Here is a 108329-nt window from a genome sequence, read left to right on the forward strand (position 1 = left end):
CGTTGTTCTGCTAAAATCTCGACAAACTCGGAGGTGATTCACTAACACAGCGTCGTTACACCGCCGATTTCTCCGTTGCCTCGGAGGTTTTTCTCAAACAAGCGCAGTTACACTGCCCAATTTTCACTGGTAAGATGTAATTTATTTATTTTCCAGTTGTGTGTTTACAAAGCGGGAATTGTAAAGTAAGTTGCAAAATCAGGCTCTGCCGCAAGCAACTTACGATACAAACCTAAAACAAGGGTAATCCATTCACTTTTTTTGTTGTAAAGTAAGTTGTAAAATCAGGCTCTGCCGCAAGTAACATACGATACAAACCTAAAACAAGGGTAATTCATTCACTTTTTCTGTTATAAATTAAGTTACGAAATCAGGCTCTGCCGCAAGCAACTTACGATACAAATTTAAAACAAGGGTAATCCAGTTACTTTTTTGTTGTAAAGTAAGTAGCGAAATGAGGCTCTGCAGCAAGCAACTTACGATACAAACCTAAAAATTTAATCCCTTTACTTTACAGTTGTGTATTTACGAAACTTATAGGGTGGGTTTCATCATTCGTGGTGTCATGCCCCTCTATATGCCTTTTACTAATTCCAGCACTTTACAGCTTTCCGCACAAGGTACGAGGTTGAGATGTCACAAGAATCGTTCCGATAGGCCGATATCTTGTGGCGTAAATTCCTTTGACTTGCTTTTTACTTTCTGCAATTTACAGCTTTTTGCACAGTAAAGTACGAGGTGGTGACATCATAGGATCTCGGGCTCACAAATTGCCCCCTGAACTTACGATATAAACCCCTCTGCTTTACTTTTACTTTCTGTGCAGTCATTTTCCGTTTGATTCAAATTAACCTGATCGTGAGTAGTTGCGAGTTCCATTCGAGCCGTAAACAACTTACAACACCGATCAGGTTAATTATCGCTTATTTTCGTTTTCTTTTGTAAATTCACTCCATTTATATTCGGAATTAAGCATAATCTAACAAGGAAAATAAGATCAAATCCTTTTATTTTAAATCCTTCCAAAATGCCAATCTAAGTTAAGAGACTGGATTAAGCCAGGCGAGAGGGGTGCTTAATACCTTCCCCAATTGTAACCACAACCCTTACCTGGATATCCGTAAAGACCATGCCTTAAGCAAACAGAGTAAAATATAAGGTTCTAGGCCCAGAGTAAAGGAACCCTTGATTACTATTCTTCCAGCAAAATTCGAGTCGTTACTCATTCCTTTGGAAAAATAAATACGGGTCCTAGGCCCTAACCTAGGTGGTGAATCTGAGTTTCTCTAAACTTGCGAAGTTAGGACTACGGTCCCGAGTCCGCAAGTAGCGCAGATCAAATAACACCCCTATGTAAAACCCGATTATGGTGATCCCCTGTCGTCCTGCGCAAACACGGGAAAAAAACGGCTCCCACAAGAACGTATACTTCACTTTGCTCGGTATGGAGGACGAGAGAGAGAGAGAGAGAGAGAGAGAGAGAGAGAGAGAGAGAGAGAGAGAGAGAGCGTTTGTCTACCATTTCTGACTCGCACGCTATAACTAAGGATTTGATCACGATTCTTCGTCGAGTGATCTTGGCTCTCCAGGCTTTCTGGATAATGTTGGCGGCATATTTTGAGCACGAGTAAACAACTCGGGCAATCTTTTGACGCCATCAGCTTTGAATCTTGATTGCAGAGCTGACGTACCTCTTAAATTCACTTCTGGCCCGCTACATGCGCCAATTCTTTTGGATTAGAAGATAGACGGCTTTCTTCTTGGCACGGACTTTGACCCGTTGGGAATTCTCTCACCTGATTCTAGCCTAGATCCTAAGGGACTCTTGATAAGTAATTGGTGCAAATTCTCTAATAAAAGGATCATGAATTTCATACCAATAGTTGAAGGGTGGTTTTCCAAGTATATAGCGCTCACGTTCCATCTTTTTCAATAACAATTTGGCATGGAGGCTTATAGTCACTTTGGCACATTTTATCACCTCTTTTTGATTGAGGCCGTATCTTTCTTGATAATCTTCAATGGCTTCGACCCATTTCAAACATGCAGCCTCGCAATCTCCATACCCAAAGAAGTAAGGAATCAAAGATAAATTTTTGGGTGGTTAAGGTGAATTTTGCCTACTTTAAGGGTTAGGATCAAAGGTAGATAGGTTTGGGCTATGAGGGGCTGTTGGATTGAGTTAAGAGCCTCAAATTTAGGAGGGTAAAGTGGCAATTTTACTATTGATTTAATGTAGGTTTGGCAAAAGGATATTAATATATTAAGAACTAGATCTTACCTTTTCTCCTTTTACCCCAAGATGGCAACTTTATGTTGACAGAGGCTGATTTGAAGGTTCTTTCTCTCGGTTAAAGTTTTTGTTGGAGGTTCTAGCCGTCCAATCGAAAATATAGGAAGGTGCTGATCAAGGATGGAAGGTGGCTCTGTTTTTGGTATGTAACATGGTTTGAAAAGTTGGAAACAGTTAGAAGGTACTGATCTTGGAGGGGTGTAAATCACCAAATTTTTAGAAAGGTTTGGTGGGTTTTTTTTTTGTGTGTGGTGGATGGTGGTAGAGATGGAAGATGATATTGAAGAACAAAACCTAGGTAAAGATTAGGAAAACTTGCTTGTGCGGGAAATCCGCATCATAAATCCAAGCCTCCTTGATGGGTGGTGTTTGCCATTGAAGCAAGATGGTCCGATCCGAGAAGAGACATCGCTTTGATACCAACTAACGCAGCGGATCAAACGTGGAATCACACCCGAAGCGTACGATCCGATAATTGCCCTAGAATCCACTAGGAAGAAGAAAAACCCTAGAATCTACTAGGAAAGGGGAGAAGAGAGAGATAGAGAAACAAAAGTCTTTGATATTATTCCATTCAGGGGCGATGCCAGAAATTTTGCACAAGGGGGGCAAAAATTATAGTAATTTTTTATCTATCTTAAAATTAAGATAGAAAAAATTTCTATCTGAAATTTTGCACAAGGGGGCAAAAATTATAGTAAATTTTGCACAAAAAAGGGAGATAAAAATGATAAAATTAAAATTTTAAACTTATTTTCTATCTTAGGGATGATTGGAAAGGGGGGCATATTTTTTAAAAAAGGGGGTAAGTATAAAAAAAATATTAAAAAATAAAGGCATTTTTTTTTTTTCCAAAAAATTAAAGGGGGCAATTGCCCCCCTTTCCTCTCATGTGGCATCGCCCCTGATTCCATTGATTGATTAAAACTCACAGCTTACAATCTCTTAAATAAAAGTAATGCCTAGAATCCTACCACATTAAGAAACAACTATAATTAGAAAAGTAATCCTAGCTACTAACAAAATAAAAATCTCTACCAAAATGAAAAAAGAAAGTTACTAATCCTAGCGGGAAAGAGAGAAAGGAAAATACTAATCCTATTATCCTACATCACTTTCACCATGCATCGTAAGGGAGACCAGATATATAATTATATTTTATCTTTGATGGCTCTCAACACTAAGAGAAATTGGAGGAGAATCAAAACTCATCTTAGAATGGGACATTGAATATGGAGCAGTATTGATTTCCTCCCATGTAGCCAATCCTCCCATAGCCTTTTCATTCTATTCTTCCATATGTATAGAGAACCTTCATCATCACATATAACCAGCCCCATGCTTTTCATCAGCAAATTTAATACTTAGCAGCACGAACAGGATTTCCATTCCAATGACAAAAGCCTTTACCATATAGGGTTTGCATCAAGAGAGGAAACTAAAACAAAATAAAAACAATCCTGAGCATCCATTCTCGCATAGAGGAAGCTTCCTTTTTGGCTTACCCTTGTTAACCTAAATTTTAAGGAAAGAAATACTCCAAGTATATAAGCATCCTCAACATCCACAACCTCTTAAATATTTTTCCTAATCTCTCTTTCTCTCACCCATGTCCAAGAGTTCTAAGTGGAGAAGATTCCTCCAAGATTTAGTCAATTCCTTAGTCAACTACTCACAGCCTACAATAGGTGGGTTTCCAAAAACTCTCTCTCTCTCTCTCTCTCTCTCTCTCTCTCTCTCTCTCTCTCTCTCTCTCTCTAACTTTCTTTAACTATCCCAAAGCTTCTAATCTCCATCTCCCAATTCATTTGGCAGGATCTCCCAAACAAAATCTCACTCTAATCGCTTATCCTATCAACCAATGAGAATCCAATAGCAACAAAAATTTAGGGAAGAAACGAACTCACCCTTCTAAAAGTTGTGTGCATGAAGATCTCCTAAATTTCCTCCCGATCACAAAATTTGTTTTACCGAAGATATGATAATTGGAGGGATTTCCCAAGGATTTAATCCACCCCATAAATTGTCTTTTCCTATTGGTTGAATTTTCAAGAGAAATTATCCAATTTAGGCTAATAACCCACTAAATCCAGTTTGGTAAGTGCACCCATACACGTCTTCCAAAAATTAAACTCAGATTTGATAATGGCATTCTGTACAAGCTTTAAAAAAAATTATACCCAATTTTTGGTAAAAAAAAACCCACTTGGGAGATGGGTTTTTCTTATGGTAGAGCTGGGTATTACAAAAATGGGAATGGATATCTCATTCTGATAGATCTGATGGGTATTACAAAAATGGGAATGGATATCTCACTCACGTAGAGACCTCAAGCAATGACACAAGTGTGTAAAGAGAGTTTACAAATAAAATAAAATCAATATTTTGTAGAAACCTAGATGATATCACTATATTCTTTATAGTGTTCATTTTGTTTGCATTGATGTTACCTAACAGTGATGCCAAATGGAGGGTGGTAAACGAGTACATTAGATTTCACATTTAGCTCATAGAGGATGTGAATGCACAAAATAGAATCCAACGTCCTAATAGGGGCGAATATTATGGGTAGACTCCATTTAGTTTAGACTCGTAAGTCTAAGCTCAACAGCATTTTGATAAAAGCATTTATCTAATAAAATATTCAATCTATATACTATATATTATTATATGTCTTTGTGAATGCGATTTAAATAAGTTTGGCTGTCCAAATGATGATGGGACCTTGATCATGTTGTGAAGTATGGATAGACAGTGACATTTATCCCATGCCTAATGGTTCATGCAATCCTTACTATTCTAAAAGCCTAGACCTTGAAATTTCGTCAACCAACTTTTGCCAAAATTCCCTACCCCTGTTTAACAAATTCTTCCCAGTACGTCCATTTTAGCTAGGGCATTTTTGCCATTTTAGTGCTGCTTTCCCCCGAAGACATGTGCAAATATCACGCCAGATGTAACCCTTGTCATGCCACAAGTTTTCAAGACCCTTCTTGGCTTCGATTTCTCCGCTAATGTAATACGTGTCCCACTCCCACCTTCGCAATACACTCTTCCTTTTAACAAAGCCTCAACTTTCTTCTCTCTGCTTGCAGTTCTTCTTCCCATGGTTTTGCGGAATCAGTGCTCTAAAACCCTAGCGTCAAGTCTATTCGACAAGAAGAATGTGGGTATTTTTCTTCAAAATTGAGCATGCACTCATTACTTAGTTCCATTTTACATTATTATCTATGATTCTTCTTGTTGTGTATTTTTTTAGGGTCTGATGCTATCTAGATGAGATCTTTCTGGTCTTTTAGGGTTCCTCTGAAGCCATCTGGATTTTCATTTTATTTTTTTTATTTAAGGATTTTCGAGTCCGTTAAGGTTCGATTTTTTCTAGGGTTCTTATGGTTTTGATTTGCTTATATTTTCCATTCCCATTTTTTTATGATTGCAATGCATTGACGGATTTACACTCACACAATCAACTCGGTTTTTTCCTGATTTCTATATTGTGCTTTTGTGGATTCATGTGTGGATGCATGATAATCTTACTTCTTTGTTGATTTTGATACAATTTCAGGTTTGTCAATATTGGAAGAGCATAAACTCCTCTCATTAAGGTATTATCTATTGAATGTCTTTTTCACATACATTTGTTTTTATTTAATGCTAATGCCATTTGTTTTTTAAAATGACTAGTAAAAAGGCACGTGCACCGCACGTGCGGCGTCTTAATGAACTATTCTGATCGACTGCATATGAATTTAATAATAATCTTTAAGCAACAAAGACAAGTATGGATCTTATACAATTTTTAAAATGTATGATACAGAAAAAGCATCAATATGAGGAGCCACAAAAGTGTAGTTGCAATCTCAAAAGTAAATCTATCAAAAGCATGTACAAACCTGTGTTCTAATGGAAATTATTATTGAAACTACATATGTTGATGAAAACTATGAAAGTTTATATATGATTAAGCTCATTACATAGATTTTGACTAACACGGTTTGAGTCGTTTGACTAATACATCATGCAGAATCATTTGCTGAACATTGATTTGAACAATTCCTCACTTTGGATTGAAAATTGGTCTCAACTTTGCGTCACCTGCATTTGCTATTTGAAAATTTGAAGGGGGGTTTTAAAGGCCAAAGGGGAGTGATCTGATGTCATCTCTTGGGCATTTTATTATAACCTGGGCTTAGTTATTGGCTCACACTTTGGACAGAATTTTAGATTTATGTCTAATGTCAACTCTGTTCAGTCAATATAAAAACACTAACCGAACAAATTCACTAATTATAGAATCATCCAGCATAGACAATGAATGCTATAGAGTTGTCGAACTATTCCATCCAAACAAATAACGCACAGATCAAAGCTCCCTTGAGAGGGATATAATCAAAATTCATAATTATAATTGTCAACAAAATAGAATACATGGGGAAAAAAGATATACATAAAAGAGATAAACACACAAAAGCAAGAAAAGTAAATATTGAAGTAATGATATTGGAACTATCATGTTTTGATAACTGCACTAATTAATCTTGTCCTTTTTATTTAAACAAATGCCAACTGTTACTGCTCTTTAGAGCCAGCTGAAAAGGAAATACAAGCTAATTTTGTTTCATTATTAAAACATGGTAGTGCAAATATTACTACTGAAATATTATTGTTCTTTTATTCTGTCAATGGAATAAAATAATATCACAGAATTAGAATAATATATAAAATATTTTTTATTTTATTATGTAATTTAAGTACTTTAAAAGTAAAAAAAAAAGTTGTTAATTTAAGCAAAAAACTATATTATAGAAGAAAAGCAACGCCATTCTAAAAAATGAAAGGAAAATCAAAATAATCAATGTTTTGAAGGAATAAAAAAATTAATTTGTTCTTTGAACATCCAATCCAGCATCACATAAAGGATTTTAGCACTATGACTGTGTGGCCCTACAAGTCCAACAACCTCCTCATCAATCATGACATCATAAATTCTATCATCTGCGAAGCAAGATGGCCACCAATTTAAATTCAACATATGAAGAAAGGGACGGGAAGAGAGAAGTGATGAGATAAAAGAGTATACGGGGAGAGAGAGTTCTAGAGAACTCCAGCAGGTGAAGACAGAAAACGACGGGAAGAGAGAAGGGTTCGAAGCGATTTGGGGTGAACGTGATCACTGGGTTGGGATCATCCTATGGAAATGGCTTTTGGCACACAGCCTATGGTGGAAGTCTGTATAGTGAATTATTTTTAAAAGTATAGTACGCCCTAATGGGCCACAATATAAATTGATAGTTCCCAAAAAATCATTTCCATATGATGATCCTAGCTAGATGAAGGGCATATTTTGGAAACCTCTATAGATCGAAGGGTTGGGATCATCTTGTGGAAATGATGTTTGGCACACAACCTATTTACCTTGTGGCCTATCAAATGGACAGTTTGGATCATCCTATGGGGTAAGCCGTAAAGTACTTGTGAGTGGGCGTACAAACATGTAGGTATTGTAGGCCCACATCTTTATCTGATCTTTCTCTCATCTCAACCAAAAATTGAGATGAGAGGTGAAAACAAAAAGTCAAGCTGCTGGCTAGATCCAGACGAAAAAGCATTGAAGTAGGTCACAGCTTGCGTTTTTTTTAAAGTATTTACAAGGGCTTGGAAGAAGCTGACATGAGAAAAACAACAAAGAAGGGGATATAGAGGGAAGGTCGATGGAATTTAAAAAGTGGACATATGATGCAATTTTAGCAAAAGAGGGGAACCAAAAGGTAAAGACGTGCACTTTTTTGGATGCTTCTCGAGGGCAAAGTATTAGCAGAATGGTGTTTGGCTTGGGTCGACAACCAGGGGCATGGTAGGAGTGAAATGATGAGATTGGACAATGAAAGTTGGTGGCGGCTGGAAGTTTGAACAAAAGATGTACAAGACGCAGAAGGAATTAATGCAAAAGAGTGGAAGAAATTAACCCCTGATTCTCGCTTTATATATAGTATAAGGATTCTAATGCCATTTTTTCTTGGCTCTTCAAATAATTTTATGGTTCTGCATGCAAATATTTTTTACAAGCATACAAAGAGGTCCAATGTTTTTTTTTCTTTTCTTTTTTTCTTCTGGTCAGTGGCCTTTTATTTTGGCATTTGGGTGGGGTTGAAAATAAATAAACTATAGCGTTTTCTATAAATAATTAACACTTCTTTGTATTTTGGAAGAAACTCAAAGCAATCATATTCTTCAATCCAGATTCAGGATTTGCAGATTCCGTTTCCATATTACCTTTGCGCTTATTTTCACTTTCAAGTGATACCATATTTCATCGCTCTTTCACTTAAATTTAAGATGCTCATTTTCAGGTTGTCATTATTCTTGATAAATATTGTTTGTTTGTTTTCTTATTAGTGTTGTTTTGTTTTATTTTATTTTCTTTTTTCATTTTCAAAGTTTACCTTGCTCATGGTTTGTCCCTTGTAAAACATGCTAGACTTATTGATTTTAGATCGTCAAAACTTTAGTCATGTTACCATTCAAAAAAGAAAAGAAAAAAAGAACTTTAGTCATGTTGTCCTTATCCACACCAACTGTTTGAGGAAATGCTAAATGCACGATGCTTATTAAAATCAAAAGGGAAAGACTTTCATTCTTGTTTTTGGACACAAACTGTTTGAGGAAATGCTACATGCACAGTACTTATTAAAATGAAAAAGGGGAAGACCTTTCATTCTCATTTTTGTAATTTTTATATACTTAGAATTTTTGAAACATTGGACTTTTAAGGCATCTTTGAACATTGGACTTTGAAGGCATCTTTGATTTTTTTATTCTATTTGATGATTCATGTCAATGCTAAATTACTGTTTTTGCTTCTCTCAATGGTTATATATTATTTTTTGTCATCTGATTGGATACTGAAAGTCCATTGCATAAGCAGGTACAAATAGTAACAGAAAATTTAATTCCTTCAATGGCAGTTTCATACCACACAGAATTGTTACTGGTTGTTCTACTAAACATTTATTTGATGGTATATTGGATATTTGGCTATCAGGCATGGTTTTTGGCTATCAGGCATGGTTTCTCGCCTCTTGAGGTATAGATCATTGACTCTCCGCATGTATTGTTGTGTGCTTATTTTTTCATATTCCCTTTTCTTTTACATTTCGTTTTATGGGTTTTTGTTAGTTCCTTTTATTACTGATTTTGTTATGTTTGGCTCTTTTCAATTCAAATTTGTTTTCCTCCATCTCCATAGACAGGTTGGTATTAAGATGATGTGGGTTGGGTTTTCGGGCTTCCCTTACTATTATGGGAATTTTCTGACGGCTGGTGTTTTTTCTTCTCTTCATCTGAATTTTCTTTTTCTACTGGGTTGCAGATTTGCTAAGGAGGGATTTTCGCTCGAGCTTTTGATTACATTTTAATATTATAGATATCCTTCTACTGCTAGAAAATGGCTTTCTTCTTTATCTCGAAGGCTACAGTAGAAACACGATGGCAAAACTGAGTTCTCGATGACGTTGCTTTCAAATTTTGTTATCTTCTTTTATTGTGCCCAAAATAAGAAAATGGCGTAATGGACGGTATTGATTTGATATTCCGATTTCCGTGAAGATGTTCATTTTCTGTGTTTGCTCCATTCTTTTTCTTCATTTTGCTCAAAAGGCAATAGCATTCATTATATATTCTTTTTCTTTTTTTCTTTGCTTTGACACCAGTTAATTTCTCTTTTCTTGAAATCATTTCCTTTCTCTCATTTTTTTCCTCTTAAAGTGGGGTTTTCTTAGGCTTTATACTGTTGTTTTTGTTTTATTTTTTCCTTGAATATTTGGCGTGACTTTATTTTTGGGGGTGATTTTCCTATATCTTTTCCCTTTATTTGATTTTTTTTGTTGAAGGTGATCTTTTACATTTTTCCTCATTGATGTAAATATCTTCATTTTTGGGTTTTGATCCATTTTTCCCTTCATTTTGCTTGCTAATATACTTGCTTTCTTAATTTTGTTTTCTAAATAAATAATTAAAACTCACCGTTGAGTTTGCATATACTTTCCGCATTAAACCTTTCCAATTGAAGCTAACTCCATTTGGCTTCTCACATAGGCCACATTATTGCAATTTGCACAGCTTAAAATACATGCTTCCAAGACAGTTTAAAATCTTGATGAAATTATAATTTCCACCTTGGTCAAATGGCGGTCAATGGAACCCTAATTAATTATTTACTAGAGATCTTTCAAATATATATAGTTATTTGGGAAAAAGTAGGCCTACTTCTACCATATAAATAATAAGATTTGTTAATCAGAAGAGAGATTATAAGCCTAACCAAATGCCAATAAGAATATCATGACTGGATTATCCTAGGTCCTTGATCCGTCAAGTCTTATTTACGCTTCTATCAAGAATAGATAAAGGATTGGGCTAAGGATGTTGAAGGAAATCATTGACACTGCAATTTAAAAGGCTTTGAAGAGTAACCACACTTAAGTCCTTAAACATCAATCACTTTTTTATAACTTCCACACTGGGGTACGGGAATTGTATGATGAACTCCCATCCCATGCCCGACAACAAAGTCAAATCTTGAAGAGGTATTTGTAGACTCGGAATGGGCAATCAGACTAAATAAAAGATGGAATGATGGTTCTGAAAGGATTTGTACTTCAGTTTAATATCGGATACGGTCTATTGGATCACTTGATATTAATGGTGGATGTTCTTTCTACTTTGTAGTATATTGCAGAAGGTTAGAGAGGAGCGAGGATTAGCATCTTATAGAGCATAAACATAGCCATTAGCAGAGCAGGTAACCATTCTCTAGCCACAAGCATCTACTGAATTGATATCCCAGTTCACCAATAGATTATTTGAGTCATTCAAATCATTTTTTATGGCCATCAAATGCTGATGACTTGTCCCTTGTAAATCATGTTAGGCTCATTGTTTTTTGATAGCTAAAACTTTAGTCACATTGTCTCACTAAAAATAATAAGAAGACATGTAGAGGGACTCGCTGAAAGGGGTCTTACTGTTGTAAACTGTGGAGTAACAATATAAATAATTGAGAGAAATATGAACAAAAATGGAAGGATAGCAAAATTCTCTTCATTAACATGGCGCATCCAAATTATTTGAGCCATTCACTGTTTAGGCTCATATGGATTCTTGAATCCACTATCTTGGCTTCCATGCTACTCATTCATCCCACTAGATGTAAGAATATAATTGAAAGTAATGTACAATTTGTAGGTTATATGAGCTCACTATTCATTTTTATCACTAACTATTCACAAGACTCTCGTATGGGTTCAGCAATTTGAGTTTTGGGTTTTATACCTTTATGTCTTCCAGTTCTATGTAATAGGATGGGATGGAACCGGAAAGGGTGCGTCGGGATATCTAAATGCAAGCATATAATTGTAAGTAACAGAGATCTACTTTATTCTAAAAATCATTTGCTAACGATGTTATTGTTCATTTTCTTTTCGTTTTTGCTGGAAGTTCAATTCTTCTTTTTTTCATTTACGGATTGTCCCATGTCTCCTCCTCCTTGGGCATTTATCTCTTTTATTTTGTGCATTATCTGATTGTTGAGCTCTCATGGGTTCACTAGAATCAACTCTCATTGTGGAAATACCCCTCAATGGTTAAGATTAATGAACTTACTGGTGATACTTTTCTAGAGCTCTCCTCCAGCCATGGCTCAGGTATGAAAACAAATACAACTCTTTCTTTTCTTATGAAATCTTAGGATATTATATATGGGTTTATTTAATTTTCTTTGATTTGGTTGTCTCTAACCTATTTATTCATTTCTTTTCAGAGCCCGGATGATTGCACAACAGTAGCCTCTCAAGCAGGGGATGAGACCCAAAAAGTCTCTGGTCAAAACAACAAGTGCTGCATGGCTATTTGCAAACTCAAACCACATCACATGAAGAGTTTAAGCAATGGCCATTTGCAAACTTAAATCACATCAAATGAAGAGTTCAAGAGATGGTTGAGTTTAAAAGATGTGTTTTGTTTGTTGGGTATGGGAGAATTTTCAAGGTATAATTTCCTTTTCCTTTTCTTTTTAGCCATGTTCTTCCTATTGTGGGAACCTCTGTCATTCATAAAAAATATTTTTCTGCATTTTTATATAGTATTTTCCTCAAAAACATGTATTTAGTTCATGCATTTCTGTTATGTTAAGTAAGCGATTGGTGTTATTGAATATTTGAAATAACATAAAGAGCATTCAAGATATTATTTGGCAGTATTACCGGGTCAAAAATTTTTATTATTTGGCACTATTTGAAATTATTATATTGTTCCAATGCATATCAATCTCAACAAGTTCCAGGGATTCCTCCTCCAGTTCAGATATCCAAGAGAGGACTTTGGAGTAGTCTTCTCCAGTTCAAATATCCAAGATAGGATTTCGGATTGGTCTAGGTACGTTTGTCCATAAAGCAGCATCATCAACATGTGTCACAAAGCAAAAAAGCATGTGTATGGTGCTGCCACAAGGAAATATGAATTGAACCTTTGCCCCTCTTAAGTGCTTCTCTCTTAGCCCTGGGAACACATTGCATATGATCTTTTGTTGGAGGTAAATTCTCTCAGCAGTAAAATATTATGGTTAAGAAAAAGAAAATGACTCGATTGAATGATTAGGAAAAGATAATCTTGATTTTGATTGTCTTAATGACTAAATTGCCAAACTACTTAATGCTTATTCAGGTCACTTATTCAAGCCATCGATCGGTCATACTTTCTCACCCATGTTGGAATTGTTGGATTGATTCAAGACAGACAAGCTTCTGGGTGCCAGTGATATTGCGTTGTTGGATAATGTGTATGCATTGTACATTAAGGATAAAGAATATATATATGGCCATTGTTCAACATGCTTCATATAGATTTGCTTCTTTTATTTCTGTAGGTAACTTGAGTGAATCAAGATCTTAGGTAGTCATGTTTGAAGATAATATGAAATGGGCAAGGAAATTAACTTTACAAGTGGGTCGTGGTGCAGGAAAAAAACTATATATTTGGAGGTTTAACCTTTCTAATTTTGAGTGCATGGAAAATATAGATAGTATGTCTTATCAGCTGTATTTAAGGGTGTCAATTTTGGCTCGGGCTTGGAAGCTCGCTCGAGCTCGGCTCGAATCCTTAACGAGCCGAGCCGATCCGGCTCGTTAAGGCTCGTCATGTTAACATCATCTGCAAAAACGTACTAAGGGTGCGTATGTCATGTCAACATCATCTGCAAAAACGTACTGAGGGTGCGTATCAAACGGTTGTGAAAAATCGGAAATTAATTTTTTCCCGTAATTGTCATAACTTTTAACCTTTTTTGGTATTTTTTTCTTAATTGTCATAACTTACTACATTTTCTTGGTAATTTTTCATTTTAAACTTTATAAATTCAGCTAATTTACTTTTTGTTTGTAATGATTACTTTTTTCCTTATTTGCTTTTGCTAGCAACCTTTGCTGTGCGAAACTTTATAACCCAAGCTCGATAAACCCAAGCCCGATAAAACTCGCGAGCCTGACCGAGCCGAGCCTGGCCAAGCTCAGCTCGGCTCAGCTCATTTACACCCCTAGCTGTATTCTTGTAATTGGTCCTGTCATTTATAAATATAAGCCACGATTTGGAGATGTCAAACGCTACTGACATGCTAGAAGTTAGGCCGGTTGGCTGACATGCCAGAAGTTAGGAATGCTCTGGTTTTGTGTAATGATATCCACGTCTGTGAGAGGAACCTGTTATTTAATCCTATACTTCTTTGATGTTTTGCTTTGAGAGGTTTCTTGTGTAGTGTAGTTTAGGCATATACTAATCATTGATATCCCGATTGGAGTTCTGAAAGCCAAGTTATCCATAAAGTTTACTTCGTGAATGGAAGGAAACTTTTCTAGCCCAAATGTGGTGTTCTTGTTTTTGGGCAGTTGCAGCAACATCTTAAGAATGTATCTATCTCAACATAAAATACCTCAGTTGCACGTGCACTTTTACTAGTAATATAAGATAGTTGCACGTGCACTTTTACTAGTAATATAAGATAGTAGAATGGCAGACTAGTGATTCTAAAGGACGGGTCTACTTGTCAATTTCTAACTTACGGGCTTAAATAGAATCACAGTGATGGATTTTAATTCTAGTTGTGTAGTATTACCTTTTAGAAAAAAAATGTAGCTAATTTTTTATGGATTAATTTTGTGTGGTAAGTCTTGTTGCCTAGGAGATCAAAATTGATTTGGCTTCAATTATGAACCAGACCCCATCAAATTAATTTGGAATTAGATTCTGGTTTTTTTATTATTCTATTGAGATTCATAATTTATAATTTTCTAGGATATTTTTAGATATATTTGTATATGGATGGATGTTATTTTCTTCTCCCATCCATTCTATTTCTTCTTTTTAGGTTATATTCCCCTTGAGTGATTATTTTGAAAATCTATTTTTCAAGTAATTTTTATTTATGTAGATTCATGCATTATACTTAATTTAATAGTTTGTAAAATCCAACGAAATAAAAGATATTTTGCAAAGATTACTTATCTATTGAGCACCTGTTACAGTTGATGAGCTCAATCTGCAGCCAATTAGGAAGGAGAATTCAAAGCCAAATTGTTCCAAACATGAAAAAATAGGATTATTTCTAGTTTATTTTTTATGCTGAAGTAATTTTGTATTGATTCCCTGCCCTCTAAAAATCCCAAAGAGGCTTGCATATTTTTTCCAAATTCTGATCATTAACAAGTAAACCTTAATTTCAATTTTGTTTGAATTCTTTAGAACTAATCTTCTAAAATTCAGTTTTTTTTTTTTTTTTGAATTATTAGCATAATATGCCCTTAGAAGCCAGTTTCAGTTTCACATTGTACAATAGTCCACACAAAACGATAGTAGTGCCATAGCGGCAGTAGTAGACATGCAGAATATCGTGTGGTGACTCATAAATGCATTATAGTTTTTGTGATTAACTATAAGAAAAGTCTTCTTCAGCAGCAGTCAATTACTACAACAGCAAGATGCCATGTGTGGCACAGTGACTATCCATGTGTACTAAAGATGATTGGCTACATATACTCTGCTTTGCAGACTTGCTACTTCTTTTACAAGAACATTACATTCGGTCTTACTCTCTCCTTGCTTGAGGCAGTACAAATAATGTCTTGGACCTTTTTTCTTTGTTTTGCTTATATGAGTACCTATTAGCCCTAGTTATTCATTTCATGGATGGGAATTTGGTGATTAATGCATTTTGCGTATGTCAACTAAAAGAATAAAATTCTCTACTTTTACATATAATGGCACTCTCTTTATTTTATTACAACCTTTGGTATTAAAATATTACTTTTTTATGTAAATTCAGACATCTATTCTGTAACTACTAAAATTTTTATCATCTCTGTTACAGGTTGTATTAGTAGCCGTCTTGGCTGGTTGTATAAGCAGCTGTCTTTAAAGCCATCATTGGATCGATATATACTTTTCTACCACATTGTATAAGCTTCCAAGGAGAGTCATGTCAATATATTATACAGATGTTGTTTACATAGGTAGGAGATTGACTCATTTGGATGTATAGTTTTCTTCAGGAAGTGTGAGATGTGAATGTTTTGTATACAGGTTCCATTAATAAAATTTGTGGATGTGGATAGCGTTACAAGTTGTACTTGTACACGGGTTGTGTATCTAATGCAAATTAAGGCTGTATCCAAATAGGTTGCGGATGTGGTTCAATATATATGTCGATGGGAGTCATGACTGTCTTATTGCAACAAGGCCTTATTGTGAATGTGATGGCAAACAGGTACTAAAGTGTAAAGCATGTATTATACCCATTTTTTGGGAATTTTCAGAATAAGAAATTTTTTAAAAACTATTACTTTTAGCTGCGGTCCTCACCACGCTAAAGGTGTATTACCGTTGCTATACTGTTGAGCATTGACGTCTAATATTGGAAATTAGCAACGGTCATGACTGCTTCTATAGTGTAAAATACAGTGGCGGTCCCTTTAGGAGCGGTTAGGACCGCTGCTAAAATATACAGCGATGAGACATTTAGTAGCGGTTTTTTACCGCTACTAAAAGTAATAGCAACAGTCAAGGTTTTGGTAGCATATTGATGACGCCCCGTATAAGAGAAAGTTTTACAAAGACTCTTGATAGAAGTCACCTATCTGTAAGGACATCAGCTGGTGGATGTGTTTACAAAGACTCTTGGTAGAAAGTCAGACTCTTGATGGAAGCCACTCTAATAGTATGTGTTTCAAGTTGGGCATAGATTATATTTATCTACAAGCACTTTGCATGGAAGAAAAGGAACTATAGTTTAATTTATATTTAAGTTTCATTGTAATTTCTGTATTCAATCATTGTTCTTTTATTATTATGACGACGAGGCCTATCATAATTGGCTTCTAGTAGCAAATTATGTATTTGTAAATTTTATACCTATATAAACTAGTGATTGTAGAGTTGGTGGATTGTAACCCCACAAGCTTCACAAAAATACTCCTCTTTCTTTGCTTAGTTCGCCTTTCCTCCTCTCCTCCCTCTTCTTCCATATGAAATGCTTGTAGGTGGATTCCCAAAACGTTTAACATCCTACATGAAATTATAGCAAGAAGGAGCCTGAACTTGTAGACATACCTTACAAAGACGACTAGGGGTGCAACTTGGGTCAGTCTCAACCCGAATCCGACAGGTTCAACCCGATTTTCGCTCGGGTTGGGTTGGTGATTCCTCGGGTTGGGTTAGGGTTTTGGGAAAAGCCAACCCAACTTAATTTCGGGTTTGGTTCGGCCTTGGCAACGTGACCCGACCTGAACCCAACCTTTGTCCTCTAATTTTATCTTGATTTTCTCTGGGTCATGTTTTTTCTTTTATTTTTCTGTTTGGCCATAGGTGAACCCGAACCCAACCAGACAGCCCACCCCGATTTCATGTTTAAAGGGTTGGGTTAGGGTTGGGAGATTTAAATGCGAGTTGGGTTAGGGTTGACCATCCTTGACCCGAGGCTTGGGTTGGGTTGGGCTAGGGTTGAGGGAATGCTATCTCGGGTTGGGCTAGGGTTGGCCTCAACCCAATCCAACCCAACCCGAGTTGCACCCCTAAAGGTTACTCATAAGAGACTTGTTGTCAAGACATAAATTGTTCTAGAAATGATTTTGATCAAAGTCAGAAGAGGTTTCCTCAACTCAACCTCGACAAGAGCTCCAGCAAATAGCATAATAGAACTTTTGGAAGTGATCCCATATGGTTCGAGAGTCCAAGGGGATGGCAGAAGGCTTCTTGATAGATAATCCTTGCATTTGAATCTGAACAAGAGGAATCTAAGACTTTGTCAGGAGGGCAACTGAAATACATCTGAAACCATAATATAGCTCAAGGTAAGAGTAGAATGAAATACTACTCTCAATCACGAAGAATTATATCAGAAATGCCCATAAACTATATGATCATAAAATATATGGTAAACATTAGATCAGCGTAAATACCCGAAATACCCTCCCTTCAGGGCCTAATTATAAATTCAAATGCACCTGGGGTCGCTTGGGAAGCATGTGAGTTTGTAATTGGGTAAGAAGCGTAAGAAACACAAGTGATAGATAAAAGCTCCAAGGGGTACTTTGATATATAGTATAGATATTTATGAATTGTGAAACATGTAATAAATGACTAATTGAGTATTATATGAAATTGTAGAATGGCAAGACGAGGAGCTTGTAGGGATCACACTCGATCCATAAATGATATTGTTGGAGGGAATCCGAATGAAGCTCATGACGAGCCCATTAATCCAGAACCTCAGAATTTAGGTGATCAAGTTCAGAATGAGAATCAAGAACAGAATGTGAATCAAGCTCAGGATGTGAATTTGGACCAGAATGTGAATCCTCAAGTTCCCCCACCTGTGGCCTCTCAAAATGACATTGAACAAGAACGGACTGAAATGAGAAACTTTATGAGAGCCTTTGTTGGGATGGCAAACCAATATCAGTAATAGCCTCACGGGGCAGGGGAACAACATCAAATGAATGGCATATCGCAATTTATGAGATTGGCACCGAAATCCTTCAAAGAATCCACTTCGGCGGATGACGCTGAATCATGGTTAGAAAATGCATAAAAGGCCTTTACGACAATGAGATGCAACCAAGATGAGGACAAGGTCGCTTTCGTGACGTACATGCTAGAAGGGGGAGCCCTCCATTGGTGGAAGGGGATCAGGCGTAAGTATGAGCACCATCAGGGCCCTTTTACTTGGGCTATGTTCCGTACCGAATTCCTTACCAAGTATTTCCGAGGAGTACCTTATACATAACACAAAGGGATTTCTCTAAGTTGTTGCCAGGAAATATGATCGTTGCTCGGCATGTCCCGACGATGGTATCCGATGAAAATGCTAAGAGGGACAAGTTTGAACATGGGTTGGCCATGTATATCCAAAAGGACATTGCTGGCTCTAATGCCCCAGAGACCTATACCAAGTTAGTGGATCGAGCTAAGAAGCTCGAGGCAGTTCATGCTGAAGCTCGAGAGCTCACCCAAGCAAATCAAAAGAACAGAGGTAGAGACAATGATTTTAGAGGAGGACAAACCTCCAAGGGATCAGCCCCATACCATCCATCAGGGAAGCAGCAGTCATTTCAGGAATCCCGTGGCAGGTCAAGAAATTTTGGAAATCAGAAAAATCAAGATAACCGTCAGACAAAGTCGGAACCTAGTAAAACCTTAGCAATCAGATGCGAACGATGTGGGAAGAACCACCCTACTGAAACATGTAGGTGGACATTAGGTGCATGCTTTGAGCGTGGCGAGATAGGCCACAGGATTGCGGAGTGCCCCATGATGGTAGGCGATTCTCAATCATTTCAAAGAACTCCAGCTCAGACCAAATCGATTCAGTCTCGGACCATCCAGAATCGTACAGCTCCAACATTTCCTGTAGCACAGCCGAGGACTGATCGACCCTCCATTCCTGGTCGCTTACATGCTCTTACTCACCAAGATGCTCAGACTGCCGGTACCGTGGTTTCAGGTACCCTACATGTTGCCTCTTCGTATGCTTATGTGTTATTTGACTCTGGAGCTACTCATTCGTTTGTTTCTTTATCGTATGCTATGTTGCATTCGTTATTTGTTACGCCTATGAACCATGATTTGTGTGTCAGTACACCAGTAGGAATTGATCTTGTAGCCAATAGTGTTAGCAAGATGTGTCCTATCAGGATTTGTGATAGGGAGTTAGTTGCAGACTTGATACTCTTAGACCTCTATGATTTTGATGTGATTCTCGGTATGGATTGGCTATCAGCCCATCATGCCCTTGTGGACTGCAATAAGAAAATAGTGAACTTTGAAATCCCTAGAGAGGAATGATTCTATTTTGAAGGGAGTGGAGCTCGCTCTACCCCTGTAATTCTACCTGCCATGCAGGCGTGTCGGTTGCTTAGACAAGGCTGTGAAGCCTTTCTAGCATCTGTAATGGAAGTTGAAAGTAATGATGTAAGAGTTGAAGACATCCCTGTAGTCAATGAATTTGTAGATGTTTTTCATGAAGACCTTCCGGGTCTAACCCTAGACAGAGAGGTGGACTTACTGTAGATTTGGCACCAAGTACGACACCTATTTCTAAGGCTCCGTACCGAATGGCTCCTGTGGAAATGAGGGAGTTAAAGGAGCAGTTAGAAGAACTTTTAGAGAGAGGTTTTGTGCGACCCCGTGTTTCGCCATGGGGAGCACTAGTATTGTTTGTGAAAAAGAAGGATGGTAGTATGCGTCTTCGCATAGACTATCCGGAATTGAACAAAGTGACAGTAAAAAATAAATACCCTCTACCCCAGATAGATGATCTGTTCAATCAGTTGCAAGGGGCATGTGTATTCTCAAAGATCGATCTCTTATCAGGATACCATCAGTTGCGAATCAAAACTGAGGATATGCCAAAGACGGCTTTCCGTACCTGCTATGGGCACTATGAGGTTTTGGTTATGCCATTCGGCTTAACTAATGCCCCAGCAGCCTTCATGGACCTTATGAACCGAGTGTTTCAACCATTCTCAGACCAGTATGTAGTCTTCATCGACGACATATTAGTATATTCCAGTAATCGTGAGGATCATGAGAATCATTTAAGAATTGTGTTAGAAACCTTGAGGAAGGAGAAACTTTTTGCAAAGTTTAAGAAGTGTGAGTTTTGGTTGAATTCGATATCTTTCCTTGGACATGTGATATCTAAGGAAGGAGTTTCTATAGACCCAAAGAAGATAGATGCAGTGGTAGATTGGAATAGACCGAACAGTGTGGCTGAAGTTCAGAGTTTCTTGGGTTTAGCGGGCTACTACCGTAGATTTGTGCAGGATTTTTCGCGCATAGCGGCACCTCTAACCCGCTTGACCCATAAGGGATCAGATTTGTTTGTTCAGAAGAATGTTTTGTTTAGAAGAATGTGAGGAGAGTTTCTTCGATTTGAAGCGTCAACTTGTTTCAGCTCCTATCCTAACTCTGCCTGTTAATGGAGTAGGATTTATTATTTACAGTGATGCTTCAAAGAAGGGACTTGGATGTGTATTGATGCAGAACGGGAAAGTCATAGCTTATGCCTCCCGTCAGTTGAGACCGTATGAAGAGAATTACCCGACACATGATTTGGAATTAGTAGCTGTGATATTTGCATTAAAAATCTAGAGATATTATTTGTATGGGGAGTCATGGGAGATATTCACTGATCATAAAAGTCTGAAATATATTTTCACACAAAAAGAACTGAACATGAGGCAAAGGCGTTGGTTGGAACTTTTAAAAGACTACGACCTGACTATAAGCTATCCCCCTGGTAAAGCCAATGTGGTAGCCGATGCACTCAATCAGAAGTCATCAGTTAATTTGGCATCTTTGATTACAACACAAAGGAATATTTTGGAAGATCTGTGAAGAGCAGAAATTGAGATTTATGTACCAAGTGTTGGAGCTCAGATTGCAGCATTACAGCTTCAGCTTACATTACAAGAAAGAATAAGAATCGCTCAGGAATCTGACGATGAGTTGTGCAAGATCAGAAAGAAGTTGGATGAGGGAAAGGAATCAGGGTTTCGTGTTCATCAGGATGGTACTTCGAGATAACACAGATTAAAAAGAGAAATTATGAAAGAGGCTCACAGTACGAGTTATTCGGTGCACCCTGGAAGCACAAAGATGTATAAAAATTTGAAGGGAAATTTTTGGTGGAATAATATGAAGAGAGAAATGGCCCAATATGTATCGCAATGTTTAACTTGCCAAGTGATAAAAGCCGAGCATCAGAGACCCGCAGGAACGTTGCAACCGCTTCCTATTCCTGAATGGAAGTGGGAGGAGATTACAATGGATTTTGTGATAGCATTACCCCGTACTCCCGCAGGCAACGATACCGTGTGGGTGATAGTTGATCGATTGACTAAGTTAACTCACTTCATACCTATTAGAACAGGCTTAGCTCCTGAAGGACTAGCTAAGTTGTATGTCGATCAAATAGTGAAGTATCATGGAGTGCCCAAGACCATCGTGTCTGACAGGGACACCCGATTCGTATCGAAATTGTGGAACAGTGTGCATTCAGCAATGGGAACTTCGCTTAAGATTAGTACTGCATTTCACCCTCAGACAGATGGACAGTCTGAAAGGACAATTCATATATTGGAAGATATGCTCCGGGCATGTGTGATGTATTTTAAAGGCTCTTGGGATAATTATCTTCCTTTAGTGGAATTCTCTTATAACAACAGTTATCAAGCGAGCATCAAGATGGCACCTTTCGAGGCTTTATATGGGAGAAAGTGTAGATCGCCCCTATGTTGGGACAATGTGGGTGAGAAGAAGTTTTTGAATACCGAGTTAGTTTAGCAAGTTGTGGACATCGTACAGATAGTTCGTGAGGGCCTTCGTGCAGCCCAAAGTCGTCAGAAAAGTTATGCAGACAATAGACGAAGAGAGTTGAAATTTGAAGTCGGTGCTAATGTGCTCTTGAAAGTGTCACCTACGAAAGGGGTGATGCGATTTGGAGTCAGAGGAAAGTTGAGTCCAAGATTTGTAGGACCTTACGAGATACTTGAAAAGATTGGGAAAGTGGGTTACAGACTTGCCTGGCCACCTTTATTGTGTGGAGTTCATAAAGTATTTCATGTATCGATGATGCGGAAGTACATTCCAGATCCTAGTCATGTCATTGATTTGGCACCATTGGAATTGAGAGAAGACCTATCATTCGAAGAGCAGCCAATTTGTATTGTGGATCATCTTAGGCGTCGGACTATACCATATGTCAAAGTCCAGTCGCAGAATCACTCAGAACGCGAAGCCACCTGGGAATTGGAAGAAAAGATGAGAGTTAAATATCCGTTCCTATTTGACTCAGGTACGTGTTTAGTAAATTTCAATGATGAAATTTTTGTGAGGGTAGAATGTAAATACCCGAAATACCCTCCCTCCAAAATTCATTCCCCTCTATTAGTGAGGGGCATTGTTGTCCTTAAGAATTTGAATTAGATTAGGGCTTCTTTAGAGAATCCTATAAGTACATCTTATGAGAGATTAAGAAACCCTAAACCATCTTTGCAGCCCTAAGAGAAGATCCGTGAGAAAGAAAGAGGAGAACAAGTTTTGGAAGAAGCGAAGAACAAGGTAAGAACTATGTTCTTCTTTGGATTATGTTTTTTTAAAACCCTAAAACAAGCATTAGGTGATCTTGAAAGGATAAAAGTGAAGGTTCTGATTTTTGTTTAAGATATGTTCAAGGATTGACCTTTGATTCCTTAGGGTTCGCTTTGTTCTAGAATCCCTAACGAATCTAGGATCGGATCGTCTTAACTTTTGAAAGTTTTGGCACCCGAGGATTTAAAGTACAAGTTTAGATATTTTTTATAATTATGTGTATTGATTCCGAGCGTGAAATTGGGTTTAATGGATTTCTCTTGTCGATATGAGTCCAATGGATCCAACCACGCGCGAATCGGAGCTAAAACAAGAAAGTTATGGCCTCTTAAAGTTTCTAGGACGAATATGGAATTTTCGTAAAAAAACGCAGTTTGGGACCTTCGAACTTCCAAAGGAACCTTCGGACTTCCGAAGGGGTGCCAGTAGAACAGATTCGAGACCTTCGGACTTCTGAAGAAACCTTCCGAAGGGTGCCAGCAGAATTACCTTGAAATGTTGTGAAACTTTGAAAAATCATAACTTATTCATCTCTTATCCGTTTTCGACGCTTCTGTACTCTATGGACTCGGAAAATGACGTACTTTATGATAAAAATAAAATCAAAAATTGTTGAAGACTCCATGATGACAAAAATTTCAAAATACTAAAAAGAACCATAAGACAGGTTACCGTACCATTTCCAATTGGACATCAAAAGATGTCTTGTGTTAGTAAAAGCACATAAGTGCCTAATAGGACTGAAACTAATGATGAACCTCATGAAAAATGTTCATACTATTGATTGTAGGTGATTAAGGTGATTCTAAAAGGAATATATCTATCACTAGAGGTATGTAATTTTGTACTACCTTAGTGCTGCGATTTACCTTTTGAATACTGACATTGTTGATTGTGAACCCCAACTTTCTGAATTGTGAAGCTATTGATAAACTTTAGATCTTTATTTGGATCTTGCATGCTCAACCCCTTTTGTTTTCTCAAATATATGAACCTTTGGAATATTGATTTATCTTTATTGTGAAACTATTTTGGAATCAAGTTGAAACACTTGCCTTGAACTTTGAACACCTTCTTTCGAACTGTGTGAACTTTGAACACCTATTGAGAGGCTTAGGTTATGTGAACTCAGAAAAGACCCCGCCAGTGGGGCATAGGCATTAGCCTATATGTGAACTGTGATCCCGTCAATGGGGGATAAACCTTGGCCCTATTAACAAGTATGTGAACCTAGGAACTAGTTCCGACACCGTGGGCTATCGGTGTAAGCAATAACTCGCTTTGTGGACCCGTGGGCAGTCGGGGTGAAAATAACTTGCTTTTTGGACTAAGCTGATGATCTCAGGGTGGTATCGTAACCATATTAATTACCTTCAGTGACCCTTTGAATATTGTAACCTTCGATGTGATACTAGACTTGTACCCTTATGAACTTGTGCTCCCTCCTTATTGAATTTGTGATAATCGCTTTACTTGTGGCTTATACCCTCTCTATGTAGCTGTGAACCTTCCTTTTGTAGCATGCAATGATCCAACGTTTGTAGAGCATTTTTATGTACTGAGCTTTTCAGCTGACTATGGTTATCTCAATATTTTTCAGAGTGCGATCCTCGTGGAACCGGCGAGGAGGCTCAAGAGTGACCCTGATATTTGGCTATCGTTATCTTCTAGTATTTTATATTATTTAGATAGTGAGTAACGTTTAGGACTATTGAGATTATGTTATTTGATTTCGTACTTTAATTTTGTGGGATATTGGGTTAGATGAGAGATTTCGAAAAGAATTGATATTTGATTATTGGACGGATGTAAGACATATAAATTTGGTTATTTAGATTATTTGGATTATTGCAGATGGTTTTAATATTTGCTTTTCTAGCCTTGTATGCTTGTGAAGCTTGCTTTGCAGGTATACAGCGTTGTCGCATCCCTAAGCCTTGTATATTGATTATGTGTGTATGTGTATGGCTAGTGGGAGTGACAATCAGCTACAACAATATTGTTGTTGTCACATTTGAAAGAAGGAACAGGAAAATTGAGCTTCCTTTCCTAGTTGAAGATGAAACACAAATTGATAAGCTTTCACCAAAAATAGGGCAGTTCAAAGAGAATGAGACTAGATTTGAAGTCAAAATGTGTATATATTTGTAGACACCCCATTTTGACCGAACCCCAAATAGGTTAGTTCCAGATCCTATGTAGGTCTTAGCAAGGTTTCAAGTGAATCAAGCGAACCATGGTAAAAAAAAAAAAGGGAGGCGAGCTTGTGCCATCATCAAAGTTAAGCGTGTGGGTCTCATTTTTTCTTTTCAACAGGCAAACCAAAGAGAAAAGAGAAAGGACTGGTTGAGTCTGTGTCAATATCAATCCGCAGGGGTGCCCATATCATTTTCCTGCAAGAAGCAAAATAGAAAAGCAATTCATGTTCCCCCTGTTTTTCCATGGACCCCCCATATAGGGTAAAGGAGTAGTCGGAATACACTATGAGAGGGTTGTCCCAAGAGAGAAAAGGGGTTTGATATATCATTTATTTCTTAGGTTTGTACCACTGCTCTTACCAAAGACCACCCCTTGTAGAGTGAAGGAGTAGGCATAAATATACTAAGAGGGAGCTGTTCCAGGGAGAATGGGGGGGTGCAAATATATCGTTTCTCATCTTCTTTAAAAACCCATCGATTAGGGCTCTCAAGGGAGAGAGGTTTTTCTTAAGGAGGAAGAAAAAGAGAGAAACAGAGGGAGGCGCCTCATTTTTTCTCTAAAAATAGCAGAGAGAGGGAGGGAGAACTGGGAGAGCTTGAGCCCCACCCACCTTGAGCCACCATTGCCACCATCGCAACCACCGGCCACAATACCACCATCTTCCATTTTCTTTTACCCTAATCCAAACCTTGGATTTACCCATTAATCAAACCCTTCTTCTCCGACCACACCTCATCGGAATCCGGCCTCATTTCCGGCAACCCCCAATTCCGGCTGAAATCCGAACCACCATCCCCATCTCCGACAGCCACTCCCAAACCCATTTTCATTCTTATCTCCCCCAATCCCCACCACCATGCTCCGGCCATTAATCCCTCTCCTCCTCCGACGATTCCACCGGAATCACCACCATCGTATCTCACCTGCAACATCCAAACCCACCACCACCTCGGTGGAAACCCAAACCCATTTTCAGAAAAAAGAGGAGAACAGAGTAGCAGAGTAGCAAAGCAGAGAGGGAGAGAACAGGAGCTGCTAGCAGCCACCTCCTCCACCAAGCCACCATCAAACCCTGGAAATCCAACCATCTTCCCCATTATCCGTGCCACAACCTCTATTTCCTTCGCTCAACCTCCATTTTCACCACCACCGTAACCATCTCCATCGTCTTCTCCAGTATACCTCCTCTCTGCAAATTCCGACCGTCCACCATCTTCCCCATCACCTAAACCCATTTCTTCTTCCCCCATCAAACCCCATCCAAACCCTCCCCTATTAAACCCTATTGCTTCTTCAAACCCAAACTCAAAACCCCTTTGTTTTCCCCATTTTCTCCATTTTCAGAACTAGAAAATGAGCTTGAGTTTGCTCTCGATCTCTTAAATGCTAACCCCTTTCGATCTATCTCTACAATGCCTTTCCTCCTCCTCCTCCTTCGCATTTCGAAGTATTAGAGAGCGCCATAGATCTGATCCAGATCAAGAAGATCCAGGATCGTGCAGAAACAAATTTTTACCTTCGAAATCTCTCTGTTGGGGTTTCAGCTCTCGAGTTAGGGTTTGATCGGGTGTTGATCCCGAAAATCAACGGCCAAGATCAGAGGTATTCTCTGCAGGCCGAGATTAAAGGAGCTGAGAAGGGCGAGATTGATCGGAGGTACAAATGGACGACTGAGATCAAAGGCGAAAAAAAAAAGAAGAAAAGAAAGGGTGTGGGAATGAGGGAGTGGAAAAGAGCTATAAATGGACGGTTGAGATTAAATGGAAAGGAAAGAGCGCTCCGATCTCGCGCGCATATACGTTGAAGGTGTCGTCGGCTCCGGTCGGCGGCAAGCCGGAAAAGGCGAAGAAGGAGTCGAAGGGGAAATGTTCCGATGCCACAACTGTGGTTGAGAAGGGTTCAGGGACTGCACATGTGGGGGAGATTGAAGATACGGATCCAGCAGGTCTTGCTGTAAAACAGGTGTTTGCTAAGAAGAGAGCGAGGAGAGTAAACTGGCATAAGGTATCCATCTTATATATTCTCTCGTTCTTGATGTATTTACTCTTCGATTTGCCCCCTAAATTTCATTTTGGTGAATGTTATGTGGGTTCTCAATGTTTTTTTGAATGGGTATTAATGCCTTGATTTACTCTCTATTTGATTATTCTCTTGGTACTCCAATCTGATGAATGGCACAGATGAGGTCTTTGTTCCCCCCTTGGTTTGATCCTCCATTCCGTTGTAGTTTTAGCAACATTCACTTGCTTTATAGACCCACCCATTATCTCAGTAGATCCTTGATTTCACCCTCACATTTTACTCTGAAGTTTGGGATGTTTGTATGGTTTCTATGATTTTGGTCTTCGTACGTGATTCCTATAGGACTTTTAGGATCTTCTCTGTCCCTCAAGATTCATCGTAGGCTTTGAGATTACCTCCAGAGTGTCTTCAAGATCTTCCTCTCGTGCTTGGGGTTTATCTCTTGTCTCCTTCGGCATATTAGGGTTGTTTATAGGGTTAGGGGTTCTTTCTTCTCTAGGATTATCACTTTCTACAGGGTTTGGGTTTTATTCCTCTCTTCTCTTTCGGAGTTATTTTTTGCACATTCCTCGGGATCCTTTTCAAGTTTCGAGATTTCATCGATTTTGGCGATGACGGAATATTTCTTGAGCCAGCCCCTTGCCCTTCTTATCATTTTCCCCATCTTAGGGTCTTCGCAGGGTTTGAGGGGTTTTCTTTCTTTTTCGGGACTCTCCTTTGCGTGTTTCTCGGGATCCTTTTCAAGTTTCGGGACTCCATCTATTTTGGGAATACTCCTCTTGCGTTTGGCAACGATGGAATGTTTCTTGAACCAACCTCTTCCCTTCCTGCCTTAGAGTTTTCGCAGGTTAAGGGATTCTCTCCTCTTAGAGTGTTCAGCCAGTTAGGACCGTTCCTAAGTGGCTGATCGTTTAATAGATCTTCTTATAAAGTTTTTGTCGGTCCCTTTTTGTTTAGGAAGCTTTCCATCTATCGTTAGTTTTGTTTTCGTATCTTCGGGATTGTTCTTTTCTTTGGGATTTTAGTCTCCACTATTTTGATTTCTTTCTCCTTAGGCTTTAGGGATCCCGTTTCCCTCTAAATTACTCTACCGCGATATGGTGGGTAAGGAGGCTCTTCTCTCGGATCCCCTTTAGCTGAAAGGGTGTTAACGCACGTTTAATTGTCAAAAATATAAAAACACTTCAAAAACATTTGAAAATATCAAAAACCTTTAAAAAAAAAGGTCTAAAGTGTTGAGTGTTTCTTTTAGAAGCGTAATTAGAAGAGTTCGATATTCGAACTACGTTGGCTTGATCCTCTCCCACGAGGTACGTAGTGCAGCTCGGGATCTTTATCCCAAGTCCAGCCAAACTTTTGTAAATAAACTTTGAAAATCTTTCAAAAAACCTTTGAAAACTTTATTTTCCAAAGATCTTCCTCTAGAGTTAGGAGTTTATCCTAGATAGAGAGTTTTAGAGTTAGGAGTTTGTCTTTTGTTGTGTGTTTGTTGTGTGTTTGTGTTAGAGTTAGGAGTTTGTCCTAGCTAGGAGCGCCTCCGTCCGGTCAGTTGGCGATTCACATCGCCGACTGATGACTAGGTCTAAGATACGTCAGTGATCCCATTGTTTTCCTTAGAACGCCCAGCCTAGTTACACATATGTTGTAGGAACCACCTGCATTAGCTTAGGGCTAACCTGCATTTAGTTAGGGCATATAGGGTGTCCTAAAATCTATAATTCACTGAAATTTAAATAATCGTACAAGAAGTTTTAATAACTAGTCCGGTCTTTTAGATCGAGTCTAAGATAGAGGTCTAGGTGTCTTAGGCATCATAGCTTAAAATAGGCGCGAAGAACTACGTTGCCTTGATTCTCGTGGAGGCGGGGATACGTAGGCTTCTTTGGATGAACATCAGAACATCCAAGGACTCGGGCTAAATCGTTTAGAGTCTTAGGATTTGTTGTATTGTATATTTTGATGTGTTTTCTTACTTTCTTGTACTGATCCTATACTTTTAGCTATAGCTTGCATGTGTTTGCACACCAGAACTTAGACACCTGTTAGGCATGTCACTCATAACTTAGTTATCATTAGGTGACACATCTTTTATCTTACTTTATGTGTGTTTATTATTTCATCCCCGAGTCATGCATGATTAGGTAGACGTTCACTCGGGGATATTTGTTCCCATTTCACATGATTTTTACCCAAACTTCTTCGAAGTTAATGAAAAATGGCATAAGAGACCAAGTGTTCGCACTCGGGCGAATTGGGGGCGCTCTTCGGACCTTCTCCATTCGTATCTCTGGTTATCCATTGCAAACAGAGCATTAGTTTTGGTTCCATGGCGCATCCATGGATGGCGACTCTGAGCTATTTTCAGATGTATCTTGGTTTCGAGCCCTGGCTCCTGATCAGGATGCATCTCTTTCTTTTTATATCGCCACTCATGCTATGCGGTGAGGGTGGCAATAATTTTGAGAGTTCCCTGGTAGAGCTCTCCTTCACGTTGTGGAGATCTAGAGGATTGCAGGAGGGATCTCGCGTCCCTCGGATCGGGGTCCACAATATTGATATGATTGCACATCTCCAAACTAAACTAAGCATCTCTGTCGTGTTGAACATAAATTTTCTATTGCTTGTGATAAATCAAACTTATAAAAGAGGCTGGTTATTAGATATTTTTGTTTTGAATGATACATTTTATTAATGCCAAAGGGAGAGCACCCCATGAATGAGATGACCAAACAAAAGCTAAAAGATATGCACAAGTTATTCTTGTATATGGGGTTAGTTATTATCTAGTTATTATGTAGTGGCTATGTGTTTTAGAGTTATGGGATTAGTTATTGGTGATGTGTCTTGTAAGTGGGTAGATGGACTTGTGATGTGGCATTCTCTTTTACTTGTATTTATGTAGTTGTAATCAAATGAAAGAAAAGAAGAAAAGAATTCTACAGCAAAGGAAACTTTGTAGGAGAGTCATGGTTCCTCTCGATTTGAACCACTAGGAGGTCTGGTTGCCTCGAATCAACCATTCCACCACCTCTTTCTATCTTTTTCTGTTGGTATTTTAATAATAAAATAAAAGGAATACCTTTTTTGGCTTTTAAGAAGATTCCTTTTGCTTTTGAAATTTCCCACCCAATTTTCAAATGGATTCTCCTTTTTGTACTTTTCCCACCAAAGAATTCAAATGCTTTGAAGAGAACTCTCTTACCTCTTTGGAAATTTAGTCCAAGATGGGAAAGTAAGAGAGATTTCTCTGTCCATATAAGAGGGAGGGTTGAGACAAAGGCTTAGGCCTTTCAAGGGCATTCAATTTGTTTGCCTTGGGAGTTTTACAAATAAAAATAAAAAACACACGCGCGCACACCGAGCTGAGCCGTGCCGTGCCGGGTCGGGGCGCGGGTGCATGTGCGTGTGGGTTGGGTTGGGGTTTTTCCCTAAACGGGATTATCTTTTTATTACCAAGAGTTGTGTCCCTTTCTTAAACGTGTTTTTCTCTTTGAAAAAATCCAAAACCATGTCTATTCAAATGTGACCGTTAAAACGTTTTAACAAACGGCTCTATTTTTTTAAATAACGTTTTAAGAGTTGTAACTCTACGGGTTTTAAAATGTGTGTACATTTATTAAAAGGTGTCTTTAACATACACGTTTTTTTTATAAAAACAGAAGACCACAACATTTTTTACACACAACATTTTTGCCTCCTCTTTCTCTGTTGTTAACAGAACAGTGTATTACGTTTTCTTCTGTCCTTATCTACTTCTGCTTCTTTCTGGGCAATTGGAGTGTTGATCTTCTGGTTCAGATCTATCCGATCGTGCACTTCAGATAGATATCGATGGTGCGTCGAGCTGTTGTATCCTGGGGTGATTGTGTTTGGATCTGTTGCACTGGAAGCTTTTCCGCAGAGGCGCAAAATCATCTTAAAGAGAGCGACCTAGTTCGTGCTTCATCTCGCCACATCGAAAAGGTTTCATCTAATTATTTATTTCTCTACTTTTATCAGAAAACAATGCTATAATTTTAATTTAAGAGGGAAATTCTACAACAATTTTAAGGTGATTTTGGTTTCTGTTTTTCCTCTTTCTAAAATATGGCATCCCATGATGAGATTATGTCGGATTCCTCAAATCCGAACAAGCCTTTTCGATTCAGTGATTCTAATTTTAAGAGATGTAAGAAGAAAATATTTTTCTATTTATCCACCAAGAAAGTAGCCCATGTTTTAGATGACCTAAGGCCATGGAGATCAGAACTTGAACTTGTTAGATCTGTAATGAAAAAGAATTGGAAAGATTCTAATTTCCTATGCCAAAACTTTATTCTCAATTACCTCTTCGATGAATTATACAATTTTTATAGTAATTGTAAGGATTCCATTACCCTTTGGAAAGCCTTACAAAAGAAATATGATACGGAAGAGGCTGGGTCTAAGAAATATGCGGTTAGTAAGTATTTTAGATATCATATGGTGGATGAGACGACGGTGATTTCTCAAACCCACGAGTTGCAAAAACTTGTTCACGACATCCTTGCAGAAAGAATGACTATAAGTGAACAATTTCAAGTTGCAGCCGTGATTGACAAATTACCCCCTTTTGGAAAGAATTCAGAATTTCCCTTCTTCATAAAACTAAAGAACTATCGATGGAGGATCTTCTTGTTCGTCTTCGGATCGAAGAAGAAAACCGTAACCAAGATAAGAAAGAAGGGAATAATGAAACTAATGTGAATGTTATTTCTGTTGCTAAGAATCAAAATCAGAAACCACAAGTGAATCTAAAGCCCAAAAAGAAGTTGAAGAAAAAGCAACAAAACCAAAACTGAAGTACCTTTAATTTTCAGAACCAAAACACAACTTCTGGAAAGAATGACTATTCCAAAGTTGTGTGTTATATTTGTGGTCTCAAAGGTCGTATTGCACGGATATGTCGACGTAAGAAGAATGCACCAATCCCTCAAGTCAACGTGACAGAAGAGCCACTTGTGGCTCTAATCACTGAAGTTAATATCGTTGGAGGATCTGAAGGGTGGTGGGTCGACACTGGTGCGTCCCGTCATGTATGTTTTGACAGGAAGTGGTTCAAGATGTATGCGCCTGCAGACAATGAGAAGAAGGTGCTTCTAGGGGACTCGCATACTACAAAGGTACTCTGTGTTGGGGACATTGAGCTTTGCTTCACTTTAGGGTGAAAAGTGATGTTGAAGGATGTTCTTCACACACCAGACATGAGGAAGAACTTAGTTTTTGGTTTTCTTCTTAACAAGGCTGGTTTTAAACAAACCATAGAGTCTGACCAGTATGTTGTAACCAAGTTTGGATCCTTTGTTGGAAAAGGATATGCATGTGATGGAATGTTCAAACTGAATGTTGAAATAATGAATGAAAGTGATTCTTCTATTTACATGCTTTCTTCTGTTAATCCATGGCATGCTAGATTGTGTCATATAAATAGGAAATATGTGCATAATATGAGTGTATTACGTATGATTCCTAAAGTAGACTTAGAAGACTAAAAATGTGAAACATGTAGTGGAGCTAAAATTTCTAGAAAACCTTTCGAAAGTGTTGAAAGGAATTCAGAACTTTTAGAATTAGTTCATAGTGACATATGTGAACTAGATGGTATCTTAACCTGTAGTGGTAAAAGATACTTTATAACATTTATAGATGATTTCTCTAAGTATACAATTATCTATTTAATTAGACAGAAGAGTGAAGCCTTAAAAATGTTTGAGGAATACCTATTAGCGGTTGAAAACCAATTCAATAGGAAGATTAAGAGACTAAGAAGTGATAGAGGAGGTGAATATGAGTCATTAGAATTCACTGAATTTGTTAAGTCCTTAGGAATTATACATGAAACAACCGCTCCTTACTCCCCTGCCTCAAATGGGGTTGTAGAAAGGAAAAATAGAATGTTAGTGGAACTTACGAATGCTTTACTCCTAAGTTCAGAAGCCCCCTCTAACTTATGGGGAGAAGTAATTCTAACTTCTTGCTATGTTCTTATTAGAATTCCTAATTATAAAACTAAAGTCTCACCTTTTGAACTATGGAAGAATAGGAAACCCAATGTGAGTTACTTTAGGGTTTGGGGATGTTTGGCTTATGTAGGACTTCTTGATATTAAGAGACCCAAAATAAGAAGTAGAGCCTTAGAGTGTGCCTTTATGGGTTATTCACTTACAAGTAAGACATATAGGTTTTTAGAACTTAATAACAGTGTAATAATAGAGTCGGTCGATGCTGAATTCTTTGAATATAAGTTTCCTTTTAAATCTAGACATACTGGGGGTACTGTGACTATTGGAGATAGTGGGGGTACCAAGCCTAGGATCGAGGTAAACCCTTAAGTAGAAATTGAACCTAGGAGAAGTAAAAGAGCTAAAATTGCTAAGAATTTTGGCTCTAATTTCTATGTCTTTAGTTTGAAGGGAGATCATTCTTCTTTAGAGAAAGCTTTGTCCTCGTCAGATGCTGACTTTTGGAGAGAAGCCATCAATGACGAGATGGAGTCATTGATGTCAAACCAGACTTGAAAACTAGTAGATTTACCACCAGGATTTAAGACCATAGGATGTAAATTGGTTCTTAGAAGAAAATTGAAACCAGATGGAACTATAGACAAATATAAAGCTAGGCTTGTTGCTAAAGACTTTAGGCAAAAAGAAAATATAGATTTCTTTGATACATATTCTCCAGTTACTAGGACTACATCAATTAGAGGTTTGATTGTGGTGGTTGCAATCCATAATCTGGTAATTCATCAAATGGATGTAAAGACAGCCTTTTTAAACGGTAGTCTAGAAGAGGAGATATATATGGACCAGCCTAGTGGTTTCATATCTCTAGGTCAAGAGAATAAAGTATGTAAGTTAATGAAGTCACTGTATGGACTTAAACAAGCACCAAAACAGTGGCATGAGAAATTTGATAATGTCATTATATCAAATGGTTTTAAAATCAATGAAAGTGATAAGTGTATATATTATAAGTATATTAATACTTTTTGTATTATTATTTGCTTGTATGTTGATGATCTTTTAATTTTTAGTTCTAACTTAGAAGTAGTTAATGAAACCAAAAATCTATTAATGCAAAACTTTGACATGAAAGATTTAGTAGAAGCCGGTGTAATTTTAGGGATTAAAATTATAAGAACTGATAGTGGTATATCTTTAGACCAGTCTCATTATATAGAAAAGATACTTAAAAAGTACAAGTACTTTGATTGTAATCCTGTATGTACTCTTTTTTATCCTAGTATTAGACTATATTCTAATGAAGGTGATAGTGTTAATAAAAAATAGTATGCTAGTATTATTGGTAGTTTAAGGTATGCTACAGACTGTACAAGACCTGATATAGCATATGCAGTAGGTATATTATGTAGATATACTAGTAATCCTAATATAGAACACTGGAATGTTATATCAAGAGTCATGAGATATCTTAAACGAACCATTAATAATAGGATTCACTACTAGAGATTTCCTGCTGTCTTAGAGGGTTTCAGTGATGCGGATTGGAATACTTTGTCAGAAGATTCCAAGGCTACCACTGGTTATGTTTTTACTATTGGTAGGGGTGCAGTTTCTTGAAGATTCAAGAAACAAACTGTCATTGCTCAGTTCACTATGGAATCTGAGCTTATTGCTCTAACCTCTGCGTGTGAAGAGGCTAGTTGGTCAAGAAACTTTTTATTTGATATACTTATTTAGGAAAGACCTATTCCTGCTGTTTTGATTCACTATGACAACACATCTGCTATTGGAAGAGTACATAATAAGTATTATAATGGAAAGTCACGACAGATACGCCGGAAACACAGTACTGTGAGAGAGTTGATCTCTAATGGATCAGTCACCATTGATTTTGTGAGATCTGGTGATAATTTGGCAGATCCCTTAACTAAGGCCTTGTCAAGGGAGAAAATCTGCAATACATCGAGGGGGATGGGACTAAAGCCCATTTGTAAATAGTTACCTATGATGGATATCCAACCTAGGGACTGGAGATCCCAAGAACTAGGTTTTTCATGGGAAAAACAAATCATAGTGTAATTAGTGGATGATCATGCTGATTTCGAGTTTATCTCAATGTCTATCCCTATGGTGTAACCTAAGCATGATATCCTGAAGCGTTTGCAAGGTTGAGTTATTACTCTTAATGAGATCTATAGCTCGTATGAGTGGGATGTCTAGGCTACAGAAGCATCCTTGATAGACTCACCTACATGTTAGCGCGGAAGTGGGCCGCTTCCAATAGAGAAGAGGGCTTATTCTGTTATGCTTACATGGAAATTGGGATGTAGCACATGGTTGTAATGTGCGAGCTTTTTGGAACCAATTGAACACTTTAGTATCATGTGTGTGGTGCACGTCTCTCTGTACCCAAGGATTGTAGTTCAAGACATAGTCACTATCAATTCCTTACAGTTAGAATGCACTAACACTAAGTAAAGGTTCAAGAAATAGTCACCTTTATTATACATGATACTTTGCTGATTGCCCAGCGTCAAGTTTTATTACTTTTTTTCTTATTAAAATAAGTGGGGGATTGTTGGTATTTTAATAATAAAATAAAAGGAATACCTTTTTTGGCTTTTAAGAAGATTCCTTTTGCTTCTGAAATTTCCCACCCAATTTTCAAATGGATTCTCCTTTTTGTACTTTTCCCACCAAAGAATTCAAATACTTTGAAGAGAACTCTCTTATCTCTTTGAAAATTTAGTCCAAGATGGGAAAATAAGAGAGTTTTCTCCGTCCATATAAGAGGGAGGGTTGAGACAAAGGCTTGGGCCTTTCAAGGGCATTCAATTTGTTTGCCTTGGGAGTTTTACAAAGAACAAATAAAATTAAAAAACATACACACATGCGGGCGTGCCGAGCCGAGCCGTGCCTTGTCGGGTCAGGGCGCGGGTGCGTGTGCGTGTGGGTTGGGTTGGGGATTTTCCCTAAACAGGATTATCTTTTTATTACCAAGAGTTGTGTCCCTTTGTTAAACGTGTTTTTCTCTTCGATAAAACCCAAAACCATGTCTATTCAAATGTGACAGTTAAAACCCTTCTTAAAACATTTTAACAAACGACTCTATTTTTTTAAATAATGTTTTAAGAGTTGTAACTGTACGGGTTTTAAGAGGTGTGTACGTTTATTAAAAGGTGTCTTTAACAGACACATTTTTGTTTATAAAAACAGAAGACCACCAACGTTTTTTACACAACTTTTTTGCTTCCTCTTTCTCTGTTGTTAACAGAACAGTGTATTACGTTTTCTTCTGTCCTTATCTACTTCTGTTTCTTTCTGGGCAATTGGAGTGTTGATCGTCTGGTTCAGATCTATCTGATCGTGCACTTCAGATAGACAGTGCGTCGGGCTATTGTATCTTGGGGGTGATTGCGTTCGGATCTATTGCACCGGAAACTTTTCCGCAGAGGAGCAAAATCACCTTAAAGATAGCGACCTAGTCCGTGTCTCATTTCGCTGCATCGAAAAGGTCTCATCTAATTATTTATTAGTCTGCTTTTATCAGAAAATAGGTACGCCATAAATTTAATTTAAGAGGAAAATTCTACAACAATTTCTTTGTTTAATTCTATTAAAGCCAATTAGGCACGTAACACTAAAGAAAGCAGGAGAATGAAAACATAAAAGAAGTGCAATCAATAAAGTATAAAAATAGAAATAGCAGAAAAAAAGAATCTGTCTGGGAGCTGCAGTGTCTCAAGGAGGGAAATGAACAAGAAGTAATAACAATACTCGGCAGATAAGATATAGTTATAGAAGGAAGCAATTATGGATATTTTCTTGGGCTACTGGAGTGTTCGTGTGGTTCGAATATCTGAGATCGTGCAGTTCTTAGAGATCGACGGTGCGTCGGGCTGTTGTATCCTGTGGGTGATTGCGGCTAGTAATCTGCTGCATCAAAATTAGTTTCCGCAGAGGCGCAAATTCACCTTAAAGAGAGTGACAAAGTCTATTCCTCATCTCACCGCATTGGACAAGGTTTCACTAACATCGTTTGTTTCTGTTTCTCAACAGAAGTCTGGTAAGCCGTATTATTATCTAAATCCACGAGTTATTATCTAGTTATTATGTGGTGGCTATATGTTTTAGACTTATGAGGTTAGTTATTGGTGATGTGTCTTGTAAGTGGGTAGATGGACTTGTGATGTGGCATTCTCTTTTACTTGTATTTATGTAGTTGTAATTGAATGAAAGAAAAGAAGAAAAGAATTCTACAGCAAAGGAAACTTTGTAGGAGAGTCATGGTTCCTCTCGATTTGAACCACTAGGAGGTCCGGTTGCCTCGAATCAACCATTCCATCACCTCTTTCTATCTTTTTTCTTTGTTTAATTCTGTTACGGCCGATTAGGCACGTAACACTAAAGAAAGCAGGAGAATGAAAACATAAAAGAAGCGAAGTAAATAAAGTACAAAAATAGAAATAGCAGAAAAATAAATCCGTCTGGGAGCTGCTGTGTCTCAAGGAGGGAAATGAACAAGAAGTAATAGCAACACTCGGCAAATAAGATATAGTTATAGAAGGAAGCAATTATGGATACTTTGTTGGGCTACTGGATTGTTCGTGTGGTTCGAATCTCTGAGATCGTGCAGTTCTTAGAGATCGATGGTGCGTCGGTCTGTTGTATCCTGGGGGTGATTGCGGCCAGTAATCTGCTGCATCGGAATTAGTTTCTGAAGAGGCGCAAATTCACCTTAAAGAGAGCGACAAAGTATGTACCTCATCTTGCCACATCGGAAAAGGTTTCACTAACATATTTGTTTGATTGTTTCTGTTTCTCAACATTAGTCTGGTAAGCCGTATTATTCTCTAAATCCACAACAAGTTATTATCTAGTTATTATGTAGTGGCTATGTGTTTTAGACTTATGGGGTTAGTTATTGGTGATGTTTCTTGTAAGTGGGTAGATGGACCTGTGATGTGGCATTCTCTTTTACTTGTATTTATGTAGATGTAATTGAATGAAAGAAAAGAAGAAAATAATTCTATAGCAAAGGAAACTTGTAGGAGAGTCATGGTTCCTCTCGATTTGAACCACTAGGAGGTCTGATTGCCTCGAATCAACCATTCCATCACCTCTTTCTATCTTTTTTCTTTGTTTAATTCTGTTACGGCCGATTAGGCACGTAACACTAAAGAAAGCACGAGAATGAAAACATAAAAAAGCAAAGTCAATAAAGTACAAAAATAGAAGTAGCAGAAGAAAAAAAATCCATCTGGGAGCTGCTGCGTCTCAAGGAGGGAAATGAACAAGAAGTAATAGCAACACTCGGCAGATAAGATATAGTTATAAAAGGAAGCAATTATGGATAAAATATATGAAGGATTTCGGACCTGATGCTGAACATTAAAACCATCCAGATTAGCATGATTTAACAAAATATGTGTGAATTAGTTTAAGAACTGTTTACCCCAGAAAAATAAGTACACCAGTTTCCATTGAAACCATCATGATTAACAGGAAATTGCAGGAAATTGTAGTAAGCTGCCGTGTTTTATTGGGAGGGAAGAAGGGGAAGCAGATGAAGATAAAAAAAAAAATTCCCTGCCCCACCCCTGCCCCACCCCTGCCCCCTCCCCAGAATTTGCAGTATTTCCCCATTTTGTTTGTCTTATTTAAAAGTAACTCCATTCCTCCCTTCTCTTTGTTTGTCTTTTTCCCTAAAATTGAATTTAGCCAATCAACGTTTAGGATCAATAAAAACGATTAGTTACGGGCATACAGGACATGTGTGCATCATCCTACTGTTTTCTTTATGGGCATAAAAATGACTGTTTGAAAACGGGATTCCGTTTCGAAAATAAAAAGGTGACTGAAACAACCCTTGATTTGATGAATGTTGTATTTATTGCTAGTGGATGTGGTTCAAATTGTTGAATCCCTTTTGTGTTCCCAAGACGGAATCTCGTTTTCCTAGCAGTGCTCTTTTCATTTCTTTTTTGTTCTGGAAACATGCATCTCATTTGCCAGATTTAAGGCTTATAAGGTTCAACGCTTCAGCTTCTCTTCACATAACCCGAAAGGAGGCCCAATGAATCAGGGGTTGGGATCATCTGAATAAGATAGGGTGCTGGTCAGATCAACAGACCTAATCACCTTAAGAAGCCAATAATGATTTATCAGTGGGTCCTCCTTACAAAACAGCGGGACCCAATATTCTCATTGCGTGGAGAGTCGTGGGATTAGACCTGGCAAAAAGTGACCCGGACCCGCGGGTCCACTCGGCCCGCCCGTAAATTACGGGTCCGGGTCACCAATCAGTGACCGTTTAAAATTGACCTGCGGGTCCACCCGGCCTGTCAAAACTGGGCCGGGCCGGGTGGACCCCGCGGGCGCCCGTAGAGAAGGGCAAAAGGTTTTATTTTGAAATTTTTTTTCCCATAATTGTCATAATTTTTACTTTTTCTATTTACTTTTTTCCGTCATTGTCATAACTTTTGATACTATGTAATTTTTTCCGTATCTATGTAATTTTTTCCGTAATTGTCATATTTTAGAACATCTTTTTTATTTTTTCCCCATTATTTTTCTACTTTGGTTCCATTTCTTGGTAATTTCTCATTTAAAACTTAGCACCCATGATTATTATTTATTGCTAGCCCCCTTTCCACAAATCCTACTTATGCCAAATCTTTGCCGTTTGAACAACACGACAATAAGACAAATCTCTCAAACAGTCAACATAAATGGTTGGCGAAGGTGGCTAGCAAATCCCTCTACAAATAAAAAAATCATAAAAAATATGTTAAATATCTGGGTGACCCGCGGGTCGACCCGGCCCGCGTCCAAGCTTAGTGACCCGTAAAATTTTCAAGGTCATTTTGACCCGTCCCATTTGACCCGGACCCGTAGGGTCGTACGGGCAGGGTCAAAACCCGGCCCGGCCCGGCCCGGCCGTTTGCCAGGTCAACGTGGGATACACTATTTGCGGAGGTTTTGCGTGCCCCCACACGTCTTCGTGGATAAGTTCGTTGACTCTCAGGGGAATTTTGTTATTTACACGCCACAGAGAGAGAGAGAGAGAGAGAGAGAGAGAGAGAGAGAGAGCTTCCATGGCTGGGTCGAAGATACAAGCGCTCTGGAATCACCCTGCAGGCCCTAAAACCAGTTAGTCTGTTGCCTTTCCTATTTTTATGTTTATTTCAATCTTTTCAATTTTCTGAATTATTCTATATTTTGAAGAAAATTGTCTGGACCTTGTTTGTTTGGTTTTGGACCAAATTTTTTCTTTGGTTGCTGATGAATTCCATTTGTTTGTTTGTTATCATTTGGGTTTTTTCGCCAAAGAAGTCTTTTACTTTGCTTTATTTGCAAAAATAGTCGCGTAGTTTGACAGTTTGCTAATATAGTCTTCACATTCCAGTGAATTTGGATTTGCAATCAATTTTTGACCAAAATACTCACGATGGGTTGTTTTTCACTCATAAAAAGAGACCAGTGTCCTTACATGTGAAAAGACAAAAATTCCCTAGTAAAAGACCAAAATAGCCATGACGATCAATGATGTGTTTGGATAGCATTTTTGACCCATGCTTAGTCATGGGTGTAAAAAAAAATAAGCCCACCCTATCAAAACATGAGCCATGATTTGTGAAATGGTGTACCCCACTAAATACATGGGGCTCTGGTGGAGATCATGGGACCTACCCCATCAAAACATGAGGCAAAATGGACCCCACCCGATGCATGGGTTTGGGTTGAGTTGGTGGGATCCACCTTATCAAAACAAACCAGAGAGCATCAGGGGTATTTTTGTCATTTAACGAGTCAGAAACATCTACCATCGGTATTTTGGTCACAAATTGATGGCATGGCCCGATTTGCAAAATTCACTCGAATGTGGACTCATTTGCAAATTGTCAAACTAGAAGACTTTTTACGCAAATAAAGCAAAGTAAAAGACTTCTTTTGCAAAAACCACTTATTATTTAGAGGAATAGTAAACTTTTACTGTAGGGCACCCTTGCAAAAACCATCTACAAGAGCGCCCCCTATTATTTAACTTAATTTTCTAAACTATTAAACAAAAAGAACAAAAATAAAGACCCTATCGTAAAATTATTGTTCACCAATCCTAGAAACCTCAACCTGCAAGGATTAAGAAACATTCCAAGCCATCGCGGCAAAGGAGAGAATTGGTTATCATCAGATAACTGTTAATGAGGCAAACTATACATTTTGGATTGGCAAACAGATTTTGGTAACTTATTTTTTCTGCACATGGGCGTGAGTGTGTGTGTCTGTGTGTGTGGTGTAGGGGTGTGGGTGCGTGGGTGGGGGGACAATTTATTAATATCATGTTAACATCTATTTGAAATTAACATATTGGAAGTATCATCTATATAATCCATATGATGATAAGTTTTTGTTATTTTTAAACCCCTATATTTTATTAGAGATGGTTTTTTAACCGAACAGGTCCTTAAGAACATCTAATTTTTCTAGAATTAAAGGTAAAGAAGTAAAAATAAAATAAAAAGTATTTATCGTAACTGATAGGAACAAACCAAAACTACCGGAATGATCGGAACAATCTAGAATATCTGGAATTGACCGGAACACAAACCTCTACATTCTAGTACAATTTCTCTAATGGTTTCTGTTGAGAAAAATCCGCCTGGCAAAACAATCCGACCGTGCACAAATTAAACGGAAAAGATAAAATAAACAAACAAGCCACAAGATGAACACCAAGATTTTACGTGGTTCGGCCAAGCCTACTCAACGGGCGAGAAACACGATCTTCCACTATGAGAAAAACAATATACAAGGATTACAATGGATTAAACCCAAATCCACAAACCGACAACCCTTTCCTTGCTTCCCAACCCAAAACCGTACAAGAGAGTAACACAAGAGAAACCCACAAGAGAAATCCCAAGAGAAACCCCAAGAAGAAACCCAAAAGAGGAGCCCAACAAAAACCCACTCTCTCTCTCTCTCTCTCTCTCTCTCTCTCTCTCTCTCTCTCTCTCTCTCTCTCTCTCTCCTTGCGGCAGCCGACACACCCCCAATCTCCTCTTGCCTTTTTCCCCCCGAGAAACTTGTTATCCGATAGGTTTTAAAGAAAACCTAAAAGCTATTGTTTCCTAACTAGTTATTTGCCTTCCCACCCAAGCAATCTGTGTGGGTGGGAAATAAGGCAACTTTCCCAACAATCTCCACCCCCCAGACACTTTGAAGATTTTTCTGTTATTGTCGCCACCAGTCCGCTATCACCGTAAACCACCATTGGCCTTCTAAAGTACCAGCTACACACCCTCGATTCACCTTGGTTCTGACTCCTCCCGATTCGATCAAAACGGGCAATGCACATGTGTAACTGCCAACCCATTGACTCACCTAGTCAACCTTGGAGAGGGATCTTGTTCCATCCTCCCTAATGCAGGTACTGTCATCTTCTCACCATCGTGTGCAACCTGGAAACATGTCTCTGCACCAACTGCAAAAGAGACCCTACGTGTGCGCACACAATTACTCTATTTCCAACTAGCCTTCGATATCTTATGAACACTAGTCACTGTGTCCCCCACCAGACGATATAATCCGCCACACTGCTCTCATTTCATCAGAACCATACAGCCCGTGTGATTTTCATGGCTCCACGTGCAGCTGAATGCTTACAACCCCTGGAGTTCAACCGGCTAAGTAACATTAGATTCTTTCACATCTTTGGGACATACGCCACACCACCCAAAGTACAAACCATTCCATCAAATATCTTGTTCTTCACCGTTCCAACTCCCGTGACATCACGAGTAGACCCTTCTGTTAGAATATATGCCCTGAAAAGCCAGTAGAATGACGTTTAGTAAGCAATAAAGATTTATTTCATGACATGAGTGGGTAATTATATTAATGAATGCGTGTGATGTGCTTATTTTATGACACATGTTCTTCCTTAGGATTCACAGATCCAAGGGAGCAAAGAGATATGGCATCTTGGTTCTATGCAAGCCATAATAGTTCCTAGTTGGGAAAGAGACTGGACATATCTTTCTGTATACAACTAGCACTAGTTTTGCCTACACGCACGTGTCGTGAGGTGACTTCACATGTCCTTAGACCTGAGGGATCTTATTGGTCTGTCGGCCTGTTCTAGGAGCATAGTATATCTCATAGTGATTCTAATTTAGAGTCACATTCAGATAGAGCTATTTCCTAGAGCAAACCCTTGAGACCAATAGTGATACTCAACAAGGGAGTCTTCGCCCTTAAATTTAAGGATTGCCATCTACAATTTTGTTAGAGCGATATGCCTATTAAATAGCCTGGCCAGACGGACTTGATAAAAGGTTTATCAGAATGTTTTATGAAACATTGAAATATTTTCAAAGGATTTTACAAATGCATTTGGAGGCCGAACACCGCTTGACTAAAATGGTATACCAAGAGAGGGCCAAAGGGGATAAGAGATGTCCACCCCCCGTATGACTCAGCTCAGTAGATGTAGTCAAGAAGAAAGGACTTGCACATACAAGATGTGATTAGGGGCAAGGTTTTAAATTTCGGTTCCGGTGTCGGTTTCTCACCACCGAAACCGAAACGTTTCGGTTTCGGACAGAAATTTCGGCCGAAATCATGTAAAAATATGATTATGATTTCGTTTTTTTCTAAATTTCGATCGAAATGTCTAAAATTTTGGTGTAAATTTCGACGAATTCAGTGAAAATTTTGGCTATTTTGGTGAATATTTCACAAATTTCGGTGGGAATTATAACATTTCGGTGGAAATTTTGTAAAAAAGGCTAAAAACAAAATTTCAACCGAACTTTCCCTCACATTTCGTCGAAATTTCGGAATTTCGGTGAAATTTCGCCGAAATCTTGTAAAGAAATGACTTCATGTAAATTTCGTTTCGGTCGCGGCCGAAATCGAAATATTTTAGCTGAAATTTAAAACCATGATTAGGGGTAAGATGATCTAACGGGCATCTTCAAGGTTACGTCTCGATGGAGGCCACGGACCTATTGTGAGTGTAGTTTAACTATAGAGCGAGATCGCAATTGGGCCCACCATAGGGTTCTACAGGATCGACCGTCGGTACCTACGACGACCCCACTCATAACTGTAATGACCCGGTAACATCCAAACGGATCAGGGTTCCGCATTTTATGTAATTGCACGGACGGATATGATCCGTTAGATTAATGTGGATATTAATAAAGTAAATATATATATATATATATATATATATATATATATATATATATATATATACACACACACACATCTCTTTGTTAATAGTTAACAAGAGAGAACTAGAGAATTTTTCGAAGAGAAATTGGAGTTGAAATAACTGTCATTGAATGCGAGTTAGTAATTAATTAAATAGATAATTAATTCTTAATTAATTATTCATTTATTATACATTATTATATATTATTAATATGATTAATAATAAGTATAATAATGTGAAATCCAAATAAGGATAGTTATTCCCAAACCGGTTTTGCAAAAGTTGCGAATTGGAACGGAATAGAGAATTGGGATAGGACTACACATTTGGATAAGGTTGGTGGGGCCCACCACATGCCCAAAACAGTTGGAGAGCTGGAGAAAATGTTCCCAATTGCTCAAGGACTTTGAGTTGCATTCAAACGCCTATTTTGATAGGAATTGCTAAAATGTAGGATCTACAAAGCATGCAATTCGTTTCCAACACAAGCTCTTATGAGATAAGACCAAAAGGACTGGAGTGTAACTTCAAAAAAAAAACGTCCCCCTAAGCTTGCTTGGGCGTCCCAACTTGGCCTTGGTCAGTTGGGAAGAGTCCCAATTGCCCGAGGAGTTTCAATGTGACTAGTCTTCCTATTTGGATAGGAATTGGAGAGAGAAACAAGGGGAAGATCAAACCAAACTCTTATTATTTAAGAGAGAGGGCTGAACAAATTTTGGAAGTATTTCATCTTTAAAGGATGATCCAAAGCATTCATTTGAAAGGCCCTTACATAGATGGGGTGTGTACCAAAAATCAGCTCCATAGGATCATCCTAACCCATCCATTTGTGGAGGTCAAAATGGACAGACATTATTTGTCCACAAATCTGCCCATTTTGTCCTCCACAAATGGAGGGGTTAGGATGATCCTATGGAGCTGATTTTTGGTACACTCCCTATCTATGATAAGGCCTTGCAAATGAATGGTTTGGATCACCACAGAAAATGTGGGACCCATGTGATTGGGGTGCTTAAGCTCACCATAAGTTTGGACCAACACTTTCCTCTATATATATATATATATATATATATATATATATATATATATATATTCATGAAAATTTTGAGGGTAGAGGGTTGAGGCGAGTTTTGTATTAAGAGAGTTGAAGGAGGAAGGGGGTCGATGTTCGAGGGTCGAGCCGCTATGGTTTTTATTAAAAGAGTACGGGCTGTGCTCTCATATAAAAAAAGTTAAGAAGAAAATATGTTTAAAGGGAAAACATACAGGATTCGCATTTCAAAAGAGACAACGGTGAATCGGATTCGCCCGAAAAAACAGGATTCGTGCGGGACACGGCTACGACAAGAATCCAGGTGTGTCCCACGTGAACCTATGTCTGATTCAGATGCATAGACGTGTCGACACGGATTCAGCATAGGGGGGCAAAGAATCGATGTAACATAGATTATCGTAGACCCAGACACGGACGGTGATGAGCTTGGCACTAGCAACATTGATGATGCTAGTGGTGGGCAGATGTTCTTGATGATGAGACTGACATTGATGATCAAGCTGTCGAGCGGACTGAGTCAGAGACATTCGCAAAGTCAGAGATTGTAGAGGTCTATGATGCAGTTGATTCCTTGCCATTTATAGATGCAGATGAGAAGGATCTAGATGTGACCATTGAAGTTGACCCTACTTCTCATATAGTCCCAGAGGAGATATTGGCAGACATTATTGATGTTGAGATGGTATTGCCTACAACTGCCACATGGGGGGTTCTTTGATGTAATTATAGCGACTTAGCATGGAAGACCACTATACTTATGTCATTTTCAACATATGGTCAGATTGAGCTTGGTTACTATTGCTCCATTTCGTCGTACTTGCCAGGATGGACGGTTTTTTATGTTCTTTCGCTTTTGCTGGGGTAAATTTGATGGCCTTCTACTCCTATGAGATTGGGTCATTTACGCATTTAACCTATGATTTGGTTGACATTTCGAATTTATTGCCGACTCACGTGTCCTGCCGTGTCTGACACGACACGCGTGTCCACACGTATCGACACTTCTTTGGACACTTCTACTTGTATTGCTGCAAGTGTTAGACTTAATGCGGGTGTGTGGACATGTTTTTGTACCGTGTCAAGTGTGACATTTTGTTTTTTTTATTGAATATTGTGTTTACCTCATTTAGACAACTCGTATCCGTGTCGAAACTGGACACACGAATCCATATCCACAAATCATGATTACATATACTTTCTATTTTAGCCGTGTCCCCGTTTCTAAAGTTTGGGTGTTTGCTGTGTCCAACACTCCGTGTCCATGTCGACACGCGATACTCGTGTCCGTGTCCACAAATCATAGCATTTAACCCAGCTAGACTACCACGATGATGAGGCTGATTGGTACCTCCAGGACGAGTTCTTTGAAGAAGCAGAGTTTGATTCAGGAGCTTCCCATGGATTTTCTACATCGACCTGTATATCTCCTTAGGGTAGCATGATTGTAATTTTTCTCATTTTTGATGTCTTTAGTTGTCTTTTTCTTTGGTAGGGGTAGGTTTGTTATTTTGTGGTTTAGTTGTCCTTTTTAGTCATTTTTGCTTACTGGGGGTATACTTGTCTTTTCAATTTTATTGGCAGCCTATGAAAGGCATTTTTCTCTCATTTTGTAATAGTTTTTGAATTTGAATTGAAATTTGAAAAACAAATCCCAGCTTTGAGAAATTGGAGAGAAATTTTTCATTGCAAGGAGAAGGTTTTCTTTTGTTTTTCTCATAGAACTGAAGTATTGAAGTTGAAATTTTCAACTTCTTCTAATCCAGGTACTTTTTCCTTGTGAATCAAGGAAATTTTAGTGTTCTTGAAGATCGTGTATCCCCTTGGAAGATCCATTAGCAATTTAAAGAAGAAAACAGACAAAATAAAAATAAAAATCGAAGATCTGGTTGGCACTTTCATTCCTAGTTTTGGGGTTGCTTCAAGATCTTTTTTTTTGTCTACACGATGGCATGCGCATTTTTGTAATGATACTAGCCTTTCACGTTTCTTTAGAGCTGGGATTAACCAACTATTATTTTTAAGAGTATCTACCTAGGTTTGGGCTTAAAACCAAAAGTTGACTTTCTAACATGCGATGATCACTGAGAAAACTACTCAATGGGTAAAGTAAATTAAATAATGCATAAAACTAGAAATACAAAGCTGACTAGAGCTGTATGCTCATGATCTCAATTGACTAGCTAATCAGTTGATCGTTAAGTCACCCGTCAACCGATATGTTGTCTTATCAATCGTTATAAGCTTTGTGCAGTTAACTCTAGGCCAACCTTGAATTATGATTTCAAAAGTTGAAATTGAGAAGGCCTAATCCAGCATGCTTCCTATTACATGATATAATTTAAGCTGGATAAAGTGGCATGAACATGAGTTTTGAGCTTGAAACTAAATTGACAATGAAATCGAAAGAAATGCTTGTAAATAAGAATTCTAATGCATTGATGCAAGCTTTTAAATTACATGCAAACTAATTTATGTAAAGATTACTTATCAATATGCAGTCTATAACATGCTCGTGCATTAAGATTATTGAAACCAAACTAGCCTAGTCACTAATCCTAAATCATGCAATTATATTAAGACTAAAAAGAAAACACTGACCTCTAATGAGGGCCCAGGGTTGCGATTCTCAGCTTTGAATCTTGGGGATCTCAGGAACACATCTAAATTTGTAGTTACTCTTGAAACTCGTGCCAAGTCTTCAAAGAATTGGAGTCTCAAAGATCTTCTAGGGGTGCTGTAGTGTATTGTATTATATCACTAGAGTCTTGCAATTGGGAGTGCATAGCCTCTATATAGGCTAAAGGCTACAACACCTTTAGAAGGGTGTTATATTGTATTGCGATTCTCAGCTTTGAATCTTGGGGATCACAGGAACTCATCTAAATTTGTAGTTACTCTTGAAACTCGTGCCAAGTCTTCAAATAATTGGAGTTTCAAAGCTCTTCTAGGGGTGCTGTAGTGTATTGTATTGTATCACTAGTGTCTTGCAATTGGGAGTGCATAGCCTCTATATTGGCTAAAGGCTACAACACCCTTAGAAGGGTGTTGTAGTATCTTGCCATTGGCAGTGCATAGCCTTTAGGCTAAGAATTTCTTAGCAAAAACCCTCAAGAAGATATCCAAAGATCAAAAACTTTTTTGTTTTGAAATTAGTGAGAATGGCTCAGAATTAATGCTGAAAATCAAAAGTATTTGTAGATTGTAAAACCCTTATTGTAGAGTTGGGTTTCGTAGTTCTAATATTAGGAAGAAGTTTGGAAGGCAATATCTCAATCAGCATTTTGCATTAGAATTATCAATATATCAATCTAGATGTAAAATCATCAATCGGCATGACATGTCATCAATCAAGTGTCTGGACTCTCAATCGAGTTTTCAAGCTTTCAAAACAATTTTTTCATAAAAAATCCTTACTAAAACCTGTTAAAGTATAAAAGATTAAATAACGCCTTCTCCAACAGCTTAAGCTTTTGGAGTAACTGGTAGTCCACATGGTATCAAAGCCAAAGGTCCTGAGTTCAAACCAACCAGATAGCAAAAAGCCACATGCAATGGCCAGCAGTTCTACGTACTTTCTTATGATGCCCTTTATTTTTTCTTAAAAAATGTTAGATATCCATGTCGCAAACTACTGGTACATTTGTTTTTACATGAGTTAGAATAACTTTCTCTCTATTGCAGTTCACTTTTGGGCTCCAACTTTTAAATGGGGTATTAGCATAGCCAATGTTGCTGACTTCTCAAAGCCGCCTGAGCAGATCTCCTATCCTCATCAAATAAGTGTGCTGCTCAACCAGTGAACATTTTTATGTTTTGTTTTATTTATATTTGGAGGCATGATTATGTTCTGTTTCTATTTGTATTCATTACAGGTTTGTGATGTGGACTTATTTCTCATCTTTATCTTATGATCTTTCAGCTGTTGCAATTTCTGGAGTTATCTGGTCACGCTACAGCACAATAATTATACCGGTAAGGTTTATTATATAGGCAATTTGAAGCTGTACATATTTTGGGGCTTGTAATCTACCAATTCCCCCATTCTTTTCGGTGGTTATTGCCAAGAAAATTCCTAGTCAAATATTTCCTTACAATGTAATGCATATATAAGGAGTAATCTATGCTGTACTAATATCATCCTGAGCTTCTTATTCTGCTACAGTAGAAAGGATAAAATATTTAAAGTATGTTTAGAACAACGCAATTATCTTGATCAATCCAGATCAAAATAGAGAAATGGCTCCAAATATGTCATATATACAAGTCTGGGAGAAAGCTGCCCCATACATGGTTTTCTATTTATAGTGAGGCTAAGCCCAAACCCAATACATTGTAATGCCCATTAAGCTGACTTTTAAATTTCTTAAGAGACTTTTCTGGAACTTAGGCAAACACTTATTCTTAGGTGTCTATATAACTACAAACACAACTACCTATGAAAAAAGATACCTTTAACGGACCATATTTATCCAACTAAATCTTCTTGGCCACTCATTCATGTAGCCCTATTCAGTGAATGAGGCATAAGCCTAGCTTTGGTGGCCTTGGTCGCGACATAATTCATGAAGCTAGACTTAATTCTCGATCTTGGATTGCATACATTATATGTAGCATGTTGGACTACTGCAAGTCAACCAATGTGGTCAAGAAACACTTGGAGTTCACAAAGTACATGTGCCAATGATTAAATGCTATGTAAAACTCAAACATGTATACTCCTACAGCTACATGCATATTAGGAGTGAAAAAATCATAGATACTTCAATATTTTAACTCATCCTCTTTTATGAGATGTTTCACACAACTAAGACACACTAGTTGGTGTCTACATCACAACAGCAGCAGAAAGTTTTACACGTCTCCTTTGATCAGGTTCCTATATAAAATCCAACAGCCTTCCTTTTTACAGTTTCTTGGGGTTAGAACACAACCTATGAATAGAAGGGTGTGTAAAAGATTCAAGGTATCTTATTTGTCAAACAATTCATAGAAATCCTAGATGCCTCCACCTAGAGAAGATTTCTCATGCATATAGATGAATCATGAAAATTTTCTAAAGGATTCATTAGCCGACCCCAACTAGTTTGGGACAAAGGCTTGGTTGAGTTGAGTATAGATGGATCATACAGAATAGGTCACTTCTTGTGCAAAGATCAATGTTGCTGGTCTTTACAAACTTAAATGTCAGTCTGGGTACCCATTTACGTAAAAAGGAAATTTTATCCATTTTATGTGTTTAATACACAAGCGATGGTGGGTATCATATCTTGGAACAATGAGGAAACATAATTATCGGATTTTTCTTGTATTCATTCGTCAGGATGGACTAGTTTTTATGGATAGAAAATATAATTCATATAATTAAATCAAAACAATGTGGGAATAGAATTCATATAATTAAATCCAAACAATGTGGTAACGCATATGATATTCATTAAATCATAATCAAACAATTAGCTAGCACACAGGCTATAATAGTAACCAGGTTGGATTGTACTAGGAGATCATATGTATTTAGATTTACGATATGTTATGGACACCTCAAAATTAGATTCATGAATGACTTTCAGACAATGTTTCTCTCACTTTTGGATGGATAGTGTATTAGATGATACATCCATTGTTGTTTGTAACATCCATATTAGAGGGAGAGCGAGACCTGTATTCTCTGTTCTTATGGGAATTTTATGTCACTATTTAGTATGAGCCGCAAAATAAAGGAGGCTACAAAATGATGCTAAAGAAATGGTTTTATTGATGAAGTCATTCTAACACTATCAATTGGGTCCTACCCACTTTAGTCATGCTAATGCAATACCCCTCTTGGAAGAGGACATATAAGTTATTGAAGTCTTTATATGCTCTTTACTTTGTTGGATGCTTGTAGTAGTAGTTACATACATGGTTTTAAATTTCGGTTTGGCCGAAACAGAAATTTTAGGCCGAAATCCCGGAAATCTAGTAATAAAAAAGTATTATTTTACTCTTTTCCAAATTTCAGCCAAAATTTCGGAATAATACTATATTCTTTAAAAAAAAAATCTAACTTTCCGAAATTTCAGCCGAAATTTCGTAAACCCGAAATTTTGGATTCCAGTTGAAATTTAAAACCATGGGTACATATAAGGTTGGGTTTCATACTACAATTAATTGTTAACATATGCATAATTTACAAGCACCATAGTTTTTGTTAGCTACATAAACTGTTGTTTTAGACTACAATATGCTTCAAGAGTGCATTAAATCTCGTCCAAGCATTGCAACAAAGGCCATTATAGTAGGTTCATGCCAAGGAAGGTCAACTATTAATAGTCGACAAAGGCATTACAGCTGGTTTGAAATTGTTTGCTGGCTACATAATTGTAGCCTTAGAAGTACAATGTGCTACAATAGTACATTAATCTAAGTCTATGCATTCTAGCTTCATGTATTTTGCGGCGACCGAGCCATTATGCTAGGTTCATGCTGAATGAAGTTATTTTTGTCAACTCCATGTATTTTCATTTATTGCTTCTTCTTGACTTGTGCAAAGAGTTGCAAAAATGAGTTACCTTTTACGGCCAACACTTTTATATATAAAATATTTTGGAGCCTTTGATCTACATGATCTAAGTAAAACTATGTTTAGCAGAGAGATGAGGGACACAAACTGGCTGTAATATGCAGAGAGTTGAGTGTCACCACGCCGAAGGTGCATCCACTATGAGTAGGTGGCACAAATGCGAGCGAGGTTGCCAACCCTAGAATATAGGATAGCCGTATGGTCCCATATTAGCTTGGATGTGGGAAGGCACATCATGGTGCCAGCATTATGAGGGGCCATGCTCTGCCAAAGAAGGGTGGGAATGAGAGCGTCATCCTACTCCCACCTCACAATAGTGGGATCAGTGCAGGAGGGAGGATCTCAACAAATGAAACTGACCTTACCCCAACCAAGGAGGTAGGTCTCCACTGCCATCTTCCAATTCAGGTAATTGTACCCGTCTAGTTTAACTGTAGTCATTGGTGGGAATGAACCCTCCACCGATGGAGGATGGCTATATAAAGAAGGGGCCGAAGGTGGAGGAGTTGCTCGGACCTCAGGGGTCGAACCGAGAGAGGGGTCCTCAATAACGGGAGGATCCATGGAGACAAAATGAGAAGGATACGCTCTACCACACTGTCGGCAATAGAAGGGGAAAAAAAAGATAAGAGCCACTAGGCGAGTTGAACAAGGAAATCGTGGCCTCGATGAAAATCAAGAGGGCAAAGAGACATAATAAGGCGTCCAATACAAATACGATAATGAGCGGGAAAGAAACTCGGAGCCGCGGAATTGAAATAAGAGAAGGGAAGAGGATTCACTCCATATGGAAGCTGTTAGGGACTAGGAAATAAGGGTCAAGGATTCAAGAACAAAAGAAAGAAAGGGAAAGATTCAACAAGCCAAAAGAGGAATGGGTGTGAAAAAAAGGGTTTAGTGCGGTGGATGGAGGTGAAAGAGGGTTTGGGTGGAGGTATGGGTGTACGGTGGGGAAGGAGTGGAATAGGGGTCGCGGTGTGAAGAGGGAGGGCTGAGGTGATCACGGAGGGTGGAGGAGGGGATGAGAGGATGTTACGGTGGAGGGGGTGGGGGTGGGGCTTAGGGGGAGGGGGTCGAATGGACTGGGAAAGGTGGAGGAGGGCTTTACGACAAAGGGTTTGGGGCGTAGGTGGGCTGAGGAGGTCGTGGAGGGTGATAGGGAGGTGGGGCGTAGGAATCAGCAGGGTAAGGGGGCTGAGGAGATGGTGGAGAGAATAGGGGTGAGGGCACGAATGGAGTTAGGGTTAGGGTTAAGGTTTTGGCGTGAAGAGGGATGAGAGATGGAAGAAGAAGCAAGGAGTTGCTTCAATGGTGGTCCCCAGGGCACCACAACCCTAGGGATCTGATACCATGTTAGATGAGAGGAGAAGAGAAGAGACTGAAGAGAAAGAGTGAGTTAGAGCATGCTCCCCCTCACTTATGTATTTATATAAAAGAGAAGAGTACAAAGACTAAAGTGTCCTTAAGGCACATATACACCTTCTAACAATAAGAAAGGTAGCGAGAATAGAACCCTCCATTCTTGCAGTCCAAGCAATACATATTACCTTTGCTCTTATGGAAAATTACATGAAATCGCATTGAATGAAGAAAGTCATCTAAAGAAGGGGCCTCGGGCACGGAAGCCACAAGTTGTTGTTGTACCTATAGTTCACTAATTCGTGTGAGGGCAATGCTTAGGAAAAGTAAATAGAGCATTGAAGAAAAAACTTAGGAAATCGGAGTGTGAGAGAGAGCAGTTTCGTCATTTGAAAGAGCGCCAACGCATCTAAAGGTCCCACGATTGTCACATTCCAATCCGGCAGAGTCCTCATCCATCCCATTAAACATTGTCCCCCAATAGCGGACTTGCCTAATGATGTAGAACGATCAAATGTTGAACTAATGCCAAATTTGATGCAGGATGGGTCTATAGAAGGGACGTTGGGGGTGAAAATGATGGGTAAAAATTAGGTTTTGGTTCATAAAATATGTTATGAGATTTGAAAAATATTTCTACTAGGTTTTGGGTAGGTTTAAAGTGATGCAGACATATGCTGAAAGCTTTCGAAGGATGATAAGAATGGGTAAAAATTAGGTTTTGGTTCCTAAAATATGTTATGAGATTGGAAATATACTCTACTAGGCTTAGGGTAGTTTTAGAGTGATGCAGACATACGCCGAGAAACTTTCAAAGGATGCCAGGAAGGTGTAAAATGAGTTTTGGGACAAGATGAAAGAGGCGCTGGAATAAGGATGGATTTGAATGAGGTTTTTGCTTGAGAATTTTCTTTAAATGGCTATTTTAGGGGTTTGGAGTAGAAGATAGGTGGAAAAAAATGCAAGATAGGTTTAGGGTTTCCGGAAAGGTGGTTTATTGGAGAAAACTAGAAAAAAATTCATGAAAAAGATAGATAGAAAGGTTGGAATCGCACCAACTAAAAACCCAATGCATCGCACCAAGGGGTTCCTAGGCATCGCACCGTAGGGAAGATCAAGGCATCCCACCTTTGTAAGGAGTAGACATCACATCCACAAAAGAGAAGAAACTTTCAAATCTTTTTGTTAGAATAAGCCTAGCAGGGGCGTTATCGGTCATTGTACTTCTCTCTTATTATATAAATATTGTAGTGAGGGGGAGCCATAAGCCCTAACTCGCTATCCTCTTTCTCTTATCTCTCTCTTAACATGGTATCAAAGTCCTAGGATTTCTGATCCCTAGGGACAGCCCTTAGCCTCCATCTTCTTCATCACCAAGCCCCTACCCGTCTTCCTCTCGTTGGTACCCCCTCCTCCTCCCATTGGCAATCCCCTCCCCCCCTCCCTTCATCTTCTGTCGGCCCCCGCTCCTCTCCCTCTTTGCTTTACGGCACCCCCCCACTCCCTCCCTATTACGGAATCCCTCGCCCCTCTCTGCTACGGCAACAACCCCCCCCCCCCCAGCGAGAGATACGCGACGAATAACAATGGGAAAGATAACGGCAAATATTAATAAAAAAGCAACGACTTTGCGGATTTAAACGATGCATGAAAAGGAGGGTGCAAATATCAAAATTGGGGATGATATTTCTCCAATGAAAGAGAACAGGAAATAAAGGAATTCTAGAAATTCCTAAAATAAAAAGGGGGTGCCATTATCAGAGAGATGGGTTTATTGATAAAGGTATGCTTCTCAGATGAGAAGATTACGGAACCTTTCTATATAATCAAAGCAGCAACCAATAAAAAAACTTTGGAAAAGGAGATGTCCATGACATTTGTACTGGGTTTTGAGGGTTTGACAGACCATTTTTTGTTTGTTGCTTACCATTCCAACCTTTTTCGACCGGAGTGCACATTTATTGAAGCAGAAGGCATTCTAGATGGAACACCAAGAAAAATCACTGGGGCAAAGCAATGGATAAATTTGAGGATTGATGGTGTTTGGGGTGCAGGGTGAGGCAAAGCAATGGATGAATTATAAGAAAAATATCAAGAGATCAAACCGGAATGGGTGGAAATGAAGATGCAGAGGAAGATGTTTTAAAAAAAACTAGAGGTTGAACAGTGCCGGGCGGACAGCGGACGGAGGACGCTACGTTTGTGATCAAGACAAGGTCGACGGATCGACACGCTCTGATATCATGATAAAATCTTAGATTTCTATTAATTATGAATGCTTAGATGAATTACAATCAATCCCTAATGAGTGTTTATATAGAACACTCAATGAAACATAGAAAGTGGAAAAGGTCAAGATTTGAATAGTGAGGCCGTTATGCGGTTTGGTCTGAGACAGTGTGCAGACCAGTCGGTATTTAGTCCTCAGTCCTCAGTAGGGTGCATTATATTGATTGTATATGTTGACGATATCATCATCACAGGTAGTAATTCAGGGGGAATACAGAAACTGAAGACCTTCTTACAATGCTACAAAAGACATGGGACGCCTCAGATATTTTCTTTGGATAGAGGTGGCATACTCCTCTCGTAGTTTGTCTCTATCAGAGAGGAAGTATATTTTGGACTTATTGGAGGAGACAGGGAATCTTGGCGTAAAACCTATCTGCACCTATGGATCCCACTGTAAAATTAGTTCTAGAAGGAGACCTGTTGGAGGACCCTGACAGGTATAGAAGACTTGTGGGCAAGCTCATATACCTTATCGTTACTCGTCCTGATATATCTTATGTTGTAGGGGCAATCAGTCATTATATGAGCTCCCCACGTACCTCACACTGGGGTGCAGTGATTCAGATTCTTAAATACCTGAAGTGTGCACTAGGAAAGGGCCTATTATTCAAGAGACATGGTCATTTGCGAACTGAGGGATTCTCTAATGCTGATTGGGCTGGATCTCCTGCAGACAAGAGATCAACTACCGGGCATTGTACCTCTGTAGGAGGTAACTTGGTGTCATGGAAAAGCAAGAAGCAGGACGTCATTGCAAAGTCAAGTGCTGAAGCAGAATACAGAGCGATGGCACACACGAGTACAGAGATTATCTGGTTGAGATCGGCATTGTACCTTCTTCTCCTTCACAGTTGTATTGTGACAACAAGGCTGCCATCTATATTGCGACAAACCCAGTCTTCCATGAGCGAACAAAGCACATCGAAGTCGATTGTCACTTCATTCGCTAGAGGATTCAGAAAGGGGAGATATGTAGTGTATTCACTTATTCTGCAGATCAGTTGGCTGATGTGATCACAAAGCCACTGTATAAAGCAAAGTTGAGCGATATCTGTAACAAGCTAGGAATGTATAATTTATTCATTCCAGCTTAAGGGGGAGTGTTAGAATAAGACTAGTAGGGGCATTATCGTCATTATACTTCTCTCTTATTATATAAATACTGTAGTGAGAGGGACCCATAAGCCCTAACTCACTATTCTCTTTCTCTAATCTCTCTCTTAACACTTTTTATTGGTACATAACATAACATAGCATTTTTTTTTAAAGTCCCCTAAGGCTCACAATATATAAGACGGAAGAAAAGAACTAGAACTTTCTCAAATCTTAAAAAAAACAAAAACCAATACCTATAGACCTAATTACCCTCTTACTTGCTTCCTACTTAAAAATCCCGTAATACACATGTGGGACCTCTTTAAAACGTAAATAACTCAAAGAACTTAACCTATTTTGATGTAAAAAGACTATTACGCCTACTATAACTTGAAGGACTTAAAAGACAGCTAAAAAGCACTTAAAAATTAAAATATGGGCCCTAGGATGGTCCCCATCATTTCGGCGTAATCTGACGAAATCTTTCTAATGGCTATTTTATAGGGTACATAATTTCACACCAAAATTTCCGAAATTAAAATTTCTGTAATTTCGGCTGAAATTTCGGGATAATATTAAATAATGAATTAAAACCAGATTTTTTGGAGATATTCCTTAAATTTCGGCCTGTAATTTCAGGGAAAACAAAATTTCGATTGAAATTTCGAAATTCCGGTCTAAATTTTGTAACATTTTGACTTCACCCAATTTTGGTTTCGGTCTCAACCGAAACCCAAAATTTCGGATTTCGGTCGAAATTTAAAACCTTGATGACGAGTGGGAGTTCGTCATTAGGAATCTTCGCACCTGTCTCATACGGTTGTCCTTTCCAACAAACTAGGTACTTCCAACGTACAAGTAGCTTTAGGCAGTCATGTCGTTGGTTTGAAGTAGTGTGATCACCATGTGCGATTTCGATGTATTCTTGATGACGCACCAGCTTATGATGAAAGAAACTCATGTCTTCTGCTTCATTAGATCTGAAGACATTCGCTCATGCATTAACGATTAAACAGTAAACCTTTGCAATTGGTCAAAATACTAAAATTGGTGACTTCTCGTGCATTCACGATTAAACAGTAAACCTTTGCAATTGGTCAAACTACTGAAATTGGTGACTTAGATAAACGCATGCCAAAAGAAGTATCATCTTAGATTTTCCTTTCTTGTTTTAGTTATCTTGTATGTTCTTCATGCCTAGTATGTCGAACGATTCGCTTCTTCTAGGCATGTTGTATAATAATTACAACCCTTTTGATTCTCAAGTAGCATTCACGAGCTAACATTTGTCAGAACCAGCTTTATATGACGATAGTGGCTTTGGTCTATTGCTCCAATTCCATGCTCTACATAAAGGGCGTTGGGAATGATTGTTCTAGCACAAACGCCCGAATATGTGAAACATGTGGAGTCTTGGCTAGTAGAGGTACGTAAAAATCATGGTGAGTACGATCCAAGTGACATAGCAACCCATCAAATTTGGCATTTAAGTTTTCCAATATCTCAACTATTCGATCTTCAGTGCATTTAGACAACATGATTTTAACCTAGGCTCTGATACCAAATTGATGGAGGAAGATTGAGTGTTGAACTGATATTTCTCTCTGAAACCAAATCTGATGCAGGATGGGTCAATCAAAGGGACACTAGGGGTGAAAAGGATGGGTAAAAATTAGGTTTTGGATCCTAAAATATGTAATGAGATTGGAAAAATATTTCTACTAGGTTTAGGGTAGGTTTAGAGTAATGCAAAATATGCCGGGAGGTTTTCGAATGTTGGCAGGAGGTTTTTGAAGGATGATGAGAAGGTGTAAAATGTGTTTTGGGACAAAATGTAAGAGGCACGGGATAAGGATGGATTTGAATGATGTTTCTACGCCTAAGAATTTTTTTTAATGGTTATTTTAGGGGTTTGGGGTAGAAGATAGGTGAAAAAAAAGAAAATGCAAGAGTGGTTTAGGGTTTCCGCGAAAGTGGTTTATGGGAAAAACTAGAAAAAAGAAACATTGAAGAGATAAATAACAAGGTCGGAATCTCACCAACCAAAACCCAAGGCATCGCACCAAGGGGTTCCTAGGCATCACACCATAGGGGAAGATCAAGGCATCGCACCTTTGCAAAAGTAGACATCACATCCACACAAGAGGAAAAAAGTTCAAACCTTTTCATTCATCCATAGCAAAACATAACATTCTTTTTCAAAGTGCCCTAAGGCTTAAAATATATAAGAAAAAAGAAGAGAACTAGAAAGTTGGATAATAATTGTAGCCTGATACCACCATGTTGATCTACATGATAGATAAGAAGGATGCCTAAGTCTTACAATATATAAGAAGGATACCCAAAAGCTTTCGAAGCATGAAAAGGATCGGTAAAGATTAGGTTTTGGTTCCTAAAATATGTTATGAGATTGGAAAAATATTTCTACTAGATTTAGGGTAGGTTTAGAGTGATGCAGACATATGCCAGGATGCTTTCGAAGGATGTCAAGAAGCTTTCGAAGGATGTCGGGAAGGTGCAAAATGAGTTTGGGGACAAAAATGAAAGAGGCGCGGTATAAGGATGTGTTAGAAGCAATAAGGGTATAATTGTCATTGTACAATATCTCATATATATATATATATATATATATATATATATATATATATATATATATATATATAATGAAATCCTGTGGGGGGAGAAAACTAATTCGTTCTCCCACATTCACGCCTCCCTTCTCCATATCTCTCTCTCTCTCTATCATGTAAATCAACATGGTATCAAAGTCAAAGGTACCAACCGTCCTTCATCCATAAAGGTACCTATCCTCCTTATGTTCTCCTTTTTTTTTTCCTTTTTCTCCCTTTTAAACCCTAAACCTTTTCTGGCTTTTTCGATTAAACCCTAATCCTTGTTCCCTCCCAACCATCATAAAAAAACTCCTCAACCCATCCCCAACCCAACCGCCCCATCCACCTTGCCCAAACCCTAGCTGCCGACCCCCACCTCTTTTTCGGCTTCTCCCAACCTTAATCTCTCATATACCCACCCTATCCTATTTTGTCTATGCTCTTCTAAACCCTTATTGAGTTTTAATCATATCCATAACACAAATATTCCTTAAAACTGTCATCTTTCTCGTCTTTTTCATGATTTAAATTTGTGTCTCTCTTCCCGCTTCTCTTGCGATTGGTTCAGAGCCTTGGTTAGTATTCTCTCTTTTTTTTCATCATATTTTGAGTGTTTTCTTCATCATCTTACTTGCCCCGGAACCAATTGTTGGTGCCTTCGCACGCAAATGTTGGTAGTTTGTGATGGTTGGTTCACTACATGTGTTGCTGGCTCGTTGTTGTTGCTGTTTGTTGATGGTCGCAGTGATTGATGGTGACTTTTGTTGACCATATTGTGGTGATAGTTGTTGGCGAGTTTTATTGCTGGATGATTTGGTGGAGCTTCTTTGTGGTGTTGTGGTGTTGTTGGTGAGTTGTGGTTGTTCTTTTTTGAAGGTTGGACGATTTGTTAGTGGTGTTATTGGTATTTGTGTAACTTATTATGGAATCTGTGGAGCACCCCTCTCAACAAACTGCTGAGATCAAGGTTGATGAGGCTCGTTCTACGTCGTACACTGCCCAGTCCCATGTCGAATCTCCCCTTCATATGACTTCCATAAAGTTGAATGGGACAAATTATCCCCCGTGGAAGATGGTTGTCTACACTTATTCACTTGGTTGTCGGAAAATCAGTTTTCTAGAGCGCACACCTCCTGCTACCACTGATTTGACATATGCTCAGTGGCATGAAGATGATGCTGAGATCGGCTCCTTTCTCTGGAGTTGTATGGAACCAAAATTGCTACTTCCTTGATGTATCTTCAGCCTTCGAAAGAAATTTGAGACCAGACGGCTATGATGTATTATCGTTTTTCCGAATGGTTTAATCTTTAGCAAGGAGACAAGCCGGTGGGAACTCATTACAGTGATTACCTTGCGTTGTGTCAGGAGCTTGATCTATTGTTGCCATTTACCGTTGATCCTGACATTCTTAAAAAACATCAGGAGTTACGGGTTGTTCGGTTTTTGGATTCATTGGGTCCTGACTATCTCCAGCTCCGACAGTAGATTGTCAGTTCTAGTTTGATTCCCACACTTGTAGATGTCTTCTCTGGGTTCAGTGTATGAGAGTAGTTTGGCACAGTGACCATATGGTGGATGGGTCTGCTCATGTGACATATACTAGGACTGATCGTGGTCGTGGTCGTTTTGGACGTGGCCGTGCCCGTTTTGGACGTGGTCGTGGTTGTGGCCGTGAGTCAGGGGGAGACCGAGATGGTGGAGGCCATGGATGTGGGTCATTATTGCACTCATTGTCATATGGATGGACATAGTATTGAGTATTACTACGATTTACATCCTGAGCTTCGTCCCTACAGAGCTGCGAGTGCTTCTGCTGCTGCTTCTGATAGTCTTTCCTCCTCTGATGCTCTATTTGTGACCCCTGACCATGGTAGTCCCCCGTGCAGAATATGATGAACTGACAAAGGGCAGCAGCTAGCTACCACGTTTTCACATAAAGGTAGCGCCTAATGTTTTCTATCTGGTACTTCTTCTAGATCATGGCTCATTTGATTCAGGAGCTTCCCACCCTATGACTGGTAATCCTAACATTCTCTCTTCCTTCCGGTCATTTCCTTCTATGGGCTCTCGTACTGTTACTTTGGTTGATGGTACTACATCCCTCGTATCTGGGATGGGTGTAGTCTCTACCTTAACGAGTCTTCAATTGTCTTCTGTTCTTTATGTCCCATCTTTTCCTGTTAAGTTATCTATTAGCCAATTAACAAAATCTCTAAATTGTTATGTTTCCTTTTTCTCTTCCTATTGTGACCAGGCTAGAGCTAGTGTCGCACTTTGTACTTCAGTTGATGCATATCAGTGGCATTGTCGTTTGGGACACCCACCTGCTGACATGCTTTGGAAAACTTCTTTTATTTCAGATTTTGTTCCTTTTTTTCATTACGAATCATGTGAGTTGGGAAAGCACCATCGTGTATCCTTCCCTTCTCGAGTTAGTAGTCGAGTGTCTCGTCCTTTTGAACTTATACATTCTGATGTTTGGGGTCCTTCTAGAACTACTTCATTAAACGGCTTTAAATATTTTATCTTATTTGTTGATGATTATTCTCGTGCCAGTTGGTTGTTTTCACTTAAAGATCGATCTCAAGTCTTTAATGCCTCTCTTAACTTTTATTTTGAAGTGGTTAACCAGTTTAAATGTTCCATCTCATCCAGTTGATCCTCTTCCGCAATCAGATTGTCCTCCTTCAGGTATTTGTTCTCCTAACCCAGATTCACCCATTGCCACCTATACTCAATCTCGTACTGTTGCACACGCCATTTCAAATTTTGTTTCTTATGAGCATCTTTTACCATCTTTTCGTTCATTTGTTTCTAGCATGTCTTCGATTACTTTGCCTAAGTCAGTTACAAATGCTTTAAATCATCCAGGATGGCGGGGTGCCATGGACGCAGAGATGGATGCACTTCACTCAAATAAAACGTGGCAGTTGGTTCCTCTCCCTTCTAGAGCACGGCATGTTGGGTGTCGTTAGGTCTTTGCCATAAAGTATCGGTGTAGAGTGTCTCAAAGCTCGCCTTGGTGCTAAAGGGTATACTCAAACATTTGACGTCGACTATCAGGAGACCTTTTCTCCCATCGCCAAAATTCCTTCGGTACGGGTACTGATCTCTCTAGCTGTTAATCGTGGCTGGCCTATGTATCATCTTGATGTAAAGAATGCCTTCTTCCACGGTGATCTTTTAGAGGAAGTTTATATGAAGCAATATCCTGGATATGTTGCTCAGGAGGAGATGTGCTCCTCAGTATGTTGTCTTAAAAGGCGATTTATGGTCTCAAGCAATCACTGAGGGCTTGGTTTGGAAGTTCACTACTGCAGTTTTGTGTTTTTGGTTGAAACAGTGTGTTGTCATTCATTCCGTGTTCAGTTACAAGTCCGCATATATCCTTCGGATAGTGTATGTCGATGACATTGTACTTACAGGAGATGACGGATCTGAGATACAAAAGTTGAAATCCTTTCTCCAAGGGGAATTTTCCACTAAAGACTTGGGTCAGCTCAGATATTTCCTTAGTATTGAGGTGGCACGCTCACGTCATCGACTTTCTTTGTCACAAAGAAAATATGTGTTGGATATTTTAGAAGAAACTGGATCATACTATGGATCCAAATGTCAAACTTCTTTCTGATTAGGGTGAGTTGATGAATGATCCTGGTCATTACAGAAAATTGGTTGGTAAGTTGATCTATCTAACTGTCACCCGACCAGACATATCATTTGCAGTGGGTAAGGTTAGTCGCTTTATGAGTTCTCCATGTACTTCCCACTGGGCGGCTGTCATTCAGATCATCAAATATTTGAAGGGTACTCCAGGTAAAGGCTTGTGTTTTAGGAGATACAGACATGAAAAGGTAGAAGGATTCGGTGATGCATCACCTGCAGACGAAGATCAACTAATGGATATTGCACGTTTTTAGGAGGTAATTTGGTGTGATGGAGAAGTAAAAAGCAAGGTGTTGTTTCTAAGTCGTTTGCAGAGGCTGGGTATAGGGCTATGTCCCATATGAGTGGGAGCTAATCTGGCTTCACTCATCAGAGATTGGGTTCTCTTCAACTTCTCCAATACAGCTGTGCTGTGATAATAAGTGTATTGGGCAACTAATCCGGTATTCCATGAGCGAACCAAGCATATTTTGGTAGATTGTCACTTCATTCGTCATCGGATTCAGTGTTGAAATTTGCACAGTGTTCATCCGATCTTCAGATCAGCTTGCAAACATGTTTACCAAACCATTAGGGTGTGCGAACTTGAAGGATTCTTGTAACAACCTTGGAATGTACGATATATACATTCCAGCATGAGGGGGAGTGTTAGAAGCAATAAGTGTATAGTTGCCATTGTACAATATATCTCATATATATATATATATATATATATATATATATATATATATATATATATATATATATATATATATATATATATATATAATGAAATCGTGTGGGGGGAGAGAACTAATTAGTTCTTTCCCTATTCACGCCTCCCTTCTCCATCTCTCCGTCTCTCTCTATCATATAGATCAACATGATGGATTTTAATGATGTTTCTACGCTTGAGAAATTTTTTTAATGGTTCTTTTAGGGGTTTGGGGTAGAAAATAGGTGAAAAAAAGAAAATGCCTTATAGGTTTAGGGTTTACGGGAAGGTGGTTTATGGAAGAAAACTAAAAAAAATCATGAAAGAGATAGATAGATATGTTGGAATCTCACCAACTAAAAACCCAATGCATCGCACCAAGGGGTTCCTAGGCATCGTACCGTTGTAAGGAGTAGACATCACATCTACAAAAGAGAAGAAACTTTCAAATCTTTTCATTCATCCATAGCATTCTTTTTTTTGGAAAGTGCCCTAAGGCTTACAATATATAAGAAGGAAGAAGAGAACTAGTATTTTATCAAACCCTAAGAAAAAAACCAATACCTTTGGACCAAACTACCCTCTTACTTGGTTCCTACTTAAAAATCCCGTAATACGCATGTGGGACCTCTTTAAAACGTAAATAACTCAAAGAACTTAACCTATTTTGATGTAAAAAGACTCTAATAGCCCTACTACAACATGAAGGACTTAAATGACACCTGAAAAGCACTTAAAAATTAAAATATGGGCCCTAGGATGGTCCCCATAACCTACCCTAACAAGCCCGCAAACCATGACATTCCAAGCCTACTCGTCCTTATCAGTCATTTCATTAAACAGTTCTACAGTACTGTCGATCTCGCCCCAATTCACATAACTGGCGAACAAGGAGCTTCACCTTGCGGTTTTCCTATACTGCACCCAATCAAAAAAATCTTTCGTTGTCTCGGCATCCTCTCCATTGGACTGTATGTTAGCCCACACAATGCAAATATATGCATTGGAACTCAATACGCCAACAATGGCATTATGCCTATGAATTGCACGATCATGACCCTGCCATAATGAGTGACAAGTCAATGGAAGCTTTGATGAGGAAGATGAAGGTGGTCATACACCTTGAAGGTGTCATTGAATTGTTTCCTAAAAATGAGAGATAGAGTGTCAAAAAGAGTGATGCAAATCCAAATCTACCTGAGTGCGAATAACTGTAAGTTGGGTAAAAAATACCAAAGAAGGTGAAACATATAAAGAGAATTTCAATGTTAAAAATGAGACAGAATTTAAAATTTCCAGAAGCTGAAGCAAAGATAAGGCCGATTGTCCATTCTATATTCCTCCAAATTACAAGCTTTCAAGCTTACAAGTACTAAATGTCATCAATCAAAAGGTCTCTTGCATGAACAAGCCCCCTAGCTTATGTAGACAACCATTAATGACTTGGAACAACTAAGGGCGTGTTCGGCAAACATCTAAAAAATGCATTGCGCCACTTTTTTAGGGGAGGAGAATGAAAAACACGGATAATCTAAAAAATCTCGTTCAGTAACTCTGACCAGGAGAGTCCGATTCTAAAAGTATTGCGTTTTGCACGACTAAAAACCAGGATTCTGCGGAGCGACTCTAAGACGTTTCCGCATATTCTCATCTTACCCGATTCTACCTGTTTATTTAGGTGAGAATGAGAATCTTTGCCGAACACGCCCTTAAAAAATGTATAAAAAGATAAAAGATAAAGGTATGCAACCTAGGAACAACCTACAATCCATGGAGAATTGAAATACTAAATGCATTCAACCTTTGGAAAATGCAACTCTCATAACTACCCATTTGGGCTCCCAACATGTGGTCAAAGGATATTGACCATCATTATTTTCTTTACCAAAAATTCCCCCTTCTTTATGTTAACTACCTTTCCCGCCCTTTATTTTGTCCTTTTCCATTATGTGTAAATGTAAACAATGCCGCCCTCCGTTACTCAACTCAACTAAGCCTTTGTCCCAAACTAGTTGGGGTCGGAATGCCCTCCTCCGTACCTTTCAAAAAAAAACAAATGCCCTCCATGTGAACATTATTGAATTCTATGCATAGAAGTTTACTGGCGGTTAACTTCATAACCAATAAATGGAGCGGGAGAGGGGCAAAAGGGGGGCAGATTTATCATCACCCTTACTTTATTATGCAAACAATACTGTTTAAATTGGAGCTTCAGTTACTATAGTAAATCAGCTCATGAAGAGTCAGGGTAAGGCATTCTTCGCGATCATCTCAAGACATCCACTAAGTTTGGCCATAAAATCTCTACAAATGTTACATTCACGTGGATGTAGATCATGGGTAATTATTGGACAAGGAGGATTTTTTTGTCAAGTTAAAGATATTAAAAAAAATTACTACACTTCTCACACTTCCGTGAATAATGATGCTTGAGCTCTATTTTACACTAGTGTTCTATGATGATATTGATCGGTAATAGAGAGGGTCAATTGGCCAATATCATTACAAACATGTACTATGTTGATATCCTAAATCCCGACAACAATGAAAATATACCAAGTTCTTTTATGGTTTTTTGGGATGGTAGATAAGCCAGTTTTAGGTGGGATTTGTACCAGATTTATTGAAAAAGAAAATCAGTTGCATCCACTAATATACTTTGCTACTATAATGGTCAGATATACCTGAGAGTAAATCAAAGGGGAACCGAGCAGGATAAATATCCTCAGAGCGAATAGGAAATTTAGATTTAAGGAGGAAATCAGCAGTCGCATTATCCTCCCATGAAATAAATTAAATTCTTTACCCATGAAATGACACACAATGGACATTTTCTTTCTAATTCTTATTTACACTGTGACATCTTATGCATTAAATTCTTTGCATGATTTATCTCGGCCAATTTAAATTTTCTTTCAGAATTTTCTTGTTTATTTATCAACATGATGGTGGCAAGACTGCAAGTTTTTCTTGGATCGCAATGGGTCAATAACTTAGTTCAGATGCTTGAGTAACATATGCATTTGATTAATATGTAATAGAAGAACTTTAAAATGGTTATTGGAGTGTGTTTATCGACCTTTTCCAAGTGCATACCTTATTCCATACCCATTAATTTCCATACCCTGAAGGTTTTTGTGCTATTTCTCGACATTGATTCTATTCTTGGTAAATCATGTTGGGTTGGCAGAAAAACTGGAACCTTGTAGGTGTAAATGCGACAATGGCAGGGACAGGCATTTATCAACTTACCCGAAAAATTCGGTATGCTACACTTTTGGTGTGAAGTTATCCACTGTCTTATGAACAAAATTGCCTTTGTACTTTAATTAACATGTTAGTAGTTTTCGATTTCAACGGTACATTTTTATTTAATTGACCGTATTGTCTGCATTCACATCATATGGGTGTATTGATTTCTAACTGATTTTAGATTGGATTTTTGCAAATAATGCAGGAAGAAAGCAACAGTTTTGATTCCAAACTTTTATGTCTTTCAGCTTATGTAGAACAGAACAATGCACAAATACTATAACTTTTGTGCATAATGAGTAACAAAAACACATTTAATGATAGTCTCAATCAAATAAATCACGTACTAACTTTATACTAAATATTTTCGTGGTAAATATCCTATATATTTGCCTTGGATCACAAATGGTCTATGCAGGGGGTTTTGCTACTTGAAGAGGCACAATTATGTGGGTATCAGATGACTTTAATGTTACGCAATGTTGATATTTGGAGATTTCTTGGTTAGACAATACATTTTCCAAACATGGTTGAAGTTGTCATGAGCTCGTTTGTTTCCAGAACGTGTACAAATAGAGTGATCCAACACATAAAGGAGTGCTGAAGTATAAAAGATAAATAACACCTTTCTCCACCAGCTTAAGCTTTTGGAGAAGTTGGTAAGTTGACATGGTATCAGAGCCAAAGGTCTCGAGTTCAAACCTCCCGGATAGCAAAAATCCACATGCGATGGTCGGCCCAAGCTGGGACCACATGTGCCACATGTTTGCCAAGTGGGCCACACGTGCGGGGGAGTGTTAAAGTATAAAAGATAAATAACACCTTTCTCCAACAGCTTAAGCTTTTGGAGAAGTTAGTAAGTTGACAAGGAGAACTAGAGTGTCTAGTACATTTATTCTATCCAATGTCTGAGATCAAGTCTATTTGTTCTTTAGAGTTTGGATATGGTCTGAAAATTTTAATTTGGGCATGTTCCAAGTGGGTTTGTTTAATCTGGGTCATTTGTTTGTACCTTTGTGAGGTATCTAAATTTGTTTTGTTTTAAACCATGGTAACACTCTCTACAATCACATGCTCAATAAAGAGAAAATGGTCTCAGATAAGTGGCAAATGGACACCATGGTGAAATGACCGAAATTCGCTTGATTCAAACTCTCACAATGTGATTCTTTCTAATTGGGGTGTAAAGTCTCACAACATGTTTATTGGATGACCAGCTCATAAACACGGTGCTAAGGCGTGTATATGCATTCAAGTTGTCAACGTCCAATTGCTCCAAAAGCTTAAGCTGTTGGAGTTGGCGTTATTTAATCTTTAATACTTTAATACCTCACCTGTGGGCCCTCCTTTTAGGGTTGGCCTACACGTGGCACATGTGGCCCCTCGTTTTTGGGTTGGCCATTACATGTGAAATTTTACTATCAAGGAGTTTTAAACCTAGGACCATTTCTGTGATACCATGTCAAATGACCAATTACTCCAAAAGCTTAAGCTGTTGGAGTTGGCGTTATTTAATCTTCTATACTTAAACACAAGTAAATAGTTAAATGGGGTGGGTGTGCATCTGTGAGTCACTTGACCCATGATAGCAAATTGCAATTGTTTCCAATTAAAACACTATGGTTAATACACAACTCTTCAGCAATTCTTCAAAGAATATAAAAGATCAAACTGCTATGGTTATTGCACTCATTCAATTCAACAATCATGTCCTGTAATTTTCATTGTTTAGCAACTAAAATGATTTTTTAAGTCACTTAAAATTGGTTCTTCTTGAAATACGATCAAGTTCAATTTTGATGGATGCTTCTTAGGGCATCTCGGTCCTGTGTGCGTTGGGACTTCAAATTTGGGAGTATTTTCAGCCTAACTGATTGACTCAAATACAGCCAAAGAGATATCCTTATTTACACATCTTGGTATCTATCATAGAGAGTTAGGTGGTAAATCATGGGTTGAGGCGTACTTCAAATTCAATAGCCTGTGCACCCATTGAGGGTGACTTTTCAACGTGATTCAGTGGATGTGGGCGAAGGTTTATCCATGGCGTTTTGCGAATGCTATTGAGGAGGTTCTCTGTAGGATTGAAGAGTAGTCAAGGTTTTAAATCTCGGTTTCGGTCATCAGCGAAACCGAAACGTTTCGGTTTCGGTACGAAATCTTGTAAAAATTTCACCAAAATTTAGGTGAAATTTCGGTGAAATTTAAATTTCAACGAAACGTTTCGGCCGAAATTTCCGAAACATTTCGGCGAACTTTGGTACTTTTCCGACTCAATGTGAATTTCGTTTCGTTTTCAACCGAAATAATTCGGCCGAAACTAAACGTTTCTGCCGAAATTTGAAACCATGAGAGTAGTGTCATTCTAGCATATCTTTCAGTTGGACATATGGTATCCAATGAGCTTGCCCGTAGTGATGTCAGTTGGAATCGGCTTCTCATTAGCTACACTTTTCCATCTTGAGCAAGTTATGATTCATCCTTTATGTCCTTTTATTTTTTTTGGCTTTCTATCCTTGGTTTTTGCGTTTAGCGGACACTGTGGTTATTATCTCCTTTTTTTGTACTTATTTCCTTGAATAAAGATTTTAACACTATTCTAGAAAAATAGCATGGGCACCTGTTGTAGCATGGGACCTTACAGACAAGAATTTAGATTTATTTAAGAGGGGCCGCTATTCTTTTTCTTTTTTATTTAATGTTACTGTCAGGTTCTGCAAGAGAAAGATGAAGATGAAGAGGGCTTCGCTCATCCATGGGGATTATGCTTCTAATCAGATTTTTTATGATCAATCATCCTTTCTTCCGTTACATAAGAAAGCTATTTGAGTTGGAGTGGGACTCCAACTCAAATCCCTTGATTGTCAGCACTTTTAATTCACCCCTCTCACAACTAACACCTATATGCAATGTTACTTACACTCCCCTGTTTTTCTGTGATGCCATGTGGCCACCCTAACATCTCACACTTGGCCATATTGGCCAAGTGAATTTCTTGTAGTATAATTCAATATCACAAAGAAGTTTCCGTCTTGGATATTTGCCCCAAACATATTTCCTCGACTCAGATATTTCTTAGTCCAATCACGCGCATATGTTCAATGAAAGTTTCTACATGTATTTCTTTCGTCAAAAGATGAGCAATCATGTCATTGGTAGATGTATAATTGATAAGCACATGGATCCAACTCAAGTGCACATGACAACTGTCATAACAGCCTACATGTGTACTGGAATTTCAGCCAAATCAGCCTTATATGAGCTGTCCATGAGTTGGTGTGACAGTTGGACATAGGCTGGCCTTTTTGCCACATCATGTAGAGGAATGGGCTGGTTATGAATTGTACCTAGGCTGGTATGAGTTGTCATGACCATGGGTTTAAATTTCCAATTACAATAGGACTGCACCAAGGATCAGCTCTAAGTCCTTGTCTTTTTACTCTTGTTATGGATGAACTTACGGAGGGTATGCAGGACGAGGTGCCGTGGTGTATGTTATTTGCAGATGACATAGTATTAATTGACGAAACCAAAGCAAGAGTTAATGCTAAGTTAGAGTTATGGAGAACTACTTTGGAATCCAAAGGGTTTAGACTGAGCAGGACTAAGACAGAGTATATGGAGTGCAACTTTAGTAATGTAAGGAGGCAGGGAGAGGATGTAGTAAATATGACTGGACAGGAGGTACCTAAGAGGGATATCTTCCACTATCTTGGTTCAGTCCTACATAAGGAAGGAGAGATTTAAGAGGATGTTAACCACATAATAAGAGCAGGTTGGTTGAAGTGGAAGCATGCTTCAGGAGTTTTGTGCGATCGTAAAATACCTACCAAGTTGAAGGGAAAGTGTTCTAAGGGAAAGTTATGTATCGCTCAGAATGTTGGGCCACCAAGAAGCATCATGTACATAAGATGAGTGTACTGGAGATGCGAATGCTTAGATGGATATTTGGCCACACAAGGTTAGATCAAATTAAAAATGAAGACATTCGTAAAAAGGTGGGGGTGGCACCAATTGAGGAGAAGATGAGAAAGTACCACTTAAGATGGTTTGGGCATATCCAACGTAAGCCTTTGGATGCTCCTGTGAGAAGAATTGACTCGCGCCAAGTTGATGGAGCAAAAGGAGGTAGGGGCAGATCGAAAACAACTTGGGTAGAAATAGTGAGGAAAGACTTGAGGGCTATGAACATAACAAAGAACATGACCGTAGATAGGATAGAATGGAAGAAAATGATCCATGTAGACTAACCCAACTAGTGTCAGGAGTAGACTTAATCAATTTTGAGCCGGGTCGATCCTTTCACCTTCTTCATGAAAATTTTCTAAAGGATTCATTAGCCGACCCAAACTAGTTTGGGACAAAGGCTTAGTTGAGTTGAGTTGAGTTGGTACCGAAATTTCAAAATTTTAGTTTTCGGCTCAAATTTCGGACGAAATTGGTTCATTTCAGCCAAAATTTTTGCGATGATATTTTCTCCCCCCAACACCCCCCACCCCGGTATTATGTGATTTGAAGTAAAAAAGCGTTAAAGTTGCCCACTTTTCATGTCAAATCACGTTACAAGGGGGGCGCATGCATAATGCAGGGGGAGTGAAAATATCAGCTCCCTTTTTAAAAGTTCTTTAAATTTCGGCCGAATTGACCTAAATTTAAAAAACAATTTCGGTTTCGGTATGGTCCGAAACCGAAATTTGAATCCATTGTGATAACAGCTAGGAGTTGGCAGCCACTATGTGTCTGGGGTTACCTCTATAAATAGAGGTGTGTTGTCATTTTTGAAAGGAGTTTGGGGAATTTTTGGATTTGGGGTGCCTTGGAGAGGTTCCAAGTTGAGGAGGTTTCCTCTATTGGAGATTTGAAGCAAGTGACATGCCTCTTTTATTTATCGTTAAATCTTGTCGAGTACAAGATCATATCTCTTCGATGTGTTTTAATCTTGTCAAGTGTGAGATCACATGTCAATTTGTAAATCATCTTCCATCTTGGAATTTTAGTTCTGAATCACTGAGCTGATATTTTGAATATGTTTCATTTGTTTCTGTTTTCTTTCTTTCGAGTTTCGATTAGTAAATAAAATTTCAGATCTAGTTGTTGTTTACCTTTTTAGATCGGCAATTTCAGTCCAAAATTTGTTATCTATTTGTGTTCAATCCAGGATTTTGAGGAAATCCAAGGTTCTAAAATCTGAGTATCCACTGGAGAAATGGAGAGGGTGGAGAAGGTTTTAGCTCAAAAGGCATCAATTGAGATCTTGAAGAAAAAGTCAGTGGAAGAGTTTGCTAGGGCTAAATCGAGTAGATGGTCAGGGGACTGGCCTTGCCTCTTCTGCAACTACTGTAATTTCAGTTGGCGGAGTAGATGCCGACGATAGTTAAGGTGGGATTTTGTGCCCTGGAAAAAGAAAGGTAAGGTGCTTGGGAGATTATGTTTAACTCGAGAGTTTTCGAAGGAGTGGCAAAGTCATCGTATTGGTTATATAATAAAATCATCGCCATGGTTATTTATTGGGTGAAGAGCATCCCTCTGTTCACATTCGTATCAGCCTTCGATCTATGGGAGGGTGGCGCATTGTGTGCTCTGAAGGTATGAGGAGAGAGAAGAGAAGTCAGAAATGGGAAGCCCCCCTGAAGGTCTTCTTAAATTAAATTTTGATGGGTTCTGCCTGGGTAATCCGGGTCCAGTTTGGGTTGGAGGGTTATGCAGGGATTCTCGAGGGGTGGTATCGTGGGCTTTTGCAGGTCCAATTGGAAGGTCTGACTCATCTGAAGCGGAAGTAAGGGCTGCATATCCGGGGGTTAAGCGCCTAAGTGATGATTCTTACGATAGGGTGATTGTGGAAGGAGATTCTTCAAATGTAATTAGTTGGTTATCTGGGAGAGTGGCTCCCCCGTGGAGATTCTTGAGTTACTTTGAGGAAATTTCTGATCTCATTTCGAGTCGTCTATGGTTTTTAAGCATGTTAGACGTGAAGCAAATGGTGAGGCGAATTCTCTCGCTAGATCTGGAGTTCATAAAGAGGGGTTGGAGTGGTTTGATTTCCTTCCCCCGTGAGAAGTTTGCTCTGTATTTTCCATTGTATTCCGTTGTCTTTTATGCTTTTCCTCTTTGTATTTCTGGTGGACCATCTCGGTTCCCTTTCTCAATATATTGCCATTTAAAAAAAAAGAAAAAAAGTAGATGCCGACGATGCCAGCAAAATAGCAAAATGAACAGAAACTCGAATGGGGATTTAAGGAAAGAGTAGGCAAGCGGCTTGGAGACTGGTTTTGCTCTTCCTGTAAGTACTTTAACTTCAAATGGCGGAACAAATGTCATTGGCATCAGCAGGTTAGAAACCCCCAAAATTTGATGAGCCGTGTTTGTCCATCACCCTCACTGGAGGTTGATAGTAGTGAGGGTGAGCGATGGCCTGACACTGGTAAAATCACCTCACATGCGGTGGGAGAGGTTTCAACCTTATCCATCTCGGGCAAGGAAGTGGATGTACAAATGGATACCTTAAAGGCTTGTCTGATAGGGAGAAAGAGAGATAACATGGGGACCTTAGAGGATCTCTGGGTTTGGGCACAAAAGTATTGGGATATCCCATGACTTCATTGCCCATGCATCATGGCGAAGAACGAGTTCCTATTTATGTTTGAATCGGAGAAGCAAGCCTTAAAGATCCTCACCAAGCCTGATGCATTGGGGAATCAACTGCTTTCTCTCGCACCTTGGAATAGGGAGTTTGTTCAAGGTGCGGAAACTCTCTGGGTCAACTTCTATGGTATCCCATTACATGCTTGGGCCATTTCAACGGTGGAAGCTATATGAAGCCTCTTTGGTAAGGTTCTGGAGATAAAGATGGAAGGTAACCACCAGCATTGAATGAGTATTGTATCGGCTAAAATCCTAGCTCTCCGATGGAAGATCTTAGGTCTTATTGTTAAAATCAGAATCTCAGACCATTACTATACCATTGGAGTTGAAGTTTAAGAGAAAATAGGGGAATGTTCAAATAATTACGAGCCCTCCAACTCTAAGGGGCGGCCGCATTCATTGGTCGAAGCTACTCTGGACCTCGCCGCTTTTGAAAGCTTTCTGGAGTTGCAGGTCTGGCTCTCTGGCGAGCGTATGGGACCCACTTTGAATTCAAATTTCAACTCTAGCCAATCAAATTCTAATGACGTGCTGCTCAAGAATGGACCTGTGAATGGTGCATGAGGATCTGGGAACAAGAGATTCGGTCAAACTTGCCCGTTAGTGTCTAGGTCCAGCTCTAAGACAAATGACCTACCTGCCCCTAAAAGAAAAGATAGTCAGATGGATCCTTCTACAAAGAAGAGGACCTCAATTGGCCTTAGGCCCAAATTTAGGAGTTTTGAGGAGTCTTAAAACCCGGGCTACTGGCTTGAGCCATTTTGGTTTAAAATTCAAGGCCTGGAAGGCTAGTTCTAAAGGAAAGATTCTTAAAAGGCAATGGGAGAAACCCTCGGAATCTAGTTTAGCAGGGATAAAGGAGAAATCATTCAAACGGATTCCAAAATTTCATAAAACACTCTCCCATCTGCCGAGGGTATGTACTGCTTATGGATAAGCAATCAATGGCAAGTCTTTAGGCTTGAGGATGTGGGGGACCAAGCTCATAGTACTCTCACTAGGGTTTGGGCTAAAGATGATTAAAGCGTAGTGCAGAAGTATCCTCAATATCATTATCTTTTTGGGTGCCGGGAAGAGGGCTGCAATCTAACATATTGGCGGGAAAGACGCATCCGATCAGGATTAGATTATCTTTTCTCAACTTGCCTTCGTGTATTGAGCATAATTCTCTACATAGCTCTTTTACCGAGGAAAGACAAGTTGTAAATGTCATGGTACTGGGTTGGAAGGCATTACTAGTCTCGTAATTTAAAGGGAAGTATTTACTCTATTGGGGGGTAACCCTAATATAAAGGGGTAAGGAGAGACCATTGGAATCCCTTTGGAGCGTTGAGTGATCCTTTCTCCTCTTCAAAGAAATAGGAATGGACAACTCGCAGCACGATTCACCTGTATGCACCGGAGATCGGAGCAGAAAATTGTTTATGGAGATTCTGGTTTTGGAAAAGATCCTTTCCAGGATGAGGACGATGATGTATGATGAAGAGAGGGCATCCAAAAATAACCCAACCCATAAAGAGGTTTCGGGAGATCTTCTCAGGAAACAATGAAAGTTATTCAAGAAAGAGACTCAAGATTGTCCTTGGACATTCCATAGTCTTTGTGGGGCAGATGCGGTCAAAGATACCCACTCGCCCTTGCATAAACATCTTATTTTCAAATTAATTTTGAACGAGGAAAGGATTGCGAGGAAGCGGCATTGGGAAGCTAACAAGGTGGTGGGCATCCGGCTGGCGGAGGAAAGGATTGCAAGTAGAAAGAGTCCTGGCTTCATGGAAATGATTCCGGAGGACCTTCTCACAGACATGCCGGACTTTCAAATCCAGCATATTTTGGAGGAGTTGGAGAAGTGCTCTTCCTAGGTGAGCATATTCGTGCTGAGGTGCCGCCGGAATGTTATAGAAGAAGGGTGGTGCACATAGTTTTCCAGACAATTCTAGAATATCGGAGCTTTTTGGCGGTCCCTATACAAATGGCATTAGAGGTATCTTGCTCGCCATGGAACTGGATTTGGAATAGAGGGATTTTCTAGATAGCTGGTATTATATCCCAGGGCATTTTATGTTTTGTTTCTTTCTTTCTTTGTTTGGGACTCCTGGTCCCAGCTCGTTGTAAAGTTGCTTCAGATCTAAATATAATCTGTCATTTTTCAAAACAAAATCTATTTGTGTTCAATCCAAAATTTGGTTCGACTGCTTTGCTACAGAATTTGGTCTGAATTTCATTTAGAGCTAATTGTTTCCAGTCGATCAAAATTGGTGTTTCATCTGCCTTGAATTCCTTTTCTACTAAAGTCACTTTTCTGTTCTTGGAAATCTGGAATTTTCAAATCCAAAACCTGCAAATTGAATATAACTTTCCGTTCCTACGTACTTTTCTTAACTGCAATTCCTAAAAGAAATCAGCATCTGCAAACCGATGGAATTTTCTGCTGCTGTTGTGTTTCTGTTCTGTGATTGATTCTTCTTCTATTGAATCACAGAAAGTTCAATTATTGAAACAAAAAAAAAAACCTGCTGATTTTATCAATGACTGGTGAGCTAAACTTCTATCAAAATCTGCAAGGTATACAACTACATTTCAGATCTGCTATTCTTAATTGAGAACCTCTACCTCCAGATCTTCAAGTTGCTCTTTCAATCTAGGAGTTGAATGAGCTTCAAGATAAACAACCTCCACCTGCAAGTCAGTTGCAGTTCTATTACCTGTTGATATGCCAAACAGCCATAGCCAAACTTTGCAGCAGCACAATCATGCTCGATCAACTTGAAGAGGCTGATTCCGCCCTATCAAGCATACCAAAATGTGAACTGTCTCCTCCCTCCTGGTTGAAGACCATGTTCTTTGGAATGCTCTGTGATTCTTACCCATTTTTTGTCCGAAACCTAGTTGAAATGGCATTTGGAAGATTTGAGAATGCAGTTGTGGCTGCTGAGAAAGCTGGGCAGATTGATCCTCGGAACATTGAAGTTGCTACAATGCTGCACAATGTTCAATCAGTGGCAAGAACTCGTGTCCAAGGGAATGATCATTTTAATTCAAGCCAAGGTTTTAAATGTCAGTTTCGGTGTCGGTTTCGGCCACCACCGAAATCGAAATATTTCTGTTTCTATGGAAATTTCGACCGAAATCATTAAAATTTTGACAAAAATTTCAGTGGAAATTTTGTAATGAAGGGTGAAAAACGAAATTTCAACAGAAATTTTGGCCAAAATTCAGAGAAATTTCGGGGAAATCAAGTAAAATTTCGATTCAGTGTACTTTCGGTTTCTGTCCAAACTGAAACCGAAATATTTCGGCCGAAATTTAAAACTATGATTTAAGCAAGTTTGCTGTGTAGCATATGGGGAAGGGCTTAAGTTTGATCCTTCCAATCCTGTTCTCTTATGCAATAGTGTAGCTTGCAGGTTCATGGTTGGACAATGGGACAGATCTGTCGAAGACTGTAATGAAGCTTTAAGAATCCAGCCCAATTAGACCAAAGCCCTTCTTGAACATGCTGCCTCCAATGACAAACTTGAGCTGTGGGCTGAAAAATTCACTTGGCGAGCAAGTTTATAATATGAAGTTTGGTGGTGAAGTAGAGGAAATTTGCAGTGTTGATTCATTTAGAGCAGCAATATCATTACCTTGAGTTTCAGTGGTGTACTTCATGGAGGCATCGAACCAGCAATGCGAGCAGATATCCCCATTTGTTGACATGCTATGTTTCTGATCTCCATTTGTGAATTTTCTTAAGGTTGAAGTGGACAAGACCTCAGCAGTTGTTGAGGCTAAGAATGTGAGGATCGTTCCTACGTTCAAAATGACAAAGGTGGGGTGCAGGTTAAATAGATGATCTGTCCGAGCCAGCAGGTATTGGAATGCTTGATGAGGCAGTATAGCTTCTAGAATAATCTTTGTATTTTCTGCGTTGTTTTCTGTGACTCATCTCCACCTTCCCCGGTTCATACAACTCTGTTCCTGTCACAATCCAGTTAAGTAATAATTTGATTAGAGCCAAGGCTAGAGATAGACAACCCGGTTTTCCATTCTCTATCTTCCATTTGTTCTTTCCATTTTTGTCACTCTAGTGTCATTACACCATGTTAGCCGAAAGTTTAGACAGAGAAAATAAATGAGTTAGGGTTATCTCCCCCTGACTCATATCTTTATACTAAAACATAAAGGAATGTACAAAGTCCTAAATGCCCTTAGGCAAGTTACATATTCCAACACTCCCCCTCAAGCTGGAATGTAAATATCATACATTCCTAGCTTGTTACATATATCACTCAATTTTGACTTATTTAAGGACTTTGTAAACATATTAGCTAATTGGTCCCCTGACCGAGTAAACACAGTGCAAATCTCTCTTTTCTAGATTCTTTGACGGATAAAATGACAATCCACTTCAATATGCTTGGTGCGCTCATGGAAGACTGGATTGTTGGCAATGTATATTGCAGCTTTGTTGTCGCAATAAAGCTGCGAAGGAGAAGATGAAATGAAGCCAATTTCAGAAAGAAGTGAACGTAGCCAAATAAGTTCCGTGCTTGTCTGTGCCATTGCCCTGTATTCAGCCTCTGCATTGGACTTAGCTATAACATCCTGCTTCTTTCTCTTCCATGAAACAAGATTGCCACCTACAAATGTACAATACCCAGTGGTGGACCGTCTATCTGCTGGGGATCCAGCCCAATCTGCATCAGAGAAGCCTTCAACTTTCATATGGCCATGTCTTTTGAACATCAATCCCTTCCCTGGAGCCCCTTTCAAATACTTGAGAATCTGTGTCACCGCAGCCCAGTGAGAAGTACGTTGAGAGCTCATATACTGACTGACAACTCCAACAGCATATGAAATATCTGGCCGAGTAACCGTGAGATATTTAAGTTTACCGATAAGCCTGCGATACCTGCCAGGATACTCCAACAACTCTCCTTCTTTTAGCAAGTCCAAGACATACTTTCTCTGTGATAGGAACAAGCCTCTAGAAGAACGAGCAACCTCTATCCCCAAGAAATACCTGAGCTGACCCAAATCCTTAGTAGAGAATTCCTTTTGCAAGAAGGTTTTCAAACGTTGTATACCTTGTGAATTGCTCCCTGTGATGATTATGTCATCCACATAAACTATCAACAAAATACACCCAGCTGAAGAGTGATAACTGAAGACTGAGTGATCCACTGTGCATTGTTTCATGCCAAAGCGCATGACTGCCTCACTGAATCTCCCAAACCACGCATGCGGAGATTGTTTGAGGCCATAGAGTGACTTGCGTAGGCGACACACGTAGGAGGAAGTCTCCCCCTGAGCAACAAACCCTGGTGGTTGCTCCATATAAACCTCCTCAGTCAGGTCGCCATGGAGGAAGGCATTCTTCACATCCAGCTGATGACGGGGCCAGCTATGATTAACAGCAAGAGACAGGAGCACACGGACAGAGGGAATTTTCGCAACGGGACTGAAGGTCTCAGTGTAGTCAACACCAAAAGTCTGAGTGTATCCTTTCACGACTAACCGTGCTTTTAAGCGCTCGACAGTACCATCAGGGAGGTATTTGATGGAGAAAACCCACCGACAACCAACAGGACGGGCACCAGCGGGTAGGGAAACCAGATCCCATGTATCATTACTATGAAGAGTGCCCATTTCTAGGTTTATAGCATCACGCCAGCCAGGATGGTCAAGAGCCTCAGCCACTGACTGTGGTAAAGACATAGAAGACAAGGAGGAAACAAAGCTCTGGAAGGTACTGGTGAGCTTATCATAAGAAACAAAATTCGAAATAGGATGTGCAGTGGAACGGGATCTCGTACGAGATGCAATAGGAGAATCAGAAACAACAGAGGAAGGCGGAAGAGAAGATACCTGAGAGCGAGAGAGAGGGATCATCGGCTCAGAAGATGATTGTGTGAGAGGAGGTAGAAGATACCTATCTGTAACTTGGCGCCGCTGATACTGCTGTGTAATTTTAGGTGGAGCTGGCTTCTCCAACGTGGCAGAAGAAGTAGAAGCTGGCCGCACAGAAATAGGAGATGACGGAAGAGAAGCAGGTAGATCTGGTAAGGGAAGCGAGACCTCAGACTCGAGAGAAGGGGTGAAAGATGCTGCGCCATGTTGGAAGAATGCCTCAGACTCAAAGAACGTAACATCGGCTGAGACAAACCAGCAACGCAGACGAGGGCTATAGCAACGATAGCCTTTCTGCGTACGGGAATACCCCAGAAAGACACAATGCTCAGACCAGGGATCGAGTTTGTCACGGCCAGGTCCAAAGTGATGAACAAAACAAACGCATCCAAATACACGAGGTGTCAGAGGAAACTGTTCCTTACTAGGAGATAAAATCTCGAAAGAAGAGGCACCCTCTAAGACAGAGGAAGGAAGGCGATTTGCTAAGAAACACGTCGTGAGAAGGGCATCACTCCAGTATGCCTTAGGAACACTCATCTGAAAAAGAAGAGTGTGACCTACTTCAAGCAAATAACGAAGTTTCCTCTCAGCAACACCATTTTGTTGAGAGATGTACGCACATGAAGACTGATGTAAAATCCCATGTTGGGAGATAGGATTGAAAGCCATTAATATCAGAAAAATATTCTCTAGCATTGTCAGTACGAAGACATTTAATATTGCAATTATATTGATTCTTAATTTCAGAATGAAATGTGCAGAAAGCAAAGAACACGTCGGATCGACTCTTCAGTAAATATAACCAGGTCATGCGTGAGAAGTCATCAATAAACACAATAAAATACCGAAAGCCAGTACTAGACGCAACCCTAGAGGGTCCCCATACATCAGAATGGACTAATTCAAATGGACTAGACACTCGACTAATGATCCGGGACGGAAACGACACACGACGGTGCTTCCCGAGTTCACAGGACTCGCACTGAAAACTAGAAAAAGGTCCGGAAACCAGAGAAGTCTGCTGCAGCCGCTGAAGTTAAGGATGCCCCAGGCAACAATGCCACTGAAATGTATCCACAGAGCTATGTAAGACAGTAGGCGGACGGCAGTCAAGACGATAGAGTTCATCTACCTCACGACCCGTTCCAATCGTCTTCCCAGTCGAGAGATCCTGCAACAAACAGTAAGATGGGAAAAATGAGACAGAACAGTGAAGAGATTTAGTAATTTGGCTAACTGAAAGTAAACTAAATGGTGATTTTGGTACACATAAAACAGAAGATAAGGTAAGAGCAGGATGAGGGGAGATATGACCAACACCAGTGATAGGTGTAGTGGACCCATCAGCAAGGGTGATAGACTGAGAGGGAGACGAGAAAGAGCGAAAAGAATGAAGCTGAGAATAGTTACCAGTCAGGTGATTGGATGCGCCAGAGTCAATGATCCATGACCCTGAGCTAGATAGAAGGGTAGTGGGTGAACTACCTGGCTGGGCAAAACCTGCAGAGGGAGGACGAGAACTGAGCCGCAGACGCTGGAACTCCTCATAATCGGCACGGGATAATGTATAGGTGGAATCAGCTGGTGCAGGAACAGAAGCAAAGGGAGCGCAATCTCAAGCCGAAGCAGTAGTAGCACCCATGTGAGCCGAGCGTGCCTGACGAAGCTCGGGATGCAGGGTATAGCAATGGTCAATATAATGTCCCTCGCGCTGACAGTGAGTGCAAAAAGAACGGCCACGGCCACCACCAGAACGACCACCACCACGGCCGGCACGGCCACGGCCACCACCAGAGGAGGCTCCACCACGAGGCGGGCGAGTACTGCCATCATAGGTCGCGAGAGCAGAACCATCAGTAGGAACAGATATCACTGGATCACCAGGAGAGCACTACTGGACGCTGGAGTAAACCTTAGTAAGGGAAGGAATAGCGCCAGAACCGATAATCTGCTGACGAAGATGCATGTACTCTGGACCCAAACTCTCAAGGTACTGCACAACACGGATCTGGTCCCTCTGACGGGCAGCCTCTGTGAGATCCGTGGTAAGCTGTAAACATCAAGCTGCTGACAGAGGCCAATGAATTGGCTGTAATGGGTGGCAAGAGGAAGATCACCACGGCGGAAACACACCCACTCAGAATAGGTAGAGCAGATCCGACTAATGTTTGCCACGCCAGAGTAAAGAAGAGTAACCTGATCCCAGATCCATTTCGCAGTAGGCAAAAGCATCAAGGGCCCAGAGACGTGAGGGGCCATACTCTGCCACAGAAGGGTACAAACAAGAGCATCCTCCTGTTCCCATCGATCAAAGGTGGGATCCGTCGTAGGAGGAGGATCATGACGAATGACGTGGGCTTTCCCACGGGTAATAAGATACTTCTCGACAGCTGCTTTCCAAGTAACATAGTTTACCCCATCCAACTTAACAGTAGTGATATGTGGGAATGATCCATCCACAGAGAGAGATGATGACGAAGAAGACGCCGAAGAGGGTGTCGGACGAACACCAGGAGCCACTCCTGTGGAAGGATTGTCAAGCACCTCCTCATAACAACAAGCAAGAAAGAAACAGACAATCCAAACCAAGACGAATAATAGGAGATAACAGAATAGGTGGGCAAACTAGGATACGCCAAGAAAGCTAGACGCGGCTCCAAGAATGACGGGCATCGACGAAGCTTGACAAGAGGGAAGCCATGAGGCAACCATGAGGCACAGAGGGGAGCCGCAAAGACAAATTAGAATCAAAGTAGAGTAAGAGATGAAGATCTAACACATAATAACAGGGAGAAAAGAGTGGTAAGGTTTACCAAGGGATGAAAGGAAGAGGAGGAAAAATGATGTGGGTTGAAAAACTTGGGGTGTGAAGCTTACCAACAAACCTAGGAATTGGGGGCTGGGAAAAAAAAATTCTGATGCGAGGCGAAACACAGCCCTAGAAACTTATTTCCAGGAAAGTGATTTTCTGGTGGGGGGGTCAGAAAATATTTTCCTGGAAAATTTTGGGGGGGTGCAAATCCTCGGTCCTGATTGGTGAGAAAATATTGTCCTGGAAAATTTGGGGGGGTGGAAATCCTCGTTCTTGGAAAATAATTTCTGCCCTGGGTAGAAAATGTGTGGAGGGTTGCTGCGCGGGGGTACAGGACCAGGAGCTATGCGCAGGGGAGGAGAAACGTGGCGGGCGGGAGGGAGGGAGGGCCTGCTGCCTTCGGCTCGGAGAGAACGACTCCTTCTCAGGAGGAAAAAGACAGTGTGCCGGTGTGCCTCGGATGAAACTTGGCCCGGAGTTGGGTTTCGCGGCGAGAGGGGTGGGTGGTGGTGGAGAAGATGGAGGCTGATAGAGAACCCTAGGGATCAGAAAACCCTAAGGCTCTGATACCATGTTAGCCGAAGCCGAAAGTTTAGACAGAGAAAATAAATGAGTTAGGGTTATCTCCCCCTGACTCATATCTTTATACTAAAACATAAAGGAATGTACAAAGTCCTAAATGCCCTTAGGCGAGTTACATATTCCAACACACCACCACCACCCCCAACCTCTTTCGTGCTTAATCGGCCTTATTCTTATACTTCTATCCTCCCTCACGCTCTCATCTGACCTTTCTGTCCATGAGAAAGCTGAGACATAATGTACCATTAAATTGTCCAAGAGGGATATCTTTTACTATCTTGGTTCAATCCTACATAGGGAAGGAGAGATTGAAGGGGATGTTAACCACAAAATAAGAGCAGGTTGGTTGAAGTGGAAGCATGCTTCAGGAGTTCTGTGCGACCGTAAAATACCTACCTAGTTGATGGGAAAGTTTTCTAAGATAGTTGTGAGGCCAGCCATGCTGTACGGCTCAGAATGTTTGGCCACCAAGAAGCAGCATGTGCATAAGATGAGTGTAGCAGAGATGCGAATGCTTAGATGGATATGCAGCCACACAAGGTTAGATAGAATTAAAAATGAAGATATCCATAAAAAGATGGGGGTGGCACCAATTGAGGAGAAGATGGGAGAGCACCGCTTAAGATGGTTTGGGCATATCCAATGTAGGCCTTTAGATGCTCCAGTGAGAAGAAGTGACTCGTTCCAAGTTGATGGAGTAAAAAGAGGTAGGACAGACCGAAAACAACTTGGGTAGAAACAGTGAGGAAATACTTGATGGCTAGGAACTTAACCGTGAACATGACCTTGGATAGGAGAGAATGGAAGAAAATGATCCATGTAGATGAACCCAACTAGTGTCAGGATTAGACTTAGTCAATTTGAGCCGGGTAGATTCTTTCACCTTCTTCATGAAAATTTTCTAATGGATTCATTAGCCGACCCCAGCTAGTTTGGGACAAAGGCTTAGTTGATTTGAGTTGAGTTGAGTTGAGTACTGGGATCCAAACTGAAGAAAGAAATAAACAGAGATGGTTTGTTGGTAGAGATTTTGTACATGTATTGATGCATATAAAATCATTTTGTAGAGTATGCCTATTTTCATTTTATCTATTCTCAACCCATCTAAGGCTGTCATAAAAAGAATGGAAACTGTTCTCTCCAACTTTTGGTGGGAAAATAATCATTACTGGATCTCTTAGTGTAGTGTATGCAAGAAGAAAGAAGGGTGTCTCTATATTCGATCTCCTCTTCGATGTCAGCCAAGCCTTTAGACTTAAAACTCTCCATCACATTCACGAAAAGAATTCTTTATGCAGTAGTTTTATGATATCTAAATATTCGTAAAAGCAACATATCAACTATTTAAATGCAAGAAATAGTCGCTCAAAAAGTCGAAAAATAAAAGCATCATAAATGTCAGAGAAAATGCATAAAGAATAGTAGATGGATTATTGTTGGAGGAAACATTTTTTTTCTGGTTTGATAAATTGTATGGTAGGAGACCCTTAACTGATGAGGCTATCAACATTCATGTTATTGATTGAGAACTCAAACTTAATGAAATATTAAATGAAAATAGTCTTTGGAATTGGGATAAATCTTTGATTGTTTGAGTCAAGGCTTAAAAGATACTCTTATGAATTCTAAACTTCAAATTAGCAATAATGAGGATAATCTTACCTGGCGTCCTAATAATGATGGAAAATTTGCTATTAAACCTGCTTGAAAACTTTTAAATAAAGTTGTGCCTATTGATGATCGTATCTTTGATAAAAATATTCTGATTTCCTCTAACTGTAACTGTGTGACGAAGGGAATTATGAAGATATTAAACATTTGTTTATGGAAAGCGATCTAGCTAGTGACCTGTGGCACTTATTCTCTAGCATTTTTATTGTCAATTTGATTCCAAACCAATCCATTAAAACAAAATTCAGACTTGGTATGAAAAAACTAAGAAAGATAATTCAACATTCAATAATATTATCAAATTTTCCGTTGTTGTTATAATTAGAGAAATTGATTAGATGTAAAAGAACAATGGAAAATCAAAAGACTTGTTACCAATCAGATAAAATATAAAATCATATTTTGGCTTAAGAATTTAGGCGATAATGCTAAAACTACTTCAAATTGTAGCTTCATAGAAGGACTATTTCTGGAGCAAATCAACATTAAAATCAAAGATCTCTTCCCAGAAAAATCTTCTGCGGTTTACTAGAAAAAACCTACTTTTAATATTTTGAAGTTGAATGTTGATATGCAGCCAGAGGCAATCCTGCTATTGCCGGAGGAGGGGGTGTTATCAAAGACTAGTATGGTCAGATTTGTTTTTTCTAATTTCTATGATGTGAATACCAACATGTTGGATGAAGCTAGAGCTATGAGAGATGATCTACGTTAGTTTGCTGCTTTAGGTATTAATAAATCTTAATTGAATCGGATACTCTTGTCCTTGTCAACATTATTAAAGGTAAAGACAGACCTCCTTGGCGTATTTATTTTATTCTAAAAGAAATAAGGAAAATATTATCTGCTATTGAATTTTCAATTACTTACATTTTTAGGGAAGATAACATTGTTGCGGACAACTTGTCCAATTTCGCTTTTGATACAAAAATTAATGCAGTTTTTTTGGATTGGACTAGTCTCACAAAGGATTCTTCTAAAGGAGCTTCCAGATGTGACCAATTATGTATTCTTTATATATATATTTTTTTTGAATGGTGTTATGTATTCTTTATATTCTTATAAAAAAATGTTGTTTTTTCTTTTTAAAAGGGGTTTTATATTTTTCTTCTTGTATTTTATAGGTTATAGGCAAGATTTTATGCCATCTTGTGACTATTATTCTCATAAATAAAATTGGAGGTGCCGCCTCAAGTTCCTAGATAATTTTAGAGTTTTTTTTTTAAAAAAAAAAAGCTGCCAACTGCTTGAGTATATAGAACATTGAGTCTTTCCTGTCCCCCTTCCAGACATAGACTCATGGTCAATTTCCTGTCTGTCACTTCAAGCATTGGTGCAATATTACAATTCTGCAATCCAAAACGTTTGAAGTACTGAATTCAAGTAGATATCGTTGCTTAAATACAACGTTTTGTTATTCCTATCTCTAGTGATTTTAATCTCAAGTCAAGAATATATGGTGCTTATCACATGTCTTTCTTCTTAAATTGTGAGCTAAGTACCAACTTAGTTCTTTCAATCACTTCCAAGTCGTTTCCTGCTATCAGTATGTCATCCACATATAGAGACAAGATTGTAAACTCACTCCCACTTCTCCAGACATATACACAATAGTCGAGCTTGTTAGCCACATAGCCTAATTTGAGAATTAACTGATGAAATGTCAAATACCATGACAAGGAGATTGTTTTAGACAGTATAGAAATTTCTTTAATATATACCATTTCCTCGTCTCTTACCTAAAAACCCTCTTTTTGGTTCATATAAATAGTTTCTCTCAACTCTTCGTTGAGAAAGGTTTCTCTCAACTCTTCTTTGAGAAAGGCGGTAGTTAAATCCATCTAAAAAGAGTTCTAAATCCAAATGAGACGCCTATGCTAATATAATCTTTGAAGTAGACTGGTGAGTAGTTTTCTTGGTAATTAATGCTTTTTCTTTGTGTGGCAACTAAATAGGCCTTGAACATGTCAATGGACCCATCAAAATTGTATTTCTTTGTTAGCAGCCATTTACACCCTACGACTTTTTCTCCCTTTAAGCCACATAGCTACCATACCTGATTCCTTTCAATGGAATCAATCTCTTCCTTCACTGCATTCAATAAATCCAGGGACTAATGTGATTTGTTAAAATTCATGGGATTTACAATTTCATATGTATCGATGTCTCTTGAATAGGCGCATTCCATAGGCAGATAAAGATGATAATTTTTTAAATAAGATGGTGGTCCTCTAGGTCAATCAATATGGGTTGTTGGATAGGAATTTCTGATTCGAAAGGGACTCCCAGTGTGTGGGGTGATGTTTAGGTCCTTTAGACATATCGACATTATCCCCTACTATAACCAGAGTTTCTTAACTCTGTCTCTATGACTACGGTTGTTCAATTTTTAGATCCTCTAGAAAGTCTGCATCTCGACATTCTATTATTCCACTTTCATTACGAAAGTGCCTATAACCTGTAGAGCATTCAAAGTATCCTACGAAATTACATTTCTATGTTTGTTGATCCAACTTGTTCCTGAGTTCTACCTGTTTAATTACGTGTTATGTACAACCCCATTTTCTGATGTATGATTTTCTTCCGGTCCGAAGTTTCTTGGGTGACTTTTCTACTATTTTAGTTGATATTGTATTTAATATTTACATCGTTGTATTGAGTGCATCTCCCCAAAATATCTTGGGAAGACCAGCGTGCGATAACATATATCTTACCATGTTAAGTAGTGTTCTATTTCTTGTTTCAGTCACATCGTTCTGTTCTGTACGTTGATTAACCTCTTAATTTCATGTTTCTAACAATATTTGTCAAGGTATCTAGGATTATACTTGTTAGATGTGTATTGTGTGTATGTTACTTAAGGGCATAGTGGTCAATTTTACCTTCACTCTTTTATATATAAATACATAAGTGAGGGGGAGCATATTCCAACTCACTCTTTTCTCTTCACTCTCTTCTCCTTCAACATGGTTTCAGAGCCCTAGGGTTTGGATCCCTAGGGACCACCATTGTTTCTTCTTCTTTTTCCTCTTCTTCCTCTTCCCCTTCTCTTTTTTTTCCCAATACCGGAGATAAGAGTATTGCTCCCATCGGCAAGGGTAATAGACTGAGAAGAAAGAGGACGAAACTAAGGGATGAAGAAGTACCTGTCATATGATTGGAGGCTCTGAAATCAATAATCCAAGAGCTAGAGCTAGTAAGGAGAGAGGCAGGGGAGCTACCTGGCTAGACAAAACCGGCACTTGGGGAGCGGCTGGTCAACCTGAGGCGTCGGAACTCGTCATAGTCTCCGCGAGAGAGAAAGACCCCATCAGTAGTGGCGGTTGGGCTGGGCTGAGAAGAAGATGCCGAGGGATCAGAGATGTCAGGAGCAGAGTGATGCGTTGCTCTGCTAGAACGGGTCTCAGGAGGGAACGAAGCTCGGAATGCAGAGCATAACAGGTGTCAAGATGATGTCCCTCCTGTCGACAATGAGAACAATAGGGGCGGGGACGGCCACTTGTACCACGGCCTTCACCAGAATCACGGCCAGCACCATGACTGCCACGGCCAAAATCACGCCCACGACCACGTCCAAAGGTGCCACGACCACGAGTAGCACGATCACCAGCACTATAGGCAGTTGACACAGATCCATCAACATGGTCGTAGGCAAAGAATCACCAACAATACACTATTGAGCTCGTAAATATACCTCTTGTAGGGAGGGCATAGACCCAGAACCAAAAATTTGTTGTTGGAGACGCAGGAACTCGGGTCATAATGTCTCAAGTGAACTACACGGAGTTGATCCCTACGGTGCGGCAGTCTCCAAGTCAGTCATGAGGGGCATGAGGACATCCAACTGCTGACAATGAGAGACAAACTGGCTGTAGTACGTAGAAAGAGGAGCGTCACCACGTCTGAGATGCATCCACTATGAATAGGTGGCACAAATGCGAACGAGGTTGCCCACTCTAGAATAGAGAACTGCGGTATGATCCCAAATCCGTTTGGCGGTGGGAAGGTGCATCATGGTGCCAGCAATCTGAGTAGTCATGTTGTGCCACAAGAGTGTGAATAAGAGCATCGTCTTGCTCCCACTTCTCATAAGTGGGATAAGTGAAAGAGGGAGGATCACGACGGATGAGATAGACCTTACCCCTAGCAATGAGGTAGGTCTCCACAACGACCTTCCAATTCAGGTAATTGGACCCGTTTAGTTTTATTGTAGTCATCGGTGGTAATGAACCATCCACCGATGAAGAATGGCTAGATGAAGATGAAGAAGCCGTAGGTGGTGGAGGACATGGGCCTCAGAAGCCCGCCCTAGAGAGGGATCCTCAATGGTGGGAGAATCCATATAGAGAAAGAGAAAATAATAACCTCAACAACTACAACGGCAAGGAACAAAGGGAAGAAGGGCCACTAGACGAGCCCAAGGACGTAACCGCGGCCCCGAGGAAGATCAAGGGTCCAGGGAGACATGAGAACCCGTATAAGAAGGACACAACAAGGCGGGTGGAAGAGAAGAGGGGCCGCGAAAACAAAAAAGGAGATTGGGAAGAGGATTTAATCCATCTAGAAAAGGCGGAAGGGTCGGAAAGTGAAGAAGAAGGGGTTTCTTGCTGGGTTTTGAGGTCCAAGGAGTGTTATAGAGGTCTGGTGACGACGGGAGGAGGAGAGGTTGTCGGCTAGGGTTTTGAGTGGTTGGCGGTGCCGGAAAGGGAGGAAGAAGGGTTTTGTCCGAGCGGGGGAAGTGGACGGCAAGGGTGGAGACGCAGGGAGGGGCTAGGGTGGAATTTCAGTGAGACTAAAGAGGCGGGAGAGAATTCCGGTGAGGTTAAAGGGTTAGGGAGTGGAGGGAAGTGGTTTCCGGAGAGGGTAGGTGAGCAAGAGGGGTTGTGGAGGGGGAGGGAGGTTTCCGGCGAGGTTAAAGGAGGAAGGGAGGGGTTTTGGAGCTGTCCCGGCGAGGATGGAGGGTCGGGGAGGAGTCGTAGAGGGTTGGTGTGGGTTACGACGAGGTTAAAGGGGGCCAGGGGAGGGCGGGGATGGTTTCCGACAAGGCTAGGGGAGCAAGGAGGGGTCGTGGATGGCGTCAAGGAAGTTTCCGGCGAGGTTAAAGGGCGCAGGGAGGGGCGTGGAGGAAGAAGAAGAGGTTGGGGTGGGTTAGGTGAAGGGTTTGGATGGAGGAAGAGAAGAGGAGGGAAAGAAGGTGTTAGCCCAAGGGTTCCCATGGGTTCAACCATTCACCTTTACATTCTTGTTTTGATGCTAGCAAACCCAAATTGATTAGTCTTTATGGACAAATGTGTTGCTTTGTAGTATTGTGCCTTAGACAGGAAAGTCAAATGTCAAACCAAGTTAGCACAATACAACTCAACACATGGCTTGCGGATCAACATGCACAATGAACCGAACGAGCTTGTACATACATTGGAAACATCATCCTTGGAAGATATTCAAGTCAAAGATCCTACAAGCATACCTAGCAAAGTGCCAAGAGAAACTTGGAGATGAACCAGCATTGGTGACCACCTCATGTACCATTCAACATGTTCAAAGAATGGAGGAAGTCACAAGACCAGAAGCAAGTTGAAGAGTTCACTCACAAGTTGAAGATGTCCAAGAAAGTGCTAAGGAGCCAAGACAATCCAAGAAGACTCAAGGTTCTATATTTTTATATTGTATTGGAGTCCTCTTGTCAAAATGTATTTGCACTTTCAAAAGGTTTTCAAATGGTTTTCATAAACAAAATTGACATCTTTGGAAATCATCCACACACCCCAAAATGTATTTGAAAACCTTGGATAAAAGCCCAAAGACCATGGCCCAAAGCCCTAAAGTTTCAATGTGTAAAAACAAGATTTCAAAACAGGGCCGGTCGACCGGGGTCTCCCGGGCGACCGCGAGAAGTGTGCTGGAACTCAAGCACCTACCCAAACATAGAGGGCTGGTCGACCGAGGCTACCCCGGTCGGCCGCGGATGGGCTCCTGAAAATTTCGGAGCCATCCAAAAATGTCACGCCGGTCGACCGTCATAAGGTCGGGTGACCGCGGATGGGTTTCTGGACAAAAAATAAAAATGTCCAGAAAGGTCAAGGCGGGCGACCGCGACACCTCCTGTCGACCGCGGAGGTTCGAAATTTCAAATTAAAACGGTGAGCGCCCAAAAGGGCGGGCGACCGCAACACCCCGGTCGACCGACCCCGTCTGGAAAAATAGTCGTTGGGGCCTGCGCGACTTGATTTTTCTCACCCAATTTAGTACGGTTTTACCCCCAAACGGTCATATTACTATTTGCGCTATTTATACCCATCCTTGACCTTCTAATCAACCTTTTGCAAGATCATTTCACATCCTTGAGAGCTTAAACTTTAAAATCTAAGGTTGTTTCAAAAATCCTCTTCAATGCTTTATTTGTGCATTTACATTCAACAAGAGGATCTCCATAGGGCTTTATTGATGTAATATTTTTGGAAAGATTGTGAGCTATTGATTGTTTGTATTAGCCTATGAAGAGGCATTAAGTGAGCTTTCCTCCTATTCATTGCAATCGGGGTCTACGATTCGGCCCAACAACAAAGGTGAATCCAGCGCGAAGAGGAGCTTTTCCCTTGGAGCCGGTTTGCGAAGAGGGATCACTACCTTGGAGGCGGTTTGCGAAAATGAGTGATTTCCTTGGAGGCGGTTTTGCGAAGAGGGATTGTTCCTTAGAGGCGGTTCGCGAAGAGAAGTGATTCCCTTGGAGGCGGTGTGCGAAGAGGGTTGATCTTCTTGGAAGCGGTTTGCAAAGAGGGTTTGTTCCCTTGGAGGCGGTGTACTTTGTAAAGCTTGGGACTCAGCATTTGAAGAGGTCCATCATAGTGAAGGAAAATCCCAAGGAAAGACCAAGTACTTAGGTAGTGGAGTAGGTCCGTTTGTGACCGAACCACTATAAATCTGTGTGGTCTCCTTGCTCTCCTCCTTTGGGTGTTTGGTAATATCTAATATTTCTTTATGTTTATAATTAATTGAACAAGGGTTAAATTTAAACTTGTATTGATTTCAAAATCTTAATTAAATTTGAATAAAAATTTTAATAACCCAATTCACCCCCCCCCCTTGGGTTGCCCTTTGGGATTTCAGAAGGCAATGGTGGTCCCTAGGGGTCCAAAACCCTAGGGCTCTGATACCATGTTGATGAGAAGAAGAAGAAGAAGAGAGAATAAGCAAATGTGACTTGGAGAGTGCTCCCCCTCACTAATGCATTTATGTAAAGAGAGAACATTAAAAATAACCACTATGCCCTTAGGCATCTACATAGACATATACATACATCTAACTGGTATTATTGAGATTATCTTCTCAAATCTTGTCAGATCTCTTTCCATAAATTTTGGCATATTAGTTTCTATGTTTATTATCTTGAGTGTTCTATATAAACACTCATTTGGCTTGACTGTAATGTATTCAAGATTAGTGGAAAATCCCAATTTCTTCAGAAACCAGTCCCTATGATGCCGGTGTCCGGTTCTACAGGAGAAGATGAAGAAGAGGGCTTCGCTCAGCTGTTGGGACTTTTCTTATGATCAGTTTTCTTTTTATATGATAACAAGGAAATGATCTTGTCTGATATTTACACAAGCTATTTGAGTTGGAGTCCCGATCAAACTCAATGCCTTGATTCTAACACCTATTCATGATGTTAGCTGCACTCCCCTAACAGTTACCACAGAAGCTATTGTGTTGGTAGGCTCTTTTGCAAGAGAATGTAATGCCCTGTTTGTTTTGGATTTTGGGAACCGATTGCAAGTCCAAAAACTGATTTTAGGACTCAAAATTACGTAATTGAGTCCAATAATCGGTTTTGGACTCGCAATTTGTACCCAAAATCCAAAACAACAGGGCTTCAACAGGAGAAATTAAATGATGAAAGGACTGTATAAACATGTACCCATCATCCCATCCTTGATATTTGTTCCAACAGCAGCTCACTTTTTGAGGAGCTGCTGTTGGATCAAATATCAAGGATGTTACCTCTGTTGTACCACCTTTACGTGTTTATCCTTTCATCATATAATTTCCCCTTAAACAGAGCTGATTATCCCCAAGTGCAACCTTTGTCCCTTATGATGTCTTTTTTTTATTAGAGTTTTAATTATCATTAGAAACCAAGTCTGTTCTTTTATTACTGTCATTGAGATTCAAAATCTTATTTATCCTTTTCTACCATATTTTAGTTTATAATCACTTCCAGATGAATGTGGAAAGTAATGTTAACCCTTTTATTTCTTTGATTCTTTCAGACAGGATTACTTCTCTGAGGCTCAAGAGGCCGTTGCTAAAGAATAAGGAACAAACAGTCTCCCTATTATCCATTGTATATCTTCAGATTTGCAGCCGAATTTATGGCGAAACCATTCTTAATTGGTAATGACAGAATCTTTTTGCATGGGAATGTGCTGGTTTGTTTTGCTTACTTTGAGGTTTTCAAAGATGCACTTTTGTAAATATAATTTTTATCCATTTGAATCCATAGTGTTTATATCCCTGCATTATATAATATATCAGGTATATATGAGTTTTTATATGGTGTCTGTACATATGCAGGCTTTCTAAAAAAAATATACAGTGGGTCCCACCAGTGGCGGAGCCAGGATTTATACATACAGGGGGGACAGGTTATACATAAGGCTGGGCCCAGATTGAGTTGGGCCTATTAAGGAATTTGACCCAACTCAACAGGGGCAGCTGCCCCCCTTATGCTAGCTCAGCCCCTGGGTCGCACCTTGTTAGAAGATTCAAACCCTCTTATCTGTAAAGTTTTTTATAATGTGCCTTCCATCTACAGATCGTAGGGTTAGGATCATCCTAAAGAGATGATTTTGGGGGTGCATGGCCTAGTTATGTTGGTGGTTTGTTTCAAATGATGGCTTGCATATAGAGGATTCAATTACATTTGGACCAGCTTTCACATTCAAAGGGAAAAAGTCTGCTGATTAAATTAATAGTACTATTTCGGCTAATCCTCTCTCCACTGATGAGCTCAATCTGAGCAAAAGCACCATATTTTTCGTGGCCCAAAAATCGCAGGATCATAGGGTGTTCTCCAACTCTTTGAACAGAATCACTTGGAGTGACTCCGCTTCGCTTCGAAAATTCAGCCCAAAATCATGGCAATAGCTGAAGGGGCTAAATTTGAGTAACATCATTCTTAGACTCTTTTCTTCTCCACATTGAAAAAAGCACAGAAGTTCTCTCCATAACATCGCACCCAAATTCCTCCCCTTGCTCTAATGTGGAGCTTCGAACCTTGCTAGCAACAAAACAAAAGCACAATCTTACAAGCTTGGTTGTTGATGCTTTGCTAGCAACAAAACAAAAGCACAATCTTACAAGCTTGGTTGTTCATGCCAAAGCATCGACCACGAGAACAAGAGACATCAAAATTAGCCAATGAATTAACATGGGCTTTACTGATATCCTTTGAGTGAGGAATGCTTTGGACCACCAATGTCCTAAAAATAATGTCAATTATCGAATCTTAACATTGAACCATGGCTATTTTTCGTAGTTGAATGTGAACCATTTACTTACATGTTATTTGTTGTCTTTTAGACTTGAGTGAGATTATTATTATTAAGAAAAATTGTCAGTTGGTGACACAAAAATGACAAAATAGTGGATGGGTGACACCCTTTTGAAAGCTTGTCGACGGAGGTCAAAACACCTTTTACCTAAATACCCCTAAGGAAGAAAAAACCCATCATTTTAACTTTTCTTCGTTTTTAACTGTTTGGAAGCTTTTTTCACTTTCTCTCTCTCATTTTTTCATTTTTAACCACGTGCAACCCATCTTCTCCGGCGTGAGGTGGTGGCCGGCGTGAAGATCAACCCATTTTCTCCGTCGTGGGGCGGTTTCTTGTGCTAATCCGAACCTCTCTTTTTGTAGTGGACCGTATTCTGGCGAGGACATCATTTTTTCCGGAGTGTTCTCCATCATCTCAGGTATGGTAGGGTATCATGTTTCTTTTTCTTTTTACTTTTATTTTCCTTCTATTAAGTTACTTTTGTAGTTTAGGGTTTCATTTTCACTATTGGGAAGCCTTTATACATCTAAGGTCTCATTTTTTGTTTTTCCCTAATAAGTTGGCTTTGATGAGAAATCGTTGACATCTACTGTTTCATTTTCACTGTGGAGAACCCTCTTTTGATAATCTCCCATTTTCAGTATTGAGAATCTCCTTTTGAATTGATAATATCCCACTTCCATTGTTGATAACCCCCTTTCACTGTTGACAACCCCCTCTTGAGATTGATAATCTCCCTTTTCCAGTGTTGAGAACCCCTTTTTGAGATTGATAATCCCACATTCTAGGGTTGGGAACCCCCTTTTGAGATTGATAATCCCCCACTTCCGGTGTTGAGAACCCTCTCTAGGTAGATTGATAATCCTCCATTTCCAGTGTTGAGAACTTGTTTGTGAATGTTGAAAAACTTGTAAAATTAAACAGGTTTTATGGTGTCTGTTTGTGTTTGTGTTTCAATTTGAACAGGGGAACTTGTTTGTGAATGTTGGAAAACTTGTAAATTTAAACAGGTTTTATGGTGTTTGTTTGTGTTTGTGTTTCAATTTGAACAGGGAACTTGTTCCTGAATGGGTGGAGAACTTGTAATTTTAAACAGGTTTTAAACAAGTGTGTTTGTGTTTCAAGTTGAACAGGTGAACTTGTTTCTTAATGGATAAGAAGCTTGTAAATTAAAATAGGTTATGATGTGTGTTTATGTTTGAAGTTGAACAGGGGAACTTGTTTGTGAATGGCTCAGGAACTTGTAAATTTAAATGGTTGGTGGCCCATTTTTTAGGTTCATAACCCACTTTATCTACCTAATAAAATGGTTGGTGACCCATTTATTGGGTTGATAATCAACTTTATAATGTCAATCACCCCAAAAATTGGTAGGTTGGTCAGCCTAATTTTCAATTCCAATAGCTTTATCTACCTGGTAAATTGGTTGGTGACCCTTTTCTGGGTTGATAACCCACTTTACAATGTCAATCACCCCAAAAAATTGAGAGGTTGGTAAGCATAATTTTCAGTTCCAGTAACTTTATCTACGCACGTAATTTGTTGGTAACCCAATTTTTAGGTTGATAACCCACTTTGCATTGTCAGTCACCCCATAAGGTGGGAGGTTGATAAGACGGTTGCCAAATTCCAGTAGCTTTATCAACACTGAAAATTGGTTGATAACCCATTTTATTGGTCGGTGACCTACTTCCGAATGTTGGTAACCTCGTTTTGAGGTACCCACTGAATGGGTTGATAGCCCAAAAAATTAGGAGTCAATAACCCGGTTTGTCAATTCCAGTACTTTTATCAACACAGGGATTGGGTTGATGACCAAATTTGTGTGTCGGTAACCCACTACCGAATGTTGGTAACCCAAAAAATTGGGAGTCGATAACCCAGTTTGTCAATTCCAGTAGTTTTATCAACACAGGGATTGGGTTGATGACCCAATTTGTGTGTCAATAACTCAGAACCGAATGTTGGTAACCCAATTTTGAGGGCGTCGATAACCCGAATTGTGAATTCCAGTGGCTTTATCAACCTAGGGTATGAGTTGGTAATCCAACTTGTGCGTTGGTAACCCATTTCCGAATATTGGTAATCCTGTTTTCAAGGAGTAGATAACCTGAATTTTGAATTCGAGTAGCTTTATCAACCTAGTGAATGGGTTCACCCAATTTACGAATGGTTGATAACCTATTTTGAGGGAATTGATAGCCTGAATTCCAACATCCAGTAACTTTGTCAACCAAGGGAATGAGTTGATGATCCTATTTTGTATGTTGGTAACCTCACTTCTGATTGGTTGATGACCCATTAATAGGGTTGCTGATGCCATAATTTCTACTGGTGAAGTGCACAGCCTCCCTGACCTTAAAGATGTTGTGCTGAACATTGGTGGTTTCGCCAGAGGTGAGCTCATTGATGCTTATGTGTACCTGCATGGGTATCACAAGGAAGCTGAGGCCTTCCTTTCTCTGGACGAGATGGACCGATTGGAGATGTTGGGGCGCATTATGGGGTGCTTGGCTATGCAGTTATGACTACCTTTTATGGTTGGATGGTTTTTTTGGGTTATTGGGCATTTTTGTTGAACCGTTTATATATGAACTACTTTTGTGATGTTTATTTATATTTTGGGTGTATGGGTTTGATGGAATTGTTGTAACTTATGGATGGGTTTGTTAGTATGGGTTTGATGGAATTGTTATAACTATGTGATGTTTGATGGGTTTGTTAGTATGAGTTTGATGAACTAACTTATGTATGATGGCATTGTTATATCTATATTTTGGGTGTATGGGTTTGTTAGTGCATCATTCTATCTCTTTTTAATGGATGGATTTTATGGAACTATGTATGTGTTGTTGATGTGGTACCAGGTAATGGCGAAGGATAAGTTTTGTGTGGTTTTCAAGGGATGACAGGTGGGCATATTTGATAGTTGGGCAGACTGTCACCTTCAAGTGAACAGGTATAGTGGAGCATCTTATCGCTCCTATGCCACAAGGAAGGAGGCAGAAATAGCCTTAAATGCATATGATGAGCGCCAGCATTTGAAAGACAAGCGTGAAGAGGACATCCATAGTGTTCAGTGGTTTTTGGGGTTAGCCATTGGTGTGGGGTTAGTACCTATGAAAGTAGCATTTTAGACTTTTTTTCACTTGTTTATGAGGTATGTTGACTCACATTATGGTTTTATATGCAGACTGGGCATTAAAATGGTTGTTGATGTCAAAATTACTACTGGTGAGGTACACAGCCTCCATGACCTCAAAGATGCCGTGCTCAACATTGATGGTTTTCGCCAGAGTTGAGCTCATTGATGCTTATGTGTACCTGCACGAGCATCAGAATGAAGCTGATGCCTTCCTTTCTCTGGACAAGATGGACCGAGTGGAGATGTTGGGGCTCATTCTGCGCCGTTTGGTTATGTGATGTTTATCTATTTTTTGTTGAACCATTTATATATGAACTATGTGATGTTTATCTATATTTTGGGTGTATGAGTTAGGTGGAAATGTTATAACTTATATTTATCACAGTTTCCTTTCCTTTCCTTTTTTTCCTTTGCTGCAGCGGGAAAACAATTGAATAGAGCCTAAGGGCATGAAAACATTGAGCTGGTGACAGTGAGAGACAAACTGGCCATAGTATGTAGAAAGAGGGGTGTCACCACGCCGAAGATGCATCCACTCATAATATGTGTAACAAATACGTGAGAGGTTACTCACGCCTGAAAATAAAACTGCAGTATGATCCCAAATCCTCTTTGCAGTCGGAAGCTATATCATAGTCCCGAAAATCTGTAGAATCATACTCTCACAGAATAAACTACGGATATGAGCATCATCCGTTTCCCACTGCTCAGAGGTGGGATTCGAAGCCGCAAGAGGGTCATGACGAATGGTGTATACCTTCCTTTTGGCAATGAGATAAACTTCCACCACCACTTTCCAATTCATGTAATTGGCAATGAGATCCCAACAAATATCCCATCTCCTTCCATTGGCCGACTACTATCAGTCGGAAGCGGTTGAGAACCCCCTCTGATAGGAGAATCCGCACTGATAAGCTGAGCACATGGACTAACACCGATCTTTCCATGATCGTCATCCTCCTCCTCATCATCATCGTAATCATCATCACTACCATCGTCATTATCATCATCATTTCTTTCTTCTTCTAAATCTAAACCCCTCACATAGAAACCATCTTCAAAAATATTATTGAAGTCCACTTCAACATCTCCCACATTTTGGAAGTCATCGATACCTCCAGTAACATGGTTGGCATGCAAACCACTTGCCAATGTTTCATTTAAGTCAATTTGAGACATGCATAGTTCGGCAATATATAATCAGTTTCATTCCATATGATTAATTCATAAATTAAAACATGGAAGTCTTGAAAGATTTCCAAATAACTGCAATACCTTATGCCGGGTTCTGCTGGAGCACCTCCTATCTCTTCACTTACATATCTCCCATCAAATTCACTTTCGTAGTCTTTTTGCAAGTCCACTTCAAAACGCAGATGCTTTTGGGACGGAATCGAAGTAGAAGGAATGCTACGATTAAGAGAGGGTCTACTAGTAAAAATATTATTTGGGGGAAGCATTGACGAATTCAAAGAATTAATACCATTGTCAATTATGCTCTTCGTTATGTATATCATCACAGAATTGAACATGTATCTGTCAAACATCCTCAACATTATTTGGATGACATCATCGTCATTGACGTCAATTAAAGTGACTATATATGGATCAACAACATATCGACATTTTATCGATAGTGAAACCTGCCTTTGTGTAACACCAATTCTTCTTTGGATTGCAGCTTCAAATTCGTCGAAATTGATTCCACGACTGACCGATAATAATGTCTTCTTCCCCCCGACATATCCCAAGAAACATCATCATTCAAATCCCCATCAAACTGTAAAAGAAGAGAAACCATTGTTTCAGACATTTTTCTAAAATTGTAAACAGGGGTTCTAAACAGAGTTTATCAAGCCTCTGAAAGGGGTTATCAAGTTGTTGCTAAAGGGCTTATCATCTCTCCTTGAGGGCTATTCAAGTGTACACAATGGGTTACCAAGTTCATAAATGGGGTTATGAACTCTAAAGGGGGGTTTCACTACCTCAATGGGGGCTTGCAAGTCAATACAGAAGATGTTCTAAGGGGATTATCAGGTCCCTAACAGGGATTTTAAGTAGTCAATTAGGGTTTTTCAATTCTCTACGAAAGGGGGGTTTCAAGTACCCAAAGGGCGCGTTTGGATTACTGAAATCGGGAATCGGTATCGGTATCTGATACCGGTTTGGGCGATTCCACTGTTTGGTTGAACTTTCCAAATGGAATGGGAAAGTATTGTTGACTCTGGGTGGAATAAACATGGGAATATAGGGCGGTTTCTGATACCCACCCAAGGGGGTGGTATTCTGATTCCCGAAAACAACAGTAAAAAAAGGCGTGAAATCTCTCGCTCGATTGACCTCGATTTCGACTTCTAATTTTAGGAATTTCCTCTAACGAACTTCCCTATCTCATCTTGTCTCCTACGGCTTTGGAAAACAACACAGATCTTTCCTCTCCGACTGCAAATCAACACCACCGCCATGGATTAAGAGAAGGGGGAGAGTGACCCCCCTCTCTCTCTCTCTCTTGTAGGCAAATCTGGTTGAAACCAGAGCTCTCTCCCTCTCTTGCTAGATTCGGTGATCGAAACCCAGATATGGGTCTCTCTCTCTCTCTCTCTCTCTCTCTCTCTCTCTCTCTCTCTCTCTCTGTTATGAGTGAAACCAAACCTCTGTCCCTCTATCTTACTGAATCTGGTCTAAGCCCAAATATGGGTCTCTCTCTCTCTCTCTCTCTCTCTCTCTCTCTCTCTCTCTCTCTCTTCCTTTTTACATCTCCCGGTATCTCAGCTTTTTCCTTCTGAATTATCTCTGTAACAATGTTTTTAATGGTTTTAAACTTTTTTTTAAATGGGTCCTTTTATCTCCTCTGATGAAAATAGTGGTAAAAACATAAATTGGAAGACTATACTGTGGTATTATAATGACCTTTGCAAGTAACCCATTTACAGAGTCCTACCAATATCTTTGAGCTTCAAACTTATAGCCAATGGTGGCTAACTCCCTTCCACCTCAAATCTGGACATTATTTGAAAATTAAACCTTTTTACCCTTCAATTTCAACAATGGCCGACTACATTGAAATTCGATTCCATACTGGCGTCGATCTAGACGATACCAAACATTAGAATGGAAATCATGATTGATTCCAGATAAATTCCTGTACATACACAAACACTAGCTTTGGAATCAGTATCCGTTTACGAGGGGAATTGGAATCGGATTGGAGTGTGATACCGATACCGATTCCTAATGCCGGCTATCCAAACGCACCCAAAGGGATTACCAAGTAAGTAAAAGGGGAATTACCAAGAATGTACAAGGGCTTTTCAACCCCCTCCAATGGGGTTACCAAGCCTCTCCGAGGTGTATCAAGTGTCAAAACAAGTTTATCAGGTAAATATATGGGACTTACCAACAGCAAATAAGGGATTATCAAGTGCAAAAAATTGTGATTCGTGTAGAAAAGGGTTTACATAAACCATCTATATTCGGGTCATCAAACACTAATACCAACTTTATTAGTAGGGTACCAACTCTAGAAGAGATTCAACTCACTTATAGCAACTCTATAAGAACGGTTTCAGAGATAATAGAAGCACAAGCCCTAAGTCACCATTTTAAAAGGGTTATAAGATAGGGTTATCAATCACAATAAAGATAGGGTTATCACACACAATACAGACAGGGTTATTATCACACACTAAAGACAGGGTTCAAACGCATTAATGGAAGCACTAATCCTAAGAGAGTAGATAAGCTACTAACTTTCACTTACACTTCGTGGGTTTCAGGCGTTAATGGAGAAATTTGCAAGAGGTTGGCTGTAAATTTTGGTAGGTGAAAAGTAAGAGAGAGAAAAATCTACTATAATGTGTTCTTTTTGCCATGAGGGGTATTTGGGTAAAAGGCCATGTCAGAAAAAGGTGTTTCGACCTCCGTTCACAAGCTTTCAAAAGGGTGTCACCCATCCACTATTTTGGCATTTTTGTGTCACCAATTGACAATTTTTCCTTATTATTATTATTTATTTATTTTGTGTAATTTTATGGTCCATTAGAAGAGTATTCCGACTGTAGCCTCCTTTTGATGGAAAGGTTAAATTTATCCATTCGGTCTGGGACCTTACACATGAGGGAGATCTTTCTGTGGCCGATAAGTTGAACGGTCATGATCCCCCTAGCAAATCCTTAATAATAATAGGAAAATGATATTCCTACAACTTTACTCAATAATGACAATAAACCTTTTTTAATTATCTTTTAAAGGTTGTTACAATTTCCGAAAGGCTCTCCACAACCAATTTAACGAGTGTGAAGAGCAGAGGATCATTATTGAAACAAGGGACTTAGGGCTGCAAATGAGCTGAGCCAAACTTTGGTGTGTTTGGGCTAAGCTCGATTAGTTTGAGCATTAGCTCGTGTTCATGACGAGCTTTATACTATGGGCTCATGTTCGGCTCACCAAAGTTCAACAAAGCTCGAGCTCGGCTCAGCTCGGCTCGTTTAGTAAACGAACGAGCTCGAGCCGAACTTTAATGAGCTGAACCCAAACATGTTCATAATCCGGCTCAGTTCATTTGCAGCCCTACAAGGGAGTAGGAATATCAATTCCCTAATAATAATACCAAAGGCTTTTGCAGAAAAAGCACTTTTGCAGCCCATCCTTTTTCAAGAGAAAAGTACCACCTCGTATGAATTAAATGGATAAGACAAATTCAACTATGAGGTGGCTCTTCTCATGAAAAAGAGGACGCGGGAAATGGCTTTGTGCGAAATTGCCTAGGCATTCTAATACAAACTAATTATTTGTAAAAAAAAAAAAAAAACTTTTGTTTTGTGCAGAACTTTCTATTCTTCACAAATTTGAGCTTGTTATGATGTTTTCACTTGAAGCTCACTAAGAGTGCTGAATTTGCAACTCTCCTCATTTGCACTGGTATATACATACAAGTGTATATACACTAGTAGGGTGTATATTGGAGAATGCAATTAACATATAATTAATTGAATTAAGTGGATGAGAGAGAGAGAGAGAGAGAGAGAGAGAGAGAGAGAGATTGCATCTGAAACAACTCTCTGTTAGAGCAGATCAGATCTTTCTAAGATTAGCACTAGATTCCTGGGGCTTAGATTAGCACTAGATTGAATAGTTGAGATAGATTAGGATTAGATTCCTCATGCTTATCTTTATCTTATTATCCTTAGAGCCTCATCCACCTGGCATTGTTTGTCTTTTTTCTACTACTTCCTTTAACCACATCTATGCCCGTCGTTTTCTCTTCCGTTGCCAGCACAACATGCGGCAAGCTTTTATGTGAGAAATCCTATCGTTGCCGGCGCAACATGCCGGCAAGCAAACCCAAGCAGACCGAGAAATCTCTTCACACTTCTCTTATTCCAAACTAACCCCTCCATTCAATTCATGCAACCCCTTTACTTTGTCTTTTTATGAAAATCAACCATATTTGACATTTACACCAAAAATCTTCTTGCAATCTTAAAATTCATAGTTGTCGAATATTTCCCATTGCCAATTGTCATCCCATCGACTAGTTGTTGCTTCGCTTCACCTTTTTTCCTCTATATTTCCTTCTTTCAACTATTTGGACGCACCTCGAACTCTTTGAAGTGCGTGCCTAAGATAGTCTTTCTACTCAGTTAAGGGGCTCGCTTCCTTGAGGTTTGTGCCTAAGAGAACAATTCATATTCCATGGGGATCGGTATGCTGTTCGTGCCCAAGAGAACAGTTCATATTCCATGGGGATCGGTATGCTAAAACCGACCGTGATGATTTGCCCATTGAGGCTTGGTCCATTGTGACCCATTTCCATAAAGATTGGTATCTAAAACAAATCTATCATTTAATAGAGAGTTGGAGTCCAACTATAACTCTTACTTGTAATAAAAGGAGAAATAAGGAAGAGAGAGAGAGAGAGAGAGAGAGAGAGAGAGAGAGAGAGAGAGAGAGATGCAGTCCAAAACCCAGAACTGCCTTGTTGAGTAGCAGCGGAGGCAAAATTGATAAAATAAATGAAAAGGGCCCTTCGATCACCGTCGTAGGAAATAAGATTTATTTTCTGCTCATCGACATGGATGAGATTTACTTCAATTCTGTCGAAGTCAAGTTGCTCAGAGCGAAACTAGAAAATACTCGTGCAGGGGCTAATCCTAGCAACCCAAAAGTTCTCAAAGAACCCAAAAGCCTAAAGGCAAATTTTCATTCAATAATAAAATAAGTCCATTACAATGCTTTCAGAATATATATTTATAAGAAAAGAAATCCTAAAAGCTAACTTCAAGTCTAAACAGTAAATCTCAACCATCAATCTATCTAAGGCAAACTAAATAAAAGTTAAAAGTTGACCTAAAATAGAAATCCTGTACCATGCCTGTAAATTGGCTATAACTTCCTCAGATCAAATCTAAATCATGTGATCTTGGGTTCGTTAGATAGGTAACAGGAAAAGCTTTCTAGTGATACCAAAATCAAGCTAAACAGACAAGATTTGATGCTTGAAAAATAGGCTACAAATAAGATAACGAAAATAGAAATTAAAGAATAAGAAATGTGTTCTCCACCGCACGTTCTTCATTGTTTTCATCGTCATCATTCTCCCCTGGTTCAAAAAAACTCTTCCTCCAGTTTTGAAGTATCGAAGAATGTCCATAATCTGAAATTCTTGACAATCAAACTGCTTCACAATCTCCTAGATGAAACATTAATTTGCCATGATCTTGAACATGCTTCAAGTCATGAATATTCACCGTAAGATCTAATAAAAATGGATCAATATATATTGATGAAAAAATTGATTTATTGTTTTTCCATTCACCCATCTCTTTAATCTCCATTATTTCACTTAATATGTTGTCAAACTCGATTTTTCTTTGTTCTTCGTTCATGGTTTCTTAGGGCACATCAATCATCGCTTCAAGTTATTTATTGATCACTTCGTCACCGTTAAAAGCCAATGACTCACCATCGAAACTTTTAAGAAAGATTAGATATTCATCTTCTGAATATTCATTATATATTGGTGGATGCTCCTAATTTATGATTTCTTCCTCTAAATAATAATAAAATGATCTTAAATCCGGTTTTACCTCTCAGTCTCGGGATGCAGCAACTCTCCTTAGAAGTGATCAGAGATACTTTGTAGCAATCACGAATCCATGCAAACATCGCTACCAAATTTCTTATTCATCCAAAGGAAAGAATTTGCTCCGATACTAAACAAGGCAGTCCTGGAACTGCATTGTTGAGTAGTAGAGGAAGCAAAATTGATAAAAGAAAAAGCAAAAGGCCCTTCGATCACCATCGTAGGGAATAAGAATTCTTCAATCCTCGGCAAAAGGAATGAGATTTACTTCGATCCTGTCTAGGGGTGGCAACAGGGTGGGGCAGGGCCGGATGTTGCATTCCCGTCCCCGTAGGAAGGAAGATTCCCCGTCCCCGCCTCGCACAAAAATCCCCGCCTCAAAAATGCTTTTTAACGCCCATGAAGAAGAAAAGACAAGCCATGTTTGTGCACTTATCAAAATATAGTAGTGCCAATATCACTAACCTAAAAGAAATGTTTATTGTTCACAAAAAAAAAACACTAAAACAGTACTAAAATAAGAGGGTATTCATAATATCTTGCATATTGAAACGGGGTGGGGCGGGCCCATCTCCATCCCCGCCCCGTCCCTGGTTCGAGGAAATTTTTAAAATCCTCGTCCCCATCCCCGTTGAGATCGGGGGATCTTCGCCCCCGAGCGGGGCGCGGCAGGGAGGATCGCCGTTTTCACGGGTGAAATTGCCAGCCCTAATCCCGTCGAAGTCAAGTTTTTCAGAGCGAAACTAAAAAAATACTCTCGCAGGGCTAATCCTAGCAATAAAAAGTTCTCAAAGAACTCAAAAGCCTAAAGGCAAATTTTCATTCAATAATCAAATAAGTCAATTATAATGCTTTCAGAATATCTAATAATATTATATAAGTAAAACGGAATCTTGGACGATGTGGGTGTGCCATGTGGCACTCCTTCTATACCACCTCGGAGTGGCATTCTACCACTCCACGTTTCCTCCTCTCACATGATTCTCTAATATCATCTCTCCTATCCTATGTGGCATACATATATTTCTAAAAACTAACTAAACTAGGACTCCTTTCTAGTCATATTCCAACTCTCTCTATATATCTCTCTCTCTCAAAGCCCATTCGAACAAGGACTACTTTCCCATTTCTCTCTCTCTCAAAGACTAACTTAACTAGGACTCCTTTTGAAACTCATCCTCTCTCTCCCTCTCTCTGACCATCTGAACAAGGACTTCTTTCCTATCCGAACAAGGGCAACGTGCCCTCACCTGCTTCTTATATTTTGAGTTTCTTATTTTAAAACGTTACACCATTGTTTCCTTGCCTTTTTTTGTCATGAATCAACTACGTACGGGGATTCTACACTATTGGTTTTCTTTTCATTAGCCATGTAGTTTAAATTAATGATCTCTGTTTTACAATTGATTTCTTGGTTTTGGGTAATTGTATCCAAAAGAATTGATCTTGTTGAGGAAATTTATGTTGAATAACCATCTTTGTAGATCGTAATCCTGAATAATATTAATATTTTCTGCTGTCATAATTTTCAATTTTGCGGATCATAATATAGTCTCTCATACATAATGTTTACGAATCATCCTCAAACCAAGTTTTTATTTTAGTTTTTTTCATTAAAAACATCAACAAGGAAAATGAAATTTTGTATATATTTTACTTTTTTCTAGAGTTTGAATTACTGGATTTCTTTTGTTTTCTTAGTCATTTTCCAGGAATGTAATAAATCTGGATGAACTGAGGAGATTGACGATGCAGGGCACATTGGATAATGCCGTATTCCATCAAATCACATGGAAGGTAACCATTCGTATGTATTTTGATCAGACACATGGTTGGCTCCTAAAATGTGAAGATTTGCTCCTAATTTCACAAATTTCATTAAGAAAAATCACCAACGGGTTTGCTTCTTTCCTTCCTAACATCTAAGTCCAATCTAAGCCGTCAAAAGTTATGAACATTTGCTAAATCACCAATGACTTTGCTTCTTTTGCTTCCTAAAAAATTTCCCATCTAAGCCCAATTCAAGCTGTCCTAAAAGTTCTCAGCATTCCTTAAAAAAAGTGAAGATTTGCTCCTAAAATTTCTCAAATTTCATACAAAAAAATTCACCCTCGGGTTTGCTTCATTGCTTCCTAACATCTAAGTCCAATCCAAGCCGTTCAAAAGTTCTCAAAATGCCTATAAAGTCTCCCAAGAGTCCAATACCTTCGTATAATCTCTCTCACACTCTATCTCATTTTTAACACCTGCTAAAAGCTCTATCACACCCAAGAGATGAAAGTTACCTAAAATCTCTCTCTCTATTCTACCATTAATTTGTGTCTATACAATGCGCTTACCTTCCTAAAAGTAGACGCCACATTTTACACTGAGTTTTGCCCTTTGTAAATAGGTGACTCTAGGGAGTTACACTCACTTGCCTTTTTCTGAACTTGGTAGACAGTGAGAATGCACAAATGTTTTTACTCTTCGAATTGTTTCAATGTCTTTTTATATGGTGTAAGCCATTATAGTATCGTATTTTTCAAAACATACCGTACGGACCACATCATAGGATGATCCAAACCGTCCATCATACAATAGGATGATCCAAACTGTCCATGTGATGGACCACAATGTAAATAGGTTGTGCCCCAAAAATCATTTCCATAGGATGATCCTAGCCCTCCGATCTATGGAGATTTCCATAATATGCAGTTCCTATATAGATTGGAGGATTGGGATCATCGTATAGAAATGATTTTTAGGGCACAACCTATTTACATTGTGGCCCATCACATGAACGGTTTGGATCATCATATGGTGTGGTCCTTACAATATTTTCTGAAAAATAAGGTACTAATAGGGCTTACACCATATAAAATCTCTTCTTTTAATGGCTAAATTATTATGCGCTTTTTAATTTTTCTTTAATACCCCGTGCATCGTACTAGCTTCTCACTAGTCTATTTATAAGAAAGGAAGCCCTAAAAGCTAACTTAAAACCTAAGCAATAAATCTCAACCATCAATCTATCTAAAGTAAACTAAATAAAAGTTAAAACTTGACCTAAAATAGAAATCCCTTAATACCCATACCATGCCTGTAAATTAAGTTCCTCAGATCAAGTCCAAATCGTGGATCCTAGGCTCATTAGATAGTTAATCGAGAAACCTTTCTAATGATACCAAAATCAAGCCAAACAGACAAGATTTGATGCCTGAAAAATAGGCTACAAATAAGGTGATAAAAATAGAAATTAAAGAATAAGAAATGTATTCTTCATCGCACATTCTTGATAGTTTTCGTTTGCATCAGAGAGAGTGAGAGAGAGATCCAAATGGAATTATTTTTTTGAATTTTGTGAAGAGGCACTCCCCCTTAGATTTCGACCAAGTGGTCTCTCTCCTCCTCTCTTTTATTTATGAGGAGAGAGAGAGAGACCAACTTACACACATCCCTTCTCTCACCTCTCTTCTCCAATAGAAAATTTGCTTTTTCTCCCCTTCCTCGCTTGTTGTTTATTTTGAATTTGCCTAGCCAATTCATTATGCATTTAGTCCCATCCTCCATTATCTTCATGTCTTAAGATACGCTGATCATTTGCTATGATAGAAGCATATTTTGGCAATTTTATATGAGTTTCATGAGGTGGGTTGCCCCGGTTGGGTTGAGTAATGTGGATCAAAAGGCCCTTTGCCGTTGGGCTCTTCTTGTATGGGTGCCCTTCGTTGTCATTCCTCTGGATAATTTTTCATGAAATTAAATGCTAACCAATATCAACCAAACAATAGGATTTAAAATTCTAAGAACTCGAAAGATGTGTGCCAAACAGTAAAAACAATTCCACGGAAAAAAACCCAAAAGGCCATATTTAGGCCATATTTGGCAAACATGAAAAATTAATTCAGATACTTGTGGGCCTGGGAGAGGAGTGGAGGGTGGGGTGAGGGTGAGGGTGAG

The 108329-nt window shown here is 39.3% G+C and overlaps 2 protein-coding genes and 1 long non-coding RNA gene across 12 annotated transcripts; all 3 read left to right on the forward strand.

Annotated features, from left to right (window-relative positions):
- Positions 1–5338: 5338 nt before the first annotated feature.
- On the forward strand, positions 5339–13294 carry LOC143854906 (uncharacterized). Of its 8 annotated transcripts, none has more exons than XR_013237622.1 (8): positions 5339–5459; positions 5859–5898; positions 9259–9377; positions 11021–11093; positions 11639–11706; positions 11901–11994; positions 12111–12881; positions 13013–13294. It is a non-coding gene; the product is annotated as an uncharacterized LOC143854906 (long non-coding RNA). The 8 variants fall into 8 exon arrangements; XR_013237631.1 differs by having other exon boundaries at positions 9336–9377; positions 9663–11093; XR_013237628.1 differs by having other exon boundaries at positions 9336–9377.
- Positions 13295–31294: 18000 nt separating this feature from the next.
- Positions 31295–32394, forward strand: LOC143869822 (uncharacterized). The gene is made up of 2 exons (XM_077376381.1): positions 31295–31891; positions 32047–32394. The coding sequence occupies exons 1-2, from the start codon at positions 31295–31297 to the stop codon at positions 32392–32394; spliced, it is 945 nt and encodes a 314-aa protein (XP_077232496.1).
- Positions 32395–40184: 7790 nt separating this feature from the next.
- On the forward strand, positions 40185–95018 carry LOC143862517 (mitochondrial pyruvate carrier 4-like). 3 transcript variants are annotated; one of them, XR_013240342.1, is made up of 6 exons: positions 40185–40341; positions 49149–49247; positions 49387–49439; positions 66941–67014; positions 92875–92998; positions 94521–95018. XR_013240342.1 is itself a non-coding variant. In XM_077373592.1 (5 exons), exons 1-5 carry the CDS (start codon positions 40287–40289, stop codon positions 92918–92920), a joined length of 327 nt encoding a protein of 108 aa, XP_077229707.1. In that variant the 5' UTR covers positions 40185–40286; the 3' UTR covers positions 92921–93158. The 3 variants fall into 3 exon arrangements, 2 of the variants coding, with proteins under 2 accessions (XP_077229707.1, XP_077229698.1); XM_077373592.1 differs by lacking the exon at positions 94521–95018 and having other exon boundaries at positions 92875–93158; XM_077373583.1 differs by lacking the exons at positions 92875–92998; positions 94521–95018 and having other exon boundaries at positions 66882–67014.
- Positions 95019–108329: the final 13311 nt, after the last annotated feature.

This window comes from Tasmannia lanceolata, unplaced genomic scaffold (assembly GCF_043159265.1).
Source record: "Tasmannia lanceolata isolate RefF3 unplaced genomic scaffold, GAP_Taslan_0.1 ptg000003l, whole genome shotgun sequence".
NCBI lineage: Eukaryota > Viridiplantae > Streptophyta > Magnoliopsida > Canellales > Winteraceae > Tasmannia > Tasmannia lanceolata.

Coding starts and splice junctions, on each gene's coding strand:
- LOC143862517 (XM_077373592.1), top strand. CDS start 40,287: ATGGCTGGGTCGAAGATACAAGCGCTCTGGAATCACCCTGCAGGCCCT. Junction 40,342..49,148: donor CCCTGCAGGCCCTAAAACCA/GTTAGTCTGTTG, acceptor TCTCTATTGCAG/TTCACTTTTGGGCTCCAACT. Junction 49,440..66,940: donor ACAGCACAATAATTATACCG/GTAAGGTTTATT, acceptor TTGGGTTGGCAG/AAAAACTGGAACCTTGTAGG.
- LOC143869822 (XM_077376381.1), top strand. CDS start 31,295: ATGGCATCCCATGATGAGATTATGTCGGATTCCTCAAATCCGAACAAG. Junction 31,892..32,046: donor TCGGATCGAAGAAGAAAACC/GTAACCAAGATA, acceptor TTTAATTTTCAG/AACCAAAACACAACTTCTGG.